This window comes from Zosterops lateralis, assembly GCF_965231275.1.
Source record: "Zosterops lateralis genome assembly, chromosome: 13".
NCBI lineage: Eukaryota > Metazoa > Chordata > Aves > Passeriformes > Zosteropidae > Zosterops > Zosterops lateralis.
Genome location: NC_139773.1, coordinates 3,623,482 through 3,764,204, shown reverse-complemented (window position 1 = coordinate 3,764,204; position 140,723 = coordinate 3,623,482). Strand labels below are relative to the sequence as shown.

The 140,723-nt window shown below is 49.0% G+C and overlaps 5 protein-coding genes across 9 annotated transcripts in view; 2 read left to right on the top strand and 3 right to left on the bottom strand.

Moving 5' to 3' along the window:
• RAB8B (RAB8B, member RAS oncogene family) overlaps window positions 1–25,272 on the top strand; it is a 26,704-nt gene extending 1,432 nt beyond the window's left edge. The window contains exons 2-9 of one of the 2 annotated variants that reach the window (XM_083870571.1): window positions 14,896–14,956; window positions 15,994–16,054; window positions 17,436–17,513; window positions 17,935–18,024; window positions 18,521–18,586; window positions 20,655–20,705; window positions 21,167–21,191; window positions 21,322–25,272. In XM_083870571.1, coding sequence (XP_083726697.1) covers window positions 14,896–14,956; window positions 15,994–16,054; window positions 17,436–17,513; window positions 17,935–18,024; window positions 18,521–18,586; window positions 20,655–20,705; window positions 21,167–21,191; window positions 21,322–21,467 — 578 coding nt within the window. In that variant the 3' untranslated portion in view covers window positions 21,468–25,272. Of the gene's footprint in view, window positions 1–14,895; window positions 14,957–15,993; window positions 16,055–17,435; window positions 17,514–17,934; window positions 18,025–18,520; window positions 18,587–20,654; window positions 20,706–21,166 lie in introns of both variants that reach the window. The other variant, XM_083870570.1, reaches the window with a different exon arrangement.
• A 23,331-nt stretch (window positions 25,273–48,603) lies between these two features.
• On the bottom strand, window positions 48,604–58,589 carry LOC310914764 (mitotic-spindle organizing protein 2B-like; the record flags this gene model as incomplete). 2 transcript variants are annotated; one of them, XM_083871150.1, is made up of 3 exons in its annotated part: window positions 48,604–48,868; window positions 58,197–58,351; window positions 58,435–58,589. In XM_083871150.1, the coding sequence occupies 3 exons, from the start codon at window positions 58,587–58,589 to the stop codon at window positions 48,708–48,710; spliced, it is 471 nt and encodes a 156-aa protein (XP_083727276.1). The 2 variants fall into 2 exon arrangements, with proteins under 2 accessions (XP_083727276.1, XP_083727275.1); XM_083871149.1 differs by lacking the exon at window positions 48,604–48,868 and having other exon boundaries at window positions 57,964–58,351.
• Window positions 58,590–61,516: 2,927 nt separating this feature from the next.
• Window positions 61,517–80,864, bottom strand: SHF (Src homology 2 domain containing F). 2 transcript variants are annotated; one of them, XM_083871170.1, is made up of 7 exons: window positions 80,264–80,863; window positions 73,227–73,356; window positions 72,058–72,267; window positions 70,422–70,550; window positions 67,436–67,607; window positions 67,032–67,151; window positions 61,517–64,190 (listed from the first exon to the last, which is right to left on the bottom strand). In XM_083871170.1, the coding sequence occupies exons 1-7, from the start codon at window positions 80,738–80,740 to the stop codon at window positions 64,004–64,006; spliced, it is 1,425 nt and encodes a 474-aa protein (XP_083727296.1). In that variant the 5' UTR covers window positions 80,741–80,863; the 3' UTR covers window positions 61,517–64,003. The 2 variants fall into 2 exon arrangements, with proteins under 2 accessions (XP_083727296.1, XP_083727297.1); XM_083871171.1 differs by lacking the exon at window positions 70,422–70,550 and having other exon boundaries at window positions 80,264–80,864.
• Window positions 80,865–93,294: 12,430 nt separating this feature from the next.
• Window positions 93,295–103,761, top strand: LOC310914895 (sodium/nucleoside cotransporter 2-like). Of its 2 annotated transcripts, none has more exons than XM_083871394.1 (19): window positions 93,295–93,392; window positions 94,426–94,548; window positions 95,135–95,264; window positions 95,570–95,664; window positions 96,007–96,098; window positions 96,480–96,669; window positions 97,027–97,168; window positions 97,897–98,010; window positions 98,386–98,463; window positions 98,796–98,876; window positions 99,216–99,296; window positions 99,438–99,563; window positions 100,752–100,882; window positions 101,090–101,258; window positions 101,443–101,640; window positions 102,128–102,209; window positions 102,708–102,806; window positions 103,247–103,358; window positions 103,452–103,761. In XM_083871394.1, the coding sequence occupies exons 3-19, from the start codon at window positions 95,196–95,198 to the stop codon at window positions 103,573–103,575; spliced, it is 1,983 nt and encodes a 660-aa protein (XP_083727520.1). In that variant the 5' UTR covers window positions 93,295–93,392; window positions 94,426–94,548; window positions 95,135–95,195; the 3' UTR covers window positions 103,576–103,761. The 2 variants fall into 2 exon arrangements, with proteins under 2 accessions (XP_083727520.1, XP_083727519.1); XM_083871393.1 differs by lacking the exon at window positions 93,295–93,392 and adding an exon at window positions 93,585–93,625.
• Window positions 103,762–104,047: 286 nt separating this feature from the next.
• ALPK3 (alpha kinase 3) lies at window positions 104,048–136,757 on the bottom strand (the record flags this gene model as incomplete). The annotated part of the gene is made up of 14 exons (XM_083870896.1): window positions 104,048–105,628; window positions 105,797–105,845; window positions 106,043–106,260; window positions 106,496–106,584; window positions 106,894–107,168; window positions 107,273–107,308; window positions 107,547–107,674; window positions 108,722–108,869; window positions 109,742–111,578; window positions 114,634–115,654; window positions 116,702–116,819; window positions 123,362–123,483; window positions 126,616–126,654; window positions 136,615–136,757. The coding sequence occupies 14 exons, from the start codon at window positions 136,755–136,757 to the stop codon at window positions 105,307–105,309; spliced, it is 4,545 nt and encodes a 1,514-aa protein (XP_083727022.1). The 3' UTR covers window positions 104,048–105,306.
• Between the last annotated feature and the right edge of the window lie 3,966 nt (window positions 136,758–140,723).

Sequence of the window (140,723 nt, the reverse complement as noted above, 5' to 3'; positions counted from 1 at the left end):
TCATTTCTAATGCTTTAGGAACAGTTTTTCTGCATTTTTCTGGCACATTTGTTTTCTCTCTGCAACCATTTTCAAAATGCTGTATCAGTAACACCAGCTGATTTAAGGCCTGAGTAGCATTTTACCTTACCAGGTATTACCCTGTACCTGTGGTAGAATAAAAGGCTTACTAAACATGAATAAATGCTGTATCATAAAAAAAAAGGGAAAAAAAAGCCTACTTTGGTGCTGTGCTACTTCTTTATACTTCTAAAGAGACAGCTAATATAAATGGGTGTGTCTGTCTTCCAACCATTTTCTTGATGTTTCTTGAACTGCTTAGCCCCTTGATAGATTTTTTTTCTCCCCTCACTGATTCACTTTGAAGTCTTGAGGACTGTGAATATGTTACTTTTTCTTACCTTATTCAGTAAATATAGGATTTGCTCTCATTTCCTTCCTTTATATTTGTTTCTGCAAGGGCCTTATTTTCAAAACAAGTCAGCTTGGAGAAACTTACTAATAACTGAGGCGTATTTCTGATTCCATAGGGAATAGTTGTGATTTCACAGTTACGTATTCCTTCTTATAGTTCCAGTCCCTTTTTATTTTTTAGCAAAGAACCTCCAAACAGGAAAGTTGACAGTGCAGGAAATAGTGAAACTGTTCCTAAAAGTGCTGACCTATGCTTGAATAAAAATACTCGGAGTTTTTTCAGTCTTCCTCACATATTGCATGTGTTACTTGTAGGTCTGTCATGTGGCTGTAATCTGTTCTTGAAAATGTGCTCTCATGCCCTTTCTGTCTCTGTCTTTTAGTGGCTTCTCAATACTAGTTGATTTTACAGTCATAACTGGTCCATCTGATGAGCTTGGGGTAATTCCATTTTTAACAATTCTGCATTTTTTTTCCGTGACTGTTAAGTCGTGGTTAACTGGTGTGGAGGGAGGTGCAGGGATGCAGCACTTTTCCCAAACAGGCTGCCTTGCCCCCAGTTCAGGTTTTAAGGTCCCCACATTAGCATTCCTCACTGAGTACACAGAGTTTTCCTGGAGTATGAGCTGTTTGGTTTGTATGTTCTCCATGAAGTGGATTCTGCAGTAGGATGGTAATTACGGTCTGTGTTCAATTAACAGTGATTTTAATTGGTATGTGTGATATTATATGCCCTCAGTTCTCCTCTGGTGTGTCTCTGCTAACAAGATCAGACTTGGTTTTACTGCAGAAGTCTAAGAAGGTGGATGTTTGAGATGTGTTGACATCAAATTCTATTGTTTAATCTTACGTAGTTACATGTTGTTTGTGAGTGAGGTGAATCATTGAGATTTTTTTTTTTTAAACTATGGTGGGGTTAAATTTTTGACAGTTTCAACTTTTTTCTTAGATTTTAGGTCCAGAAGTTGAAACAATCTCCGTTGCCATGATGAAAGGGCCCACATCATATCCAAGTACCAGATAACTTCCTTATAATTTCCCACTCCTATTGTTCTTTAGTAGTTTAACCAGGGTTAAACTACAGCCCTCAGTTACCAAAGCAATGAAAACACTTCCCGAAAGGAAAAAAATAAAGTAGGAGGGAGATATGGAAATACTAATTTATTATAGAATAATTGTTTTACTTCTCCTCAATGCTCATATTATAGAAATAAGTCAGTAATGAATTGTAGTGTCATTGTGCATGGTTTACTGGTGTTGTACTTTGCAGATTCCCTTCTGTTTTGCTGTCATGCAAAACGTGCCTGTAAGGCTACAACGTCCACGTAGATTGCTTGGAGGTTGGGAAACGCTCCTTTGACTTTTCTCCTCGAGACTTTGGTCGTGCTCATAATCATAATCAAGGTTGTCCTGGTTCGGACAGCAGGGACTTCCAGCCTGGTGTCCTGTGGCCAACAGTTGCATAAGAACTGTGATAAAAGTGCAATGCATATGTATTTATAATTCATCAGCCTTCTTTTATTCTTTTTTTGAGTGACTATTGGTGTAAGAGCCTTCATGTCTTTGTCTTCACCACCTGGCATAACTAATGCCTTCAGCAGACTTTGCTACCCATTATGAGAAGTGAACCAGTGATCTCTGGGTTTTCAAAGCCACATATTTTCACTCTGTGGAAGCACAGACTGGCCTTAAGCAACTTCAGAAGCGACAGGTCCTTGCCCTTCAGCAGCTTTTAATTTTTTATACAGGGCTCTGTAGCTCTGTCAGAATTTCTGAAAGTGCTGGCAAGGCATAATACTGCTGTGGTCCCTAGTGAGGATCAGTTTTTCACTGTGAACATGGGCTAAAACTTTTTTTACAATGAGGGTGTGTTACGTAAGATTGCGTTGTTTAGTTTGCTTCCTGAGTGGAAACTTCTGCTTTTGCAAACTTCTACATGGAAATTAAAATGCAGTTGAGTCAGCTCTTTTTCATACTTAACCACTCCTAAAGCAAAACCTATCTTGGAATATCTCATGTGCATTTTGCTAGTAGTTTCAGTGTGATACACAAGAATTAGAGGCATTAATTTAGCAGTTTCTAAGTATCTTAACTTGCTGTTCAAGTAGGGCTGTCTGGTAAAACTGAATTTGGCTTATCATTTGAAATAATAAGGTTTATTTTTTGCATTCCTTTCAGCTTTTTTGTATCAACTGGTTTCTATGAGAGTAAAGTCAAATCTTTGTAGCTGATAGCATTTCTGATTTAGTACAAAGGCTTGCTGACAGAAACAAAATTTGTCGTATTTATTTTTTTAATCCAGGATGATATCAGCATTTGGCAGGAAGCTGCTCATGAGATAGTAGTGTATCTGGGAGTTGAAACCATTTGTTGATTTTACAGAACTAACTTTTCCTTAGTCTACATCTTCCAAAATAGGACACTACTCTGGCAGGCAGGCATGGGTGTGCTGACCTTTGAACACTTAGATGAAAATCCTTTGTCAAGCAAAATTATCAGCTTCCCTTTTGCAGTGAAATTTCCATGTTTGTGATGTGTAATGGAAATTCTTTTAGTGCATTTCTATTCTTCTTCACAGTTACTTATTTGTATGATGGACGAAGGACTGGTTGTTGCTTTGTTTGGGTTTTTGTTACCCACCCTCCCATTAAGCTTCAGCATTTCTTTATCCTTATTCAATCAATTTCTTTTGGGCTTCTCCAGATGGTCGGAGTTGTAGAAGAAAACACATCAATGATAGATGAGCAGGGAAGGGAAGGCAGGGAAGCATCAGGAAAGCATTGTCAGGAGTACTTTATTAATGGCTATTACTGCAGTCAGATTATCATGTGGACTTTGAAGTGCCTGAGGTGGGTTCACTCACACTCAGGTGGAACTGTTACAGGTATCTACAGAGTGGAAATGTGTGTTCAAGGCTTGTGGGATCAGGGACTAGGGTGTTTCTTTAGGACAGGGTTTACAAGGAAAAGAGAAGGCAGTTTTGTGGAGGTAAATATGAAAGTGGAAGAACGATTCTATTTTCAAGGGCAGTGGTGGGTGGTCAGCAAGATGATATCTTGATGTTGAACAGGAAGTTGTAGCTGAAGGTATTGCAGGTTAAAAGCATTAAAGTTTCTGTGTCTTGTAACTTTAAATTTGATACTAATGCCTAGCTGATAGCAAAGGACATCTTAACTTTGATTTTCATCTGCTGGTGAGGTTGCATTATCTTACTGTATTCTGCAACAAGCCTACAATGGAATTGAAATTGTTTGGTTTTTATTAAAAATGCTGCTGCAGCTTTTGTGTTGCGTGTTTTACTCTGAAACAGTGTGACAGATGTCTGAGTGTTGATGCCTATTCCTAATTGGCAGATGGAGGTCTGTCTTGGTTATGTGTTACTGGTTATTTGAGTGACAGGAGGGCAGTTTCGAGCTGCTTTTGTGACTTGGTTTGAATGCAAAGTTAAGAACACAGACTAACTTTGAATAAGGGTAGGAACAAATACCTTGGTTGGTGGATACAGGCTTTGAGAGAGAGATTGAAGACACAGCTTTTGTTTGGGAATTTTTAATATACTTTTTAGGATGGATTTCCTAGTCTTTTGTTAGTAGGGCATCCTTTTAATAGAAATACATGTTGGACTGTCTTACTTCAGAATGTAACTGAAATTCATAATAATAAGAAGAAGAATACATGCAGTGTTTGTAATGATGCTTTATTTCATGTTTTGTGGTAGAAGTTAGGGGGTTTTAATTCAAAGGATATTATATTGCTTTTTATCTTTAATTAGATGTTACGGTAGCTTAAATGTCAAGACATCAGTCTGTCTAGATACATAAAATAGCTCTGATGCTTTTCAAATGTGGATAAACTAGGAGTAATAGTAAGATCAATAAAGTTGAACTGTGTCAGGCTTTTGTACAGAGTTAGAATCATAGACTCAGGATATCCTGAGTTGGAACAGACACACAAAGATCTTCAAGTCCAACCCCAGGCTGAACAGACCAAGTGCCCTCAGCTGTTCCCCATGAGGTTTCCCATCCAGACACTTCACCATCCTCATGGTCCTCCTTAGGACCCTCTCTCAAGCTTTGTGCCTTACTTTTACTGTGGGGCCCAAAACTTGATCTAAAAGCTTTTAATTACCAGAGTCTCAACTCAAAACTTAGGTCAGTCACTTCCTGTCCCAAGAGAGGTTGCAGTGGGTTTTAATTTAGTGCCTTTTAGAGGGTTTTTGACCAGTAATTGCATCTAATATTAGTTTAATCTTGTGGTTTATGGTAAACTTTCCTGTTAAATATAAGCTATGACACTTTTAATTAGATTGTATGTAGTTAAAGGCAAGTAAAGTACTGCATGTGTCAGAAGACTTCTCTCCTAGGGAGAACAAACAGCTGACCAAGTTTAAGATGTGTTAATTTTGCTGCCATTTTGCAGACTCTTCTGCTTTGGGCACCAGAGGAAAAAAACCCTGATGTTGATTGTCAGTGGGATCCTCTTATATGTATGGCAACATCAAAGAACATGTCAAGCAGGCTGGTCACTAGTAGGAGTCTGGTACCACATCTGGAGATTGGGAAAAACAGGCTGAGCGTAAGGAATTGGGCAAAGCTGAAGTGTCTGTCAGCCAGGGAGCACTGCATTCCCTCCCACAAAATCCTCCTTTCTTCCACCTGCCAGAGGGCAATAGCCTTCCTTTACTGCATCTAAATATCTTGTCTGTACGGTGTGAGTTCTGCTGGGATTAAAGATGGAGTATCTGAGTCAACCCAAGTATGGAAAGGAGGAGGAAGATACAGTCAGAGTAACTGCCTGGGAGAACTTCTCTGGCTTAGCAGAAGTGATGTAGAGAGGAGTACTTGGAACATGCAAAGCAGGAAAAGCAGATGAAGAAATTAAAGAATTAATTAAAATGAGTTCATTAAAAGAACCTTGCATGATGTAGGGGAAGAAAACAGCTATGTGCCAGAAAGACAAGTATGGCCCTTCTTAATAAATTATGTGGCTGTGCCTGTCAGTATAGGTAGTAAAAACCTTTCAAAAAAAGGTCTATTTTGTCATTCATGTAAGAAGTTAAAACAGCTCTTCTTCTCTCATGTCCTTAACTTCCCAAACAAGCAAGCAGAAGAAAAACCAAAACCCTCCCATGCTTACTAATCCCCATGTTAAAACATGGGTTTAAAATAGCCTCTGATGAAAATGATATAGAGTGCTGTCTATAAAACTAACTTCTGTAACTTTAAACCTTCTGCTTTGACTTTTTGGCCTGATTTTGCTGCCTCACTAGGTACTTTCTACACTTGCTTCTAACACAACTATATTTCAGACTCTTAACAGAAATTCCTAGGTTAGATTATTTATTTTAACAAAGATAATTCTTGGTGGATGAGACATTTTGCTCTTCTTGGATCCTTTCAAACAGAGTAACAGTTAAAGCCAAGAGCTGTTTTACTGATATTGTTGATATGTGGTTTTGCTTTTTTTTTTCAATTTTTATGTTCCTGATAATACACATGTTCTCTGTACTTTTTCTTCCAGTGTAACCAGGTCTATGCCCTCTGAAGTGAGCGAAGTGTTTGTGCATTCCTATAAAACTTCCCAACATTTCATCACTTCTGTCTTTACAGTGGTCATGTGTCATTTATACCTGCTCTAACATTATCCATTTTAACTAGTTTTTATCTCTGATGCTCTTGTAGCATCCCTGAACCTCTCATGGGAGTGTTTGGCAGGCTGAGTTGTTGGGCTGTAGCAGTGATCACCTGTCCATACCAGCTGTTCCCATGGTGTTTTCCATACCTGTGTTAAATCTGAAGCTGGTGGGGTTTGTATGTGGTGCCAGTCACAGGCAGGGCTGGAACAGAAGGTACAAAGTGCATTTTTTGAACTGTGTGAGGGCATGTTGTCTGTAAGCAGTCCTGGACTTGGCAGTTCTTGCTTTGCTTTGTGAATCCTGGGACACTCTGTGGGCTCACTTTTCATGTAGCACTTCTTCATTTTTAAACAAATGTTCTGGACCCCCAAAAATCTATTTCCTCACTCTGAATAACTGCTTCATGTAAAGTCCTGAAACTTTTAAGAGGCTTTTTTAAAGATGTGGCATCTCCATTTCTCACTGGCCAGACGTATCGATTTACCAGGACCAAAAGTCAGGGAACAAAACCAATCCTAATCTTTTTGACCTGTTCTTATTGTCACAGCTGAAGCTTGGTATAGGAATAATAAACAATGAAATTTAAATCGTGGTGGCAGGGCAGTATTCATTGCATGGGACTTTTTTAATAAGCCATTTTTCCAACCTTTTGGATTCTTAAGATGCTAGCTTTGGACAAAATAATTCCTTTTGTCTTTTTCCTGACAGCAATATTCAATTAGAGTTATTTTGGTTAAAGGCATAATTTCCTATGTTTTCTACACCTACAAACATAGATAATTTACAGACAAGAGATTTGGGCTAATTTTTTCCTGTTACTGGAGGTTCCACTTTGGGGTTGGGGTTTTTTTTTCACTTTTTTTTTTTGTCTTACCTATTAATTTATGCTTTTGATAAGGACCAATCACATGTCATCTTGTATTAAGCACTAGACTTCTGAAAGAAGAATTAAATTTTTGTATTCATAAGCCACCTTCGAGATGGGGAAATCCGGTGCTCATACCCATTAAAGAACGTGGCAGAGGCGTTTTTTTTTTCATGTTGTAGAAAGCTGTACACTGCACATCCTGGAGACCTGAGGGAAAGAAGAGCTTCAAAGTAGATGAGGGATGTGCAGGTCTCCCACAAGTGCGTTACAAATTGGGTGAGTGTGGGATTGGGTCCCTGGGAGGTCCCTGCAGGTCTTTCTCTTCCAGACCTGGCCCTGGCTGGAGTGTGGCATAGAGAGCAATTCCTGTCCTGCCGTGGAACTGCAGCTGGTGGGGTGACAGCCTGCTCAGGATCCACACTGGAGCTGCTGGCAGGAAAATTGAGGGTTACCTCTGGGTCTGTGTCAGCTAGGGCTTCAATTTAATGCCTTGTTCAATAGAATGTGGGCTCTGCTGCTCACAGGAGGAGAGATCTGGCTGGGAGAGCCTGTGCTCTCTCTCAGGTTGTGCCCTCAGTTGTTGTTACACATGGTGGTGGTGAGCTGAATTGTGAAACTTGTGAAACACAGATGAGTGAGTTCAAAGGAAAAAAGGATTTGGTTGTGACACCTGGTCCTGGCGGTGCCTCCCCCAGTTTCCTGTGACACTAAAACCTCAGTTCAAGTTTGTTGGCCAGTTTTAATATTTGCTGCTCTCCAGTTGTATGTTGGCTTGGAAGGAATATGTTCTCTAAGCAACTAAATTAATGCATTCCTCTTAGAGACAGTCAGTCTATAAATAATCCTTAAAATAAACAAACTTTGCTGCCTGTATCAATAGTACAATTCTAATCTATTTAAAAATTATTTTAGATGAAATTGAGTTACCATCAAGTGTAGCTTATCTTACATTCAGAAGAGAGTAAACTAATTTCTGTGCATACTACTTTCATAGTATCTGGATTGTAAGCTCCAAAATACATTCTGCAGGGACTCAGACCTTTTAAAATTGGACTCCTGTGACACTTGATAACTTCACTCATCAAGTAGTGTTAAGTTTTGAGTGTTATGTTGTTTTATAGTCTTGAATTTAATATTGAGTATTTTTGGTGTTTAAAATAATGCATTTCAAAGGTTGCTCAAAGCAACGTGTAAATTGAATTCAAAACTGAAAGAAGAATTCCAGTGTTCAGGATGTTGCTGTGTCCACACTGAAGCACTGCAGTGCACAGCTGTGGTGGCAAAAGCCATGGTGTGAACAAGTGGCTGAAGAGGATTCAGATCTGAGTGCGGTCATCAGATCACACTGTAGGTATTGAGCTGTCAAAAACATGGATGTTTCCAAGGTTGGTCTAATTCTGTTGATTATAAATTGTATTCTGAATCCCCTGTTCTCTCCTAAGCAGCAAGTAGCTTATCTTAGGAAAGGAAGCTTAGGGTGGCAGTTGTGCCATGGCTGAGGGGACACGTGCTGGAGGAAGTGGCAGTTTGCTTGGCACCCTGAGCATCGAGCTGATCTTGGTCATAAGTCTCAAGGAAACTGCCTTATGTTACACATATACGTGGCAGCTCCATTCTTTATTGCCTTACCTGCTTTAGTCATTTGTATGTATTTGTTTTGCCAGTGTCTGGACTTTGAGAGCCTTTCTGTATCAGTAACTTCCAAGGTGCAAGACACTGCTCTGTGCCTGGTTGTGTGGAACTGGTGTTGGGTTCTTTGTGTGGGTGAAGAGTTCGATGAAGAAAGGCCAGTTAACCTGAAGGAGCCTATTCAGCCCACTCGAGGTTACTGGTGTGTTGTGGATTCTTGTGGGCTGCCCAGAAAGAATGGAATACAGTTTGTCCCTTTAAATTGTGAAAGAGCAACTAAAAGTGGTTGCACTTGTGTTTAATTCTAAAATAATTCATTTTACAACTGTTGAAAAAATGTTGACCTTTACCCTGGTGTGGTGTTCCATGTTAGTCTGCTGTACTTTTGAATGGGTGCAATAAAAGACTACTGCCTCTTTAATTTACATACTGATACAAGACATTGCTGAGATCATCTGAAAATTCTTTGCAGATGTTACAAGGGACTAAAGCTAAACGTTCAAGTTCAAGATGATTAGACTTTGTTCTTTTGTATGAGGCTGCATGACACACTGTTATGTTGCAAGGGTTCTTCACCCTGCCTTTTACAGTGATCTTGCCTCCTACTTTGTAATTTTTTATTTTTACTATTATTATTCTAGGAGGATTAATTTAAAAGCAAATTTCTGAAGCTTCACTTATCTACCTTTGTAGATTAAGACAGTATACTGATGTAGCACAAGAAAATTTTCTCTTGAAAACCACATGAAATAATAATTGTGTATTTAATCCAAACCTCAAGAACAACCAAAAAAAGAGTAATCTCTGGGTAGGGTTGTGGGGAAAGTCTGTGGGAACAAATTGATGCCCCTTAGCTGTTGGATACATAGGAAAAGAACAAGTTTCTGGAGTACTGATCTGTAGGTCTGTCCATGGAAGATGATGAACCTGTTGAGTGTGTGGTGGCAGAGGTGTGTGATAGGACCCTCCAGCCCCTCAGGGTGTGAGATAAATGTGCTGGCAGCAGATGATGCTGACGCAGCTGCTGTGTCTCAGGGGTGACAGCCTTGTGCTGGTGCTCTCAGACTCTTGGCACCCTTGGAAGGAGGAGCAGGCCAGCAGCAGCAGCTGTAGCAGCTGTGCCAGAGGAGCTGTTTCCCAGCTCTTCCGTGCAGCTTCAGCTGCTTGCTGTTCACAAGATGCACAGCCTGTAGGGAGAAGTGTTTTCTGAGTAATTCTCTCCGAGGGTTCAACAAACAGGGTGAAGCATATTGATTTTCAGTTATGTGCTTCTTCTCACTTCCTTTTTTTAAATTTTTTAAAATATATTTTTAAGGTAAGTTACAAATCTGCTTGCTTGGTCCAAAGTTGCTTTTAATTCACTTAACCCAATGACTGCAGAAAACATTTTTCTTTCTTTTTGTGTATCTTAAGACTCTTCCATGTCTTGCAGTAAAGAATTTGTAAGATGTTCTCTTTTTCTAGCTCAGCCCATTGAAAAAAAATCAAAACCCCACAACCTCACATATAAACCAAGTAGGCCTGAAAGGACGAATGCTGTTAAGTTGGATCAAGCCTGGCTTGAAATTTAATGCATACATTCCCATTTTTCCCATGCTAATTTGCTCAAAAGGGTAAAGAGACTTTGTACCTTGACTCCTTCCCCCATCCTTTTTATTGGGGTCTATGTCCAGTAGTGGTGAGTGCCACAAAGTTCTGCTTATCACAGAATCCCATTTTAAAAGAAAATGTTTTATTTCCATTTCATTTTTCCATTCTTACTTCCAAGCAGTAAGGTGAGTTTTAGACAGATAGGAGGACAGCTTCTTTAAGAGGGTGGGGCTTTTATTATATGCAGGTCATGCAAAACAGTTCCCTTTTTGTTTTAATAAACTGTGGTGCATCTTTTATGTTCTTTGATAGATGAGACTAAAATAAGATTCTTCTAGCAAGCTAATCTGGTATTCATTTTTTCACAGCTTCTTTGCCAATTTTTATGTCATTGACTTCTTAAAATTTCTTTGGCTTATATATTAAATAAAACCAAAAGGTAAACAAATTAAAATGCTAGTACATTGAATACTTTAAAAAGAAATGAAGTATTGATTTGTCAGAGATGGAGCAATACTCTTTGGGCTAGATATACAGGCTAGTGTATGCTATCAGAGATTGATGTTTATTTACATCCTGAATGGTGCTGATTTCCTGTCTGATTTCTTGCTACAGCTGCACACATAAGGTCCTGCTGCTGCAAACTAGTTTTGAGCCACAAGAAAAGTTAACTTAAAATACTGGTGAATTGGATGATAAAGGTAAAGATTAAGAATTCTAATATTTGCCCACCAGTGCCAGGACCTTTTCTTTTGGCTTGTGTTTTTTTTTGGGTTTTTTTTTTGTGTTTTTTTTTTTTTTTTTTTTTCCCTAATTTGTATAAGTTTCTTTTCTGTCTGCCTTTTACTGCTTGTAGAAAACATTCAAGAGCATGATCCTCCCAGAAGCATTTTGCTTTTGAGCAGACTGAGGTACCAAGAAACCTTTACCTTCAGGAGTTATTTTCTGGTACAGTTGGAACATCTTACTGGCTCCAACCAGAATACTTTGCTTTGGTTTCTTTGGTTCCTTTGTGCTGTAGCATTTTCTGCAACAGCAATTTTGTTGAAAAGAAGAAACAAGACAATCTGTCCAAGCAGTGGCACTATGTAGGGAAAAGTTGTAGTGGAGTCCTAGCTGGAACAGATAACTGTAGCATGAAAAACCTGAGATATTGGCTCTGATGGCGACAGGGTCAAAATCAGGGTGAGGGAAGAACAAAAGAGTAACAGTGATGCCCTGAGAGTAAGCTACTGTTCTAAACACTAAAGTAACAAAATGAACTTTTTCAGCCTCCCTGCTCAGTGTGTCCTTACATTCCTGTAAGAATTGCGTCAGGCTGGTTTGTTGAGGTTCATGGTAGAAAATCACTTGGTACTAGAGCTGGAAAAGGAACTGCTCCATATGTGCTCTTGGGCAGTCCTGCATGTTTACTATTGTAGTACTGGGAGCTCTTTCTAATATTTCACAATGTCTCTTTAAAATTATGGCACTGCAGCTTAATTATGGGTAAAATCTGCCCAGGGGTGTTGGAATAAGAAGAAACATAGCTGGGAAGTGGAATAGGGGAAGAGGTAGTGGCAGAAGGGCTTTGGGGCATGAGAGGGGTATGACTTCTTGGTTTAAACCAAAAGAGGCCAGGTGAGGCCAGTCTCCCTGGCCTGTGGCATTTGGCTGTGTGTCACTGACCAGGCATGCCCTGAATTTTATTAGCTTTGCAGAGCAATGCAAGGTAGACACAGCAACCTACAGCTCCCATGGTTTTCTGTGAGAGCCTTCGTGTGGCACTGACCATGCTGCCCAGTGTATTCTTAGCTAGGGTTTTGTTGGAAGCTATGGAAGGAAATACTCTCAGTAAAGTGAGGAGAGAGGATGCATCCCTGGCCTATAGTTAGCAAGGATCTGGAAAGGATTTTGAAGAACAATTAGCTCTTAGCTACTTTTACTCCATGCTGCAAGGGAAATGCAAGCAATTACAGCCCTAACTAATGTGCAGCTCAAATTGCACATTCTGGGTTCTATCCTTGCAGAATGCAGGTTGTGGTTCCTGCAACAAATGCTTATGTATAGCTCTGATCTAATTTACTGACATGCTGGGTGGGCACCAGTGTGTCAGACTTTCATGTGACAACTCCACTTCAGCAGTTAAAGATAATTATCCTGTTAGCATTTGTACTCTTAAGAATTAATCTGAGTGTGCATTTTCTAAAAGCTTCTAAAACTTAACTTCAGATGGACATTCACATGTTTCTGAGGTTTTTCTCCTTACTGGAAAAACAGCTTTTCATGTTGCATTTTAAAACTTCAAGCTGCGTGATCTTTTGCAATCAAACTTGAATTCACAAATGACTCCTCTTGATTTGTCCTAAGTAACTTTTCGAACTTTTGTATCCCAGTGCATGACTGTGCAAAAGAAGAACGGATTAACAAGAGAAATCTTCCGCCAAGACTTATTAGTGTTGAAATGCTGTAGTTGTTGGAGTGCTTTATGTGGCGTAATTTCGATGTAGCTGTAACCAGTGTGGTTTGTGCTTAGCCAGGCAGGAGCGCTGGGGCGGAAGTGGCAGCACATGTCACCAGCCTCGCTCCGAATGTGTGCAGCTCACCACTTCCTCATGCTGAAGTGGAAGAACAAAAGAAACATCAGTTTTCTAGCTCATTTCTAGCTCTAGCTCATTACCCTCCAAAAAGTTACAGTTGCAGAGGTTCTTACAGCCTTTCCCTTTATAGTCTTCCTTTAGCTTTGAAATGAGTCTTAGAGAGTTTTGTTGAAGTTCATACTAGAAATCTTAAGTTCTGAGAAGATACTTTTTGTGCAGGTCCTGACTTTTAGAAGCCATCAAAGGAGTGGTTGTATAAATCATTTCAGCTGCAAGGGAAATGAGTAACCACAAGAAACCAGTCTGTGCAGGACCTGGATCGGTGCACATGGGAAGCTTGTGCTGCAGTCAGGAGTCCTCCTCAGAAAGCCCTACAGGAGTCTGTCACTGACGTGTCTTGGCTTCAGCAGTTCACAGTACAGGCAGAATTCTCTTTCTGAATCTAGTTTTCCTTATAGTTGTTTCCTAAAGCTTCAGGCCCAGACACAAATGGACTTTTAAAACTGATTCAGTTTGCTGTTGCCATGATAAAATGCTCTTTCCAGAGAAATCCGTATTTGTGCTTTATAACCTTTGAGGCCAAAACAAAATCTATTCAGAGCAAAGGTTATTTGTTTTCAGACCTGAATACAATTATCTGTGATTTCAGCAGCTGTGATTGCACCTCGTTAGGAGAAAAATCTTTACAAAAGGGAGGCAATATCCTTTCCAATGCAAAATGGAAACACTTGTCAAAATTACAAAGAAAGTGCAGATAATTCTCATATCATTTTTAGAAGAGTGTGAATTAATGAAAGTATCTTTTCCCTTGTAAATCTACCAGTGAGTCTTGTGAAATTGCAGTTGTACTAGTGATCATAGCATTTTAAATTAATGTAATTAATTTTGTATGCTGTTTAAGTGCTGATGTGATGTTTTTGCTTATAATTTGTATTCTAACTAATGAGCTGAACTATGTATCCATGGCACATTAAGTGGCCGAAAGTTGTTCTTTTCAGTATATTTAAATGATAATATTGCATGCGAGAAGAATGGCATTCAAGTAACTAATGAACATTGATATTTCATATTCACTTTCTGCTGTGGTATAGTAAAAACTCCCATAGCTTCCTGTTTAATGGATGGATGAATTCTTAAAACTAGAAACAGCATTTTTCCAGATAAGATACTCTTGATAATTGCTAAGTTATATCTTAAGAAAGTTACTTGTTATTTAGTTGTAGTTTGTAAAAGATGAGGGTGAGTTAGGAGAAATTAAATAAACTATTCAAGATGCAGTGAAGAAAAAGTGGGCCATTCGTTTCCATGCCAATTAATTTAGGGGGTACTGTCACAGGACTGAAAAATCTGGCAGTCATGTAGTAATGAGGCTTGGGCAGTCTCAATTTGGCCTGTGTTGTAATACAGATTTAGAGATCCAGAAGTTAAAGTAGTTAGGATTATGGCTAGTCTTTTTGGAAATCCATTTCACCCCTGTAAACCTTAAAAAAATATTAAGCCTTTCCAAATTATTTTTTTCAATCTTTTTAAAACATACAGTTTAAAATCTGAAATTTATTTTCAGAGTCAATCTGAGAACTGATGGGCTACCATGTGGAAGTATAAAGGGGAAAAGGAGAGAAGTGTTTTCTTGGAGCTTCCTAGAAAATCTTAATTGCTCCCAAATGAGTATTCTTGAAAAAGGAGTCTTATATCCCCTGTGTTGTATTACCATTTACTGTGATGTCTGATTAGATTGCATCAAACACCAGTTTTCAAAAGTAGATGCTGGCTTTGAAAAGGAACTAAGGGGTCACAGGGTGTATTTTTAGGAGCCAGAGCTACCAGGGAATTGACTTACATTGCAGGGACTAGTCAGATGTTCAGGAGAAAAACACAATCATACTAGTGACCTTATTGATGTAAAATGGAAGGATTTGGAGATCAAGTCTTCCTCTAATGATCTTGGCTAACTAATAGTGAGTCTGAGTTTGGCCTGCTTTCATTGTGCAGAATAATTTATCTTTGTTGGGTGCAGCTGAAAACCTTTGTGCATTCTCAGCACTTGCAAGTGTGTGGTAGAAATGGCAGCTTCAGAATAGTTCTTTTGACTAAGTTTGCCCTTACCAAATTGCCAAAAAGAAACTGAACACTTCCTTTTCATTAACTGCAAAACTGAGGAGTATCTCTTTCTCTGGCAGGAATCGACTTTAAAATCAGAACAATAGAATTAGATGGAAAGAAAATCAAGCTACAGATATGGTAAGTATTCCAAAGTAATTCAGTTTTTCAGTGATTTGAATTCACTTTGAAAAATAATGCTTCATAGCTTTTGAGCTTCAGGGTACCAGAAGTTTCATACCTTTTATTCATTGACTGTCCATAAGGTTTATGCTTTCTTCTGGCTTGCTCTTGGTTCTGCTTCAGTAGCACTGGAAGTATCCTATTCACATGCAAGCATTACAGCAATTTCCTATTTTATCAAAAGGTGTCATCTTAAATGCGCTTTTAGCGTTTCCATGTGGAGGAGAAACATTAACTCAGCAGCTGTAAGCTAAAGTATGCAAACCAATAAAATGTAATCTCCTCTGGTACTTTGATACCTGGTTGTACTCACCAAGGCACAGGTGAGTGATAATGCTCCCATTCCTTGCATGGTGGCTTAGTAGAAACTGAATCTCCTGAGCCAGAATCCTTGTGAGTAAGAAGATGCAGTGCCAGAAGTGGCTGATAAATTTTTTCTGCCTGTAATAAAGGTTAAAAAAAGCTAGGTTTTGTCAGCCTTTTGAGGTTCAGCTCTCCTGAGGCGTGACTGCTGTCCAAACACTTGGGTCTGCTTCACTCACAGACAGGTTCTGCTTTCAAGTCACCCAGGACAAAACGCCAGCACCCTGAGGTGTAGTGACTGACCTTAGCAGCAAACTGTATGTGACAGTGCACTATCCTGAAATATTTTATTGCTGTGTGTTTTAACTTCTGTTTAAGACAGGACTTTTCAGATCAGAGCTTTTTTGTTTGGTTGTTTTTTGTTGGAGGGCAGGCTGTGCAGTGCTGAGTTTTATTGCTTGCATGAAAACTGGGGTGGTTTTGTGCCATGTTTCTGGTGCTGCTCTAACTGCTGATGTGAGGAGACAAGTTTTGGGAGGGAGGAAGCTGCTGAGGGCTGAAGAAACTGGTGCAAACAGCCAAAGATGTGTTTTTCCCAATGAACAAGTATCAATGCATTGTTACTCTCTTCAATAAGACATCTCTAAGTACAGATGAGTGTAAAAAAAATCTTTATTTTCCCTGACTTGTAGGGATACAGCAGGCCAGGAGAGATTCCGCACAATCACAACAGCTTACTACAGAGGAGCCATGGTGAGTGCCCACACCTCAAAAAACCTAAACACAACCAGTGGAACTGGTTTGCTCTTCCTAAGTTTGTGTCGTGGAAGTCTTCCACTGGAGGACTGGATAATTGTGCCTTGAGATGTGGGGAATGAAGTTTGTGGTTTGGTTGGGGGTTTACTGTTTGTTTGTTTTTTTTTTTAAATGTGCTGGTACTCGGTCTAGGCCTGTTTTTTGTGATGAAACTTCCAGCCCTATTGTCTTTTTAAATGTAATTAAAATCTCTGCAGATTTTAATAAAACAAGTTACCAAGCTTTAATCAGATGGGTTGGTGTTTTTTAAAATGCAGTCAAACCCTTTAAACACTTGAAGTGTTTCAAAAGTGGATAATGAATTATTTTAATATTAAAAGTGTGTTTCACTGAATTGCTTTTCCTTCAGTCAGGAGAGAATGCAAAATCTGGCTAGAAATACAGTCACCTGCAACACCTACTGTTACATTTTCCTCCACTGAGGGTGACTTGAAGTCACATAATTGACTTAGAGCCTGCACCCTTGTGGTACAACACTTGTAATGGTTCTTAATGCTATGATTTGAGATACTACTTATGTTGGGACACCTTTAATTTTGACTTGATGGTTACTCCCTGTGCTGCTGTTTTAGGTTCTTGCTGCTTTGTATGAACAGATCTCTGACATTCATAGGCTGTGGGTCCAAATAACTCCACCGTTACAGACCACAGGGAGAAATAATGGTGGTTGTGGCTCTGTATTTGAGCTCTCCAGAGCCTAAAAAGGCTTTGGCAGTGACCTGATCTTCTCCCAAGTCCATGGCCAAGGACTTCTGTTTGTCCTATGAGGAATGATAGGAGATTGCATCTCCTATCATTCCTATGAGGAATGATAGGAGATGCAATCTGTCCTTAATGCAGTGGCTCTGTGGTTTCCCATGCTTTGCTAACTGTTGAGATCCTGTACCAGTGTATGTACAGAACTGTTGGAAAGAGCTAAAGCTTCTGGGAGAGCCCCAGGGGTGAAAGTATCTGCTGGGCCCAGCAGATTGGAGCTGACAGGTTTGATATCCTGCACTGCTTAAAGCTGCTGCATCTAAATACAACTTTAACCACAGAGTCCTGGTTGCTGGTGTAGTAGAATTTCCAAACTTGTCCTGACTATAGGCTATATAATTAAAAGCTTTGTAAAGATGGTGTGTTTGACCTCTAACAGTAGCAAAAAATGTTGAACAGTAATATTTTGGGTAAATTCCAAGCCATGGTGTAATGCCTTGAGAAAAGACTTACCTATAATCCTATGTTGATTTTTTTTGGAACTATAATTAAAACTACAGTATACATCAAAAGCCAGCCAATAGTACTTGCTCATCTAACTGAACTTCCTAACTCTCTTTAGGGAATTATGCTGGTGTATGACATCACAAATGAAAAGTCTTTTGACAACATAAAAAATTGGATAAGAAACATAGAGGAGGTAAGTACTTCTTTCCATCTTATGATTTCCCTGGGCCAAATAAAAATCAGTAATTACTCACGTCCATTGCAGTAGCCAACAATATATGGCCATGCACATGGCTGTTCCAATATATGGCCACTTACAGGTAAAGTGTGTGCTGTTGCATTTCTAGAATAGCCAAATGCCTGTGCATGTGTACAGCCTGCTACAGGGCTCATGGCACACATTTGATCACTTACAAGTGTAATCTAGGGGTATTTATTCCAGCCTATTTTAATATTTTAACTGCTTATTTCAAGGGTCAGCCTCTCTCAGTGATGCTTTCACATTAGATAATTTCTCTAAAATAAAATAGTCTGTTGTGGAGGAGTTTGACACACAAGTTTCTTTTCAACAATGATGCACTTTGTTCCTGAGAGATTATTTTTTCTTCTTCCAGCATGCCTCTTCAGATGTAGAAAGAATGATCTTGGGTAACAAATGTGATATGAATGAAAAAAGACAAGTTTCAAAAGAAAAAGGGGAGAAGGTAAGATTTGGTAACTCACCCTATTTAGAAGCCTAATTCTTGTAGGTTTCTAGCTTCTGGATGTTTGGTATGTTTTAGGCACATGAGAGAGAATGGATCTCAAATCTCTTGTTTCAGAAACTTACATATAAAGGATGCCAGGTTTGGGGTTTTTTGTTTTTAAATAGCACTTAGCACTTAACAATCCATATCAATAAGGATTCTACCTTAATGTTCTTTTAGAGCCTAAATAAGTCTTTTGGTGAGAAATTAATGTATTTTTTTTTGTTTTGTTTTAACTTTATATGAGGGTATGATGCGTTCTAATACTTTGTCTAATTGTCTTTAATGTTCTTGAAAGAGAAAACAGAAGTGAAGCTTGCTTGATTTGAATTTTAAAGCTGCTTGTAGCATACACTGTCTGTTCTGTTCTGAAGCTATTGTGAACCTATGTGTGAAACATTCCTTTTATAAAGGAACTTCAAAACCACTGAAAAACTTTTAACCTCTCTTCCAGTTAGCAATTGATTATGGAATCAAATTTTTGGAGACAAGTGCAAAATCCAGCATAAATGTGGAAGAGGTAAGAGATGGGTGCTACACATAGGTGTTTCTTGAGTTACTTCTGTGGAGATATTCTCCATGATCTGCTGGGCTTTCTCACCTGACCTGGGACCTGGAGTCCGAGCTGTGCTCCTGGATCTACTGCTATGATCCAACTGTTTCTGGTTTTCTGGTAGTGTCTGGAATTGTTTTTAAAATGGGTGTCAACAGAGTGGTTTACTGTGACTGTAGCAAACAGTTGCTTTAGATGTCTGTGCTTTGTTAGTTAAATTTCAAGTCCTTTTGGACAAGGGATAGGTGTAATTTTAGAACAGAGCCTTGTGCAGGAAATGGGATTATTTACTTTCAGGATAACATGCTACTGTGTCACAGAGCCTTCAGGTTACAGCTAAATACATGCTGTGCAGATGAGGCTGAAAATTTGTGAAATAACCTGGAACCTGTGAAATAACCAGGTCATAAGCTCATGTTAGAGGAGGAAGAAGATTCACAATGCTCTTTATAGATTTATAATCTATTTTCCTGCAAATAAATGTTGTGCTAAACCCACAAGATCTCTTTGAGAGCATAAGGAAATGGAGTCAGAAGGAAAAGTGGCTCAAGTCCAGTCTATCTTACTATAAATCACTTGTATCATCTCAGGGAGGGTGGGAGGAGGATCTGAGCTGTATGAGAAATGTGCACAAAAATTATTTAAAAAGCCAGTTAAATTAAGATTTATTCATTCAACAAAGTAGACTTGTGTTGCCCTTATACCTAATAATTTAAGTCTTTCTGTGGGATACCCTTTAAGCATCCTGCAAACACCTACTTAATTCAGCTCATGTATCTTACAAATTAACTAGAAACTAAAGGCATTGTTACTTTAAAATAACAAGAAGGATGTTGTTCCAGCCATGGGTTTTTTTTCTGATTGGGGGGGGTGATTGTTATACAGGATAGAGTTCAAATGGAAGGATCTGCATCATGCTGCACCTGGAGTAGCTTGACCTGATTTTCTGTGTCCTTGTGGTTCTTAGAGCAGACACTGGAACCATGAGGAGTCAATACCAAAGTGGATACCCGAGTTCCTCTGGGGGGTTGACTTGCTCTGTCATGACATGGCAGTTTCATTTTAACCCCTGCATGTCATGAATTGCACAACAGTAGTTTGTGCTTACTCCAAAATGTTTGGCTCTCTGAATATTTTTTTAAATTGTCATGTGAATAGTGAAGAAAGCATTAAAAAATGCAGCTGGTGTAGGCATTTGGCAGTCACTAATGATTTAGTTTACTTTCCACCAAATACTTCACTTGCAGGGAATTACACAATTGTGATATTCTTGGGATCAGAAGTGAATTAATTTGTTGTGATTTATTTACATTAAATGAGTGCCTGTCTTCGGCTATATTCCAAACACAATGAGAGGGGAAGTGTTTATACTTCTTACATTCTGGAACTGTCCTTAGATTATTAGGGTCTCCAGATAGCCTAAAGCCTTGCTTTTTCCTGCTCCTGGAGAATTGCAGAGTTTTCCTGCTATAGAAGTTTCTTTGCTCCTTCATACATTGAAATCTGGGATACTGAGTTTTGCCAGAGTACTTATTCATAATTTTTTGTTTTGTTTTTAATAGATATACTGGAAGCTTAAATAACCTTATAGAGTAAAGCTTTTGGAGGACAGAAAGCAAGCTAACCCTAATGTGAATCCCCAGGCTTGCCCTTCTCAAACCTCTCTGGGTTCCTAATTGTGATGCACAGTTCAGCTTGGGAGGGGGAATAAAAACAGGACTAGTACATTCAGCCTTGTCTGCACCTGATTTTTCTTTCTCCCTTCAGAAGTATGCAGTGGGAAGGTCTGTCCACTTGCTTCAACGATTGGCAAGATGGAGACTAAAAATAAATTGTTTTTTCTGCTAAAGCATGTTTACTGAAGTTTTAAATATACAGATACTGTACATAGACAGTCTTGCAACTCAAAGTGCTTCTAGTGGCCTGCAGAACACTGTATTGTTAATGTATCTGGCTATTCCAAGTTTATCATGCCCTTTAATGTGTCTTGTGACTAACTCTTGTTTGTTTTTTCTTTATTTCCACTCCTCACCAGGCGTTTTTCACACTTGCACGAGACATTATGACAAAGCTCAACAGAAAAATGGTTTGTATTTCCAATTAACATACAAACTAGATATAGCGAGAGGACAGTTATCTTAATACTGAGTAGTAGCCCTACCAAAAAACTCCTGGGGATTACATTAGTTACTAGATCAAATTTGAGCAAAGAGGGATTTATCACACATTATTACACATCACTGCATAACTATTCATTATTTTGCATGAACATTAACTTTGGGCGGCCTGAAACTGATGTGTTGTTCCAAAATGCAATAGTGTGATCCATGTTTTATGACGTAGGCTCTTCTCCAGCTAATTATTGAGATCTGGGTTATGTAAATGTTTGGGTTTTTTTTTACCAAGTGATTAACTGAGGAGCTCAAGTTGCATCAGATCTCTGCTCTGGTTATTGCCTGGCAAGCAGAGGAAGTGGGGAGGGAGATGAGGAAAGGTAGAGATGCTATTTTCTGCATTTTGTGATGGTGACGCTCTTCTCTCTTTCAGAATGACAACAGTTCGTCGGGGGCAGGTGGGCCGGTAAAAATAACAGAAAATCGATCTAAGAAGAGCAGCTTCTTTCGATGCACGCTACTTTGATGAACTTCTAATGATAAGACTGCAGCACACTTAGAACCTTTTCTGCTTCTTTGAAAGCACAGGGTCACAAAGCCTCAGAAATAATACCACCAAGCTGCTGCTGAGAGCTCCATTGAACGTAGACTGCGATACACAAACACCAAGTGGATTTTGCTCACTAAGCCTATTGACCTGTCAGGCTCTTCTTTCTCAGATATGGAAGCTATGAAGTGGAGACACAAATGCAAGATTTAACTTGTTTTCCTTTTTTACTTTCTGTTTTATTGCCTGTTGCAAAAGCTGCTATGTTTCTTTTAACTTTGCACATCCATATTGGCCTCTTACTGCCTGTTACAGCACAATCTTACATTTGTATTTGCACAGTTTGACTTGTAAGTAAGACTCTTAACAGATTTGTGCACAGTTTTCTTTGTCTTTTTAAACAAATTTATTTTCAAGCAGAAGAGCCAGGGGAAAAATGATGTCTCATTTCCATTATTTTCTATGCTGTATACTTGTGGCCATGCAGTATGGATGTTGTTGCTCTAAGTGATGAGAATTACTGAAACAATTGGCATTTAACGATTTGTACAGATTTTGTCTCTCAGATGCACAAATCTGTTTATGCAGAAGCTATGGCTTCTATTCTGAATGTAGTATGTTGCTTTTCTTTCTTTACCAGATTTAGCAAAGTTGTGTTCTGAATTGCCAGTCACTGTCTGATTCACAGATGCACCTTTCAGTTATTTGAATAAACACAGTGTGTTTCCTCACTTAACTTCCCTTTGTTAGCTCAGACTGTCTGCTCCTTTTTTTGTTTCTGATGAGGAAGTACACTCTGGATTTGAAATCACCACAAATTGGCCTCATCACTATCACTTAAGTGGCTTGTGGAAGCTGAATGCATGAGTTTTGAGTAACCTCTTTGTGGATTCACTTGTTCAGAAATGACTGCTTCTAAAGGTGACTTCCATTTCTACTCTTAATTCTAAGGATAGTTCATTAAAGTCTGTAAGCATTGGCACTAAGGAAGCCTCACATTAGGGCTATAATGTACTCCTAGTTATGCAGTTAATGCTGAATGTGTGTCTTTGGTCTGCTCGAGCAGTTGTTTTTTCATCCAAAACTGGTACAGTGACCTAGACTGTTAGAAGCAGAGGTGAAACATAGTTGCCTTTTTTACTCAACTGAGCATTGTATAATGTAGTCTTTGTTCTACTACTTTTTTATTGTCTTCTTCTGAAAATTTTTTCCTCAATGAGCAATTAAAACAGGTGCTTTAGTTCTGTTGGTGTGCCAAACGTGGACCATTGTAAGCTTTAACTACAAGTTTGTGTCCAGCATGTTTGCTGTTGGGGGATGGGTGTGTTCTGTCATTGTCAAAGGAAACATCTGACGTGCTTGCTTTTGCTTCACTTCGTTGTCTGGAGTTGTAAACAGTGAGTTAGTTGTTACCACGGATAACCATTTTGTTGTGTCAGGTACTGAATTTGTCATCTCTGGGTCTGTTCGAAATAGTTTGAAAGTGAACAGGCCAATAGCATTGGATGTAAAGCTTTTGATTTAAAAAGGTTTAACCTTAGTAGTAGCTGGTTGCGTAAAGTTTTAGGTGGTAATCAGCCTGTCCCCACATGTAGTTTAATAGAAGTAGTTCTTGTAACTAGATGGTGGATCTCATAAACTGCTGTTGCTGCACTAGAACAGAGAAACCTTCATATGGCAACAAGGTTTAGTGAAAAAACAAAGCAACCCTAACTGCTCTGTTGTCTACCCTTGACATTTTTCTTGGACAGGCTGAAGCAGTTATGTTTTCTGTATGGTTCAAAAAGTGCTTCTATACAGAAAGTGTTGTGACACCAATTATGAATGTTGTTTATTTTCAGTAATTTACCTCTGACTTATTTGGTGTCGTAATACTTTGATTTTTATCTCAGGGGTTGTCTGCAAACCAAAACTGACATGTTCTGTGTTTGGCACTGTTTACAGAATGCTTTGTATTGTTTTTCCTGTCTTCACTGTGTGGTTAAATGTTCATTCAATATTAGTCTCCATGAACTTCCCTTTGAAAGAGCCTGTAAGTAGTAGAGTCTATGAAGTGCTTCTTGAAGCAGCAGCGAATTGGGGTATCTGCTCTGTATGGGGGAGGGTGGGAGGGAGAAAAAACTTGCTATTTTCTTACATTTAGCTGTGCTAAACTGTACATAAATGTGAGGTAAGACCATAGGAAATTCACTTTATGCATGAGAAAGTACTGCAGTAAATATTTCACTTTGCTTATTGTTCGTGTACAGTTCATCTTTTTCTATTTGTAGAAGAATTTAATGCAATTTTGTTGTCATCTGCTGAAACTGAAGAATTCTAATTTCATGTGATCTTATGAATAAGGTAAAAAGCAGATTTCTTTCTTTATGTTTTTGCCCCCACCCCACTTCTCCAGCAGTATTAAATGGCTGAGTGGCTGCACTTTATCAGTGTGCTAACTTTTGGTCAGTAGAGACCTTTCTGTGTACAGTCTGCCCTGTCAGACGTGGAAAAATGTGCTGTATCTTAGCATGCAAATCAGCTGTATGTTTTACTGGGATATTTTAGCTATGGTTTCCTCTAGACAAGCGGGTGATGATAATGGTGTGTTCTGCCTATGCATCAGATGCTGGGTATTACAGGCTTTTCTAATATCACTATGATTGTTCTGTGCAGTCTCTGTTGTTACTTTGCTCAAGACTATATAATCTTAAGTTTTGAAGGACTCTTAACTATACCTCAGTCAACTAGTTAGTACTCTAGTGCCCATTAGAATGAAAGTCATATACTTATTATTCATTTAGCAGCAAATGTATTTCTGTTTTCTTCCAGAAATTGCCATTAACCTTTCAAGAAAGCAGACATTTTTTGGTGGATTTCAATAAAACAAAAATGCTGCTTATGCTTTGGAGTTTTAGGAGAACTTCCCCTCAGCCCCATGCCTGTGCACTATATCTTGACCAATATTTTTCTAAATGGTTTTTTTAAAAAGCCACATGAAAAACAAACTGGTCTCAGTGCTTTGCAATTTTAGCTTTCAGTCTGTGCTCAGCAAAACATGCACAAGAATTTTTTTTTGTTGAGTGTATATAGAATATGTTATTGACTTATCTGGGAGTTCTAATATTGCTAAAGCTTAAACCACTCTTGAAACTTAATGCAGCTCACTTTTCTCTTTGGGGGACAGTCTCAAAAATGCTGATTGATTTTTCAGATCTGTAGTTCTTTTTACAGAAAATATTTCCCATTGTGACTTTCCCATACTAGTCTGCTGAAGTTAAGTGAATTACGTGGATCATTTTCACAAGAGAATAAAGAAGTCTTGAATGTACATATCACATTAAAATATTGTGAAAGCATAATGATTTGAAAGTCCATCAATAATATGTAAAATGCATAAATGTGTTATTTGTGAAAATGCATCTGTTGTTTGGTTACCTGTTAATGTAATGGATTTTTTGCAATGTTAAACTTGCTAAGGATTGGTCTGTAGGTGATAATAGGTCTTTTTTCTCCTCTGTTCATTGAACTGCTTATAACATTCTCACTCTTATAAATAAAACTTGTATTTCTTTCTTCAAAAAAAAAAGCAGGATTTATATTGATTTTTCTTGTTTCTGGTGAATTTAACTATTTCAGTGCATTCCTATGGCCTTACGAACATTTTTGCAAATAAAACTTCAATTACCATTATTTTAATGCTATATAGCTACTAAATCAGAATTAAAAGTATAGTCCTTGAAAAAAATGCTTAATTTTGAAATAGAAGTGTTCTGCTGTGTGTGTTTAAGCACATTTTACCTCTGGTATAAAGGTGTAATGTGAAAAGCTCCTGCAGATAAAAGTGAATTTGTCATGTGGTTAACTTGTAAACCTAATCATTAAATGTGTATTGATGTATATAGACAAAAAAACCCAAACCCAGCTCCTAAGAAAACTTCATAGTCCAATAGTTTTATTATTTCATGTGAACTTTTTTACAATGTGTGTCTCAAATAAAAGTTACATAATGAAAAGCATTTTGGAGTATTTGGTATGAAATATTTCACGTAGTTTTTATGCAGTTGGCATTTCCACTCTGCTTTTGATAAGTTTGTTGTGGAAAGGTGTCCAGCTGAGTTGTATCTGTAAAGCTTAGTTTAACTAGTGATAAAGCACAAGGGTTTTTGTCTGTCTTTGCTTGTTCCTAAACTTCACTGGTCCTTAGAGTTGTCCAGAAAAATCCTTTATTTCCGTAGTGATTCCTTAAATCAAAGTATATTATTTTAATGACCTTCAGTTTCCTAAGAAACCATTTTTCCAGACATTGTCATGAAATGCCCTTTTAAAGTAACTTCTAATCAATGCCTGTAAAGGTAACATGAGACACGAATTCCAGTTTGATTAAGGATCATCTACTGACTTAAGCCGTTAATATTCTTTTTGTTGTTGCTTTAAATCGTCATTATGTGAAAGGTATGGCTCTGAAATTACCTGGAGCACAAATATCATTGCATCAATATAGCAAATGTTGTTTGTCCAGTGTCCCTCAACACTGAGGAACAAATCCCAAATTGAGGGAATTGGCAAATATTTGTTAGCTGTTACATTAGCAATAGTTTCTGCCTTCCAGATGATTGTGATTTGGCAGTAGCTTGCAGCTGGTACAAAAATTAGCAAACCTAAGGAAAGAAGGGTTTTATCTACTCAAGACAAAAGCAAGTTAATAGTTGAGGCATCCTAAGAAATAAACAGGAAACTCAGGGATGACAGATTCTAAAGTGTGTTTTCTGTGTGTTCCTCTCATCAGCTGTTTTAGCTGAAAGGATGTATTGTCTCTGCTCTTAGCAACACAAAGCTAGAGTTCCATCCAGAAATCCTTCCTATTTCTTGATTCTGCTTTGCCTTGTGGTGGTTGTTTTCAGACTTCTGGCAGACAAATTTGCTGCTTTAGGAGCAGCTGTTTAAGCATTATCTTACATATCCCCTACATATGAACTGGGTTTGGATGCTCAGCAATCCTTAAGTCCTCACAGTGGTTAGTGACATTTTAAGTACATTTGCATTCTGCATTTCTTAAAAGGAAATAGCAGACATACCTACACTACAAAAAAAAAAAGTGATTTCTTGCAGCTTCTGTCTGGATCAATTTTTGGTTGCAGACTAGAGGTTATGGTGCAAATACTGCACACTTGCAGATCAGAGGCAAGTTGTTGGTGCACATGCAGAATGTATCCAGTTTTTATAATCTAGTAAATTGCCTTTTTCATAAATTATTCTTTTTCCAACTTGTTTGACCAGTGGCTCTTAAGAATTATTGAACTATACCAAAGTCATCAAGATAGTAAGATTTCACAATAATTTTTCTTTAGAAAGATTCTAATCTTCAAGAGATGAGATACATAAATGAAGCTTTTATGTTGACTAATGTTCTCACCATCTGGAAGTTTAAAGAAATGGCGTGGCATGGAATGCAAGACATACTGAAAAGTTGTGCTCTTGGATGTGTTGTAGTTGCCTCAATTTTTTTTACTGTCTTTAGCAGAGCACATCAGCAAGAAGCTGCTGGTGTGAACAAATGCTGCACGAGTTCTGAGCACATAGTTGGTACTTACTGTTAGCTCAATTTGTGAAATAAAGTTAAAGCTATGAGCAGGATATGAGCATTTTCCCCATCTGAGGAATTAACAGGTTTAATGAATTGTGGAAAATGTGTGTAACTTAAACTGTACTACTGGATATACTGTACTGCCTCCAGAGTGACCACAGAACTCTGTGAACATCTACTAAGTCTTGGGAATTTCACCCTAGTTAATCTTAAATAGCTTCCTTGAGTAGGTGGCTGAGATGACTTACTGCAGGGGTGACCTTTTCTGCCTGTGCCACCCCTCCAAGGCTGTCCAGGACACACAGCTCTGACTGGTGTCCCCAGGCCTTGTGTTGGTACTGGGCTCTCAGATCCCTGGACTTGCGTCAAAACAGGTTTTGATTTCTCAGGAGAATGCTGCCATTGTGCTCATTGACCTTCCTGGCTTAGTTTAACACCTTTGTAGAACAGCATAATGGGATGATGCTCCTGTGACACTTCCTTTGGGACAGGAGCTGGGCCCAGGGCTGACGCTCTTCTCTGCTGCATCCTCTTTCCAAGTGCTGCCTCACCCACAGACATATTTTTGTATGCAGTGGAAAAGTGCAGACTTCACTAACTCAGTTAACTACAAGTGAAGTGCAAATTATGGTGTTTTTTTTGTTGTTTTTGTTTTTTTTTTAAGAAAAGGTCAATGTTTATTTTCATGCTGTTCGCAACGCAAATCTGTACTGCTACTTTTTTTTTTTTTTTTTTTTTTTTTTTTTTTTTTTTTTTTTTTTTTTTTTTCCCTCCAGGCAACATAAGAATTAACTAGCTCTGGTCTGTATTTTAGGTGAAGGACAGAGTTTCTTCAAAAAGGCTGAACAACTTCCGTCCCTATCCTAATGCTGCCAAATGCTGCTTCTGAGCTTCCTCACCCTAACTGCAGTGACTGTAACCCTCACACTTGTGCTCTGAACCAATAAAACACAGGCAAAAGGCAACCACATGTGTCTTATGTACTGTTCATATGTAATTTTCCAGAATAGCACTGGTTAGATGCACATGAAATTAGGAAATGGCTGAGCAGCTCCTTGTGCCAAGTGCAGGGATGGACTGGCCTTGAAAACCAGGTCTTGATTGATTAATTAATTGAGTTCCATGTGCTGTTCAGGCAGACAGGGCTGCGTTTCTCGTCGACTGCTTCGTTTGGTTGAAGGGAGGGCAGGGACAACCCTGCTGCCGCACGAGGCAGGGCTGGGGCCCTCCCCTTCCTTGTCCCGGGCAGGAGCGGCCAGACCCCCTGCCCGCCCGGCCGAGGGATGGGCTGAGAGAACCCCTGCCCGCCTGGCCGAGGGATCGGCGGGGACACCCCCCTGCCCGCCCGGCTGAGGGATCGGCGGGGACCCCCCTGCCCGCCCGGCTGAGGGGACACCCCCCTGCCCGCCCGGCTGAGGGATCGGCGGCGAGGCCCTTCCTGAGCGGATCAGATGTGAGACCCCTCTGCCCGCCCCGCCCCACGGAGATCGGCCCGGTGAGGAGTTCGGCGGTGAGGCCCCACATGGCTGTCCCGGTAAGGAGATCAGCAGTGAGGGCCCCATGCCTGTCCCGGTAAGGATTTCGGCGGTGAGGCCCTGTCCCGCCGCGCTGAGGGGACCAGCCCGCGGGCCGCCCTTGCTCTCCTCGCACCGCGGGCCGGGCGTGGTGCCGGCGGCGGCCCCGCGTTCGTGGGCAGAGGCCCGGGGGCAGCACCGGCTCGGAGCTTTCCGCTCTCAGTCGCGGAGGGGAGGCCGGGCATGGGGACGGCTCCGAGATGCGCTTGTCCGAGATGGCGAAGGCACGTCCCGCCCGCCCAGGCCTGTCCTCAGGCACTGCAGCGGGTACCCCATGCCCACACCCCGGGGGCCGGCGGGCAGTGCGGGCACGGCTCCCCGGGAATCCAGCCTGGCCCAGGCTCCCCAGGCGATCCTCAGTGGCCACAAAGGTCCCCAGTACTGTGTCCCACGGCCTCGGTCACCATGTGTGCGGTGACCCCGCCGTGCGGGCTGTGCCCCTCGCAGCCATTCCGTGTGCCCGGAATACAAAACCCAGGGATCTTCACACGGTGGTCGCCCCCAGCCCCGGCCCATTCCAACTCTGATGTCTGGGCGGGCCCTTCATTTTCGTACATATTACTTCATGTGCGCTTTAGTGCATACTCATTTCAAGTCCCTGTTGTTGCCTGGCAGGTATTCCCAAGAACCGTAGTTATGGCAGAAAACAGGCTATTACCAGAAGTGTTTTTAGAAGCTGCTTCTACTTTTCCTTATTTTCCTACACAGTGAAGTTAGGCTAGTAGTCCTTTCTTTTTCACCATTAGTGTAGTTTGCTTAAATGGGTAAGTTATTTAACTGGTTTTCAACCACCCTGTCCCCATCAGAGATGATAGTGCTAGTTTAAATTTCTCTTAAAATTAAAAAATAGTTTCTTGTCATGGGAAATGCACACTTTAGCATGTACTTGCTTTGTGGTATTTACTCAACAACTCTCCAGCCAATTTATTTGCCTTGTGGAGATCCTCAGCAGAAATTTCAAATGCTAGTGGAAAATGCAGTATGTGTCTCAGGAAAATCCCCCAACGCCAGAGGTTTATGTCCAAAAAGGAGACAAATGAGTCCTTCAACTTTGTTTGAATAAGTGGAGAGAGTCCACTGGGTTTTCTCTCTCGAGGTTTCAGAGGGCACAGCCTCTCTTTTATCCTAAAAACTCCCGGCCTTACTCCCGGTAACAAACCTGCTGCCCAAAGTCAGTAGAAACATTAAGACCCATTTAAGAGACGATAACACCCATCAAATGGTTTGTAAAGACATTAGCACACATCTTTCCTTCATGTGTAACTGTTCTTCAGGTTTTTTGCCCTGTGTTTGGTTCAGGGGTTTTCGTCCAGCTGCTGCCCCTGCTGCTTTCTTCCCCTGTGTGTTTTGTTCCCGTGCAAACTGCGGGTAGCCATTAACCATTAGTATGTAAAACTGTGCTCATCTTTGGAGTGGTGTTTTCTTTGCTGCTCCAAGAACTGTTCTGATTTGCCTATGACAGACTTTTGAAGTCAGTCATATGATATTTCTTATTCACTGGAGATTGCTTAAATGTGGAATCATATTGGGCAAACAGCTTACGCTATTTAATATCAGTAGTTCTCTTGTGCCCACATAATTTCTCAAAAGTTAGTTTTTATAATAAAAAATAAAATTACTGTAGCCTTAAAACAAAAATAAAACTTAGGAATGGTAATTTTAAAATTTGTTTCATTGGTGCAAATTGGAGATCTAACACAACTAATTGGGTTAACTCTATTAGTTAACCCTTGAACTTTCTTTCATATGGAGGGCCACCTTTTGAAAATAAAGAATTTAAAACAAAGTTTATAATTCATTTATCTCTGATGCTATAATTTCAACATGCTCCACTTTTTGGGGTAAGACACCCTTAGAGTTTGGAGTGGTGTGGTTTGCTAGAGACCTAACTTTTCTAGCAAAGCAAGAAACCGTTCTTGGTTATTTATTAAATACACATGAAAAGCTAAGAATAAAAGAGGAAACTGGTGAAAATTGTCTGTGTCACTTCTTTTGCTCTTTCACTTTTTGTGTAGCAATGCTGGAAGGAAAAGCCTTCCTGGATAGTCCTCCAGAGGGCACGTCACCCTGGGTTGAGTAAAAGGTTGTTGACGTTTGGTTTAATATATTCCTTCAAGAAAATCATAGAGGAATAAAAATATAAAACCTAGCAAATATTTTGCTTTTATCCATTTTTTTTCCTAGTGGATGAACTCCTGGGATATTTTATAGGACTCCTGCAATCTGTCCAGAAGCAGTTAAAGTTTAGATCTGTGTGAACAGCTCAGAAATGCTCTGTGCTGGAAAAGTGAACATAAACACACAGGATGGTGGTGCCTGTGCAAATATGAGATGTGATTATTAATTGAGGAGAAGGGGCTGATACTTGAATTTATCAGTGAACAAATGAGATGCATCCAAAGTGACTCAGTTTTTACTTGTAAGTTTTGACAGCTGTGTGTGTTACTAACTGAGAGAAGCATCTTTAGTAAGCCATTGTTGCCATTGCTTAAAAACCATTTGGTTCCTGGAAAGATATTTGGGTCAGTAGTATGTAACTATTAAATTTATATTGTATGTGCCTCCAAGAATGTTTTAATATACTAAAGAAATAGGTACCTACTTTGGTAGAAAAATAATCCTTGAGTATAACACCTGACTTTCAATTCCTTGTTCCATAGTAAGTGTTCTGGCATTCGTGGGGTTTTTTACATTTACTTTTGCTGTTGTTTCCAAACTTGTCTGTATGGTGTTGAGAGGAAGTAAAAAAAGTGACAGCTTTTCTGGCTTTCTCATGTGTGAGTCACTAGATGGTGCCATTTCACTTCTCTTGAATCAGAAACTACCTGACATATTCTTTTTTGTAACAGTTGTTGATTATATTTTTAAAAGAAAAAAAAATGGTCTTCTGAGTTCTTTTTTTCCCTAAAGCTTCTATATTTAATATGCTTTTTCAAAGTTTGCTTTTGTTGGGTGTTAACTTTTATGTGTATATATTAAAAGTAGTCCTTTGGAGGTTTGTTTTCGTACATTAGAGATGATACATGAGGAATTTTTTGTGACTCAGTATTTCCTTGGAAATTTTGAAACACAGCTAGTTTTCCAAGTTGTACCCTTAGACTCTTCATAGTGGCAAAGTAGGATCACTGTGGGCTGGAGGGAAGCTCTTTGTTGAGAGAAGTGAGGACCACGAGGGCCTTGCTTCCTGTTATCTGTTATCAATCTTTGCCGCAGCTTGTTTTTTTCTGCCCATGAGCCTGAGGAACAGCCTGGATTCACAACCAAGAGGAGAAAACCAAGGACTCAATAAACTGTTTCTCAAGGGACTTCTCTAAGGGAATCTCCACAGCCCTGTGTCCCTTGAAAACTAAACAGGGCCCTCATGCATTTTACAACCAGAGCTTTGGCTGCAGTTTGGGAATTTGAGGTCCTCTAGAAAATGTTGGAGTCCAGGGCATCCCTCTGGGTGCCCTGGAAAGTCACAGACCTCGGTAGAGAGGCCTGGGACCCGAAAAAGAGGGTCTGGGGTCTGTGCAGGGGGGTTTGCCTGGCACAGAGCCCAGGAAGACACAGTCTTTGATTTTGGTCCATGAGAAAAACATCCATCAGAGAGAAGAATTGCAAGTCACAAAGGTGTTACAGAGAGTAGTGTGGTTATCACCGTGTAGAAGATTTTGTAGTTTGGGTTTTTAGAATGTAGATGCAAAGGGACAAGTTGGAGTTTTTAGGGCGGTGCCCTGGGTTCTTCTTCTTCTCCCTTGGCATCCATCTTCTGCAGTGGGCACAGAGTAGTTTCAGTGGATTGGATCAGAGTAGACATGACCCTGTTAGTGCAGGTGATAGACATTGGCACAGAATTGTAAATAATGGGTACGTAGTTATCTGTATAAGAGGTAGCGACCTCCCATCACAGGGGGAGTCACCTCGTGTCCAGGCTGCTGTGAACACCTTGGCTGGACACACAGAATTGTAAGATAAGAACTAATAAACAATGCGAGAATCCAGAAAACCAAGACCTTGAGACTCCTCATCCTTCTCGTGCTGCACTGAGCTCAGCACAGATACAGAGACACAGAGTCAGACAGCAGACCCTAAATCCTTCAGAGGTCAAGAAGGAAGATCACTCCCTCGAGCCCACACAAACCACCAGCCTTGGAATCTCGGGTGAGAAAAAAAACAGATTAAACCTGAGAAGAAAACAAGGAAATCAACACATAGGAAGGAAGGTGATCAAAGGCATGCCCTGAAAGAGGACCACACACAAATTGACCTGTTTTGCTCAGTGTGTCCACCCCTGAGGCCAGGATCTGGATGGCAGTTTTGGGGAAGAGGTTGATGACAGGAAACTCAAAGCTCATGGCTCTTTTTCCTGGGGCAGGCATCATTTTGCCCATTCAATACATTTCACAGTTCAAAGGGGTATTGGATCAGTCTCCCAGAGCATGTGAGAATCATAGTGATGTGGAAGAGCTGGGAAAATCCATGAGCTTCAGGGAAACTTGAATCATCCTGATGTGTAAACGAGTGCACACAGTGCCCTGTATTCAGGCATTCCAGGGATACCACATAAAGCCACCATATGGATACCACCATAGCCTCTTGCCTCTAAAATTTCTGCCTTTGTCAGGTGTACTTTCCAGACTTTAGGAGCAGTCCTAAACCACTTTGTACACTTGTGCAATCCTGTGCTGTTGCTGCAGCTTTCCACAAGGCATTGCCTTTTGGTGGCTGCTCAAGGGCCCGTGGAACACAGGGCAGCCCAGGATAATGGAGATTGGGATAGACCACTGGAAGCCCTCTGCTCCTGCTCTGAGAAGGAGAAAGTTTGCCTCCAGAAGCTGTGGGCCTTGTCCCATTGTCCTCTGAACACTGTCAGACAGGTCCCTGTATCTCAGGCTTCTCTTCCAGGCCTTGGGGGGACTACCCGGAGATGGAAGGAGCTCCTGGGTCCCTGAGGGAGAAAACCACCAGGAGATGACACTGAGGCTGCCTGCACTGGTCATATGCCATGGCAGCCTGGAGAGCACAGGACTGGGTATGTGCAGGGAATGCCACCTGCTCTGCGTTGCACTCTCAGGCCAGTGACAAGGAGCCCCTTTGGGGTAGAAGGGCTGGAAAGCAGAGAGAATGTCTGTCCCAACAGCTTTCACTGTGTCCTCTGGGGAGCTTTCATCCCTAATCCTGACAGTTCATCACTGTTCATCTCCAGATCTCACCCCATAACCCTGGGATCTGATCACCCCATGGATAGTGCCCTTTCCTTGGCATTGCAGAGGCCACATCTGGGTTGGTGTCTTCATTTGGTGTCCCCAGGGACAGGGAGGTGGTGGGAGGAGAGAGGCACTGTCAGAGTGCCAGGCAGAACAAAAGGGCTGCAGCACCTGATACATGGGGGAGACCGAGGGCACTGCACTTGTGCAGCCTGGTGGCCATGGGCAAGGTGTGGAGGGGGGCATGGAGCTGCTGTCTCCACCACCTCCTGAAGGTTCTGGAGAGAATGAAGCCAGACTCTCCTAAGAGGAGCGCTGCCAAAGGCAAGAGGCAGCAATCCCGAATAGCGATAAAGGAAATCCCAGGGCTCCCTGGGGGAAGGTGAGGGACAGGCCTGGGAGAGCTGCACAAGGGACAGTGACTTTTTTCTTAAGCTGTGTCAGTGCTTAGAAGTCAGCAGGAAAAGGCCCAAAGTCTGTTGAGGAACCAGGGCAGTTTGATCTGCCCAGAGCAGTTGATAGGAGTACAAGACCTCCAGAGCTCCATCCAGACCTTCTGAGGTACTGTGAGTACCTTCTGATCTGTGGTACTCTGTGTCAATACAGCCCGTGAACAGCCATCAAAAGGCCATGCTCTGGGAGACAGCAAATGCAGGAGATTGCAGAGAAGCACCAGGTGATCCACAGATGGGGATAAAAGGTGGGGAAATGACCTTCATGGCAGCAGAAGGATATGAGAATTGAGGATATGGGTGCTGTTATCCCTTGAACACCTGAGTGTGAGGCACCTAGTCCATCTAAGTCCACACTGACTCAAGTTTGCCTGGAGCTCAGGGATTTTCCCAACTCTCCCACATCATGATGACACCCACGTGCTCTGGGAGATTGATCCAGTGTCCCTTTGAAATGTAAAATGCATGGGATGGAAAACCCCATCCCTGACCCAGAAAAAAGAGGCTCCCTGCCTGCCCTCAGCCTTTCCCCCAAAGCTGCCATCCAGCTGAGCAAAACAGGTCAGTGTGGCTTAGGAGTCTCTTTCTGGGAAGGACGCGGCATCTCTTTGATCACAAAACCAGACTGTGGTACAGCCTGTGGACTGTAAGCAGTTCCCATGGCTGTCACTCAGGCCTGCAGGGGACATCCTTCCAGCTGAACATGGACTTTCCTCACCATTGAGCTTTGCCACCTACTGCAGACTTGTGTCTCTTTCCCACTGTGGGATTGTGCAATGTTGACTTTTTGTCTCAACTGACCCACTTCTTGTGGGTCTTCTTGTATATTTCTGATGACCCATGGAAGAAATGTCTCCCAGGATTAGCCTGAGTGCCTGCACTGCAAGTTTCTGAGAGTTGACCTGAGGTATCTCTCATGGCTAAATTTAACTGTAACTGGAGCCAAATAAACCATCAAGAAGAGTGAGTGACAAAAGCAATAGACACTACACAAATTAATCTAAACTCACCTTATACACCAGCCTGGCACCTCAAAGTCAGGTGGCCTTAGGAGCTGGGACACAGATTAATCATTTGCATGTTGGGTGGTGTGAAACTGGAGAAGAATGCCTGAGATGAAAGAAGCAGGGACTTCATCAACACAGGGGCCTCACAAGCGGCCACTCCCAGAAGTTTGAATGTTTCACAAACAAGGAATATTTGTGGCCCCACAGGGCTCTGGGACACGGCATAAAAGGCTGAGCTGCTCCAGGCTCAGCATCCTGGTCTCTGGCCTCCCTCTCCTCAAGGAACGAGGTAAGCCTGAGTCTGCTCCATCTCTCCCTGTGGGCTGAACTGCTGTCAGGGAGGCTGCCCAGGTTCATCCTTGGGCTGCCTCAGCTTGGTCCTGACACAGAACTGTTGAAGGGACATCAGCCTTTCCATGCTGGTGGCTGGGGACAGCTGGGAGGAGGGGGCTTTGTTCCAGCAGAAGGGGATCAGTCCCCCAGCAGGGATGTTCCATCAGGGGGATGTGCCCAGCAGAATTTGCACCTGCCATGGTGTAACAAAATCTTGAAATGCATCCCCAGACATCTCTAACACAGCCATGTCTGTTGTGGAGATGGGCTGTGACCAGTCTTTGCACAGGGGCCTTAAAGCCACTGTGCTGGGTTCTATTCCTGAAGTGGGGCAACCTTCCTGTGCTGTGCTACTCAGAGGGCACCAGGCAGGTTGTGGGGGCTGTGGGCACAGAGTGTGTTTTGAAGACCAAACGTGTCCCTGGAGAGCTCTGAGGGACAGAGAGACAGACTGATGCTGAGGCCGGTTGGTGCTCCGTGCTCTGTGTTGCAGCTTTGCCTCCTGCCCCGAGAGATGTCTTGCTGCAGACCCTGTCCCCCCCGGCCCTGCGGCCCCTGTGGCCCAACGCCCCTTGCCAGCAGCTGCACTGAGCCCTGCCTGGCCCGCTGCGCCGACTCCACGGTGTACATCGAGGTCTCGCCGGTGGTGGTGACCCTGCCGGGCCCCATCCTCACCTCTTTCCCTCAGAGCACAGCCGTGGGATCCTCTCTGTCAGCTGCTGTGGGCAGCTCCCTCAGCACCTCGGGGGTTCCCATCTCTTCTGGGGGCTCCTTTGGCCTGGGGGGGTCAGGCCTGTGTCTGCCTTTCCCCCGCTGTGGTCAGATCTGCTGAAGCCGGCGCATCATCCGCTCTGTCCCTGGCTGAGGGACTGAGCTCTTTCCCTCTCTGACCCCTGCACATGCGTTCCTTGCTCTCTGTTCTGTGCCGCTGCTTTTGCTCCTTCTCATTAAAGCCTTTGTGCAGCATCACTGGAGAGTCGTGGTCATTCGTTCTCCTCCTCCCTCAGCTACCGCCTGCTCTGCCAGGGTGAGCACTGGCTGCTGTCCTGAGCTTACCAGCAGCTGCACAAAGAACTCCCAGAAATTACACCAGAGAACCAAAGCCAGCCACTGAGCTTGGGTCTGTAACCTGGAGATCACAGCCCTGCAGGGCCAGGTGCCAGTTTGTTCCTTGTGAGAGTTGCGATATTTTTAGTAGCTCTTCAGTCCTGTCAAAGCTTCTTCACAAAAGCATAGGAAAATCAATCTTGACACTTCCATCTTCTATTGGTCTTATGGGAACCATCTGAAAGAGCTGAGTACTTGACTATGGAGTGAAAGGTAGAAAAGTAACCTTTCTGTATCTGGACACAGGAAATGTGACTTTATCAGATTTCAGTAGCAGAGTTAACTCTGTTAATTACTAAATGCAGAAGTACAGAAATGAAAATTGCATTGGAATAATTTAGCATGATTTGCATGGAGGCAGGGAATGCAGAGTGGTGCAGTGGGAGCATGCTGGGCCCATAACCCAGAGGCTGATGGATCAAAACCATCCTCTGCTAGGTCACTCTTTCACAAATGCTGCCTTGCCCAACAACTTTTACCCTCTAGCTCTCTGGGCACGCTGACCCTTCTCTACCCTCCGCCCCTGCCAGCTGGCACAGCCCACAGGTGGCTGTGGAGCAGCAGCCACAGCTTCCCCCATGAAACCCTGTGTATCATGGGCACACAGGACTTCCTCAACTCCCTGCAGGCAGCTCAATCCCCAGCTTCCCAGTGTGTGCTTGACTCAAAGACCATTGTGTGTCCCAATCTGTTTGCTGCTGTGACCATTTATAGGGTGATCCAGGATCAGGGTCCAGCAGGTATTCCCAAGGGACACTGTACTGGGTAGTGGTGGCTGGGTGTTGAGTGGGCACAGAATGCTGCAGGGTGGTCTCTGTGGGAAGAGGTAAGGGGCTGCCATGTGCTGCACACAGATGGTTCCATCTCCATGACAGACTGCTGAGCTATCAGCAGTTTGTGGCTTCCGTGAAAACATAATGCAGAGAGGGTAGACAATGCCAGACAGAGAGGGGAGGAAAAAAAGAAGGGCCAGGAAGAGCAGAGAGAAAACTCATAATGCCACGCTGCTTCAGTTACAAGAATGTTGAGTGAAGCAGACAAGCTGATCCTGGATAAGAGCAAGGAAAGGTTGTGTTTAATGTTTGTTGGGGGTTTTTTTGTTAGTAACTATGTGAACCTTTTTCAATTGGCCAAACATGAATTTCCCCAAGTTGAGTCTGCTCTGTTGTTGGCAGGAACAACAGTTCTTGCAAAGCCATGTCCCAGTGTTTAGTTTGTCCTGAAAGAATTCTCATCTTGTTTTCTATGCTTCTCATTCACTGAAAGTGGAGCAGGAGTGAGCAGCTGGGTGGGTGGTTGGATGTGCTTACCCCACCACAGGTGTGCAGTCACAAATGTCCCTACACTGGGGCAATGTGGGTGGGGAGTGATGCTGTTACCAGTGTCCCCTAGAGCACCACCAGCGCTCACATAAACAAGGGAGACTGTCTGATCCTTTGCTTCTTCTCTGGCTGCTCAGGACTGGAGATTGGTACTGGACACACAGGTCCATCTCTTACACACACCCCATAGGTCTGTGCAGTCTGTACCTGCAGCACGGTCCTGATCTGTCCAGGGTCCTGTCCAGCACCTGGACAATCCCTGGTGCTGATCTTCTCTAGTCGGTGTCTAGCCCTGCTTGAGTTTCCCAGCCAATATCTTACACACAAAAACACCCATGCTCTGTGGCAGTTTGTAGCAGTGCACATAGAAGTGGAATGAGCCAGCCTGTGCCTGGAGCTGGGTGGAATGTGAACTGCAGGAGCAGGCAATACATCACCATGCAGCTGGTTGGTGGTTTAGTGGTGAGCATTGCTGTGCCTGGAGCTGGAATGTGAAGTGTGGCAGCAGGCAGGATGACACCGTGCAGCTGCGTTGGTGGTATAGTGGTGAGCATAGCTGCCTTCCAAGCAGTTGACCCGGGTTCGATTCCCGGCCAACGCAAGCCAAATTTTTCACCTGCTCCCAAATAATAGCATGGTCCTCTAGTCCCTTCCATGACACACCTTGTTTTAATGGACAGGTTTCTTCTCATGCCTGGTTTCCCCAGTACCGTTCCAAGGGTTCAGATGAGGGTGATGAAAAATGTTCGTACAGCACCACCTCTTGTGGCCCTGGAGAACATTCTTTCACCAGTGTATTTTTCCAGCTGTGGTGTCTCTGGGCTGAGCTCCTCACTGTTGGTACAGGAGCTGGATGAGAGGGATTTGCAGTGTTGCTGCTGCAGCTGGTTGCACCTGGCAAGAGAAGCATGCTGCTGTGGCACAGTAATGACAAATGCCAGGTAGGGACCAAGGCATGAACTGTGGACTTCATGTGGCCAGTTATGCAACTTGGGGGTATAGTGGGAGGAGGCCTGTTCTTTATAAAATGTCTCAGTGTCACATTGGAGTGAAATTGCTCTCCATCCTCCATCTTTTCCATCTCTGCAGTGCCAGCTGGTCAAATGCTTTGTCATTCCCCTTCAGAGGGGATGCTGAAAGTACAATGTCTGTGTTCATAACACAGAGTCATTTCATATGTAGAATTCTTTATTGAAAACAGACTGTGGTACATGTGAGAGCTTCATTTGAAGTGACCTGGTTAACAATCATGACTGCTTTTCTCAGACACCCTATGTCACCAACCCACTTGTAGGGCTGCTGACCTATTCTGTCCAGGCTCCAGCACCACAGTGATATGCAGAAGTTTACTGGAATTCAGTGTGATAGTATTTTTGGTAACTAAGGGGTAAAACAGCCTAATTGTTCTTACAGCCTCTGGTTAAGAGAAACTGGCAGAAGTTGCTAAACTATTATCCATAAAATTTGAAAAATTGTGCCAATATGTGAAATTCACAGTGGCTGGAAAAGGGGAAATATAACCACCATTTCTAAAAAAAGAGAAAAGGAACTCCTGAAGACTTATAGGTTGATCAATGTCATCTTGGTGCCTGGCAAGATTGTGGAAAAGATCTACTGGGAAACTTTGTTAATGTACACAAAAAACAAGATGAATGACCACAGACAACATGGCTTCCCTAAGGACAAAATTAGTGTCCTTCTATTCAGGGCTACTGAGACAGAGCCTGGAGAAGGGCTGTGAGGGTGTCAGCATGCTGAGGGAAAAAAAGGCTGCAGTCCTACTGAGATTGGCATTCAGATCACTGGATGTGGAATCTAGAGTGCTCACCATTACACCATGGGACCTCCTACACAGATCTCCTCTGCCCCCTTATCCTTATCTTTTCCATGTCCTGCATCATCAATTTCTCCAGCTCATTCACCAGTGGGATGTGTGTGCCTTCTGTCATGTGGGACTTACAGTAACCCTCCTTGTGGTCTTTGACATCCCTGACCAGATGCAATTCCATTTCAGCTTTACCTTTCATAACTGCATCTCTGCATGCTCAGACAGAGCATGAAGATTTGAAAAATAATAATTTTAATTAACTCATGCACTTTTGTCCTGTAACCTGCCAGCCAGATGCTTTAGGGAATATACCTGTGTGGCCAATCAGAACACTTCCACTCACACCCAGGCATGCACAGACATGTGCCACACACTGCAGGAATTGTCTGAAGAGACAAGCTGAGGCCAGGAGCCCTGGAGGCTCAGGGGAGAATGATGGAGCAATGGTTCACAGCTATTGCAAAAAAACCCATAATCATCTCAATATGAAAGGAAACTGCAGGTGTTCATTGTTTTATTTTGACAAAAGAGCAAAAACTAGAACAACCAGTTGTACTTACAGAAATGCAGAACTAGAGCAAGGCAGAAATAATTTTAGCGTTATGCTCACACAGTTTGTGTATTCATGAGTGTGGAAGATTGCCAGGCCCAGCAACATGACAGGATGTATTGAGTTGAGCATGTGCATGTCCAACCACACAGCTGCAGCCCCTGACCTGTCAGGGACACCTCCGCCTGCCTGAATCCTGTACAGGGACCATTCCCCAAAAGAACTGTAGCCTGGACACAGCCCACACTGGAGCAGATTTATCCTGAAGGACTGCTGCCCCAGAGAGGATGTGCACTGGAGCAGGGGAAGAACGGGAGGAGAAAGAAACAGCAAAGGCAAACTGTTAGGAACTGACCACAACTCCCCACTGGGCATTAAAGGGAGGAAATAAAAGTTTCAGGAATGAATCATAGAATCCTTTAGATTCCAAAGAACCTTTAGAATCTTCAAGTCCAACCATTAGTCCAGCGCTGCCAAGGTCACCAGTCAGTCATGCCCCCAGGTGTCACATCCACACATCTTTTAAAACCCTCCAGGGGTGGTGACTGCCCTGTGTAGCCTGTACCAGTGCATGACAACCCTTTCAGTGAGGAATTTTTTGCTAATATCCAACTTAAACCTCCCTTGGCACAACCTGAGGCCAGTTGCTCTTCTCCTGTTGCTTGATACTTGGGAGCAGGGTCTGACCCCACCTGGCTACAATATCACATCAGGGAGATGTGGAGAGCAAGAAGGTCCCCCCTGAGCCTCCTTTTCTCCAGGCTGAGCCTCCCTTAATTGTTCCTGGTGCTCCAGACCCTTCCACAGCTGCATTCACTCCCCTGGACATGTTTCAGCCCCTCAAGGTCTCTCTTGTCATGAAGGGCCAAAAACTGACCCCAGGATTGGAGGTGTGGCCTCAGCAGTGCCCGGTACACAGGGGCACTCACTGTCCTGGTCCTGCTGGACACACCATGACTGGTACAGACCAGGTGCCATTGGCATTCTTCCCCACCTGGACACAGCTGGGTTCTTGTTCATCTGTTGTCAGCCAGCATCCCCAGGTTCCTTCCTCTCCAGGCACTTTCCAGCCACTCTGCTCCAGCCTGGAGTGTTCTTCCAGGGACTTGGTGTGACATAAGCACAGGACCCAGCAATTCACCTTGTTGAACCTCAAACCATTGGCCTTGGCCCATGCATCCAGCCTGTCCAGATCTCTCTGCAGAGTCTTCCTGTCCTCCAGCAGATCCATATTCCTCCCAATTTTATCTGCAAATTTACTGAAGGTGCACTCAATCCCCTTGTCCAGATCATCAATAAAAATACCGTGAAATGGAACCCATGAAAAAAAGGAAGGTAGGGGGAAGGTGATGTAGTTTTGATTTTGTTTTTTACCATCCAATCTATTTTGTTTGGCAAGGAAGTTTTTGTTGGTTTTTTTTTAAGAGCAAAGGATTGCTAAAATAGCACAGGTCTTTTTGAAGGAATTTCACTTCATTCTTAAATGTCATTTAACTTTTTTACAAGGGGGTCTCTTATGTTCTGTGGAGCTACAAGGAATCCATCACCTGGACAATGAAAAAACAGCCACCTGCTTTCTAAGGAACCACTTGTCAGTGCGTCTCTTCAGTCTTTCCTTGAATTTCTGGTTCCTCAAGCTGTGGGTGATGGGGTTGAGCATTGGGGTGATAACTGTGTATGACAGAGAAACCATTTCCTTCATGTTGCATGAGACTGGCCTTGGGTTGCAGGTGGATGCCAGCTGTGCTGTGGGAAAGAGTCACCACCACCAGGTGAGCTGCACACATGGAAAAGGGTTGTCTCTGGCCCACAGCTGATGCTATCTGAAGAACAGCATGGATAATGAGAAGATAAGAAATGTCTGTCAGAGAGAAAGGAATCATCACTATTATGACAATAGCAATAAAAATCAGTAGTTCAGACAAGGCTGTATCTGCACACACCAACCTTAACATGGGGAAAACATCACAAAAGAGATGATGGACGATGTTTCTCACATGGAAGGGCAGAGAGAACAGCTGTGTGGTGAAGCCCAGAGCTACAGGAACCTGAGAGTCCAGACACTATAGAATAAGAGCTGGAGATTGTGCTCTGCCTGGCAGGCATGGTGTCAGCTCTTCAGAGCTGCCCTGATGGTGTGTGCTTTGCAATTGTGGCTCAAACACTGTTCATAAAACACAAATATTTTTTCTGTTGCTGAACAGAGCTGTCACAGAGTCATGTTTTTCTCTCCAGTTCCAAGCCCCTCAAAAACCAGTAGGCTGAGTGGGGGGACACAGTCAGGACAGCTGACTCAAACTGCCCAGGGGGATATTCCATACCATAGGATATTTTGCTTGGCAATAAAAGCTTCTGGAATAGAGGAGCAAGAGGGCACATTCATGGTTAAGGTGTTTGTCTTCACAAGCCACAGTTAGATATGTGGAGCCACTGCTTCCTAGGAAGAGGCTGCACAACACTTCTTGATGGGAAGCAATGAATTAATTTCATTTTTGCTAGTGTGTACAGCTTTTGCTCTTCTTATTAAACTGCCATTACCTTGATCCATGAATCTTTTCATTCCCCTTTGCTTTTCTCCCCAGGGAAGAGGGGTGTAGGAAGAGGTAGGATGTTTATACTGTTGCAGAGAGTTTAAGATTAAATGGATTTAATTTGCATTTTGCAATTAACTCACTTCCTCATACAAGCAGTTTTCTACTTTGACTTCTGTATTAAGTAAATACCTTATTATTGTATAAACATGTCACCAGACATATATAAAAGATCCTAAAGATACCGTTTGTGGTGTTATGCTGGTGGAACCTGAAGTTACCATTTCCCACACCCCCTGACACTGGCTTTCTTTACATAGTGTGAATTGTCCCCCAGACATTGGCAGTAGTTGTGAGCAATTAAACAAAGCTACCAAAGACCATATAGAAATAGCCTATATAGTGAATAAGTTAAGCACCTTTGTATAAACATGTAGAAGGGCAGTGCCTGCTCCTTCAGGGGTACCTGGTCAAGGACCTTTTTTCATGTGGCACAGGAAAATGGGGAGAAAGCAATGAAGAAGAATGTACAGGAACACAAATCTGGCTGTCAAATGACGAGGGGGACAGTAAGGAGAACCAAACCTGAGCTATCAATAATGTAATGAGGGGGAAATAGGGAAGAACAAACTGCTTTTGCCTGTTAGCAGTTCTTTGATTCGTGCCTGCTGTGAGGTAGTTGTAGGTGTTACTGTGGGCAATAGTGAGGATTATTTCCTACTTTTTGTTTATTTTGTGTGGGTGGCTGTTTTGCTTCAAAGAGGATACCAGGAGCCCCTGGAGTGACTCCTGACTCCCATGCCTCAAAAGAGAAAGGAAGTGCACTAAAGGTGAAAATGGGGCAAGGAAGTCTAGAAAGGATATAGACCTTGCAAGGAAGGAGTTAGGAAAGTGATGCTCAGCTGGAGTTGGCTGGCAAGGAATCAGAGGGCAAGAAGAAGAGTTCCTAGAAGAACACTGACAGAAAAAGAAAGTCTAAGAAAATGCAAGTCTGAGGGTCACTGGGCCTCACAACCCTGGGCACTGAAAAGGCTGGGGAATGCTGGGGTATGCAGTGACTTTTTTACTTTGCATTCTGGAGATAAGATCTGCCCCCAGGGCTCCCTGCCCTTAAGCCTACTGGGAAAACATGTGGGAGCAAAAGCACCCTAAGAAGACCCAGATAAACCACTTAGATCAGCTGTGGATATGGAAGTTCATGAGACTAAATTGGAGCTGCTTAAGCAGGGAGGTTGGACTAGATGGTCCATGGAGGTCCCTTCCAGCCTGACCCGTTCTGTGATCCTGTGACTTCACTCTTTTTGGTCCTTGAAAGGTCATGGTGACCACAGGAAGAGGAAAAAGGCAAGCGTTTCCCCGCTCTTCTAAAATGGCAAGGAGGAGCAGCTGAGGAACTACAGTCTCATGTCAGTATCTGGAAACACTGTCAACACAAAGGAAGAAATCCTTCTGGAAGCCATTTTGAAGGACTAGAAGGCAGTTGGGAACAGCTGGTATGAATACAAGAAGGGCAAGTAAGGCCTGTTCAGTCTGGATGACTTCTGTGGTGAGGTAACTGGATAGACATGGGAAAAGAATAGATGTCACACACCTTAATTTGAGCAAGACCTTCAGTACAGTCTGCTAGATTCCTTAGATCTAAATTTGGAAGACATACTGTGGGCAAGTAGGTAATAATGCCTGTGGTCAAGATTGTCAGACTTAAAGTGCTGTGTGGTAAGAAGTCCTGCTAGCAGCTACTTCCTAGTGGTATTCAGGGCTCAGAACTGTGGCTGCTGCAGTTTATTTTCCTATCAACACAACAGATCAGGCAAGGAGGTGACTGGGTAGAAGGGAACTTTGCCCAGCTTATTGCAATGATCCTTTTCTCCTTGGAATCATCCTGGCCCTTCTCTTCAAAATGTTTCCCCACCTCAGCTGGGTTCTGAATGTGTTCACGTGCAAAGTCCCACTGTAGGGTCAGAAAATTTCTCATGTCAGAGATTTTTTCATATCTCTGTGTGAAAGCCCCTTAGTTTCAAAGTTATAGTAATTCAGAAGGAAGAGAGTCATATTTTCCATTCCAAGGGAGGTTCCCACCTTCCTTGGCAGACACCTGTCTTTCAAACCAAGACAATGAAGGTGGCTTCTGTGGTGGTCCGGTTCTTGGACCTAAAATTGTCTCAGAGGTGGGAGGTCCCTTTTTTGAGCATGGCTGTGGTACACACCTCAGCACCCCAGGGGCAAGATACTGGTGGTACAAGTCAGGAACATCTCAATAGGGTTGACAACTTTTGGGGGAGGGTCACCCCAGGACCAAAACATCAACCCAGGGGTCCACCCCACTTCCTTGTGCCTGTTAGAAAGAGGCTGTGGGATTGAAGAGAGATGAAGTCACAGCCAGCAACCCCTCAGGGCGAAACATGCTTCATGCTGGGTAAGCACATGATGACTCTTTTTGTGCCTGAGTCCTGCTGTCACAGGGCTGCTGTGAATGCAGTGGTGCTAAGGCAGACACAAGGTGTGTGATGTGCTGAGTTGAGTAGCCCCAGTCCCAGGCTTTATGTTCTCATCCTAGGTTTTTTCCCCAAATATTTTTATCTCCCACGGATAGCAGTTTGGGAAACCATGCTTCCAAATTTGTGAGAAATTTGTGCAAAAATCCACCCTCCTGCCTTCTTATATGTTCCTCATAAGAGTCTTGCCTGTTTTCCTAAAATCTGATGGGTGGGTGGTTGTATACGACAGGTGAATGGCAGCTCCTACCAGGCAAGCCAAAAAACAGAAGCTACCAGATGGGCTTTGTGTCTGTTCTGCTTTCAGCAGCACAGTGGGGACTCAGCCTGTGGTTCCCGGGAGGAGGTCAAAGCTGTAGCAGGAAGTGGGGCACCGCAGTGCGTTCATCCGTTGTACCCCGTTTTGGGGCTATAACGGGGTGTTTCCGTCTCCCCGCTCGGGCTGTCGGTGCTGCGGGCATTGTGATACCGCCGCGTGCCGGGGGCGGGGCGGAGCTCCACATGTGCTTGTGGATACAGTGTAGCAGCAACAGCAGAGTGGCGCAGCGGAAGCGTGCTGGGCCCATAACCCAGAGGTCGATGGATCGAAACCATCCTCTGCTAGAAATGTTTTTGTTCTGTTTTCTCGGGCGGCGGGGCCTTTGCCGGGCCAGCAGGTGGCGGCGCGGGATCAACGGCGGTGTGGCCGGTTAGCTCAGTCGGTTAGAGCGTGGTGCTAATAACGCCAAGGTCGCGGGTTCGACCCCCGTACGGGCCAACCTAGCTTTTCATGTATTTCAATTTTTTTTTTCCCTATCCAGTCTTCTCTTTCTTTGGCAGTGATGGTGCAGGGAAATAGTCTGTAGCAAAACAGGGATCCTGCCTGTGCTGCTCAGCCCTGGCGGATTGCCCACTGAGAGAGCTTCTAGGCTCTCCCCTTGTTTTCCCTACTCCTGATTTTGCAGGTGTTCATTCTAGTTTAAGGATAAACTTCACTGCGTGCTTGTGGCAGATGCACGGGCTCCAGCAGCCCTCCAGACCTGGGACTGACCTCAGCCGTGCCATGGCTGGATTCAGGTGTGTGGCATTAACCATTGCACCTGCTGGTGTTGTGGGAGGGCTGAAGGTCAGACCTCGGCCTGCAAGGTTTATTGTGACCATCTGACAACACATAAGGATCAGCTGGGGTACAGATGGAGCTTTGGTGGACAGGCAGGGCAGTGGAGTCAGCTGTCCTGAGAGAACTGTTGGAATCTCCCACTTGAGTCAGGATGCTGCCCAAGGTCACTCTGCCAAGGTCAAACTTTGCACATTCTGTGTTACCCTTCTAAAATCTTGAGAATTTTGAAGTCACTCAGGTAGTACGAATTCCACTTGACATCACACATCTCTGTGCAAATATTGACAGAGCTTTAATTAGTTTGATTTGCTTATCTGCTTTAACTACTTTATAAAACAAATCTGGTAAAATTATCTGGATTTTATAGCCTCCTTGGCAATGCTACAGTCAACATTGCCCATTTAAACAGTGAATAATTGTCAGAAACCAGGTTTGCACAGAAAGTGCATCAGTCAGTGTCCTGCCCCTGCACCACATTAAGTGCCCTAAGGGAGACAAATGTCCATGTCCCCCACTTTCAGCCACAGTGAGGCTCAGTGTGTAACCCCAGGAGGCACAGACTGTGTCTGTAATCCCAGATAGGTAGATGGGCATTAGATGCCACATGGGCCATCATATCCTTATCTTTCTATTTTTCCATATTTATGGCTCCCTAAAACCACCTTGATCCCTCCTTTTCCCCACTTTTTGTTCCTCTCCTGAACATCCCATAAGCCTCAATCCAAAAATGCTCTTCCCTTGTATCCCATACCACAACCTTTGCCCCTAGCAATGGACCATACAGAAATAGCCTATATGGTGAATAAATTAAGCACCTTTGTAAAAATATGTGGAAGGGCAGTGCCTGCTCCTTCAGGAGTACCTGGTCAAGGACCTTTTTCCATGTGGCAAAGGAAGATAGGAAAGGGAGAAAGTGACCTGCAGAGTGGCCCCATTCACCCTCTGGATGGGAGCCACCTTCTGAGTCCTGGGAGTGGCTGGGATGGAATCTCTAGCACAGTGGAGGTTCCCAGGGCCATTCCACCTTCCCCTGCTTGTCTTCATTCCAGAACATGAGCTTTTAATCCACTAACTTAGTGCTGTCTCATGAGGTAGGAGGGTTCCCTGCACCCCTGGCTGACCCTAACACTCCTCAAAAACACCCCACATCCTGCCCTCTCCCTTCCAGTGCCCCTTCCAGTGTCCTTGGCAACCTCAGGGGACCTACAACCCCCAGGAATTGAGCTGAAGTGCCCCAGAGGACAGCCCCTGCCCCAGGGTGCTGCACCCCAGCCCAGCCCCAAGTCACTGCAGCCCCCAGCAGCTCTATGGAGCCTGGAGGGAACAAGGCTGAGGTTATTGAGAGGGGCTGAATGTGGGGTGGGGGGGTGACAGGGGACAGGGACATGGCTCCAAGAAGGGATGTCAGGGTTGTAGCTGGAGCTCAGCCATGGGATGCAGCTCTGGGTTCTCAGATGGGACTACTCTTGAGCATTGATATTCTAGAATATCAGCCTTCTTTCTTGGGTGCCACTTCCCTCCAGGGCTTGATCCCATGGGACTGTATGAAGCAGATGCCCACAGAGGCCAAAGTCTGCTCTCCTGCCACAGCACTGGGACCACAACTTGTGCCTGGCTACCTCCCCTCAGGCCTCTGAACTCCACTACTTGTTTTACTGAGGGAAGCAGCTGCACTTTGTCATCTTGTCAGAGTAGGAGAAACCCAGACCTTGCAAATCTCATTTTAGCCTGTTAAAACAGGCCTGTGAGAGGTAGATCTTGAGTTTAGGAATCATCATCTAACTCCCAGAGAATGGCGGCACTTTCTCCTAAATAGGGACATGGAATTCATGTCTCAACAGCCCGTGAGCTCCCAGAGCCATTAGGAGACACCTTACTGCCCAGAGACCCTGCATGGTAACATGGTAACCATGCATGGTAACACTTGAGCTCCAAGAAACCTATTTTAAGTACTTCTAAGTGTCTTGCCCAAGGGTGATGGAGTTGTTCCCTCCCTTACCTGGCACAACCTCCTCATCTGACCTGGCTCCTGAGGCAAAGGGGGCTGTAACACTTTGTAAATGAATAATCACATCAGCACCACTGATGTGGTGGACTGAACATGGGATTCTGTCTTGGGAAAGATCAATCTGGTTTCAGATATAGGTGCTAGAATGCTGTAGACAGGCACATGGGGAAATAGGGCAAGCCAAATGCAGGAACATTTCCTAGCAGTCTGCGTGGCCAAAGGAAGCTTTGGAAATAAGAACCAACAGCTCCGTTCCCTGTATTACAAATCATGTTTTTAGGTTAATACATACAACACAAGCAGCTTTAATAAGAACAATTTATATACATTGTCAAGCATGAAAATCCATCAGTTCCAAGGCCTGATTTAGGTACTGGTGCCTCCCCCGCTGCTCTTCCCAGAGGCTGCTGCCTTCTGCACGCGGCTCGCGCTTGGCTGCCGGGGCATCCTCTGGGCAGATCCTTCCCGGCTGCTTCTCTCGGCCAGCATCTGTGACCCACTGACACCAGAGCTGCTTTTATTTCTCCCTGAAGAAACAAACACATCCATTAATTTTCACATCCCAACCCAAGCATCACCGCACAGCAGCTAGCCACAAGTGTTCCTTCAGGAACCATGCAAGAGGCAAATTCCATTAGATCTCATGAACATCTTCAGCATCCAGTGCAGAAAGCAAATTGGTGAATTCAGCCCAACAGGTATTGGTGCCAGGAAACCCAATGAAGTTACAGTAGAAGCATTTTTAATTGTCATGAGGTTTAATCTACAAAGTGACCAGCCACTTTGCTCCAGTCATTCCACACAGGAACAGCAGCATAGCAAACAGCACTGCTGGAACACCAAGAGCTTCCAACACCTCGAGCTGGGATAAGTGAAAGGATGTGCCAGTGTCCACTGGTGTCTGAGACTATTGCCACATCATCAGTTCACACACACTTCTCTCCGTATCACTTCTGTCACTCAGTGAGCAGATTTGGATCTCCTATCATTTTCTGGGGTTTTCAAGAAATCAGTCTACACAGGACTTCCAGATGTTCTTACTGAGTTCAGGAGGTGAGAGTTCCCCTCCTGGAGGCACAGCTGGTGGGCTCTAAGAGGCAGAGTGGGAGCAGGAAGCAACAGTGGGTACAAAGTAGAAGCTGAGGGAAGCAAGGGGCAACAGGATCCTGTCAGAGGAGAGAGTGACTACAAATGTCAGGAGGGGATGAGAGACACTGACTTTTCCTACCACTCCCTTCAGTGAAAAGTAAGACTCACTTTAGGAAAGAGAATAAAAGGAACTCAATGTACAGCTTTTACTAAAGATGGCAACCTCCATGAAGCATCATAAGAATTAGTAATAGCAACAAGAAAACAAATCAGGAATACAGTGGGCTATAGCTACATGCATGCAATTAAAATGAAGAGTGACATTTTGGCAACCATTCACAGTGCAACTTGCACAGTATCAAAAGCTGCTATACACTCTACAGTCTCCACAGACATGGTTTGGAAATCATTATCTTGGATCATGTGCTATGGACAGTGCACAGTTATTTACCAGACCATCCTATCTTCTTGGAGCAGTTCCCTGTCTGGGAACAGGACTCACATCAATACTACCAGTTAACACCTTGATGCACCAGAAAGATAATCTGACAATCATATTCCAACTAGGAGCAGGTGGCCATTATTAATCTGTAAAATTTGGGTGGCACAAAAACCCATTCACTTATCCCAGCCAAGTCAGGTGCTCTTGAAAAACTCTCTCCTTGTCAAGCAGGGCAGTGATGTGCCAGCAGTCACCACCGCACATCAGCCAGCCAGCCTTGCCAGCTGTGTTGTAGCTGAGACACTTTTAGCAGCTTCACTAAAGCAAGTGTTGTTCACAAAAACAAACACACTGTGCAAAGGTAATATGTGATCTCACAGTATTGGAGAGAAAAAGTGGCAGGAATAAAAGCATTATTCACCATGATGCTTTTAGCGATCCTGGATATGTCCTGAGGTGAATGTCCTCCCCCTTCTCACATGCATCTGTCTGCTGAGAGGGCAAGTCCTCAACCCTCATACAACTCCAGCTATGTGCACACACACCTGAGGTACCCCTAAGCACTACTGGAGTCAGGCCCTCGATGTTCTGACCCAGCCAAAATAACTTGGGGAGAAAGAGTCATTTGACTGAAGAGAAGCTGCACTCAAAGCATGTGCCCTCCATCCCCCTAGCCTTGAAATCACAGTAAAATAAACCAGTTAGACTGCATAAATACCCAGAATATTTTTGGAAGCAGCTTGTGCAGGCTCATGTACCAAACAAGGACAGTTTCTGAAGTGTGCAGGGACAGGCATGTTTTGTGCTTCCCTCAGTTACACTATCAGAGATAACAGATTCAATTACCACAAAGCACAAAAGCAGCTCAACGACCATAAACTCTCTGTAATTCAAGTACTGCAGACGAACAAAAAGGTTTCACTGATATTTTCCTTGGTGATTGTCATGGTTGACACTGGCCAAATGCCAGGCACCCATGAAAGCCATTCACTCATCCTCCCATGTTACACCTGGGCAGAGGAGAGAAAATTTAACAAAGGGTTCATGAGTTAAAGACCAGGAGAAAACACTCCAAGGGCAAAACAGGCTCATCTTCAAGATACAAAGTGAGTTTCTCACTAACAAAATCAGAGAAATAAATAAAGGCCTTAAGAAAACTTTTTTCCCCCCCAACCCCTCCCTCCTTCCTACTGACAGCACAGGGAGATAGGGGGTGGGGGTTTTCGTCAGTTCACACCTAAGTTTTCTTCTGCTTGGCTCAGGGAGAGAAGTCATTTCCCTGAGGGACTGATAAGAGGTCCTTACCTTGAATGTGTCTGGCTGCCACAGAATAACTGCAGCCCAAATAGCTACAGAAGCAAAAGACAAGCCAAGAGAGAGACTGATCAAAACCCAAAGATGACCCCAGAAGCAGGAGGTGTTTATCTCCTCAAGAGCCAGGAAGAGTTTGGGAAGAATGGGATGTGCACACAAGCAGTCTAAAGTACCAGAAGGAGAAAGAAACAGTGTCTTGTGTCAAGCAGGAGGCAAGAGAAGATTAACCAGCTTTAGGAAAGAAAAGAACCCCAACCCCAAATATGCTTTCAGAAGTAGAAATTTAAAGCTCTGCTCTTTCAGTTTCCTCTCCACTCTAGTTACCACTTTCCTCAAGGGATCCTTTCCAGCCTCTGAGCAGTAACAAGGACTACAGATTTTTCTCTCATTGGTAAATAAATACATAAATGTCTGTTGGTACATTCACTTTTAGCAGTCAGGAATACCAGGGCTGCAACACTGTCAAGATATCTCCCGCAGTGTATATTGACATCAACCCCACAAACTGTCCTCCTTCTGCAACACAGTTCTCAGATCTTCAAGACTGCTGTCACATCCTCAACATAACCTGGGCTCTTTCCAGAGCTAAAACATCACTCAAGAGCCCAAATCATTCACCCCTCCTGCCCTTCTGATAAATGACTCCCTTCAAGACTGCTCAGCAGAGCTACAGGAGCTTCTCTCCCATCACTGATCAACATGAAACACACCAGCCTTTTCCCTACAAATTCTTACATGTCCCTGGGTGCTCCTCATTTTGTTAGTTTTCACCACCACGCTTGGGATAGCTCATTTTCTCTCTTTCTCTTGCACATAAGATTAAAGAAAGAGAAGACGGGAAAGAAGTCCTTCACTTGTCTCTGAGAGCTCTATCAAGTCTGATTTGTTGAGTGTTTCTTTGGGAGGGTGGAGGGAAAGAATGAATTGTCACTCAGAATTATCATTCAAACTCTTCTCTCATTACTGTGCAACAAAACCTTCCAAAAAGTCTGGTATATACAGTATTCCTCTAAATACCTTTCCTTTCTGTCAGGTTTTGCTTTGCAGAGAATGAAAAAGAGGGGGAAAAAAGCTTGATAATCAGTCTGAAAAGACATATTGAAAAAATTATCCCAGTGTAGCATTTAGCTCGATGTCCAGCAGAGAAGAAAGCTCAGAGGGTCAGGTAACCCTGCAAACCTCCTGCAGGAAAGGGACTTTTTGCAATTTATTCCTGGGATAAGGAAGAACAGATAAAAGCTGTTTGTCTGCTGTTTCTGCTGAAATAAAAAAGTCTACTTTACTACCCATCACCTGTATTTTGAGAAGATCAACATTTATTACTACCTCCTGGGAGAGGAAATGCACAGGAACTTTTAACCAAGGCAACTTCAACCATCCAAGAAAGCACAGCTGAGAAAATTTTTGTCAGTTCTAAAATAACTGAAATAATGATAATTTCTGTACCAGAAGATAATAGAAGTCTATAAATTGAAGTGAGTTGGTTGCCTACAATACGGGGGAAAAAATAATTTTGGAATGTGAGCATGGGAGGAAGGGAGAGGAACAGTGACAACTTCACATCAAGAATGCTCTGTGCACAGAACTCGTCCCATGTATTTACCATGTCCATCATTTTACAAGAAATGAATCAAGGGCTCTATTATTTATGGCAAGAAAAGCTGGAGGGAGTGAGAATTGCACTCTAAGATCCAGAAAGCAACCTAACTGCTCCTCAGTGACTGCAAGAAATACACTCATTGGAGTGGGATTGATGGAGTGCAGGAAAAAACCTGAGTATGAGCAACTAAGTAAGAAAACCATGATCAGGACTCTATTAGTCCTTCAATTAGCCCTATATAAGTCACCCATAGGTTATTCTACAGATCTTTTTTTTCAGAGAAAACATGCAAACCACGAGGTGTCTGGGAATATTTTCAGATTGTCATCACTCAGATCCCATGGAGATATTTAATTTACAATTAAACCATAATAGCCAGTATAACCTGCAGGAAAATTCACTGAATACTGTATAAATCCCAGATTAAATAAATGTAAGATAAATCCTTTGCATCTCCAAGGGGATTCCCTCTGCCATATCAGAGCTTTACACAGAATTCTCCTTGTCAGCATTATCCTTATCTCCTTAATACAGAGGTCTACACTACAAATCCCACATCAGGTTGAACCCTGAGATAACTCAAGGCTGAGTGGAAGAGGAATGCAAAGCAGCTGGCATGGCCAGGCAGCAGCACCCAGGAGTGCTGACAGTCACCACTCCAAAAGCTGGTCACAGCTAAAGACAGAATGCACAAAGGGCAAGAAACAAGTGAGAAAAAGGGATAAACGGGGAAGGATAAAAAAAAATGCAAAGATGGCAAGAAGAACACACAAGAAGGACAAAGTTGGCAAGGAGCTGTGTAATACACAGAGGAGTATTTATGAAACAACTGAACAGCAACAGTTACAATTCTGAGGCCTTGAGTGTATCTAAGTATTTACACAGGAAGAAAGTAGTTAAAAATGCAGGGGCAGAAAAGGACTTGTGATTGTCCACAGCGTATTTTTCCACACAGACCATAAAAAGGTGTGAACCTTTGACAGCACCCATGGCTGGTGATGGGCTCAGTGTTTTTTCCAACAGGCACTGGGGCTTGTGAGAGTTTCCCTGGGCAGGAGAGCATTCTGACCCCTGCTATGCACAACTCCTTTCTTCCTGTGCCAATTAGTTCCTTGTAGCCTTAAAATCCACACACCAAGTGATAGACCCACAAAGGAGACAGATTTTGAAAAGCAAGTTCATGTTAACAACACATTCAGATGAGAAATTAGCTGGGGCAAAGCTTCGGGAAGTAATTTTACGGGAAGACACTCTTTCTGGGGAAGTGGGGAATGTGAAAAAAGAGGTTAGAGTGCAAAGAGAGAGAGAAGCATCAAAAACTAAGATCAGCCTAAAAAAAGAGCAGGGTGTTGACATATGCATGTGTATAGAGAGGTAGAAAACTGCAGGGGAACCAGCAGGGACTTGAGGGTTGGCTGATGGAAACAGAAAACACAGAAACAGTATGTGAGAAAATGGGATACCTAATTACACATATGTCTAGTCTAGGCCAAACTCAACAGGGCTGTCCTTAACAGAACCCTCCCCCTCGTATGCACACAGAAAGGATACCTGGGAAATTCTTTCTATTTCAAACCAGACTTTCCCTCTCAAATGAAATGCTGAGGGACCATTTTGAATGTAGCTTGAATTAAGATGCATCCAGCTAAATATGCCAGATGGATGCTCCAATACCCACACAGAGCAATTTGCAGGCAGCTGTCATGGATTCAGTTACCAGCCAACACAGAATGCCATGGCTGTGTTCTGTGGGGAAATACAGAGCTATTCATTTCAGACTTCCTGATGCTTCATCAAGCACAAAAGCTTAAATAACTACAGGACATCACCCACCACCAATAGTGCTGATCAGAACTGCTGCATCAGCCTTATTTTAGCTGTTTTTAAAAGCCTCCAGGTACCATGATGTGCTGAGAAGCCTAAGCCAGGATCTCATTACTGATACAACTGAAGCAGAGCAGGTTTGGGTGATCTTTGGTGAGACCAGGATTCCTTCAGCCACTTGTCTGCCTTCTGACAGGGGAGAGAGTGCAGGGGCTGAGCTGAAAGGCAAGAAGCAGCTTGAGAAGCTTGCACAGGACAATTGCTGTTCTTGTTACAAGCACAGAGCTTGTGCTGTAACCACACAAACAAGTCCCAGTGGTGCAGAAGAGGCAGCTCCCCTAGCCAAATGCCTGGTCCTGCATTGAAGCTGCACTGTCCTCCTCTTAAATGGAAGCAGCATCTTCCAACAAGAGATTGCAGAGCCAACAGCAGGTAGCACTAAGGTTCCCCTTCTTTACAGCAGCTCCTAAAGGGAAAGGAGGCAAGGCAAGGCAAAGCAAACCCTCCTGCAGAACAGAGCCAGCCCAGAGGCCACCCCCAGACACCCTATTAACACTTACCCAACTCCTGAAGGATGGACTTGGACTGTGCCCAGAATCAGAACGCTCATGAAAGAGAAGTAATTATTTTTCAAGCAGAAGGATAGTAAGTTTAGACCAGGTATTGGGAAGAAATTCTTCCCTGTGAGGGTGGTGAGGCCCTGGCACAGGGTGCCCAGGGAAGCTGTGGCTGCCCCATCCCTCAAAGGGCCCAAAGCCAGGCTGGACAGGGCTTGGAGCAGCAACCTGTTCTAGTGGAAGGTGTCCCTGCCCATGGCAGGAGTGGAATGAGATGAGCTTTAAGGTCCTTTCCAACACAAACCATTCTCCTCTTAAAAGGAGGACTGGACAAAATACATCCTTCATATTAACAGGACTTACCAGCACTTCTTATACTCACAGAAATGAAAACACAGGACTAAAGTTGTGATAAGCCCCTGCTGAGCTTAAATTCTGCCTAAAGCATTTTCTGAGCATTACGTCTTCAGAGATGATTTTATTCACAAAGGAATTAGCTGATGTTAGTGGGTGCTGTGTGACAGCAAAGTCACCTGGGCTGGCAGAAACTAAAAAGAGAAGCTTTCATTCAAAGTGAGTTAGGGTTCTAATTTAACACAAGCTTACAGAAAACAAAAAACCTGACACAGCTGGGAAGACCAAGCCTTCTGACATGGTACAGAAGTGCTGCCCATCAGAATTTGGTCAGAGATGAATGTGAAAAGAAAGAGGAGGGCCTAGTGCCTCTTCATCACCATTACCAAGCAACAGCTTGCAAAGAGGGCAAAATCCAAGCTTAGTATTTAAGGTTTGAGCACATCTGCAGCAAAACTGTGGCTTGATGGGCACAATCTTCCTGTTTCAGCAATTCCAGTGCATCAGCTTGCAGCGAGGACATATTTTAACCTTGGGAAATAAGGCAGCAATCTGCCAAACTGGCTGCTGAAAGCCAAACTAATTCTGGAAATATTTACCACAAGCAACACCATCCTTCCCTGAACTTCACTACACTTTGCCTTTGGTCCAAGGGCTTGTCCCAGAGCACTCCAGGATATCAACATGTCAATTTTAAAGAGATACTACAAAGAGAAAAGCCTAGCTGGACACACTAGGACTGAAATCTGACTCAGACTAGGAGATGCTCTGCTAAAGATGGAGAATGAGAACCAAATTAAGCTCTCAAGACAACTACTAACTCCTGCAATCTCAGCCTCTCTAAGGTACCTGCAGCAGCATGGTAGAAGGCAACAGTTAAGGGCACATCAACTCTACCTTAGGGCTTCTGGCTTTTCCTCTGGAGAAATTTAATGCTGAATAAAAACAAGTGGCCATTGGCCTGTCTCAAACCTGAGCAAGCCCACTGCTAGCTAAAATTAGCTCATTGCAATAGCCCAGTGCTAGAAAAAGAACATCACTTGTTCAGAAAGTACCATTCAAAGAGCATACATGAGAGAAGAAAAATTGTTCAACATTACAGACAGGAACAAAAACCTCAGCAACATTCTTTCATAGCAGCCTGTACTTCACACTTGAAAAAAATCCAAGTGCTGCACCTATCCCATTTTGTTGAGGAAAACATAGAGGTGTCTTCCCTTGCCTCTGTGCATAATCATAGTAACTTCTCAGTCACGTGTGAGGCTGTTCTCTTCACCACAACCACCTTCTCTACACAGAATTCTTAACCAAGAACATCTCCTGAGAAAGGGAAACCTGTTCATGGTGAGTCCAAGGAGTGACCACTTTACCCACACACTCCATTTGGGCTTCAGCAAACTGAGTTCCCCTCAGCTGCTCAAAGAGGGGATTCTCCTTGGGCTCTGCCATTATGAAGGTGCCAGATTGTGGCATAACTCCTTTATCCTGAAACTGACTGCTTTTCAAATTAATCCCCCTCTCAGCTTCATTTCTGACAGGACTTGCAAGCACACCCAAGAAAACAAACATGCCCAACCATCACCAGTGCACTTTTGAGCACAAGAGAAATGAACTTTTCCACTGTGAATCCAGGCTTAGTGACAGCACTTATTTTAGTTACTTCTCTTTAAACCTTTTGGAAGTAATCCACAGAGTTGGCGAGCCAAAAGTCACTTTAGGGAGTAAACAGAAATTTTATTAGAATTGGTTAGGAATAAAATAATTTTTATATATATATATATGTATATGTATATATATGGCACAAGTTCAGGGCTATGGTTGTTACTGTCCATGGAGATTAGAGTAGTAAGGAGAGAGAAATGCAATCAAAAGCAGTAACTGTTTTAGCTGACAGTCCCCCACAGCCTTCTACCTCATCTTCCAACACAAACACCATCTCTAGAGGATGGAAACCGCTGCATGAGCGTTAAGAAGCCACCACGCACATGGGAATAGAGTAAAGGAAGCAACACAGCTCTCCTCCTTTTCGGGGATTCCTCACGGCCCGGAAACTTTTAACTTTTGCTGAGTTATATACAAACAAAGCAGTACTGAATAATATAGTAGATTAAAGGGGTTTTTGCTGTTAAAGGCTTGGCGAGCAGAGCCAGGAGGGCACAAAACGCACAAGTATCGCAGCAACCTCCCGGCGACCCCTCGCTGCCTAAAACCGATGGCAAACAGGGGCCGGGCACCGAGCGGGGCTCGCTCACACCGAGCGGGGCTCGCTCACACCGGGCGGGGCTCGCTCACACCGGGCGGGGCTCGCTCACACCGGGCGGGGCTCGCTCACACCGGGCGGGGCTCGCTCACACCGGGCGGGGCTCGCTCACACCGAGCGGGGCTCGCTCACACCGGGCGGGGCTCGCTCACACCGGGCGGGGCTCGCTCACACCGGGCGGGTCACACCGAGCGCGCCCCCCGTGCGGAGCCGCCCCCCGCGCTGTGCCGAGCGGCCCGCGGGCCCCTTCCCCCGGCGGGCCGGGCCCGGGGCAGCGCCAGGCGCGCTCCAGGCCGCAGCGGCCGCAGTGCAGGCCCGGGGGGCGGCGGGCTCCGGTGCTCGGCGGGGGAACACGCCGGGGAAGGGCCCGGCGCCGCCCCCGGCCCGCCCCGCCCCGGCCCCGCCCGGCGCGTACCTCGGGTGTCGGCGGGGATCGGGACCGGCAGCGCGGCCGGCGCGGCGGGGCCGCCCTCGGGGCCCGGCGGGAGGCGCTGCCCGGCGCACATCGACTTCAGCACCTGGAACACGGCGAGCGGCGCCACGTTCATGCGGAGCAGGTCCAGCAGCACCCTGCGGGGACACACCGGCACCGGCGGCGCCCGTCAGAGGGGGCTCCGGCGGCTCCCGCGGGGGCCGCCCTTCCCGCCGCTCACCGGAACACCTCCGGGTCCAGCCCGCTGCCCGCCGCCTGCGCCAGCTCGAACAGTTCCGCCTCCTCCGCGCTCAGCAGCTGCTTCCGCCGCAGCCGCGTCTCCGCCATCGGCGCCGCTGCCGCCATTCCCGCCATTCCCGCCGTGCCCTCCGACATGGCTGCGGGGCCCCGCCCCCTGCAGGCCCCGCCCACATCGGGCACCGCCCACACGCTGGCCCCGCCCCCCGCCCGGCCCTGCTGCTCCCGGCGCGGCCGGCAGGGGGCAGCCCCGGCCCCGGCCTGGCGCTGCCGCAGCGCCCGCGTAGCGACAGCGCCCGGGGTGCGGGGCCCGGGGTGCGGGGCCCGGTGTCCCGTATCCGCCCCGCTGCCCTCCGCGCTCGCCGTGCGCCCCCCCCGCTGCCTCAGATCAGGGCAGGAGCCAGCAAAGGGCAGTGCGGCACCTCGGGGTGCGGAGATGCCGTGGGGCCCCGCGGAGCTACAGAAAACCCGCGTTCTCCTCCCCAGCTTCCCCTGGGCCGGGCAGCAGCTGCCCCCAACGCGCTGCAGTCCCCAAGCCCAGAGAGCACCTGGCCTTGCACGGGGAAGGAAACTGGAAATTTGGGTCTTGAGTCGCACCGTGCCGAAGAGCTGTCAAACTGAGATTGAAATTCCTCTATCTAAATGGAAATGAGCTGTTGCCACCAGGGAGGGATGGTCCGTGGCTGCTGTCCCCAGCCCAGCACACACAGGCCCTGGAGCTGTGCTGTTAATGGAGAGCTGTGAACCCCCAGCACTGCCCATGAGAGACCCCATCCCATCCCTACACCACTGGAGACAGATGCTCCAACTCCACATCCCAAGCAACCCATGAGTCTGTCAAAAGGTGACCTCACCGCCCTGCATCACACCTGGGATGTTTTGGGGAGGGACACAGCCACACCACTAGCAAGGCACTGTGATGGTCTCACCTGGAAGATCACAGAATCCCAGGTTTGGGTTAGAAGGTCAAGTAAGTCCAACCTCCTGTTGTGAGCAGGGGCATCTTCAATTAGATCGGGTTGCTCCAAGCCCCATCCTTGGGGAATGAATGTTTCCACACATGGGACTTCCACTCTAAGCAACCTGTATCAGAGTTTTACCATCCATACTGCAAATACTTCTTGTATCTAATCTAAATCAGTGTTCCTTTAGCTTAAAACAATCTCCCCTTCTATGTGCCTGACCACACTGGTTTGGAGACAGGCCTCCAAAACTGCAAGGAAAAGGAGAGAACTGCTCACAGGTGTAGACTCAAAATTAAGTGCAGAGATGTCTTGGGACAATTTCCAAACAGGACACCAGGAGCAAGTAAGTGGTTTGGAAGGATGTTGGGAACCATACTGAAGGGACTGAGTGAGGGTGGTCTTCAAGTCAGAAGTTGAAACTTGTCCTTTGGGTCAAACATTTGGTCTTTAGGAAAAGAGAAGAAGCATTCAGCTGGGCCATGTCTGTGCCCAGTGTGCTATGTGCTACCCTGCACATTCCACTGGCAGCCTGAAAGCATCAGGAGCAAATTTCTCTTTGCTCTAAACTCTGGCAGTTGAGCTGTTGAGTTATCTGATCCTCCTGTAGATTGCTGTGGTTGGAGGCAAAACACAGGGCACAGCATTCTCAGAGATACTCAAGTAACATAAGCATCCCTGCTAGGGCTGGAGTTTCAAACTAATCACTGGGTTTGGCTTCAAGGAACTCCAGACCAAAGGGCAGGAAGGGAGCATGGATGACAATGTGAGGGTTTAACCCAGTCCACAAGGATCAGCTGCTGGTTCTCTCCGACCTCTGAGCTACTCAGGAGCCTTGGTGACTTGTGCTGGGATGGCTGACATGGGGCTTGGCACTAACCACAGGGATTCATTTCTAGCAGGTGGGAGACATTAGGGACAGAATTCAGTGAACATACCCCAGCTTCCCAGGTGGGCAAATTCCAATTCTACCCTCTTACCAGTCTTTCATCCTTCTCAGTTGCCTCATTCCTGCAAAACTACATATTGTCATAGAATCATAGAATGCTCTGGGTTGGAAAGGACCTTAAAGCTCATCTTGTTCCAATATCCTGCTATGAGCAGAGACACTTTCCCCTATCCCAGGCTGCTCCAAGCCCCATGCATCCTGGCCTGGAACACTTCCAGGGATGGGGCAGCCAGAGCTGCTCTGGGCAACCTGTGCCAGGGCCTCACCACCCTCACAGCCAAGAATTTCTTCTTATCTCATCTAAACCTGCCCTCTTTTTAAAACCATTCCCCTTTGTCCTGTCATTCCAGGCCCTTGTCCAAAGTCCCTCTCCAGCTCTCTTGGAGACTCTGAGGGCACCAGAAGGGGCTTTAAGGTCTCCCTGGAATCTTGTCCTCTCCAGGCTTAACAGCCTGAATTCCTTCAGCCTGTCTTCATGGGAGACAGCCCAGTGAGCATCACTGTGGTCAGTGAAGTTCTGTGCAGGAGTAACACAGCCCCAGGTGACCCACAACCAGGCAGAGTGGCAGGAGGCCAGGGCTGCACCAGCTCAGCCCCAGCACCATGCATGAGCTGTTCCCAGCAGTGCTAATCCAATTACAAAACAAACTTCCTTCCTCCATTATCAGGACCTGCAGTATGCTAAACCAGCCCAGCGATTACAGAGGGCTTAGTGAGGGACTGGCGATCAGGCAATGAATGACAGAGCTGTTTCAAGTACGGGGAGGAGGGGGACACAGCACAGGCAGTTGGGAGGACACGGGGGATTGCTGGGACAAGGGGATTAGGAATTACTACAAACAAAGGTCTTTGGTCTAACTTTCTGTTCCCAACAGGGTTAACCTTAAAGCCACATAAGGTTGTTCATGCTCTTGCCCCTCCTGGGGATAAGCATCCTCATGAATGGCGATCCCCGTCACCTCTCTAGCCCTGCTCCATGTCTGCCCTCACCCACCCCATTCCCAAACAATGCTCACTTCAGTCCCAGGATGCCAAAGGCAGCACTATAATACCCTTTCTAGAGAAATTCAGTTCAAATTTCCCACCGCTGAGGATGCTGGAACTGGAGTCATGTATTTTTGGTGGTCAGGACAAAGGAGTTATTTCCCTTTATTTGGCATTGGTGAGACCACACCTGGATACTGTTTCCAAGTACATGAAGAGAGGAAGAGTCAGAGAATCCTGCTGAGGATGGTCGGGGGCAGAACAAGGGAGTTTCACTTCTTTAGCCTGGAGAAGAAAGGGCTCAGGAGGGATGTACTTCCCACAGCAATAATCAGAAGTGGCAAAGAGCCACTTTGCTGAAGCACTTGGACACACAGCCCAGCTGCAGGGCAGTCCTGCTGGTCCGTGACTGGTTCTGGAGAGCTGGTGCAATGCACTCATTCCTCTCATCCCTGTGCTCAGCAGGCATGCACCTGAGATGGAGCCAGGCTGCTTGAGCAGGATGTCACCATAAGGCTGCACAGCCAGCACTGGCTCCCAGGCAGTTTGCTCCCTGCCAAAGCTCCTCAAGAAAACGGCCTCACACTATGTGGGGAGCTGCACAGACACAAGAAGCCTCTTTCCCATCCACAGCCTCAGAGAAGGCAGAGGATCCCCCACGATGAGCTGTTCACTGGAGCCATCAGGGCACAGCAGGGCTGCTAAATGGCACTTGAAACCTTCTAAGTGCAGAGAGGACACCCAGCAGCATCGCTGCAGATTTCTGCGTGTCCAGCCCTTCCTGCGGGCTCCGGGAGAAAAACCCTCCCACTGGAGTCACCTCCATCCCTACTGGACAAAAAGCCTCCCTGGGATGGAGAGAGGCAGCCAGCGCTGCCAGCAGCCAAGTGGGCTGTAAGGAGACACCGACCAGCTCAATCCGCTGCCTTTTAAGGAGCGGCAGAGGCTGAGGCATCCTGGAACAATTCACCACACTTCTGAAGGCTCCCAATCACAGGCTGCATTCACAGACCACACTGGCCATGCCCCACGGCCCCCATAGCAGCTCAAAACTGCAGGGCAGCCAGGACAGCCATTCCTCAGCTAAGATCAAGTCTGAAAAACCCCAAAGCCACGGATGGCAGGGCAGGGTTCCTGCGGCGGCTGCAGCACTCACCCACATGAAGTCCCCACAGTCCCATCAATCACCTCCCCCCCCACCCCAGCAACCAGCAGGGACAGCTTCTTCCTGGCAGCAGGCAGAGGGGAGGATGATGCTTTTTCACAAAGCCTTCATCAAGCCACTGCTACCTCATCCCACCAATGCCCGAGGGCTTTGCTCCACTAACAGGAAAGGTTTTGCTGGTCCAGCACTGAATTTGCTGCTGTCATCCCCACCCAGAGAGCAGAGGGAAAAGGGAATGGGCTGCCGAGGAGTAACAGCAGGATGGAGCTTAGGCTGAAGCATGGATAGAAGAAATGTATGTGCATGGGATAGGAGCAACACCAGAAATAAAGTTAAAAGGCAAGGTATGTATGAAACAATACAGAGCACCAGAGAGCGGTTCAGCCAAAAAAAAAAAAAAAAAAAAAAAAGAGGAGCAAGCTGGCCCAAAGACAAGGTGTCAGGAAGACAAACGACAGGACTGGAGCCAGTAAATTCTCAAATTCTCAGAGGTTATCAGGAGCTCTGTGAACTTCAGGGACTTTGCCTAAGATTCACGAGAGGTGAAGGAAAACAAGACGAAAGAAGATCCCAAAGAGCACCCTCTTCTACAGGGAGTAACAGGCACGTCCAAGATCAGCTCATCACTGCCCACAAAGGGTCTCAAAGATATGACAAGGACATGACTACCAGCATTCTTTGTCCCCTGTGTCTCAGAGGAGTGCACTGGCTGGAGGGCATGCCAATCTCACTGTACGCAACGGCGCAGGGAAAATCAATTCCCTTAAAGCTTTTGTATGACAAAATTTCCCTTTTCACTGTTTTGCTCCACTGATCCCCCACTCGTGGTGGGGTGTGGGCACAGAGTCCCATGAAGCAGGAGACAACCATGCACCGCTTTATTAGGCAGTGGTGCTGCACACATGGCCAAGGCCGGTCACTGTTTATGTTTGGCAAAGGATGGCAGTGAGTACTGAGCACCAGTGCAGGTGAGGGCAGCCTGCCTCACACCCTGCATGCCTCGCTGGCCCCAGGCAGGTCCTGCTCACCCCTGCCAGCCTCCTTGCCTGCAGGCACAGCTGTTTTGTCTCCCATTGGCAGTGCTAGGCACCCTCATGGAGGTACCTCAGGCCTGCTATCGGATGATTTATCCCCGTACTTGCACACACTGCCCCCCTCCCTGGACTCTCCAAGGTCCCAGCTCCAGTCCTGGCATCCCAAGCTCTGCCAAGGAGGCAGGTGTGGAGGTGTGGACAGCCAGCGAGCCCCACTCAGCTCCTCGCACAGGGGGTGCTTCCAGTGCCATGCCAGCAGGCAAACCAGTGCACGGGAGCCCCTGGGAGAGCAGGACGAGGGGCCTGGCTGCTGCAATCCCCAACAGCACTGGCTGTGCCCGGCGAGCTGCTCATGGGCTGACGGTCTGGAGCCCATCCTCGGCACAGCGGCGCTCAGCCCTGTGGATGGGCCAGTTTTGGGTGCAGCCAGCCTTGAGCCTGGCTCGTGGGGGTGATTCCTATAGGGTGCGGATTGCCACCGGGTACAGCAAGGACATGTGCTCGGCCCCCTTGATGGGCAGCTTGCGGCTGGCGTAGTGATGGATGATCTCTGGCACGCTGTCAAAGGGCGGGCTGTGCTGGCCCAGCACGTACTTGTTCTCCTGCGTCCGGGACAGCTTCATGTGCATGAAGCCCTGGCTGCTCCTGCAAGGACAGATCAAGGCAGGGTTAGAGGGTACAGTTGGCCCCAGCCTCCCCTCATCTCCTGACCCCCTGACACAGGCCTGCCCCTGCAGCTGAGGGGGACACTGCTGGCTCCTGTCTGCAGCCACGGCCCTGCCTGCACCATCCTGCTCCTGGCAGACTCCAACAAAGCCCACAGAGCAAAGGAGGGACATGGCCAGCGATGCTGCACTGTGTCCCCTTGGGGAGCATGGCCATGCAGTGGGGTGTGTAGGGCCCACCCAGGGTGTGTGTGGGTACAGAAGGCATCACCTGGGCAAGAGCAGGAGAGGCACTTGCTGTAGGGTCACAGAGGGGTAGTGGCTTTCGCTCCTTGCATGTGACAAAGCCTCTTTTGCAACTACTCTGGCTCTTCCAGGAGCCCCTCGGCTCCCAGGACTTCAGCTCCCAGATCTCCAGCCTCACTGTGGCAAACCAGGTTTTTCTCCTTTGGCACCTAGCCAAAGGATTTTCTCCTTCCCCCTCTCCCCATGGCACTGCTGCAGGCTCCATAAAACCCGCCCAGCGTAGCAAGACCATTTCCCGGCACAGCACGGGCACCAAGCCACGCCGAGCTGCGCAGGCAGATCCTGCCGCAAACGCTGATTCCAAGTGACGGACTAATGGCCCTGTTGCTATTAATTTGCGTCTCCGAGGAGAGCCGCAGCCTGTCTGCAGCGTCTGGACTGCACATTATGGCAAAATATTGATGACTTAAAAGCAGACAGGACCTCATCAGTGATGCTGAGCCGCTTCTAGTGCTGCACAGCCCGGCCCCATCCCCCCGGCTGGAGACGAGCCATAATGGACAGCCCAGCTGCATTAGCAGAATAGGTTTGCAATCCATTTAGAGACAGAAGCAAGGAGCCAGCTGTCCTGGGAGACAGCTACAGTCCCCCAACACGGGCTGAGGGAAAGCAATAGCTTGACCATGTCTTGTGTCCCAGTGGCAGGGAACCGGAGTGCTGCCCACGGAACCGTGGAGAGATGACACTGGTTGTGTTTTGCCCAAATTGCTCCACAGGTCTTTGTCACAAGCTGAGGGATGTGATGAGATCACACCCCTGGAGAGATGACGGAGCGAACAGGCTGCAAACACCATCAGCCAGGACAAGGGGCATCTGCTGCTCCTGCTGAGCACCTTTGCAGGCACAAGGAAGGACACAAAGCTTTGCAGTGTGGCCTCAGCCACTCTCGTGGAGGCACAAGCCAGGAGGGACTCACTCTCCAAGCATCTCAGGCAATGACATGACTATGTCCATGACAGGCAGCATGGGGCTGCCTAGCCTGGACCAGCTAGGACTGTCATGGCAGGGTTAAATCCTTCCAGCTACCAGACCTGCTCCTGGCTGCTCTCTCTTGTGCATATTTTCCTGTAAAGCAACACCAAAGAACTTTAGGTCAGCATTGGAACGCTTTTCAGACCATCTCCTTGGCTGTGCCTCCTTCTTCAAGGAAAAAAAATTAAATTAATAGAGAGAGCTGCAGACAGCCAGCTTACAGCTATCAGCTATATAAAAAGCATCTCAGGGGATCTTCCTTGAACAGGCTCTACAGAGAAAGGCAGTGGAGTAAAAATCCTGAGCCTGGGGCTGTGGGTTCTCCACAAACTCTGTCCTTGATGAGCTGGGGGACACAATGGCACACAATGGCCTAGCCACACATACCATCTGAGAGGAGGATTTGGCCATAAGACTAAGGATGATGGCAAGAAGTAAGAGAAAAACCACTAAAGGAGGGAGCTGTTCCAGAAGGGTTTGTTGGATGATCTGAAAGCTCTAAATGCAGAAGGAAGACAGTGTATTTTCAGTGGAGCTCCTGCCCCGTTTTGGTGCTGAAAGCAACACAAAGAGTGAAAAAAATGTTGAGAGACACAGAGCAATCTAATTCACAACTGTGCCACTGGGAAATAAACAGAGAGGCTGAAACCCGAAACCCCTAGGGAGCAATGCAGGTAGAGAGACCACTGGGGAAACTCAAAGTGTGCTGAGAAAAGCCTAGGGTTGTGGGTCCTGTTGTTGGGCAGAGATAGCTGAAGTGCTCAATGAATACTTGTTTCCCATCTGGCAGGAACAGAGCTAATATAGCTGTGCAGCAGAAGAGCAAGAAGGTATTTGCTCATCCATCATCATCTTCAGACAGTAACAGCTTCGATTTTGTGGATTCGTGCTGCCCCAGGAGCCAGGAAAGAGCTGGATGAGGAGCTGTGGGCAGTTCCCCCCCCATCAGGACACATGCAGAGATGCTTCATGCGATTTTGGCATTCAGGGAATCTGGAAAACCTAGGGAGCATGTAAAGATTCCCCCAAAAAACCAAGCAAAACCCAAGCAGAAACCGAGCTATGCTGTATAGGGATGAGGTTTCCCTACTGGCAAACCAGAGCAGGGTAAAACCCTCTCTACAGCTGTGCAATGGGTCTGTGGGCTGGGGAGGTAAGGATGGGTACCCACATTTCCATCAACAATGGGCTCATAAAAATCTTTTTTTCCCATGAAATTAAGCTACAAAAAAAAGGGGGAACAAGGAAACAGAGCTGGAAGCTGTAACCAGACACTGTTGACTGAGAAGTGAGGCACATCATCTGAAGGATTATTAGCACTGCCAAGGAAGAGCAGTGGGCATCCAGATCTTCCTGAGAGATATTTTTGCCAGACACAAAACCAAAAACCTGTGCCACACCACAGAAAAGTGTGGACTTCATACTGCAGCCATTTCCACCCACTCATGGCCACCTCATTAGCCAATTAGCACGGGCACAATTCATTTGGGGCACCACCTGGCCCCCTCTGCTGTGGGTGCAGAACCCCCCAGCCCTGACTCACTTCAAGGAGAGGGAGAAGTCGTTCTTGCTGGTCTCGCTGTTGCGCACCAGGTAACTGGCCTCCTTGCACAGCCTCAGCAGCGTCTCCGCGTCCGTCCGGCTGATGGCCCCATGGTACCAGCTGAGGGGAGAGGATGGGCTGGGCTGGGCACAGAGCAGGCACCACGGCAGGGAACCTGCCCTGGGACCTCCCCACAGGAGGGACTGCAGCCACAGTCAGGGAGAGGGAAAGGGGGTGGCACCGTGGGGAATTGGAGACAAGGGGCAGGGACAAACAGGATGAAATGTGGAGCCAAGGAAGAAAGGAAGAAGCAAGTCTGCCCCAGGGCTCCTCATGGTGTGGCCACAGGGCTCCCTAGTGCAGGTGCAAGGCTTGGGCAGCCACTCTGGGCAGGCAGGACTCACCACTGGCTCTCCAGGGGCAGGGCAGGGTCAATCCTCTCCCCGACAAAGGGGCCAGGCTCAGTGGTCAGTGTCTTTGTGCTCTTGAGGCTGGTGGAGCCGTGCCTGAGGGCAGCCCTGGCCTTCTCCTCCCTGCAGGGCGAGGTGCGGCCGTACCCCAGCCCCTCCGATGGACCTGCAAGACAGACACACATCACAAGCTGGGATCCTCACTTGGGCTGGCAGGAAGAGCAGAGCCACTTACATCACACTGGGTCACCTCACAGTGTCCCATCCCCCCGGTCTAAGCAAGGGCAGGGCAGCTCCTGGGCTGCTGCTCACTGCAGAGCCCAGGCCGGGTCCCCACCTGGCCAGGCCTGGAGCCATTAGCTGAGCCCATGGAAGACATTTCCAGGGAGGTTTCAAAAGCTCAGGAGGTTTTGCTAATGCAAAAATAGACTCAGTGGCTGTGGTGCAGAGTTAAGTGAGATGCAGCAAGAAGAGGTTCCCCAATCTCAGAGGAAAAAATTAAATTAAAAAAAAAGAGAGGAGGGGATAGATGGAGCTAATGGAAGCAGTCAGTTTGAAACCAATGGACACATTTCTGCTGGCACAAATAAACAGGGGGCGGGGGGGGAAACAATTCCCCGAGGTTGGAAGGGGATATTTTTCACTGCAGGTACCTCTCTGATGCTGCCACCTACCTGTGACCAGCCCAGCCACAGCCATAAGCAGGAGGGATTGGCCGAGCCATGCCCCAGGGACCTGGCCTCCCACTGCCTGTTATTTCCACGCAGGATGATTTCAACATTAACAATATTGTTTCTCCTTCTCCCCAAGAGTTCATTATTGCTCCCTGTAGCACCAATCCCCTTGCACAAATTACTTATCGATCAGGCAGAGCTGCCAGGGCTTGAAACTGTGGCAGCACTATCACCCTGGAGGTGGCTGAGCCCAGAAATGCCCTAGGACTACTGGAATATTCCAAACAGGACAACTCTCCTGGCAAATAGGACAAATGCTTCCTGGCTGCTGAAGGGGGAGGCAAAAAATAGCCAGAGGGATGTTTTCCTTTCCAGCAGGGCATCCTCTAAGGCAGCTGTTTGAGTGACACCTTGTCCAGGCCCTGTGCAGGTGAGCAGGACTCCAGCCCCCCCCAGCACTGCAAGGAGGGGAAGGCAGCCAAAAGCAAACCCAGCCAAAATCCTCTGCGGCTTAGCATGGCGTAAACCACCCTGAGCACAGCTCAAGGAGGAGGTGCCTGGCATTATGGCTTGACAAGCCCTGCTTCTGCAGTGCTCTGCCTTTTCACCACCTATGCTCGCCCCTGCACATCACACACAGGCTTCAATTTCAACTCATCACCTTAAAAAATTGGGGCAATCGTTAAAAAGCCAGACAATCAAACAGCCCAAGTGTTTGCTGGCGGCACAAAGGCATTGCGTTACAGGCTCGAAAGAAATGCATTGCACCTGTCAGGAGGAGACAGAGGCATGTGCATGATTAAACAGGATATTAAAGACAAGCCCTTAGGAGGAAGAAGACATCCTTCAAGACACTCAGGTCACCCCCAGAGAAGGGAAATAGAAAATGAGACAAAACTCTGGCAAGATAAACTTAACACAACAAAGAAAGGCAAGTCAGACGGAAAAAAAAAGAGACTCTGTGTTGCTAAAACCAAGAAAAATGACAAACTGATGTGTTCATCAGGAGCAGGATGCATGTCAGAGCGAATGTGAGGATAAAAAATGATGGGGGAAAAGAAGAGGCTGCATAACAAAGAGATTAATTTTTCTTGACACCTGCATTCATTGCAGGAAGAGGATCAGAAAGTTCCCACCTGCCAAGACCTTTCTTCTTCAGGACTGATCTCAGCGTGCAGCATCCCTATGGGTTTGGGAAATACCCAACAAAGCCCTGGCAGGGCAGCTCTGGAGTGCCCCCACCATCAGCACCAAAATAAGGCATCACCTGCAGCCTGTGCTGAAGCCCACCCAGGAGGCAGCAAAGGCCATAGTGCCTTTATCTTATGAAGCTCTGCAGGGATCTGGGTAACTGCAGATAAGGCAATCAGACATCTGCAGCTGGCACGTCGCAGTGCCCACCCAGACAGCATCAGTGACACACAGGAAGGCACAGAACACCACTACACAGGAAAAGGCACAGCTCACATCCCAGTTCCCCACTGGTAACAATCCAGTCATGGCTTTCCACAAACTTCCCCCCCATCTAATGCTCTTGGCAAAATCCTAATTCACCACAGCATAAGAGCAAGGTCCTTAAAATATTAATAAAGGGTTAAAAGAGAAGCAGTAATATTTGGCTTTCGTGAGACTGCCAGCAGCATCCGAAGGGGATTTACCCAGGGGCTCTGTGCTCAGCACACACAAAAAAAGGCTTCACAACAAGGCAAAACTGAGATGACAAAGTGTACCTGGGAGATTTGGCTGCTCATGATAGCAAAAGCAAGAATGGAGAATCCACAGGGACCTCCTGACACTAAGCAGCAAGGTAATAAAACAACAGAGGAAACTAAATGATGAAGAAGGGAAAAAACAGCCCCAGCTTCAGCACTGGGATCTGAATTAGCTGCTAACACACCTGTAAGGGACCTGGGCATTAAAAGTCGAAAGAAAACATCAGCTAAATACTCAGTGCAGTTGTTGAGAAGACCTTAAAAGCAGCCATCAAATGCTGGGAATTTGGAGGCAAAGAGGAGAGAACAAAAGGGACAGTAACGACTCTGCCATGCCATGGAATAATCCTCCAGAGCAGCTCTGCTGCTGCCAGCAAAGAGGCACCGAAGAGCTTGTGCCTCTTTGCAGCAAGACAAACTCCTGGTGCCGAGCACACGACAACTGAAGGGGGCAGGAGGAGCTGGGGGAGGGCAGAGGAGGAGGGTGGTGTCTGGCACTGCCCAGGGTAAGCCCCGAGGCATCACAGCGGTCCAGAGTCACAGCAAGCACCAGCTGCAGCCCCCCCGGACACGCCGCTGTCACGCAAGACCCACCATTGGCGTCTTCGTAGCTGTGCTGCGGAGGGATGGGGGCACCAGCCTCCCCATCCAGGGGGCTTTCACTGCTGTCCAGCTGTCCCACCGGCGGGGGCCAAGGCAGGTCTTTAATGACCTTGATTTCGACTGGATGGGGGGGGGGGGGGGGGGGGGAGGGTGTGGGAAAGAGAGAGAAAGAGAGAGAAAGAAAGGGTTTAGAAAAAACCATCAGCAACACCAGAGGCCCACAGAGAAGGAGAGCAGTTGTGGGGGGAAAGACCTGAGGACTAAATTCCCAAGAGCCCTACACCAGCTTGGCCATCTCATCCCCTCCACAGTACCAAGCAGGGACAGGGCTGAGGTGGGGCACATTCCCAATGGAGAGACCCTGCTCCTCCATCAGTTTTTCCAGCCAACCCTCTCTGGGGTTTGGGGGAGCCTGCAGTCACCCTGTTCCGCATATTTGTCTGTCTGGGGGTTTTGGACAAGCATCCCATTTCCATCTGTCTTGCCCTAGGTACCTCCCAGCAGCCCACAGGGTCCACATTCCCCTGCCAGGCACAAGTGGGTTGCAGCTTTGTGCCAGTAGCAGCTGCCCATCAGCAGGGATCCCATGGACCCTCAGATGGGGGAATGGGCCAGCAGAGAGATTTTGGCATCACTGGAGAGAAAAAACAGCACACGAGAAACAGCAGGATCTGCTCTGGCTTCAGAAAAAAAACAGGCAGCAGGTTCCAGCATGGCCCAGGGAACAGCAACCTGACTCTCTTAGGACTCAGAGTAGGCCTGAAGCTCCCTGGGCAGCACCCACACACAAGCCAGACCTGTGAGCACCATCTCCACTCAGGGATATCAAGCAAAGTGGCTCATCCAGAGCACGGACACCTCAGCACAAACCCAGCCCAGCAGAGCACGGTGTCCCACGATGGAGCCTGACACACCAAATCCTCAGCACAGGGTGCTGTGGGACCTGGTAGCCCCAAGCACAAGCAGGCACTGTGGCACTGAGACCAGCACACACACCTACAGCTTGCAGTGTCCAAACCCAAAAGGTGAACCACTCCCCAACCCCAAATTTCCACATCTCTCTCTGCCATCATCTCCACACAGTGCCACCAGCCTGAGTACCCTCAGCAGCAGCTGCAGCAGACACACAATGCTGCAATTAAAATGCATCCTAGGTAAGAGTGCAGCAATTAGCCAGCACCGGCAAGGAGCCAGCGCTAATGCACAGCATGGATTTCCTCATTACCAAACACAAACACAATTGATCCCACAGCACGGATAAATAGGTCAGGAGGGCTGGATGAAGCCTGGACGAAGGCTCCTTGGGTATCCTCCTGCCCTGAGGAAGGACAGATCTGCTTGAGCCCAGGGTCGAATGCAAGGTTGAGGATGTTAATTTGCACCAGAGGCTCTACAGAGCATGGAAGAGGCAATGGGAAATAGGTGTTGGACAGGTTACCAAGGCAGCTCTATCCATCACCCCGTCCAGCCTGGCTCCCAGCTCAAACAGCTTCTGCAAGAGCACAAGCACTCCCGGAGCTATGAAAATGCAGAGGCCAACATTACTGACCCCCAGAAGATGAAGGAACCCCAAAGATCCAGCTTCACAGAAAGCGTTGTTTGCTTTATGGCTGCTCCCATCACTGACCTGCAAAGGCTTTGGAGATCCGCTCCTTCTTCCACTCCCAGGGCTGGTCATATTCCTCCGGGGGCCGCTCGTCATCCTCGGGCAGCCGGGACTCCCTGGGCCTGGGGCCAGCCGGGCACTCACTGTCCATGTCCGGCACAGGCTCGTAAGGAGTGTCGTAGAGGGGCAGCGGCCGGGCAGGAGCCTCCCGTAAGCCCTTCTGGCGGATCTCTGTCCGGAGAACAGGGAGAGGACCGTGAGCCTTCTGCCCAACACAGCCACCGTCCCCAAAACTGTGCTCTAGATGACAGGGCTCATTGTCACCCGTGGGTGAAATGGGGCAGGGAGCATCAGCAGAGGAGGAGACAGCGAGCAGCTGCCAGGAGAGCTGCTTGGCAGCACCAAGATCCCCATGGTACCACATCCCCATTCCTGGGCAGCCTGGCAAAATGAGGTTCATGGGGACAGAGTACCCTGAGCCTGATTCCCTGCAAGCAGTGAAGCTGGGTTTGTCTCCTGGACACCCTGAGTGGCTGGCTTCATAAAATGCCCATCCCTCAAGCAAAACAAAGTCTCTCCCACAGGCACAAGCAGCTTCTTCATTGCTGCTGGTTTTTCCAAGAAATATAATGGTCTACTTTAAAAAGCCACATGAGCTTTCCAGAAACTACTTGCTCCAGGAAAACCACAGAGCTGCAAAGCAGAGCCAGAGCCAGCATGGTGACCCTGAGCACTTCCTTCAGGAGCACATGCTCCCAGCTCACCAGCTTTCCAGCCCTGACAGGCTCACTGAGAGCCCTGCTGCTGCAGCAGACACAGCATGTTCTGGCCCAGTCCTAACTGAATTAAATAGCTCCCACATCCATCTTAGTTTTAAGCCAGATGCATGGAACGTCAGGTCTCTCCTGGCTCAGCCTGGCAACTGGGGTCCTGGGGGACAGCATCACAGGGAGAGATGTGCCCATAGTGCTCAGACAGTCCTTGCATGCTCTTGCAAACCCAGTGCACAAGGATAAAGCTGGGAAAATTTGCCTGTAAAATGACTGTCCCCCACCACAACCATCACCCAGGTTTGCCTTATGTGGAGGAGCTGATGCTGACACAGGCTGCAAGGAACAGAGTACAGTGGCTACCAAACTCGGGGACCAGAGGTGTGCAGAGTGGCCTCTGTGTGATGCCTTCCACCTTACCAGCCATCATCTTCTGGGCTTCATAAGGCTCCATATATCCGTCATTCTCCATCACCTTCTCCAGCCCTGCCTGGCTACCTGCCACCTGTGCCGCATCAAAGGGATCTGCGTAGTCCTCCAGGACAGCCAGCTGGAAGAGGGGAAGAACGGGAAAAGGGTTAAGGCACTCTCTGCCTTTACTGGGAGGTGGAAGGCAGAGCTCACCATGAGCTCCTCCAGCAGCAGCCTGAGTGGCCACCGAGAACCCAAACCCACACCATGGCAGCCGTGCAGAGCCTGCAGGCAGCTGACAGCTTTCCAGGCACCAGCACTCAGCCGTGGAAATGCTCCAGCCTTTGTCCCGAAAGCTGAGATGGAGCCAAGCAGAGCAGAAGGCAGCCCTGCCCCTCCCTCACCATCAGGCCCCAACTGCCAGCACCCACACACATGCCCTGGCCAGGTCCCCACCACAGTGCAGGGCTGCCAGCAGTGCCATACCCCTCCATGGCACACAGATGCTCTCCTGCACACAGCTATATTTCCTTTCCCAAGGTGGAGAAGGGGAGAAAGGGCACAGATCCCAAAATAGGGGTGTCAGCTGGCACTGGCACAACTAGGAATTCAATGGTTATTTTTCAGGGCTCCTGTGCACTGATTTGAAGAGCTTTTCTAACAAAAGGGCTAAGAATAGCCTATGGCTTCCTCTCCACTACTTCCCAGGCCTCCACAGCATCCCCAGACACATCCTAAGTAAGACAAGATAAAACTTTCCTCCAGGAAGCACAACCAGGAGCTTCTCAAGTGCCATGTCACAGGGTCAGCACTAAATTCCTGAGATTTGCACTTATTAGTGAAAAGGAAAGGATACTGCAGTAGGATATGGAGCATGTCCCAGAGCTCAATCCCCTTCAGCTCTGGAGCCACATGCCTGCTCTAGCACCTCAGCAGCTTCCCAGTCAGAGCACTCCACCACATGACACTGCAGTCCCCAGGAAGCCTGGAGCTGTACATCCCACCTCCAGCCCCAAAGCCTGCTCCCAAAGTGGGGCCAAGCAATATTTCCAGCAGCAACCAAGTGTACCCAAGCACCTCAGCAGGGCCTGGTCACCTACCAGGATGCAAACCCCCAGCTTGTGGGGATTTGCTACCACAAAATGGTCTATGCAGATGTCCCACAGCAAGGACCAAATGTCCCAAGCATGGTGGGACAGCTGCCTAATCCCACCCGGTGCCAGGCTCCATCCTCACCACCATGCTGCCCCTGGCCAGCCACAGAGACCACGGCTACTCACACATTCCTCTGCAGCTCCAATAATCAGCTTAAAACAAAAGATTTCTCCCTCCTTCCTGCGCAAAATGCCCAACAATAGCCTGTGACAGAAAACTCAGCAGGAAAAGGGAACAGGAACTGGAACCGTAAACACCTCCATGCAGTCCCAAGACTTGGCATCCCTGTGAGCTACATGAGGCACATGGCTCTCCATGCCTGGCTCACCACCTCCTCCCTGAATGTCCCAGCTCCACGGGCAGCCAATGCATGGGGAACTGGATCAGCTCTCCAAGCCAGGTCCCTCTGTACCATGGCACGAGCAAGTAGCTGATCATCCCCAGATCACATCCCAACTGCCCCACAGGAGTAGAACAGGGTTCAGACATGGGAGCTGCAGATGCTCTCACCCCTCAGCAAGGTGGCAGAGGACAGATGGTGGCAGAGTACTGGCTCCACCCCAAGGCAGGGGGGAGCAAGCCAGGGCTGCAGGAGCAGCCAGCCCTTAGCTTTGCAGAGGGAGACAGGCAATCTGCTCTCAGCTCTGTCATCCAAGGGGTGACTTGGCATCACTCAGGGCCCATCAGGCACTGGGGACACAAAGGAGCAGTGCTGAGCCCAGAGGTCTGCAGCCCTTTGCTTACCATCAGCAGGGCAAAATTCCCCAAGGGGAACAAAAGTCACAGGTGGCTTTTACAGCTGCTTGGTCAACCAGGACCTGCTTCCCACCTGCTGCCTGCGAGATCTCAGAGAAGCTGCTCCAAACAGCCAGGAGATCCCATGGCCTCTCCCATGCCTTGAAAGCTGCAGAGGCTCTTGCTGCATCTCAACACCTGCAGAGCACAGCCCTGTGACAGCAGCTTCACAAATGTGCTCAAGACAATGGAGGCATGGGCATGCCAGCAGCATCCCTACACACACAAATGCACCAGCTCAACAGCCAAGGTGAGTGAATAAGCAGTGCCATGTCCAATGGTAACTCTTAGCAGAGCTCTCATGGCTCCAAGCATGCTGTGGTGCTGTGAAATGCAGTTTGCTGACACTACTGGGGTTACCTGTCTGTTCCTCAGGCCCCAAGCCCAGCCTGACCACATTCAGACCTGCCTTGAACCACATTTCCTAGACAGGCACAGACCTATCTTGCTGCTGGTGCCAGTCCTGGACCCTCCCTCTGTGCCATACACACAGGGCAGCTTCAGACAACACTGAGAGGCTTCCCTGCATGCACTGGTCACTGTCATAGAATCATTAAGGTTGGAAAAGACCTCCAAGAACATCAAGCCCAGCCTTATTTCTGAATGTATTTCCTCCTGGTTAGGTCTGGCTTCCCGGGGAGGAACACATGAGCTCCACAGACTGGCCCCCACACAGATGCTTCCAGGTCTAGAAAGCAGAGGATGGTGGAGAATTCCAACAGGTCTCTGTCAACATCCCTAAAATTCAGTATTTTGCCAGCAGAAGTTTGCATAGGCACTCAGCAGAGATTAGATGGACTCTGTTGACAGATGATGTGGTTTGCTGGGTTCAGCCTGGACCCAAAGCAAATGGCTCTGATTAGGGGCAAGCTCCTTGGGTTTGGGGGGAGTTTGCCACACTGGTTTGCTTCTCCACTGCCTCAGGGATGCCATTTCATAGGAGCAAGGTCTCCCAACTGTAGGGTGATGAGAACATAATTCCATTTGTTTTTTTAAATGGTTAGCTATTACAGCAGAGAGCCACAGAAAAGGTGGGAAGGCAATTACTGCCTCCAGGAGCATCACAACCTCGGGATGCATAAGCAAGCCCACAAGAATGGTACCTCAAGCCCCAAGACTGAGGGGCTGGAGGCTCCAGGCAGTGCCAGGAATGGGGCAAACAGCAGGGATCATGAATTACTGGGCACATCCTAATGCCCTTGCACATGGGGCCGTATTACGGTTTCCCAGGAAACTGCATCTCTGACATTTCCTAATCCGAGCACCGGACTTTATGAGCCATGCAGGGCTCTCTGCAGCAGCCACAGGACAAACAGCTGCTCCCAAGAGTGGGAGGGGGCCACAGCTGCTGGCAGGGCAGCTCCCAGGGGTGCCCTAAGCCCCCCCACTCTGATCAAAGCCCAGGCATTTCCCTGCTTTGCTGAGGGAAGATGTTGCTGAGGGAGATGCTCACTGCCTGCCGATCCCCCCACACGGCTGTGGAGGCATCGCCTGCTTATACACAGCACAAGCTTTGCTAGATTTGAAATAATTTGGGTGAAAAGCAAAAGCCTGACATGCAGAGCCATCATCCCAGGGCAGCTCTTGGTGCAGACCAGTCCTTCAGGGAGCAGCCAAGCACCACTGGCACCTGGACACACAATCTGCTTGAGCAGGAGTGTTTTTCACGTATTTATCTGCTACAGCAATGCACCTCCAGATCCCTGCTGAGACTGAGACTGGTCTTACTCTATTATATATGCCAACAATAAGGGAAAAAAAAAGAAAACCAAAACAAAATTAATACAAAGAACCAAATCGCCACTGGGTTCTCACAGTCAAACAGCTTTTATGCTGCCCACCAGTGAAGGTGATAGATCACAGCTCTTCAAGAGCATTCACAGTTCAGACACCAAAATCCTACAGCAGAGCTGCAGTTCTTTGTCCCATCTTGCCCAGAAACATTCTACCTGCCACCACCTTCTGCCACAACAAGATGTTCCACTCTACAAGGAGGTTTGCAGAGGATTCCTGTGGAGATCCTCCACCTTAAAAACGAGTTTCTTGCCCTGGAGATAAAGCACATTTGGGGTCTCCTTAGAACATTGGTTAAATCGAGCAAACTCTGTCAGTTCCTCCAGTTTTACACATCTGGCAGCTTGGCTTTTGGCAGACACTGAAGCCAAACCTGAAAGCAAACACAGCGCTGACCTTCCAAGAAGGGTCTGGTGCACAGGCCCCAGGGGACAGCTGGGCCAGGCAGAGAGCCTGGGGCTGCACCCCTGGCACAGGAGGAGGGCACACGGGGCAGACAGCGCGGCATCGGCACCACGTAAGATGACTCAGTTCAAGGAGGCTCTCACAGGAAAGACACACACCCAAGAGCTTCCTGACCGGCTGTTCCCACACCCTGCGGCACTGACCCTGCACTCCCAGCAACAACAGCAGCGACTGCTCCTGGTGGGCACAGGACAAAGGTGTCCTCAGGCAGACCCCCAAGCCCATCCTCAAACAAGCCCTGGGTGCAGGCAGCAGAAGGTCCCTCATTGCATCCCTCCCCACTGCATCCCAGTGGTGCTGCTTCTTGTGCCAAATCCAAAGGCAGCAAGAAAGACATCTCCAGAGTATCCACCTGGCTTTGGTGACCCACACAGGGCCAGTCTGTAGTTCACTGTGTGGAGAAAGGCCTGGCAGACCAAGCAGACTGGGGAGGACCTGTGCTGTCCACACCATTTCCAGCAGAGTTTGGAAGGCAGCACGAGGCACCGCAGAGCTCGCTCTAATGCATCCCCAAACCACGCTGTAGATCCTACAGAAGGTGCAAAGATGTGACAGCTCGTGCCACAGTAGCAAAGCATCGCACAGCACAGGCAGGAAGATGTTCCTGCTCGTTCCATTCTCTAGAACAGGCACGTCAGCTGCAGCAGGCACAGGGTGCCCAGGGAATGTAGTCAGCCCCCAGCCACAACAAACCACACGGTCTTAGCCAAACCACACAATCAGGAACCAGTGACTGCTCTTTCCACTTCTCTTCATCCTAATTGTCCCCACTTGCAAGGGCTGCACATTTTATTAGGGTGATTTTCCCCACCAATCATTAACAAAACCCCTCTCTGCTCCAGCAGCTTTGTCTGTACAAAGAATTGTACTTCTCCTTTAATCTCCAGCATCACCACAACCCAAGGGGTCTGCAGTCTCAGTCCCTGCAGCAGGTAGGGAAGAGTGCCCACAGCCTCTTCCTAAGTCTGTGAGCACTGAGCCCCCTGCACAACCATCATCTCAGCAGAGGCTGCAGCCCAGCTCCAGTATCCCTTCCCTGTTCCAGGACAGCCATCACAGCAAGCAAGGGTCACAAGCAGAAGTAACCCTCCAGCAGGCACTTCCATCCTCCTGTACCACCTCCAGGAAGAGCCACCCTGATGTTGGAGCAGTTGGGGAACCCTCTCACTGCTCAGCCCAGTAGATGAGAGCTGCAAAGGGCTTTTCAGCCCTACAGTTGCTCCCCATGGTGGATGCTCCCTGGCTCCTCCAGGAAAACTGTATTAATTGACAGCTGCAAGCCCTATTTTACTCCGGTTTTGCCCAGGCTCTGGAGCTCTGTGTCCATCACATATCAGAGCCCTAAAGAATTAGAAGTCTCCTCCCTACAGTGGCATGCAGGAGACTTATCAGTAATCTAATCACTGCCTATCTTGGAAAGATGAAGGGTCTTCTTCAGCCTATAGCATGGTTAGCCCAGTTTCCCTAAATGTATCCCAGCCTCTGACTTTTCTCCAAACATTCAGATTCTCCCCAGCCTTTGGATCCCCAAACAGCCTGGCTGTACCTGTCAGCAGTCCCTGCTCCCCACAGCTCTGGCTCAGCCCTTTGCACATCACAGCCCGAGTCCACATGCTCCTGCTCTGATCCTGCAACACATGTGCCAGAGCAAAAACCATCCAGACTGCCTCAGCAAACCACAGCACCACGGGGGCACCTCTGGTCCCTACTACCAGTGCCACCCTCCTCATGCCCCTCTGCTGCCTGCAGCAGCCAGATTACCCAGCTCAAAAGGGGAGCTCTGCTGGGCCGCTCCAGAAATGTCCCAAAAGCAATCAGTCAGTACAGGCAACTTCCCAAGATCCACCAGCAACAAGTTTTTCTATCTGCTTTAAACATTCTCTAGCAGATTTTTCCCGGTGCTCATTTCATTTTCCCGGTGCTCATTTCATTGTGGCGCCCGGCAGTGCCAGGACCACGGATGGCATCACTGCCTGTATCCACGATTCCCTCCGTCAGCCAGATCTGCAATCCCGTCGAGTTGGCCTGACAAGCCCCGTCTTGCAGGCAGCAGCGCTAGCGGGCACTAATTACCCCCTCCTGCCTTTATTTACGCAGTCCCCGCATCAGCCTCTCCTGTAAGAGGGAGGCCCGCCACCAACGGCCGCAGCCCCCGATGATGGGCTGATTCTCCACCAGGTCTCTGTGCCACTCACAGCCCGTCCCTCCATGGGGAGCTTCTGCCCAGCTCCTACCTCCTACCGGGGATGTTTCTCGCCTCCTCGCCAGCACCGGCAGCCCCAGGCTCTGCTCTCAGCCCTGGAGAACCGGCGTGGGGGGGCGGCAGACAAAGAGGCGCTGAGCTCCCTGACAAAGCAGCGCGGCATCTCCGGGGGTCCGGCCAGCGCCGCTGGCACGGCAGCCCGGGCAAGGGGGGAGCGGGGGATCCGCGGGCACGGAGGGGCGGCAGGCCCAGGGTCACCGGCCCCCGCCTCGGAGGGCCCCGCAGACGGTCCTGCGCTCCTGTGCGATCGCGCTTCCCGCCGCGGACCGTACCTGCCTCCCGCGGGGCCGGCCCGTCCCCGCTGTGTGTGCCCGGCGTGCCGGTGCTGCCGGGGCGCGGGGGGAGCCCCTGGAGCCTGGCCGTGCCCCCCCCGGGTGCTGGAGGATCCTGACCCTGCCAACAGTCTGGCGGGACCGCCGAGGGCATCTCCGTGACAGGGGCGCTCAGGCACGGCTGCCCCCGGGGTCCCGGTCCCGCTGCTCACGGCACGGGCCGAGGTCCGGCGCGGTCACTCGGGGCACCGCAAGCGGCGGAGACGGCGGGGAGAGCAGCGGGCCCGTGTCCGGTCACTCACCTCCTGCGGCGGCTCGTCGGGCGGCTCGGGGCCGGCGGGGGGCGAGCTGGGGGGGGCCGGCACCGGCGGCGGCGGCGGCGGGGGGCTGGCGGGCACCTTTTCCACCGCCTCCACCTTGATGAGCCGGTGCTTGGGCGAGACGTAGCGGGGCCCGTCGGGGGCGGCGGCGGCGGGCGGCGGGCCGCTGTAGGGGTCCTCGAAGTCGCGCTCCTTCTGCAGGCGGTAGGCCGCCACGATGTCGGGCTGGGCGGCGGCCAGCGGCTCGGCCGCGCCCCCGGGCGGCAGGGGCGGCTGAGGCGGCGGCCCGGCGCGGTAGTCGGGCTTGGGCGGCGCGGGCGGCGCGGGCCGGGCGCTGCGGAAGCCCAGGTGCTCGCGGAGCCAGCGGGCCATGGTGCCCACGCACTGCGGGGCCCCGCCGGCCCCCGCCCCGCCGCTGCAGCCGCCGCGCTCCGAGCCGGCCGCTCCGCTCAGCAGCATCGGCGCCGGCGGACTGAGCGCGGCGGCGCGGCTCGGCTCGGCTCGGCGCGGCTCGGGGGGGCGCGGGGGAGGCGGCCAGTGCCACCTGCCGGAGCGCCGGCTGCGGGGCCTCCCCCGCCCCGCCCGCGCCGCGGCCCCGCGCCCGCTCCCCCGGCTCGGCTCGGCACGGCCCGGAGCGGCCCTCAGCGCGGCACGGCCTCCCCGGCCCGCCTCCCCCGGGGCCCGCCCCGCTCCCGCCGCCTTCCGCCGCGCCCGGCCCTCCTCGGCGCTCCGGGCCGCCCCCCGCGCTCCGGCGGCTGCGGGCCGAGGGCTGTGGGCCTGGGGCCGGGGGCCGGGGGTTGAGGGCCGGGGGCTGGGGGCCGAGGGCTGAGGGCCGGGGGCTGAGGGCCGGGGGCTGAGGGCCGGGGGTTGAGGGCCGGGGGCTGAGGGCCGAGGGCTGAGGGCCGGGGGCTGAGGGCCGGGGGCTGGGGGCCGAGGGCTGAGGGCCGGGGGCCGAGGGCTGAGGGCCGTGGGCCGGGGGCTGAGGGCCGGGGGTTGAGGGCCGGGGGCTGGGGGCCGTGGGCTGAGGGCCGGGGGTTGAGGGCCGGGGGCTGAGGGCTGAGGGCCGGGGGCTGAGGGCCGGGGGCTGAGGGCCGAGGGCTGAGGGCCGGGGGTTGAGGGCCGGGGGCTGAGGGCTGAGGGCCGGGGGTTGAGGGCTGAGGGCCGAGGGCTGAGGGCCGTGGGCCGGGGACTGAGGGCTGAGGGCCGCTCCGGCCCCCGCGCTGCCCCCAGACACCCCGGAGCGAACTTGAGCACCGGGGAAAGGACACCGGGGAGGCGGGGCGGTAGAGGGTCCCTGATGGGATCACAGACTGTCCTGAGCTGGAAGGAGCCCACGAGGCTCGTCCAGCCCAACTCGTTGGTGCAGACCCGCTGCCCGGGAGGTGTTTGGTGAGACCAGCCCCGTGCGGGACCCCCGGAGCAATTCGTTCAGGGAGACACAAACACAAGGCTGGCGCTGTGGACCCCCACAAGAAACACTGCGGGAAGAGTTGAGCAGCGTCGAGGCAGAAAAGTGCTTGGGAGGAACGCTGAGATCAAGCTGGATGTGCAGAGGCGTTGGAGTGAGCATGCAGGGCTGATCCCCAGAGCACGGGCTGGAGGACAGACATCCCCTGGGATGCCGCGGGAATGTGGCACTGGGAGCAGTCAGTGTGTTGGAGCCTGAGGCCATGGCAGTACATTCTGCCTGCTCCCCTGGACACAGCCATCACCAGCCAGCAACCTTCTCAGCTCACCCACCACCGAGACTGTGTCCCCCAGCCCTGTCTCCAGACCTAGGCCCCCAAATCCTTCACATCCCTTCCTAAAATACACAATGTCGCCAAACCTGCTACCAGGCTCTCGGGCTGAATCCCTTGAAGGCCATGAAGAAAGAAAAGGGCCAGAGACAGGATGCTCCAAGAGTGGGACCCACACAGAGGACCCACTGTGGATCTGTGCAGAGGCATCCAGTGAGCAGGGACAGATGCCACATTGTGTTCCTCCATGTCCTTACACCACAAGCCGTGGTCCAGCACAGTGTGGGGACGGATGCTGGGATGTTGCTGTCAGGGTGCCTGGCTGTGGAGAGAAGTTTCTCGTGGTGACCTTCCTACCATCCCTGTCCAGGAGGGAGGGTGAGGATGGGGCTGTCGAGGAACTGAGCTTGCTGTGCCAGCCTGGCACACTAAATGCTCAACATGTTCCCAGGGAACCCACTGAGTCCCAGACTTGCTGGTTCCTTGAGAACACTCCTTCAGAAAAACCACCCAGATTGGCCAGGTCCAACTGGACACCAAGGGAGCTTCCTCCATAGGGAAAAGACAGCCATGAAACCCAGAAAACAGCACAGGAAATTTCAAAGCATAGGGATTGCAAGATGCAAAAGGCATCAGGAGAAAAAAGCATCTGTGAGGAACAAAGTGATCACCAGACAGTGTTTGTGGTCTAGCAGCAGACCTCGCTCCCGGCAGATGGTGATGAAGAGACTTATTAAAATGCAGAAAAGACAGAGATTCTCAATAAATTTGCCTGTCCAGCATTTGGAAGGAAGCAGGGCTAATGGCACTTGAAATTGAAAGCACTTCCACCCTCTATCAGTAACCAAGGAGGATGTTCAGCAACAGCTGTAGGAGATGGCTCTTGTTAAATCCTCAGGCCTGGAAAACACACGCTCAGTGTCTCCAGAGAGGGGACCGAGGTAGGATCTAGCTTGTGGTGGTGTTTGCTTTTTTTAAATACTGCCATATTAAAGGAATTGCAGAGGTTCTTCGTTCTCGTCCAATCCTGGCACATCCCTCATGTCGCTCCCTCCTTGGAGAGGCAGTGCTGGGGCCTGCTGGGATTTGACAAAGGTCTGTAGTCTGTGCCCATGTAGGACCCCAGCACCTCCTCACCGTTTGTTGGGCCTGTTTCTCCTCCAGATTGGCCCAGTGTAGCCCTGTTTTCTGATCTGTGCCTCTGAGGTATCACCTTCTCACCTCAGGCTTCAGCAGAGCCTGGAGGGGCATCAAAGTCCCTGGACTCACCTGAGCTCTCAGATTTGAGCTTCCCCTTGGCCAAACCACCCAGGCAGCAGCACAGGCAGCAGGTGAAGAGAACACAGCTGAGGTGAGACTGCCCTTGGGAGACTCCTTTGTGCATGGGGAGCTTTAAGAGGCCTCCAGAAGGAGACCAAATGACCTTACCACCTGCATGGCTTGGCCCATACTCTTTTCTTCAGCCATGACGAGAGGCTGGTGACATCCCTTTGTTCACAGTGGTTCACTTCAGGTTTGGAGGAGCAGTGGCAGATTTCTACATTCCCACTGCCAAAGCCAGAATCTGTCTGCAGCTCGTGCTGCAGCTGGTGCTGCTCCAATCCCAACTGTTTACACACTCCATACCTTACCCAGTTGGGACCCAGGTTTGATGCCTGCCCTGCAGAGACTGACCCGGCTGCCACAAGGGTGGCTGTGGGGCCGCTCTGCCTGCGAGTCCCTGTGACAGATGGCTGTCATGGAGTGCTGCACTGTAGGGACTGGCAGGGGACACGGGGTGGGACTGGCAGACGGGAGAGGATCAAGGAGCACATGCTGCACCATTTGCGTGCCAGACTCCACATTTCAGCTTCTCTCATGCAGCCACAGTGGGAAGCATCCCCAGGTAGGATGTGCAGCCCTGGGGGCTCCTTGCTGGCACTGCCTGGAGCCTGTGGAGCCCTCAGGAAGGAGGGAAGGATGGCTGTGAAGCCATTTGCACACAGTCCTCAGATAGGAAGAGAACACCCCATGGCTGTGCAGAGGTGATTTGTGGTTCACTGAGGGACCATGGGAATAGGGGAGGCAGAATGACTTTCTGCAATTGTGTGCAAGGATGCAGGGCTGGTCCTCTGCACTGGAATCTCTGCTCCCACCCTGCTCCACCTCTGAAGGGTCCAGGAGCTCTTTGCTGTGATCTCTGGGCTGGTGCTCACAGCATCGCCCTTCCTCTTACCAAAGGAGCTGCTTGCCCGGGTAAATCCAGACAGGTCAGAGCACGCACCAGGAAGAAAAAGCCAGGCAATGTCTTCCGGGCTCCTGCCAGCCCAGCGGAGAGCTGTGTGCATCCTCAGCCCTCATCCATCCTCCAGGGCTTGAGGAGCTGCGTCAGCTGCCCTAAGTGCTGCCGGTGCTCACCCCCAGCTGGGGACAAGAGCCCTGTTTGGGAGCTGGGCCAAGAACAGCGCACAGGACCTTCCCTGGGCTGAGGAGGGGATCATGCCACGTCTTCATGGAAAACCTTCCCCTCCAGTTTAACCTTGGGTGGTGCGGACACAGCCCCGCGTCCCCCCGGCAGCCGCTTCCGGTGAGTCAGAGGAGAAGGTCTCTGCCCCTGCACACTCCCGGGTGACTCACCCCCAGGTAATGTGGGGGCTGAATCTGACACTCGCCAACGTGTCACCTGAGTCAGGTGCTGGGTCGGCTCTTTCCTCTGATGGGGACTCTGCTTGCAGGGAAGCCTGCAGCTCCTTGAATCTCCAGGTGCTTCCTCCACAGCTCCAAATAAAAGCCATGTGCAGGAACTTTGGAGTGCCTGTGTGCCTGCTCCTTTCCTCCCCGGGAGCAACCTACATACCCCTCATTGTGCAGCACAGCACGGACCGAGAGGATTCACATCTGCTGGGTGGCAGCGAACCACCTCGGGGTCTGGGTACAGCAGGGGACATGAGGACTGGAAGGTGGCAACTGTGACACCAGAAAAGCTTCCTGGGAGGCAGCCAGAGAGTCCCGGACTGATAAATGACACATCTGTTCTCTGCAAATGAACAAAAATTGGCATACGGAGGAGGAAACTGGCATCGTTAGGGAACAGATGGATAAATATGACATACTGGGGAAGAGTCGACACAGCTCTGTTGCAGTGAATTTCTCTTTTCTATAGCTAGTGGCTTTCTTGGAAAAAGCCAGCAGGTCCCTGAGGGTGATCCAGCAGAGGTTCCTGCATTTCCACATGCAGATCTTTTGACAAGATGAGGTCAGCAGCAAAATCTGCAATAATATTGAATTATTCTGGAAATTGTGGATGCATGCTAAGAATTGCAGGAGGAATTTGAAAGGCTGAGCAAGTTGGTAAAAAAACGAGACAAAAGCCAGTGTTAGGGAAGTGACACACATGGGGAAACCAGGCCCAGGCTCTTGTCTAAAGTGATGCGTTCTGAGACTGGGAGCTCCGACAGTCTGTGAAACTGTCCCCCCAGCACTCAGCAGAAAAAGAAACCTCAAAGACTCTCTGTCAAGCTGATAGGAAGGTAAGGAAAAAGGAGAGATTAAATCAGAGGTGTCACTATCCCCTAGCCACTCCCAGTCTACATGCATTTCTGATCCCCCTATTCCAAGGATACAGCAGAGCTGGAAAATGTGCAGAGAAGGGCAACAGGAGGATCCAAGGTCTCTGCACATGGGGTCCATGAAGGACCAGGGCTCTTTGGCACAGGAAAGAGACAGCTGGGATCACAGAGCAGAGATCTGCACAGCTGGGGGAGGTGGGAGAGGCTGAAATAACAGCAATAACACAAGGAGGAGATTCAGCACACAGTAGCCATCCCTGCCAGGGGCTACTGCAGATGCTCTGTGGTTTAGGAAAAAGACCAGACAAATCCACAGAAAAAAAAATTCCATAAATAGATATTAAATACAAGGACTAACACGAAGGAGACTTTTGAGTTGTTAGAGGCAGGGATCACGTTTAGGGGAAGTGTCGCTACACATTTGCACCAGGAGACCATCAAAGCCCGAGCAGGATATGCACAAAGCATGTGTCTTATGTGTCTTTACCAAATGGAGCAAATTTCTGCAGGCACTTTTTGCAGCTCCCCAACCTTTGTGTAAAAAGAAAAAATCATTATGCAGTTGATAGTATAATTGAGGCAATGATAATTGACCAAAAGAAGAGATGACAACTTGCTGAAAGACATCTGCCAGCTTGGAGCCAGATCCATCAGTCATCACCTCAGCCTGGTCCCTGCCTCTGCTCTCAGTGCTGACAGCCCTCTGCACATCACGACCCCGAGTGTCACAACTGCTCTGTGCTGTGTTCTGTTATTTCATTAACACTTTGACGAGGTGTGGAGAGCCCTGGGACACTTCATTTCCACAGGTTCAGCAGCATCCTGGAGAGAGGCCACTGAGAGAGCTGGGTGACAAGAAAGGAGAGAAAAATAACTGCAGGACTGACACCCCGAGGGTGAGAAATGCTTCTTTCACTGACAGATCCAAGGTTTGAGGGAAATTTCCAAACAGCCATTATGTAAACTCTTTGATGTTATTTCAAATGCAAAATCATTTTGTGTGGGCTGGAGTCCCAGAGAGCTGAATTCTCCCCACTGAGCTCCTGTGGGGACAGGGGAACCAAGACACAGGAGCTTTCCTGCAGCAAAACCAGGATCATGACAGGAAAACTTCATGACAGATGCTGCCTTGGTGGCAACAGCTCTATTCCATCATGCAAATTGCGTGGCCTCATCCAGCCACTCACTTCCACACTCTGACAGCCAGGTGGATGCTCTTGGGGCTTCAACCACAGCACAAATTCACTCCCTTCATTGCTGGCCCTTCATGGGGTTTTAATTGCTCCTACTAAAGGGTTTGATCCTGCAAGGGCAAAACTGCATCCAGCTGGGATAAAATGCCTGAATCTCTCTTCTGAATGAACGAAGGAAGCAGGACCAGCTGCAAGAGCACGGATCTGAGCTCAATAGAAGTGCTAAAGTGGAATTGATTGGAGCTGCCTGCACTCATCGATCTGAGGCTGAGCAAACTAAGGAGCTGGAGCATTTGCAGCTCAATCAGAGCAATGTACTGGTGGGGGCCTGTGCTGGGGGGCTGGCAGGGGACCTGAGTGCCCCGGGAAGGGGTTAATGGTGGGTTTGATTAATCCAGCTGCAACAGCCATGCTCACACAGCTGGGTCCCTCTGCAGACAGACTCACTAGCTTTATGTTGCCTGGGGGGTGTGAACCACTTCTGGTATCCCCTTATATCTCTTAATTGGGCTGTCATCAGCTGTCAGGAAGATGGGCTCAGAGCACAAGAGCAAAACAGTGGCCATTCCTCCCACAGAGAGGGGATCAATTGCGATTGCCACCGGCCCAGTTTCTCTGAAAGGGCTGAGAGGCAGAAAATGAAGGTGAGTTCAGAGACCAGTGCAAGAAGTGGAGAGGTGAGGGCTGGCAGGCTGCCTGGCAGCTCGTGGTAGCCTGTTTTCTGCCCATTCAGCAGCACAAAGCTGGGTTAAGAGGTGGCTGTGTGCAGGCCATAAGTCCCTGCAACGGGAGGAGGCTCCTGCTGTGCACAGACAAAGGCAGAGTGAGAGCTGGGGCTGGCAGCTGGAATCCGGCAGGGCACTCACAGACATGTGGCAGCATTTATTTAGGGCTGCAGGATGGTTGGTTCTCCCCTGGGACACTTTCCTCAGTTCCATCTTCAACTGTATGCTGGACACACAAGGAAAGAGCTCAAGAGGCTGCTCTGGGCTGTGCTCCCTGGGGTTTGGACAGGACAGCTTTCATAAATCTCTGCTCCACACATTTTTGGGTTCCATTTTCTTTGATTTCTGAGCATTGGAGCCAGGCAAGGGCATCCCAAAATACAAACGAGCAGAAAATCAGTCTGTTATATCCTGTTTGTCTTCTCTTCTGGTTTTCTTCCTGGCAGACTGTAAAATGTCCTTTGAAGTTCAGGCTTTGGAAGAACCAGGACCCACCTCATGTGCTGTTGTGGGCTCATAAAACCTCTGGAGATCATCACAGCTGAACACTCATGTGAAGGAATGCTCAAGTTCTTCTCATTCAGTCCTTGGTCCATGTCTCAAGAGCTACAATCACAGACTGGTTTGGGCTGGAAGGACCTTAAAGCTCATCTCAGTCCACCCCCTCCCATGGGCAGGGACACCTTCCACTAGACCAGGTTGCTCCAAGACTTGTCCATCCTGGCCTGGAACACTTCCAGGGATCCAAGGGCAGCCACAGCTGCTCTGGACAACCTGTGCCAGGGCCTCACCACCCTCTCAGGCAAGAATTTCTTCCCAATATCCCACCTAACTCAGGCCTCTGGCAGTGGGAAGCCATTCCCCTGTGTCCTGGCACTCCAGGCCCTTGTCCCAAATTCCTCTCCAGTTCTCCTGGAGCCCCTTCAGGCATTGGAAGGGGCTCTAAGGTCTCACTGGAGCCTTCTCTTCTTCAGGTTAAGTCCCCCACTTTTCCCAGCAGAGAGGAGAAGCAGAGCCCTCAACCCGTCTTTGTGGCCCTAGAAGAGGATGGTAGAGACTGTGTGAGGTCAGGTTGATTGCAATTGTCTCCCAGTGTTTTGTCCTTCACTCCTAAAACCCACAGAAACCTTCACCTTCAAATTGTCCCAGCCCCAGAACCTTTCCCTGCTCTTCCTCCAGGATCCAGCTCTGCCCCAGCAGTGCCTGTGGGTATATGGGATGCCGGGCTAGATGGTAGAGTTGTTCTGATTTCCTTAGGAAGGAAGGTGGGATTTCCACAGCAGAGCAATTTCCAAGTTGGATTAATGGCCTCTAAATAGCCGGAGAGGACAGCGTTGGCTTGCACCACTGCTTTTCCACCACCAGTAAAACATAGAGCATCTCCTCACAGCACTGGCATCTGTCCTGCCTTCCCAGCACCAGTGCTGCTCCTGTGGCTGCTTTAGCAATCTGCAAGAAAAAGAGGAGGTGGTGGGGATTCCTCTGCCTCCTACCTGCCTTCCTGAGACTGGGAAAGGAGGCCAGGGGCTGCCCCAGTGAGGGAACAGCTGGAGAGGCTGCTCGAGAGGCAGAGCAGCCGAGACAGCCATGCAGTGACGAATTGTGCTTGTCCCTGTGCCGGCTGCAAGATTTATATTTGTGCCACAGAGAGCCAATGTCTGGGCACAGCAGCACTCTCTGTCTGGCTGCACTGGTGTTTTGACATTCCAGGCACCTTTAAAGTCCCACTGAATGCAACCCACAGACATCAGAGGACTCAGAGAAAAGACATCGAGGGAAAGAGCAAAGGAGCCTGCCTGGAGCAGTCATCCTGCCCGGTGCTGAGCATCCTAAAGGGATCTGGTTACCCAGGAGACAGATGGAGCTCTCAATGCTCCCACAAGCTCATCTCTTTTGCTTCATGCTGTGTGAACACATCCTGGCAGGTCCAAACCATCTGGACTAAAAAGCAGGTGGCAAAGGGCAGGTGGGGCCCTGAGAGCCTGGCAAGGTTTCCTTAGGAGTGCTCGCATTCCAGTTCTGTTGGGGAGGGCAGCCTGTGGCAGAAAGTGGTGCTGGGACAGGCCACCACAGCCAGCGATGGGTGGCAGCAGTTTCTTGCCTCCTTATTCTCATCCACACCCGGTACCTTATCTCTGTGTCCTTTCCCACCTCCCTGCTCACTTCCATGTTTGGCTGACTCTCCTGTATGGCTGCAGTGTTATCTCAGCCATGCCTGTTCCAGCAGTTGAGGTCATTGTAATTCTGCCAACTTCCACATTCTGGAGACATCTGCCAAGCAGCCAAAGCATGAGCCCCACTGCCTCCTCCATGCCGCCAAGGAGGCCACACTGCGTGCCCAGTGTGAGCAGCACCCAGCATCCACCCACCCACCCACCCACCCAGACATGGGCTCTGCATCCTGCCAGGCCAGGAGTTGGGATAAAGCCTCAGGGGTCCCCCTCTGCCTGCCCATGGGAATCCCCAAGGAGGAATCTCCTGGTCATCTTGTGTGTCACTGTAGGTTCTTTGTCCCCACCAGCCATGGACAGCATGTCCTGCCAGAGCATGTCCCACCATCTCCCAGGGTTCCACCACTGTCCTGACCCGACACAACAGCTGTCCAGGCCAACATGGGGCTGGGCTTATCCCTTCACCAGTGACATGGCCCAGCTCATGGCATTGTGCTAGTGTGGAGGAAGGCACAAGAAACCAGGCACAGGGCAGCACAAGGACTTTTTCCCTTCACAAACTCATGACCTGGCATACAGAGGTTGCAGTGACCCCACCTCTACAGCTCAGCTACACCTGTCCTGCAGGTGTCTGGTGGTTGGATTTGTGTCGTTGGTGCAGTCAAGGGGATGATGATGGTGTCAGACTCCTTGGGCATGGGAGTCGAACCATATATGTCCTTCCAGTGTCACTGCACCTACTTTGTTCCAGCCTAAGGACACAGATGGTGACAGGGTTGGACACAGATGAACAAAAGCAGTATCCCTGCAGCCCCATAAGAGTCATGGACTGGGATCTTGGCACGTGGTCAAGAGAGGGAGAAAGGTGGGACTGGAGCAGGACAGTAGCACATGGACACCCAGGTCATTCAGATACCCCTTCACCATCTCCTGGTCAGCCAGTTTGACATGGGAGAGCAGCTCCCACTGCAAAGGATCCCACCATTGCTGAGGGACCAGCAGTGCACACCAGCAAACTGCTGAGGACAGGATGAGGTGGGCATAGACAAAGGGAGGGGAAAATGGCAAAAAAACATTCTGTCTTCCTCCACCACTCAGCTCTTTTGGGCTGGTTAGGAGCAAGATGAGCTCAGAGTGGCAGGAGCAATTCCTTCACAGAGCAATCAAGGTGCACAGGGCATTTCTCCAGTTTGCCCCAAGCCTCAGGACGACTGTTTTAGATTTAGGATTTTCCAGCTCCAGCAGATACACCTGGATGGAAGGGGCGCAGGGACATGGCTAGGAGGGTTTTGGGAGTCCCTGCCACTCCCTGTCCCCCCTCCCATGGGAGGTGCAAGTGTGTGACAAGTGATGAGCTCATCCCATGGGAAGGAGCCGATGTTTCTATGCCCAGCTTTTCAGAAGGAATGAGTCATGCTGCCATCACTATAAGATATTTTATGTCAAGAAATCTTTTTGATCGCAGGTGTTTGGAATTCTTTGCATATCTGTGAAAATGAGAGAACCTTCGATACTGGGAGCAGGGAAGCAGCAGCAGTGGTGAGAGCAGAGTCATTAGGTATCAACAGGTGCTTGACAGGAGAAACAAAGAGTCCAGTTGCTGTTTCAGGGGCATAAAATTCTCAGTCCATCTTTTCTCCCATCCCTCTGTGCCCAGTCGTTCGTTAATCCTGTGGCTGGGAGAATCTTTACTCTCTGAGCAACATGGAGAGCGAGAGGTGAGGTAACAGCTCCGAGAACAGGGTTGCCCTGGGATAGGGGCAGGATCGGGGTCAGATCTGGGAGCTGGGCCGAGGGCAGGGGATGAAGGCGAGGGGGTGAACGCCGCAGGTGGGTCAGACACGGAGCGACACTCGGGGCTGGGGCCAGCGAGTGAGTGGGGCCGTGAGAGCTCCGGGGCCCATCGCCACCGGGCCGGCCGTGCCCGGGCAGCGCGGGGAACGCGGCAATTCCCGCGGGGGCGGAGCGGGAGCACCGAGAGCCGCCCGGCCCCGCCGCACGTCACCGCCCGCAACAACAACAGCCCCAGCGCCGCCCCGCCCGCCCAGAGCCCCGGTAGCGCGCCGTGATCGTATAGTGGTTAGTACTCTGCGTTGTGGCCGCAGCAACCTCGGTTCGAATCCGAGTCACGGCATCGCCCGGCGGTACCACGGCACACGGGCTCTGCTTTTTGCCGCTCTCCCCTCACATCCCCCGCTGTTTCTGTCACGTCGCGCCGATATTTCATTTTTCTGTCTCTGTGTTTTGCCGGTTGCCGGCGGGGCCGGGCCGGGCCGGGCTCGCTCCGGGGGCGCCGGGCGGGGGAGAGGAGGGACAGAAAACAATAACATGAGAGAAAAAAAATACATCAAAGTAGAAATGATAAATAAATTCACAAAATTAAATTTAAAAATAAACCAAAATTTGACGAAAGGAAAGGAAAGGAAAGGAAAGGAAAGGAAAGGAAAGGAAAGGAAAGGAAAGGAAAGGAAAGGATGAGGTACAAAGTAATAGTAATAAAATAAAATAAAAATAGAATTAAATGAAATAAAAATAGAATTAAAAAATTAAGTTAAAAAATATTATAAAAATAAAATATATTTAAAAGTTATACCACTAGATTAAGTAAAATAAAAATAAATATAATAAAATAACTAAAAATTTTAAAGTAATATAAAATGAACCACTAAAATAAATCTAAAAATGAAATATAATAGAAAAAACGAAACGAAAAATAACATTGGATGACATAAAGGTAAAAAATAAATAAAATTTTAAATTAGAATAGAATAAATTAAAGAAAATATTATTGAGTATAATAAAACAAAGTAAAAATAAAAGCCAAAATGAAAATTAAGATACGTTAAACAGATAAAATTAAATAGAATTAAACGAAAGTAAACTAAGTAAAAAAAGTTAAAATAAATTTTAAAAAATAAAATTAAGTTCAAAATAACAAGATAAAAACGACGAAACTGAATTGTGAAATAAAGCACCGCAGAAGAAAAGAGCGAGGGCAAAAATTGGAGCCCGTGTGCCGTGGTACCGCCGGGCGATGCCGTGACTCGGATTCGAACCGAGGTTGCTGCGGCCACAACGCAGAGTACTAACCACTATACGATCACGGCGCGCTACCGGGGCTCTGGGCGGGCGGGGCGGCGCTGGGGCTGTTGTTGTTGCGGGCGGTGACGTGCGGTGGGGCCGGGCCGCTCTCGGGGCCCCGGGAGTGTCTCAGGCGGGGCTGGGGGCCCGTCCCGGCGCGGTGAGGGAGGTCACACAGGCACCGCACCCGCAGCTTTCCCCCTTTGTCCCTCACACTGATCTCCGCCATGGCGCACTCGCCCTCCCCAGCCCCGGGCAGCTTTAGCGGCGGGATTGGCCAAAGCGGGCGGGGAGAGGCGCGGGGCCGGCTCGGACAGCGCTGTGTGCACGGGCAGCGGGGGCCCGGAGTGCCCCGGGGTCATTAATCACCGCTGTCTGCACTGATTCCTGCCAGCCCCGGATTGCCACCCTGGGGGCCACATCACCGCTCCCAGGGCAAACAAAGAACGTGAGGTACCAGCTGAGTGCACAAACCAGGGCGTGCAATTCCCATCATCCCGGGGAAAAGGTGTTTCCAACACACGGTGCAAGGGGACACTTTTGTTGGCTTCCACCCCTTCTCAGGGCCAGAGGACACGACTTCACGCCCCTGGAGCCTCGCAGGCCACGCGTGCCTCGCTCTGGTTTTCTTTGGGCAGCATTTCCTGGGGTGGGGTAAGAGTTTGATTTCTACTTTCATTATCTCTCCTCCAGGGCTTGTTTTTCCCGGGGGGAAAGTCTCCCGGCTGCCCTTTCCTTGGCTGGCACGGTGCCCTGCCCGGCCACGCCGCCCCCAGGCCGGGTGTGAGCCCCGGGAGGAGCCGCCGTGCCCAGCCCAGCTCTTTGGACCGAGCTGTTAATGGGTAACCGGGCACGGGACCGGGAGCCGCGGAGCCGCCGGGGCTGCGGTGAGTGCGGGGGGCCGGGGCTGCGGGGCGGGACAGCCGCGGGGACACGGAGGGCACGAGGCCACCGGGGGTGTGAGGACGCGGGGGATGCGGCCAGCGGGGCTGTGACAGCGCAGGGACACGGGGCACGGGGCACAGGGCCGCGCCAAGGCAGAGGCTGCTGGGGATGCAGGAGCCCCGGTACACCCGGAGCACCGGGGACAGCCCTCCCTCGCTCCCTCCCTGTTACCCGCCCGTCCGGAGGGGATGGCGGCCAATGAGACTGCACCAAAAGGAGAGGTTTTGGGGCTGCTGGGGCTAGGGACAAGGAGGTCCTGGGAGGCACCGAGCCTGAGATGGGGGCACAGCCAGGAACCTGGAACTCTGTGAGATCCTGGAGGGGTCACTGAGACCACATGGGGTCTGGGGAGTGGCCTTGAGGTGGTGGTGGACTTGGGGAGAGGGGTCCTCCTGATCTCTGCCAGGGTCCTGGAGAGACATCCCTGAGCATCAGGAGCCCCTGTGATGTTGGAGGCCCTGGAGGGGGGTGTGGGGGCCTGAGTTCCCATCATGGCCCTGGGTCCTGCCCTGCCTCTGAGGAGCCATGGAGCCAGGGACAGATGGGGCCAGCACACCCCAGTGGTGGCTCTGCAGGACTGTGGAGCCCTGGGCACACATCCTTCAGCTGCTGTGAGGCCCCACGATGAGGGGGATGTTCTCCTAAACTCCCCACCTTCACCTGCTCGGGAAAGGTCCACCTTTCTCTTCAGTGGACACTGCAAGAAACTGGTGATGATCCTGGAATCTCCTTCTCTGCACAGACCTCTACAATTCTCCTCAAAGCAAAGACAACATCTTACTGCCTCTGTCCTCACACAGAAGTGCTTCTGCAGTTGATCAGTGCCTTGCCTGCGACTCTCTGCTCTTCCTTCATCCTTCTCCAGGTAGAGGAACTGGGAGGGTGTCCAAATGGGATGATGCTCCAAGGGCTCCTGCCCTGGCATAACCCTGGTTCTTCTGGGTTTGCTGGACCAGTTCTCCCAGTATGATTCTCCTTTAGGACCAGTCTCTATGCAAACTATCAGTCATTCCTACCCCTCGTTCCTTCACTGTGTTAATTATCAGCATGAAAGAACCTTCTTCCTCATCGTAAATGGTTGTACCAAGACCTTTGGATGAGGAAGGATACTTTTTTTAAAATTCCTTTTGCAAAGGGGCCCACAGAGGCTGGTGGACACTGTTACCGACTTAGAGGAGGAGTACCAGCACTCCCTGCTGTATATAGTCCTATCCTATAATTCCTTGGAAGCACGGAAGAGTAAAGACTTCTCCAGAGTTACAGGAGAATAAGGAATTCACCACACCAGCACCATGGCCTGGGGACCTCATAGGATGCTCCCTTGATGTGCTGGGGCAGGGCCTGCTCTGAATACTGACTGCAAGGGGCATTATCCTCTCAGAGACCCAAAACTGAAAAGCAGAGTGGGACATTTGAGCTTCCCAGAGGTGATTCCATCTTTCTCTCCCCAGCCAGCATTGGGCCCTCCCAGTGCAGTTTCCCATATGCACTGAAGCAAAGGAACTTCTGGAGATGGAAGGAAACCAGATAACCCTGGACAGCCTTGAGAAGGGCAGAGATAACCCAGCTTTCAGCTCTGAGGTAAGTTCCCCTTCCCTTCCCTTCCCTTCCCTTCCCTTCCCTTCCCTTCCCTTCCCTTCCCTTCCCTTCCCTTCCCTTCCCTTCCCTTCCCTTCCCTTCCCTTCCCTTCCCTTCCCTTCCCTTCCCTTCCCTTCCCTTCCCTTCCCTTCCCTTCCCTTCCCTTCCCTTCCCTTCCCTTCCCTTCCCTTCCCTTCCCTTCCCTTCCCTTCCCTTCCCTTCCCTTCCCTTCCCTTCCCTTCCCTTCCCTTCCCTTCCCTTCCCTTCCCTCTGGAGTACAAGGTGCTCCAGTTAATGATGTTTTCCAGGGAGAGGAGAGACACTATGAGGAATTTGGTGATCCACACAGTGAGAGCCAAGAGGACAGAAGAAAAGGGAAAGGGAGATTCTCCTCCCTATCCAGGTGGGATAATCTGCACAGAAGCGTGAGCTCTACCAGAGGCAAACCTGATTTGGGAGAAGAGTAGGCTGGTGTTGAGCACACGGTGGGGCAGTGTCTGATGGCTCCATGTGGCCTTGTAGGGTGCCACTGGCAGGTCTCTGTCCCCACAGCAGGTAATGATGAGCATCCTGGGGTTTCTCACTGTGGCACTGTACCACCTCCTGCTGCTGGAAGTGTCCAGTGGGGGCCATGGCCATGGCCTGGCTCTGGTGGGCTGGCTGCAGCTGGGGTGGTTTGGCTTGGGCTGAACTTTCACATCCATCTTCATTGTCTCTCATCTGTCTTGTGTATGTCTGTCCCCAGGAAGGCCCTGCAGCCGGCATCCAAGGCACGGCATTTCTGCAAGGCTCATGCCAAGGTGTTGAGGATAGTCTTCTTGGGGCTCCTTGGAGTAGGTGAGGACTTCCTGTCACTGAGACTCCACATTCCCACCCCTTTGGCTGGCTCTGCCTCCAGACTCCACTTACTGAACACTGTCAAGTGTGTGGAGGTTGTATCCACTCCCAGCAGCCTCACTGCCCCTCCTCACCCCACCACTGCTGCCCAGTTCTATCTTCACCTCACTTCCCCCTGCCCTTTCTCTACCTGCCCAAAGGGCTTACTGTGCCCCCTCTGCTCCCTGCTGGGGTGGTGCTCCTCAGGTCTCCTCACACAAAGATGGGATCCTCAAGGGTGGCCAGGGAAGGACATTGGGAGGAAATGAGCCTCGTGGTTGGCCCCAGTGAGTTATGAACCTGTGATCCTACAGCCTTGGTGTTTCTGACTCCCTTTTCCAGCCTACCTGTGCTACTTCATTGCGGCTTGTTACCTCAACTTCCAGCGAGCCCTCCCCTTGGTGATCATAACTGCTGTGGTTATCTTCTTCATCTGCTGGGAAATCTTCAAGAAGCACTGTGGGGCAAAGGTTCTGCTCCTCCTCCGCCCCGTTGGGAAGTGCTTCCAAAAGTGCTGGCCATGGCTGAAATGGTGAGTCAGGAGAAGGCAGGGCCAAATCCCTCCCAGCACCCGGGCTCCGTCCCATGGCTCTGCCAGCACGGGCACAGCTGATGGCATCAGGCTCTGCTCTAGTGCTGTGCTGGCACCTCACAAATGATGGGATTGGCCCAGCTTGGGAACCACTTAAAAGCCATTGCAGAAATGTCTTGCTGCTCTGCCTCAGTAGTGTGAAGGCTGTTCACACCCCCTGCTTGTGCCTGAGCCCCAGGTTTCTTCAGATACATGGACCTTACAGTGGCAATTCCATCACAGTTGGCTCCTGCCCTTCATGACCTTCTCTCCCTATGGGGGCATCATCTTGCTGACAGTCTGGGGTTTCCTCTGCAGGCTCCTGTGTGTGGCCCTCCTGGTAGGCTTGATTGTGTGGCTGGTTTTGGACACTGGCAGAAACCCAGAGCAGCTCATCTCATTGGGTGGCTTCTGCTTTTTGGTGCTGTTCCTGTTTGCCTTCTCCAAGCACCATGGTGCGGTACGTGTCTCTCAGGTGTGACTTGACCATCAGTCCCCTTGCAGGAGGTGACCACCCAGCACTGGAGAACAAGCGTTTTGTTGCCCCTGGCATCCCCTTCTCAGGAAGAAGCAGAAGCCCAGCAGAGCTGGGCACAGCCTGGGGAGCTGAACTGGTTGGGTGGATAGACCCCAAAGCCACCTCACTGCTCTTCCCATTGCTCTCCTTCCCACTTCCCAACCCAGCGCTCCCCTGCATTGCCTCTTGTCCTGTTTTCTGCCATGCCCCTCATAGTGGGTCAGACCCAGAAACCCAGCACCAGACCCACACCTGGGCTTCAGGTGCCTTGGGAGCCTTGGTCAGAAGTGATTGAAGTCCTGGTGGCTTCCAGCCCAAACTGCTGCAATGCTTTGGGCAGTCCCTCCATCCTGCTCTTCCAAAGGGTTATTGAACAGTTTCAGTCTAGCAGGTCTGTCCTACCACTCATCATAAGGTTTTTGTGCTTGTATCCTGGGTCAGCCTGGCAGGTTATGTTCCAGCCAGTTCTAGAGTCTCACCAACTCATTCCTGGCTCTGTCACCAACCCATGTTTGTCGGTTTCTGTGACACTTTATTGATCTCCTCATGATCTTCACCCCGGGGAATGTGTGGTGTTTGTCATGTGCTGCTGTTGCAGCAGCTGGAAACCAGAAGGGGAAGCCTGTAGGCCTTGAAAACATTTCAACTCCTGTTCTGCTTTTTATCCCCAGGTGTCCTGGAGAGCCGTTTTCTGGGGTCTTGGTTTGGAGTTCTTATTTGGACTCTTTGTCCTCCGAACGACTCCTGGCACCCAAGCTTTCCAGTGGCTGGGAGACCAGGTCCAGGTACTGCATCTACTCATCCCATCCTGTCCTTGTACCCTGAGATTACCAGGAAAAGCAGAATGTGGCATGGGGAGGGAACATGGTAGGGATTGCATGCTCACAAACACTTTTGTTTGGGACTGGAGGGAAGCCAGCTCTTCCCTGGTTTTCTGCAGCACCCCAGAGCCCTCGGTGTGCTCTTCTTTCCAGGCTGGAGCAGAGCCCCGTGGCTTTGGGACAGCCCACCACTATCTTAGGTCTCAGAGGATGATTCTGTAGTGTGCAGTAAAGTGAGCTGTGGGACTGCAGGCACAGCCCCACACCAGGCAGAATGAGGTATCAGGGAAGGACCTGATGGAGATCTCTGTTCTACCTGTGTAATTTCTTCCCTTGCAGTACTTCCTGGGCTACACCACAGCTGGCTCCAGCTTTGTCTTTGGGAACACACTCATTGAAGAAGTCTTTGCCTTCCAGGTCAGCCAAGGAATGGGGCATGGGGAGGTTTTCTTCTGGTCTGCCTCTTTGCTCGGTTGTGGAGAGCACAGAGCTAAATGCAGCCAGATCTGCTGCAGTAGAGCTCAGCCATCTCAGAGATGGATCTCCCTAAGCTGTGTATACCCCTGTGGACTTCCTCAGTGTCATGGAGGATTTGCACTGGTCCCTGTCCCTCCTGCCAGCCTGGCTGTGTGTTGTAGCAGCCCAGTAGTGTGGGCTGGCTGTGCAGTACCACACCATGCCCAGCCTCGTGCCCATGGGTGCTGGGATGTGTGGCTCAGCTCTGCTTTAACCCTGTGCCTTGCCTGCAGACCCTGCCCATCATTGTTTTCTTCAGCTGTGTGATGTCCATCCTCTACTACCTCGGTGTCATGCAGTGGCTTATTCTCAAGGTAGGGCCTCACTCCTGGATCTGGGATGGCAGGGGAAAGGAGAGAACCTGTTGTGTTCTCTGTCTACTATGGTCAGCTGGGAGATGTCCCAGGAAAATTGTCATGGTATTAATTTGGGGGTATTTGTCCTGCTTAAAAGAATAGACATAATCCCTGTCTTTCTAGTGTGTCTTTCTCAGAATGCCAAAAAACCTGAACCTTAGAGCTGGTGTTTCCACCTGGTCTGGGGGTGCTTCCCAGGATCACCTCCATGCAGGGGCCAAACAGTGCCTGGCTTCATGCGTATGGTGGCAGAGTGCCAGGAGCCTCTGTCAACACGGTGGCCTTGTCTTTCCCCAGATCTCCTGGCTGCTTCAAGTCTCAATGGGCACCACTCCCACTGAGACTCTCAGTGTGGCAGGGAACATTTTTGTGGGACAGGTAAGGTCGTGGGCAGCAGATCCAGCTCCTCAGTGCTTGCAGCTGAGCCTGCCCTGGAGAAAGGGTCCTCTCCCTCCCTGTGAGAGCTGTGGGGCCCTGTATGGCCCCATCCCAAGGACAGCAGGGTTTTCTCTTCCACAGACCGAAGCCCCGCTGCTCATCCGCCCATACCTGGCAGACATGACCCTGTCAGAGATCCATGCTGTGATGACTGGTGGCTTTTCCACCATCGCAGGCAGCGTCATGGGTGCCTACATATCCTTTGGGGTGAGTGCACAAGCAGTTGGAGCCACACGCTCCCTGCTGCAGGGGACTGACATGCAGGAACTGCCCTGGACTTGAGGATGAGAGAAGACCCCCAGCCTCATGGTCCCCTTCCATAAGCAGGATGAGAGCAGGGTGTCCAGACTCACCTTATCCCAAAGACACCTCATCCAGCCCCACCTCTGCTGGCCTGGTCAGAACCCTAGAGCCCTGCCAGGTAGAGGGCAGTGCTGTCGGACTCTTACCGTGTGTCACTGCAGAGCAAGCAGGGCAAATCCCACAGAATCATAGGATAATATAGCCTGGAAAGACTCCCTGGGGGGGGTCTCTGGTCCACCCTCCTGCCAACTGAGGTTATGGCAACTGAGGGGATGCCCAGGGCCTTGTCCAGGTTGGTGGTGAACATCCCATGGATGGAGATCTTCCCCAAAGTCTTTGATTTCCCCCAGAGGTGCCTCAGACACACAAAACATTTTTTCCTTATATCCAACTGAAATTGGGTTTGTGATTCTCACCTTTTCACTGGCTGTCACTGAGCAGTGTCTCCCCTCCAACCCCCCTTTAAACAGAAACAGCCATCCCCACCCCCCTCCCTATTTTGTCCCAAGGGAACAATCCCTGCTCCTCCAGCATTGCCTGGGCACTGCTGGCACCAAGCCCCCAGGGAAGCCCTCTCCAGTTCATCAGTGTTCTGAATAAACCTTCCCCTTAACCTGCTGCTTTAGCTCCTGCTATTTAAACATTAATTAGTCTCCTTAAATGGGAATCAAAGGTGGAAGGTCAGAGAAATGAGACGTTGCCAGGGGAGGGGTGAGGCTGGGAGCTTGGCCCTTCATCAGCAGGTATAAGTTAACAGTGTTATCCAGCCTATTGCTCTGATACTGGTAAAAAGGAACAAGGAAAGGGACAAGAACCATTATGATTAAGTCAAACAGCAGGAAATATTAACATCACCAAGGCTACAATCACTGCAGCTCCAGCAATTGCCTCCATCCAGGCAAGCTGCCCCATGGGCACAGCTGCTCAGATGGGAAAACCAGCCAATTTTCCTACCTTGAGCAAGTGGAGAGCCCTGAACTGCTCTGAGTGTCACTGGCTGATGCCAGCCCCATACTGGGATGCCCTGGGGTGGCAGGTTATGGGGCACAGCCTTGCACAGAGGTGCCTATGCCTGTGGTCTGCACGTTGCAGATTGATGCAGCATCACTGATCGCAGCCTCTGTGATGGCTGCGCCCTGCGCCCTCGCCATGGCCAAACTCGTCTACCCTGAGGTGGAGGAGTCCAAGTTCAAGGGCAAAGCAAGCATCCGCCTCGCCAAAGGGTGAGTGTGAGGGGAGGGACAGTGAAGTGGGGCTGCACAAAGCCTTCCACTGCAGGGGAGCCGGGGGGGCACTTGGGGCACAAGTGGACACTGCGCGTGGCCCAAGGCCGGGAGAGCCTGTGGTGTGCACACATCCATGGAGTGAGCGCTGACCTGGCATGGGGGATGCCCAGCCAGATGAGTACATTGGGGTCTTTTTCCACGCAGAGAAGAGAGGAACATCCTGGAAGCTGCTAGCAACGGGGCTGCCACCTCCGTGGGGCTGGTGGCCAACATTGCAGCCAACCTCATCGCCTTCTTGGCTGTGCTGGAGTTCATCAATGCTGCCCTCCGCTGGTTCGGGGAGATGGTAGACATCGAGGGTCTTACCTTCCAGGTATGCCCAAGAGCTGGTTTGAGCTGCCAGATCCTGCATCCCTCACCTATCCCCACCTTTGCCTGCTGCCTCAGTGGGCTGCTGAGACCCTTGCTGGGTTTTTGGCACATCCTGGCAGCGGATGTCCAATCTGGGCACTGTGCAGGTCAGCTCTGAGTCGTTCCCTTCTGGATGCTTTTCCCAGGTGATCTGCTCCTATGTCCTCATGCCTGTGGCCTTTCTCATGGGGGCAGACTGGGCAGACTCACCGGTGGTGGCTGAGCTCCTGGGGATCAAGATCTTCCTGAACGAGTTTGTGGCGTACCAGCAGCTGGCCACGTACAAGAAGAACCGTCTGATGGGCCTGGAGGAGTGGGATGGGAACCGGAAGCAGTGGATATCTGTGAGGGGCACCACTACCCTGCCAGGCACAGGGCAGGGATAGAGCCAGCCGGAATGGGGCATGAGACCTGGCCAGGCAGACAGGTGGGGGGCAGGCAGAGGATCATGGAACCATTTAGTTTGGAAAAGTCCTCTAAGATCATTGAACCAGGATGGTGGTGCTGGGAGTGGGAGGGCACCTATGTCCAGCTAGACTTGGATGTTTACTAATGGCTGGGTGTGGGAGGAGTTAGTGAAGACCTTTCTCATTTACCTTGCTCCTTGATGGGACAGATCATGGTGCTACAGGGTCCCTTGTGCCCCCAGCCCAGCCTCTTCCAGGGAGACCCTTCATCCTTGCTTCCAAAAATAGCTGACAGAGAAGGGGTTGGGGTGGGGGACTTCTCTCTATCATGTCTGTCTGGGAGCTCCAATGTGGTGCTCAGCTCTGGGTGCTCTGGGGCTGCTCCTGGGCAGAGGTGACCATTCCCTGCTGCTGTGCCCTCCAGGAGCGAGCCGAGAGCATCACCACCTTTGCCCTCTGTGGATTTGCCAACCTCAGCTCCATTGGCATCACTCTGGGAGGCCTGGGTAAGTGTGACCTACGTCCTGAGTACCTGGGCACTCAGGGGGTGGGGTCCTGGGTCAGGAAGCAAGAGCTCAGCTGAAGCAGGAGGAATTTGCTACCCTCAAGCCTCCATGTTTGGTCTCTGCCAGATAAGAAATAGGATTTGCATGAGGTGACCAGGATGATTTTGCACTGCACCCATGGGCAAGAGCATATGCATGTCCCCTCAAGCCTGGGTGTCACCCTGCCACAGGGGAAAGAGCAGATAGACTCCAGTGCTGGGAGCGTTCAGGGCTCTGTGGCTCTGTGCAGGGTGGGCACAGTGCTCTGCCAGGATGGGCAGACAGCACACTGGGTGCTGGCTGGGATCACCACATCCTCCAGACAGCAGGAGCTGGGGTGGGCAGGGCACTATGTGGCAGAGCCAGCTCAGGACTGAGGACATGTCCCTATCTGTCCCTCATGCAGTGTAGAGCCAGAGCAAGGATCTGACTCACCCCAGTGTCTGTTTTCCCCCACAGCTTCCATGGTGCCCCAGCGCAAGGGTGACCTTGCCTCTGTGGTGCTGCGGGCCCTGCTCACTGGCATCTGCGTCTCCATGCTCAATGCCTGCCTGGCAGGTAGGTCTCTGCCCACTGCCAGCAGGGCCAGAGAGATCCAGGGAGGCACAGGCCCTATAAATGCAGCATTCAGGGATGGAGGTGGCTGGCCTGTCCCCTCATGGCTCTGGCAGAGCCTTCAAGACCTGCTCTCCCCTCATGGCTCTCCCAAGGGCAGCCCAAGCCCAACAAGCTCTCCTGGGGCCCCTCATCCTCCTCCGGACTGGAACATTTCAATGACAATTTTTGGAGTATTGCAATGGGCTCCCCTAAAGTCTTGGGGGTTGAGGTGGGATGGCTCATGGGACCTGCACAGTCCCAGATATAAGATTTGCAAGCAAGTATGGTCAAGGTGTGGGGCTTGTGAGCAGGCATGGGATACAGGACTCACAGCTTGCTTGGGGTATGGAATTTGGATCCATGGTACCTCTTAAGTCCCAATAGGAGACATTGTCCCCCAGGTCTCCTCTACGTGCCAACACAGGTGGGTGACTGTGCAGTGTTCTTCAGCAACACCAACTTCAACTCAACCAGCTACACTATGTACACCTGCTGTAAGCAGCTCTTTGCCAGGTGGGTGTGAAGGGCCCTGAAGCCACCTGGCCCCGCCCAAGGACCCAGCTGCTGGGGCAGCAGCTTGTCCTGACCCTGTGTCTCTCCTTCCAGCTCAGTGCTCCAGAATGGGACTCTCTCCTTCACGGGATCCTGGGCTGAGCAGGCAGAGAGTGTGCTCTGGCTCAAAGAGTGCTGCGTGCACTACAACCACACATCCTGTGCAGGCACAGTCTAGAACTGGGGGAACACCAGGGCCTACAAGACCTATCCCCAAAGGTAGAAAAAACCCCAACAGAAACCTGAGCATTTGGTCTTCTCTACTCATGCTGATGGAAGCTGCATACACCTTGCAACCTGCAGCCTTAGGTGCTGACCCTGTGGACTCAAAGGAGCAGCTCCCAAATAAATTATGGCAACCCTTGTGTGATTGCCCTCAGACCCCTTCTGGCCCCTGACTATGGCTGTCCCACACAGCACAAGGTCCTTTGCTGGGGTTGCACCCCAAGCTCACTGCAGACCTTGCAAGCTGAGCCCCTGTCTGCTGCCAGCCTTAGGCTCTGGCCCCAACCCTTCTTCTCTCCCCCATAGGGCATGGATGGGGTAAAACCAGTGCTTGAAGATGTTTCTTTCCCCAAACACAAAGCCAGTGCACCCCACTGGGTGCACCTCTCCCAGAGCAACCACAGTGCCAGGGAACAGGCCAGTCCTTCTCGCTTTATTGCACTTGAGAGCACCCAGTTGCCAACGCAGCCACGTTATGTACATTGGTTATGTTACAGTTACCCAACGACAAAGGACCAGGAGCCCAGAGCATGCCATGCTCTCAGCCTGGCCCCTTCCCTCCATCAGGCTGCACTGAGCCACTGCTTGGGACCCCACCCTGCAGGGTGGCGTCACTGGCACCCAGCACCCTCCTGCAACACCCTGAGGAAGGGGATGCTCTGCAGGGTGATGAAGCAGACAGCTTCTGTCCATCACTGCCTTGAGCCAGGGGTAGCAGGATTTGGAGGGGGTACTGCCAGCTGTTGCTGGAGTCCAGCATGTGCCAAGCAGGGGTGATGCTGAGCACCAGATTGTGCTGTGGGACTAGGGCATACAGGGTCTAGGTATGGCACGGGGGCAAGGAGGGCAAGTCCTGTGCACTAGACACCTCCATGTGCCAAGGCAGAGTTTGGTATGGAGGCAAAGTTGCTCCTTTGCCCTGCTCCCAGGTATCCCATGTGAGGTAGAGCATCCTTACCATAGCACTGGCCACCATCCAGAGCAGCACAGCCACCCTCAGCAGCCACCCAGCAATGGGGTGGGAGACTTCCCTGGGAAGCAGGGGAGAGAAGGGATGCAAAATCCCATCCCTGTGCAGCTGCTGGTACCAGTGCAAATACCCCGCCCTGGAACCAGCCAACATCCCAGAGCCCCACACCACAGCAGAAGAGCCTTGCAGCGACTGCTGGAACCCTCTGCAGGAAAAAGGGTGTGCCAGGGCACAGGGGACTGCCTGGGCACTGGTGGGGTTCTCATCCTTGACAGCACTGGCAAAGCTTGGCCCAGTCACTTTATGGGGACACAAAGAGGGACATGAGGTGCTGGGAGCCAGGAGAGGGTCCAGGACTCCCAGTTTTCTGGGGAGCCAGGCAAGGACATGATGCCTGCAAAGCCCAAGGGAGAAGCTCTGCCCCTGCTTTAAGGAAGGGCTACAGAAAGTTGAGAGAGGAAAGCGAGTCCGAGCGTGGAGAGGCACACGGCCCCAGAGGCTCCAGCTGAGAGGTACTGGGGAGGTGACCTGTGGCTCACAGCCCCTGCAGCCCTGGCCCAGCTGCTCACAATTAGCACACACCACACAATGCAAGCGCTGCAGGCCGGGCAGGCACCCCACAGAGAAGGCCACTGCCAGGGTCTCCCCTTCCCACACTGGTCACGGGCTGGGCCCAGGTTGGGGGCCAGAGAATCTCAGCTGCAGCTGCTCTGACTACTGTGGGCAGCCAGTTCTGTTGCTCTCTCCTGACCTGGGTTTGCAGGCTGTTGGGGCCTCCCCTGTTTCTGCAGCTCTCCGGGAGCTCTTGGGGCTCACAGAAGCCTTGCGGGTGCCCTGAGGACTTGTCAGCAACTTCTTCTGGAGCTGAGGGCTGGACTGGGCAGACTTCCTGCCCAGGGATGGACTCTTGGAGCCCTTGGGCTTGGCTGGCTCCAGAATCTTCAAGCCCAGGATGCTGCAGTAACGATTGCACTTGTGAGCAGCCGGGAATTGCTCCAGCAGGGAGGGGAAGCAGCTCTCCTTCAGCCCCTGGTACCTGCCAACAGAGTTATCCTCAGCTCCTGCTTTGCACCAGGAGATGTCCCACCAGAGGAGGAAGGGGAGGATGGAGCCTGACCATGTTTATAACCATTGCCCTTGTCAGGTAAGCTGCAGAGCTGGGGACAGCCAGGGCCACCCTGCTCCAGAGCCGGAAGTCACTCACCCTTTCAGGTTGGTAGCGATCCGCACATTGGTCAACTTCCAGCCCACTCCTGTAATTTAAGAGGACAATCAATATCTGTCAAGAGAAGGACAGCTACCAGCACCAAGGGCAGGTCATTGCCCTGGGTAGAGGGTTCCACACCATGGGGGGAAGAGAGAGGCATGAGGGTAAGCCTGGGGCTTTTCTTCCTTTCCCAGGCTGGAGGGTGCTGACAGGCCACAGGCACAACACAAGAGATCCCTTTACCTTCCATGTCAGTCACAAGGATGTTTCCATTTGTCCACTGGTAAACCCAATGCTGGAAGGTGCAGCATTTGAGCACAACCTCTGAAGTGCCTCGTGCCACCAAGCTGCCATCTCTCTCAGTGACACAGTACTGCTCGCAGGGCCTGCCGAGGTCCTCCTCCATTGTGGCATAAGGGATGTTGTTGGCCGGACGATAAATCAGGTACAGAGGAATTATCCTGCGTGGGAGTTCACAGACAATGTCAGCATGGTGGCCTCTCCCTCCTCTGCAACTGGAGATTTACACCATGGTCTGCAACCCTGACTTTTGCTTTCCTCCCAATATCCCTTCTATTTGTGGGAGTGGAGTGCACTGCCTTTGGGATGCCCCATCACCCACAGGGAATCTTCCCACCGTCCCCTGCAATGCTCTGCCAGGGCATCAAGCCAGTGAAGCTGCAGCACATCACTTACTCAGGCACCGCTCCAAAATCAGGGACGGCTCGTGCCTCAGCAGCAAAGATCTTGCAATACTCACGACTGGAGTTTTGGACTTTACATTCCTGGAAGTACAAACAGAAGAGTCAGGAACCTGTCCCATCTTACACCAATGCCTCCCTGGGACCACTGCCAATTGTCTCCCTGCCTTGATGGGTGATGGGAAAGTCCTGAGCAGCTCCCCGCTGAAGAGCCAAAGCCAAGAATGGCAAGGACATGTCCAGCCCCTTGGCTAGACCATTCCAGAGCATTCCAAAAGTGGAAGGAAATAGCAAAAGTGGGCACAGAGCTGCGGACTGTCTGGGGGCCAATTCACACACAGGTGGGGAAGTTGGGAGGGAGAAAGGTGGATTGTGGTCCACAAGGATGCCCACCTGGATGGTGATATCATAGTTCTTCTCAATAAGGCTGTTCTCATTCTTGGTCCCAAAGATGATGAAATTGTGCACTTTGATGATGCAGGTGTGGCCGGACTCAAAGACAGGCTCCAGGCCATAAATGGCTCTGGCACGGCAGGCTTTGCGCAGGAAACCAGCTCCCACTTCCACGTCCTCGCTCACCACGCGCCCAAAGAGCTTATCCCCCCAATAGCCTGCATCAGCCAGGCCCTTGGCAAACACCATGGGTGTCATCTCGATCTCCTCTCCAACTGGTGGGGGGAAGAGCTGGTGAGGGGCACGTCCTGCTTCTGCCCCAGAGCTGCCTGCCCCACTCAGCAAGGGGCAGAGTCACAGCTCATCACGTGGCCCTTACCTTCAATCTCTTCCCGCAGGATAAATCCTGACAACACTAGGGGAGACAGAAACCAAAGAGGTGTCAAGGTCCTGCCAGGATCCCACCTTGTCCCATGCACTTGTACAACTAGGGAAGGCAAGTAGGATGGTGGGACACATTTGGGGCACAGAGGCAGAAGCACCTCACAGAGGTGGTGTTACAGAATGTGCCCCTGCAGCCTGGCACCAAGCCTTCTCCACAGTGAGCCACACCACCCCATGCAGACCCAGGAAGCTGTGAGAGGGCTCCTCACCTTCTGGGGTGAGCAGGAAATCCGTGGAGTCAGTGCCATACTCGTTGCTGATCACACACCGATAGACTCCACAATCCTTCTGCGATGCCTGCACAACAGCCAAAGCTGCCTGGCCCTCATCACCAGCACTGCAAAAAAAATGGAGCATGGCCACATCCCCGTGTGGTGGTGGGGGGCCACATGGGAGCCCTGTGACAGGCACTGTGGGGGGCAGTGTACTGCCCATTGGGGGTATGGAAGAAGGCTACAAACTAAACCATCCCAAGGGCAGCCCTGCTGCTCCCCCAGTATGTCACAGCACCAGGAGTTCCACCTTGTGGTTTGTACTAACAGAGATGCTTATCCTCCAGGCAAGCTCTACAAAATCCAGCTGAGATTGGGCTACAGACTGATAAAGGTACTTGCCTCTGATTGAGACTGGGTCAGGGCTTCACAGAGGGAAGAGGTGGGACCCTCATCCTGAGACCACTGGCTGAGCACGCTCTGCTCTGGTCTGCTGGAAGGCAATGGCCACTCCTGCCTGTCTGCCCCAGCTCAAATATCTGCCTCAGGAGATAATTTCTGCCCCAGACTCATCTAACTTACTGTGTGCTCTTTATAAAGGGAGCTCAGGGGACATCAACATCATCAGGCAAATCCCAACTGATGTGGATGATGTCCATACAGAAATCCTCTGGGCTTGAGAACAAGTTGCTCTCCATAGTAGACCCAAAGGATACAACCAGCTGTCTGAATATGCTCTCCCTGTGCAAGGGCAGTGCCAAGGGTAGAGAGGGCACAGTCAGAGCTGCTTTTTCCCAGTGGCTGTTGCATGGAAGACCGTCCCAGCAGTGCTGGGAGGCTGCCATCCTCACAAGGATCCTTTGGGGTTCACACCCAGCTCTTGATTTCTGTTATGGGCATCACACCTTCTCTGCCCTCCCCAGGGTTTGGGTACCCAAAGCAGACACTCCAGATGGAGCATCAATAAGATAAATTTGGCAGCAACTCCCCATCTGGGCAATCCCTCCCTCTGTGGACACTGATAGGATGAAGTTCACAATGCACTGTGCCATGTACTGAGCTTCCCATGCTGCCTTAGCAACAGGGGCACCTTCACCCCAGTCAAGGCAAGGAGCAGGATGTGACAACAAGGTGACAACAAGGACTGTGCTGCCACAGAGCTGACAGGTTACCTCCTTTGGGCTTCAGCCACGGGGATCTCGTCCTTGTACCACGTCAGCTTAGAATCGCTCAGTATATTGAAGAACTGGCACCAAAGTTTCAGGTTTCCTGATGCATCGGAAAATTGTTCTGCCCTGATCTTACGGACCACCTGTGGAGCTAAGGACAGGGTGCAAAGAGATGGGTGGTGAGACAGAGTGCTGGCCACAGCTCCAGGACAGCCCAGCCCATGCCCACGCTGCTGCTCAGGGCTTTGGGTATCATGTGTGTCAGCACGTGTATCCCTGCCTTCCCAGGGAAGCTCTCAGAGCTCCACTGGGATAAATAGATGGGATACAAGTGGTACAAATTTGTTCAACAGTGCAGCACTGCAATACCCAGTGGGGCTTGGTCAGAGGAAAGGCAGAAAAACACTATGGAATATTGGAGGAAAGATTCATCTGCTGAAGCAGGGATTTATCATGGCTACCCATGGTAACTTTGCAAGAGAGCTGATTCCTATGAGAGTATCACCTGGTTCCTTCAACCCCAGGATTACGCCTTTTTTAATTTGATGCCACAAGGAATCAAATTAGCATTGACCACAGATGTGGATGAGGAGTGTGCACCCTGTGATTCCCACTGAATCATGGAATCACAGTTTGGGTTTGAAGAGACTTTAAAGACCACCTTGTTCCAACCCTCTTGCCACGAGGAGGGACACTTTCCACTCGACCAGGTAGCTCAAGATCCCCAACCAGCATCAGGCTTGATGAGGACCAGAACACAGAGACCAAAACTAAAAGGATTCTGTGATCCCTGGGGCTGGGGAAGCCCAGGCTGTGGAGACAGCCAATGTCAGAGCTGCTGCCTCTTGCACTCCTCATCCCTCCCTGCACTGGGATAGAAGTCTAGGGGGAGACCTTTGGCTTTCACACAGCCAAAGGCTGATGCTGAAAACCCTGCAAATGGACAAAACTCATGTGGCCTCAGCTGACTATCACTGGCTCCCTTTGTGGCAACAAGGGAATGCGCTTCATGAGGTCCCTCACCTTTAAATGGGTTATTTGTTTTCTGAGACTCTGCTGGCTGTGCTTCTGCCTTAGTATCTCCAGGGACCTCTTTATCACCACAGGTGTCACCTGCAGGCTCCTCATACAGCTTAGGAACCTCTAACGTGGCCATCTTCCTCATGAGAGTTGGAGAGCACTGCTCTGAGGGAGAGGATGGAGCCGGGGTGGGAGAAGGCAACAGGGATGCATTTTTCCTGGATTGCCGTGGTGAAACAGTTGGACTTCTCGCATGCCCCAGGCTCTCTGGGGTTGCCTCTTCCTCCCCCCCCACCTGTTTGGGTTTTGGCAGGTATATTTTACGCCGGGCCCCCAAAGCAAGCTCTTCTGGTGTGGCACAAGGTAGCACTGCCAGAGGGTCAGCAGGGCTCTCTTCAGAGCTCTCTGGAGACAAATCAGAAAGAGGAGGAGCCACTCCTGCTGGGGGCATGCTGCCCACCACGATGGAGGGCACCGAGAGCGGGGGCGGCCCCTCGGCCTCAGGAGCGCCCCAGGTGCGTCTCTTTGGTGGCACAGGCCTGCAAGCCAGCATCTCCTTGCTGGTAACAAACTCCTCATTAATCATTCCTGTGATCCGTCTGGATGTCCTGGGGGTCAGAGGCAAGTTCTCTGCTGTCTGGAAGAGCTGGTTGTTTTCTACTTTTTCCAAAACTTTCCTTGAGGTGCGAGGGCTAAGGCCAGCAATGCCTATCTCTGGGATCATGCCTTCCCCTGCATTTGGCTGGTCCTTGTCCCCAGAGTCAGTGTCCCCTTTTGTGGCATCCTTACTGCTATCTGACATTTTTAGAAGCAGCAGCAGGTAGTTCTTTAAGGAGGAAACCAGGTTTTTGTGCTGCATTTTCTCCTCCAAAGACATCTCCTGAGTACTCTCTGAGCTGGGCAGGACCAGCGGTACCTGTGGCTGAACCTCAGACACGCCTTCCCAAGTCCCTGAAGATGCTGCTGGTTCCTGGCATGGAGCTGTGGCTGTCAGGAGTCCTCCCTCCTTCCCTTGAGGTCCCCTGGGCACTGGCTTGGCATTCTCCTCCTCTAACGTGACAGCTGAAAATACCTCTCGTGGGGCAGATCCATCTGTCGTCGTGATTTCTGTTTCTCCACTCGCAGGAGGGAGCAGCTGGGTTCCAGATGGGGTCTTTCCTGCAGTGGCCTCCATCCCTGGGCTTCCATTAGCTGCCAGCAGTGCCTCCTGAGCCACTGACAGCCTCACTGCAGGAGCTGGAAGCAGCTCTTCCTTGGCAAGAGGAACTGAAGCAGGAGGTGCCATTTTGGTGTTCTGATGGTCCAAAGGTGTCCCTCCTGCCTCCCTTTGCACAGCCCCAAGGCATGGCTCTGCTGCATCACTCCCTCCTGTCCTCACACCAGGATGGCTCCCAGACAACTCTGCTCCTGCCTCTTTGCTCTTCCCATCCTTGACTGTCTGACAAGGGATTTGTTCAAGAGGAGTGTTTTCTCCAGGTCCTGGAGGAGTCAAATTTTTTAGCAATGATTCTTCCCCACCTTTGCTTTTGTTGTCTTGATTTAACAGTCTTTGCTGAGTTTCTCTGTCCTCAAGAGCATGGGAATGTCTTTCTGCCTGTTTCCTAGGGGTTGGGGGCTCCTTGCCAGACTGTACATGGTCTGGAGAAGGTGCTGGTGGCTTTGGTGGCTCCTGAGGTCTAAACCGAGGATTCGTCCTTTTCACAGCCCCCCTGGTTTCCTGGCAAACAGGCACCTCTTTCCTGACCTCCTCTGGCTTACTAGCTTGCTGACTGGTCTCTTTGGTTGGACTGGACACTGGATGCTTTAGGTCACCAGGAGATTGCCCAACTCTTGCTGCAACCTAATTAAAAAAAAAAAAAAAAAAAAAGGAAATTTGCATCATGTTACTGCCTGGGTCTGTGCAGTCGTACTTGTGATCCAGCTGTACCATATGGCACCGCCCAAATTCTTCTTGAATCATGGGAATTACCCTGATAGCAGTGTTATTCTGTCATCCAGGTTTCACCATCATCCCATAGGAGTGGGTCCCACCTGTCAGGCTGTACAAAATGTTTCTTCTTTTAATCAGCTCCAGCCCTTCTGCCTTTCAACACCCTTGCTGTGCACAGAGGCCTTTCTAAATCATTCAGTGGCTTTTAATCCAATCTCCTCTGACTCAGTGCCTTCCCAAAGAGCAAAACTTGCCCATTTTCACCAGCCATTGCTGACACCTTGCATAATTCCCTGGATGTTTTTAAAGACTGTGTGCTCCCCTATCTCCACCGTGAGATGGGGCAGTCAGCATGTCACACACTATCATGAGGAGGGTGCCCAAATGATTTATAGAGAAACTGTACACCCTGACGTTATCAGCACTATTCAGCCATTCTGTTTCTCTGACGTTTGGGAAGCTCAAATGTTTCCGACCGCAGCTGCACCCAGCGAACGTGTCAGCAAGCTGCCTGCTGTGACAGCCAAGCTTTATCCTGAGGAGAGCTGCCCAAACCCTCCAGCCAAGGAGCACAGTCTATTTTTGTAGGGGAGGCAGCAATACCATGGTACATGCTCTGCCTGGCTGAGCATCACCAGGACAATGGCACGGGGACACAGCATGCACACAACGGGTCCCCCTTCCACCCTGGAGGATCTGCTGCTAAGGATCTTCTCCTGAGGTCACTGACTGGAGTGTTAAGCCCCCTAAAATGAACACCATGGGAAAGGAGGGCTGTGGCACTTAGACCTCTATTTTGTGCTGCTTTTGCTTCATTTGGTAGCTTGGGGAAAAGAGGAAAGCAGCATTCTCTCAGCAAGCCCCTTCCCAAGTAAATAAAGGAATCATAGAATGGTTTGTGTTAGGTGGGACTTTAAAGCTCATCTCATTACAATCCCTGCTGTGGGCAGGGACACCTTCCACTATCACAGGTTGTTCCAAGACCCGTCCAGCCTGGCCTGGAACACTTCCTGGGATGGGGCAGCCACAGATTCTCTGGCAACCTGTGCCAGGGCCTCACTACCCTCACAGGGAAGAATTTCTTCCCAATCTCCCATCTGACCCTGCCCTCTGACAGTGGAAGGCCATTGCTCCTTGTCCTGTTATTCCATGTCCTTGTCCAAAGTCCCTCAGTAATTGCTAGGGCAATATGAGTATTGAAGGGCTGGGGCAGGGGAAGCACCATTAAAGGCTGTTCCTATCCATAAAATTAAAGAAATATAATCAAATCATCAGTTTAAAATTTAGGGAAGAGTGTTTACCATGCAAATCTAATTTCTTCTCCGCTCTTATAGAGGAGGATGTCCAGAGCCTGGCTACAGTCTGGCATTTTGCTACAGATAAATCCAGCTCAGAAGAGAAGTCTCGAGCATAAGGCCCAGCTATGTCCCAAAGCCACTCATGCTATGACCTTTCTTGTTTAAGAATAAAAAAGAAAAAGAAAAATAACCCCTGTCCTGGGGGATAAAAATATCCTGAAACATGCCTGGAATCAGCCTTAAACGGCTTTAAACCAGCTTATTTGCTCTCACAAAAGCTTGAGGACTTTCCCTAGCAGCACCAACAAGCTGAAGCATTCAAATTCAAATCAGAAGCATTCCCTTTTGTCTCCTCAAAGGCATACCAGCTGACAAGTCATAGGTTTCCCTCTGTGAGTGGAGCTTTTAAAGAGAAAAAAGTCTTGACGCATGTCAAAGGCTCAGGGATGACAGCCCAAGCCTGGCTGCTGCACACCAGCATTTTTTCCATGTTTTTTGAGAGGGAGAGGTGTTAAAATGAGCAGAGAGGGGAGAAACAAATGGCTTTGCCAGGGGCTGGCCGAAACAGCAATAATTTCTGCAGCAGTATGTGATACTGGTGGGTCCATTTGAAGATGAGTTCACGGCACTGTACAGCAACAAGGCCAGAAACCAGGTGTGCACTGCATAACACAGCAAGTTCTTACCAGCAAAGCTTCACCTACCAATGGCTAAAGAAATTTAAGAGAGGAAGAAAGGATATTTTTTTCCACTGGAACACCCATCATCAGTCCCTTATGCACTGTAGATTTTTCCACATTCTGAAATATGTGCATTACCTATCAAGTGAGAGGTGCTGCACCTGGAGCCTTGTCTGTACTGACAATGTGCACCTATCACAGCCCAAACTCCAAATCCTGATAGCACCTGCCAACTGGAACTCAGAGAACCTTCTATGACAGAAGGGGGTCATTAAAAAAAAAATGGGGGAAAAATAGTCTGGTAGCTTCCAGTCTAATATTTTCATGGCAAATACTTCAGGTTAGGTGACAAAAATAGCAGTTGACTAAAATATGCTCTGAGGGTCAGAAGCAGGTGCTGTGCCCTGGCACTTCACCACCACCACAATGAGTCTCCCGACAGAGATTTTCCACCAAGGATGGGCCAAAAACATAGTCCAGACCTACTGTATACACGTTGCACTGTAAACAAAACTCAAGGCCCTGAGGGTGCAGCTCACATGGTAGCTCATCTGCATGTGGGGCTCCTTAACTAAAGCTCCCTTGTTAAACTGAACAGACGCCATCACAAGGCACCCAGTCCCAGCTATAAATACCCATTCAGTGCTCCCTGCCGACCTGAAGTGCAAACATTTTGCATGAGGTCAGCCTGCCGATTAAACCGGAGAGCCCCAGGCCACCGAGACCAGCTGCTCGAATGGCCCCGACTTACATCTCTCACCACCTCAGCTGACATTTGCTTGGAGATGGGGTGGAAGCTCTGCTGTCTGGGCTCACAAAATCCAAAAAGCCCTTCTGGGTGCTCTCACCAGTGGAGACCTGCAGAGCCTCGGCAGCAGATCCCATGGTGCACATGCAGCCTCCCAGGCCCAGTGACACAATACAAATGCGCAGCACAGATATTTTCTTGTTGCTACCCCTGCGTTGGCTGTTGTCTCTCCTAGTTACCTCTTTGTTTCCCTCCAACTTCTGTTCTTGCTGCTGGTCTCTCTGGCCCTTGGACAGCAGAGGTCCTGATTCCAACACCTTGGAGGCCAATGGAGCATCCTCTGTCTGTTTGCTGACTGCCACAGGCTGCAGAGCAGCCTCCGTCCTGGCCTCGTCCTTGGCTCCCACCTCCTCCTTCCCTGCCGCTGGCTTCACTTGCTTATCAAAATACATGTCCTTTAAAGAGAAGTACATGTCATCATTAGGTTTAATGTCCTCTTTCACAGCTTTCCCAGGCTCTTTGAGTTTTGGACTGGTTTCCACTTCTTGATCACTTGCTGCCCTCAAACGCGCATTCCTGCGTAAAGGGACAGGAGGAGCAAACCTGGGATTTGAAGACGGATTGGCTCTGTCTCTCCCACTTTCTTCTCGCTTAGAAGCTTCCTGTGTCACTGCTGAAGGAGCCTCCACTTTCTTTTTCTTTTTAGCTGCAGAGTCTTTCGCCCCTGGCTTAGCTGCCAAGTCCTCCACTGTGTCATAGATGTACTTGAGAAAGCTGTTCCCGTTTTCCTCCCCATTTTCCAAAGTGGCATCTCCATTGGTGGTCACCTCTGCTTTCAGAGGTGCCACCCGTTTGTTTGGGAAGCCTGGCACAGCACTGAGAGGCTGCTCCTTTGTCTCAGCACTATCCTTGTGTAACCTGGACTGTGAATCTGCGACGTGCACTTTTGCTGCGTCTTCCTTCTCCCATGAAGAGTCTCCTGACCGGAGATTCTGATCTCTGGCCAGCCTCCGCTTCCTCTGGAGCCGCTCAGGGCTCATTCCTTGCAACTTCTCCACTTCCACATTCTCTTTTCCTCGTTTCTTGCCCTGTTCTATTTCTTGCAGCTTTTCTTCAGCTTTTCTCTTGATTTTGTCAAACCACCTCTGATGGATTTTGAACTCCGTCATGGTTCCCACTTCCAGCACACCTGAGCAGGACACGATGCCTTTGTTATTTCTAGCTGAGGCCTGGTAAATGCCTGCATCTTCTTCTCGGCACCTGGAAATCAAAAGCTGTGTGTGAGACCTACCCATCCTCCTCAGGATGCCTGCTGGACACACAGACATGCATGCTCTCCTACTTCTTGCTCCACAGAGTCCAGAAGATGTGGCCCATGAGGTGCCCACAGGACATCTGGAGGCCTTGGACTGGCCTCCCTCCCTGGCTCTGCCTGCTCTCTGCACTAACAGACAAGCAAGTTTGATGATAAATTTGTTCTAGCTCCATCCTGGGCTTTAAGTCTGGTATGAGGGCTGTGATGGAGGAGGAACAGGCAGCAGCAGGCTTCACAACTGTTCTTGGACAGAGTCCTCTGCAGGATCTTTTCCTCTCAGCTCTACACAGCCCACAGGACATTCCTGTTCTTCCTCTGCCCTACTGTGTTACCAAAGTCTTCCCACCCCATTCCACAGGCACCAGCACAAGCACCTGCCTGCATTCCCATTGTCACCCCTTGAGGACCCACAGAGATCCCTGCTCCTGGAAGAGGTGAGCCAGCCTCTGATGGACATCTGGAGCACAGCTGGCAGAGCAGAAAAGCTCAGGCTAGAAGCACAAGGATGGCAGGACTATCAGCAACACTGATAGTCTACATCTTCAGTCAGTGTCACACCTGTCTGACATCCCAAATCCAGGACTCAAGGTGCAATGGGTTTGTGCCTGCTGGGGACAAGGTGTGCCTGGCTCTCCAGAATCAGGCTCTCCTGATTCCCTGGAACATCACCTTGGAGGCAGATAGTGCTTTCCCCTTGCTTACCTTTGTCAGCCCTAACGCTCAGTACTGGAAGGCTCCAGAGAGAGGGACTTCTTCCCTTCCTCTTGCTTCCAGCATGGCAGATATCCCTGGATACAGTAATGGATCTCACACCAGTGTGACCGCAGAGCCACAGCTGGAGGGGAAGGGCCAGGGGTGAACTCACAGTGGGGAGCAAAAGGGGCCAGCCAAGTGGTGGGGGAGACATCACTGTTGACAGCCTATCCAGTCCCTAAGAGCACACTCAGAGCTCCCATCACCAAACCCAGCCACTCTCCAGCTCCTTCACTCACTTGTAGAGCTGCAGGGTGTGGCGGTTTCCATGACGGAATATCTCATACTTGGGTAAGCCACAATAGCGATCCATCTCCTCATCATCCTTGTACCACGTCACCTCTGGCTGTGGATACCCTGGGGAGGACATGGAAGGTACATGAGAGAGTGAAACATTCCTCACAGGAGCACAGACAGCATGGTATCAGCAGCAAAACAATCTGGCACACCAGGACAGACGCTATTCTGGGCCCACCACATTCCTAAATGGCACAACAGAAACAGTGGAAACTTAATGGGCTTATCTCAGACTTTTATCACTCCTAGGAATAGGGCTATTTTTGAGAAAAAAATCCCAGCACTTCATTCCTGAACAGAGGGGAATGGATCACACGCTCGTCTCCTGTAACACTGGCTGGAGAAGGTGAGCATGCCATCACTTTTATGTGAAGAGGGATGTTTTGATGAGGCCAAGGCTATGGTTGGAGAACAGACGTTCGCCCCTCCATGGAGCTCTCAGCATTTTGCACAGTGTCACAGCCTGTAAGCTGATCCGAAACTTTCCACTGAACAGAAACAACCTTGATTGCATCACAGTCAGCTCAGTGTCCTACAAATGTCACTTGACAACAGATGTCACCTGCCTTTTCAGTAGAATGACATCATGATGTGTGTGACTGGCTGGCTGGCAGGCTGGGCATGCAGCCATGTTCTCCACCACTAGCAGAGGTGTTGGATCAGCATGTGAGTCCCACATGGACCAGTGCTAGCCACAGCCTTCACCGCTCACTGACAGCAGCTCTAGTTCAGATTAAGTGCAATTTTCATGCAAAGATTGCTCAAGCCAGCAGCCAGCAGGGGCTCCTGCACTTCACTCAGGGCTCACCACCCAGCCAAGCACACCCCCTGGGCATGGGATCAAAGTTTGAATGATCACATCATGCCTCGGCTATAGGCGATTGATCAGGAGCTTATCTGCTGCAAATGTCCCTGCAGGGACCAAAGAAAGGAGTCCAGCATGTTCCTCAACTCCACCAGACCCCAAGGATCACCCACAGCACCCCAAAATGTGGCAAGAGTCAGCTCCCATGAACATCCCAGGCATGGGGCTGATGAGGGCTTTCCAGAAATATCCAAAGTGTCCCAACCCAATGGCTCTGGAGTAATGAGAAAGCACAAGGTGCTCTCTGGATGCTTCCCAGGTTTCAAGGCTAACCAGGACCTCAAATGTCCTCCATGCACCAGCCAAAGATGTTGTCAGCCCACAGCAATGCCTGAGCCCAGCTTACTCCTGCCCTCACAAAGGTCCTACAGCAGGACCAAGAGTCCAGCAGCAGACACTCATAAGCAGGAATTAACCCAGGTTTTGGCCAATCCAATATGCCTTTGTCCAGAAAAGCAGTATATGCCAAATCTCCTGTACTGCTTTGGCTCCCCTGTCCCCACCCCTTGCTTGTGGTGACTCCTCAGTGTCCACTGGTTCCTCAAGAGATTTAGCCCACTGGGACCAGACAGGGCTGGGAAGATAAGTCTCAGCAACTTTTCTTTCCTCTTCTCCTCTAAGAGATGCATCCACCCCCATAGCCCAGACACCTCACAGACTGGATTTTACTCTGTTCTTCCTCTCTCTCTAAGGTCTCTCACTCTACACTGCACCCCAGCACCCCTTCTCTCCATCCTCACTGTCTGCACATCTCCCAGATGCTTTGCTGCCTCCATCCCCTCCCACTGCTGCCATCAGCAGCTTTGGCTTTCTGTTGGGCAGTGCCTCATTTCTCCTTTCACAGGAAACCAAGCCATGACTTTCACCAAACACCCTTCCTGCAAGGTTCTCTGTCCTCTCTCTCTGCCCCCCTCTCATCACAGCCCGTTCCTTGCTGTTTTTCTACCCCACCAAACCAGTTTCTAGAGACATGCAAAGCCCTCAAGTACCTATGGCTGAAGAAAATGAGCCCTGAACTGGGAACTGGAGAAAGCCATGAGAGCATTCCAGTGGTGGGATCATCAGGGATTGATGCTGCTGCTTATATTTTTCATAAAGTATTAACTACTGGCAGCAGAAGTCTGGGCTGAATGAGTCTGTAGTGAATTCTTTCTGCTCCAGAGATGATGAACAAAACAATTTCCACACACAAGCTCACGCTGCCCAGAGCAATCCAACCCTTCCCAAGGACCGTTCTGCAAGCAAGAGCTTCAGAAGGCCCCCACAATCCACCTTGCAGGGAGCTGGCAGGTTGATTTTCCTGACACCCTCAGAAACAGCAGTCACAGCCCTTCATTCTGGGAACTGCCAGCAGATAGTTTCCGAGAAGCCCTGTGATGTCCCGTCCCCACCCAACCCCGTGGCCTCCACAGCTGATTTCCATTCCCAGCTGACATCTGCCGGAAAGAGCTGCAATTTCCAGAGCTATGCAGTGTCTCGAGGAAAGGCTTTTCCTCCTGCTAAGCTTAAACTCCCTTTGACCTGAAGCACTTTGTGTCCTTGAGGCTGCCTGATCCCTCTGAGGAGATACAGCCACGCTACCCCAGTGCCAGGACCAGCTCACACTGCAAGCCCAGCCTGCAGCCACAGAGGGCTGAGGGAAGTGCTGGCTGGAAGTCTGCAGGCAGGCGGATGCTGAAAGGCTTCCCACCTCCCACGCAGGTACAGTGGCCCCAGCTGCCTGTCCAAATATCATCCATCCCTTCCCAGAGGCTGTAATCGGAGCCAAGCAGTGGATGGAAAGATGCCTGTGCAGGGATGAGTCTCCCTGGCATGGGGAGGGAAGCTGCTGCTGATATTGCTGACTTTGGGCTGCTGAGTGAATAAACTCCCTCGGTCTGGGGTGGGGGGAAGAGGAGTCAGACATCATTCCCAGCCTGGCACGTGCCCTGCAGGCACAGCATCCGCAGCTTGTCCAGTGGGATGAGGTGGAACTGAGGGTTCCATCTGTGGGGATTGCCATGCTGCAGGCACCAGATGCCCACCCTTAGCACGAGACACCCTGAGCAGGCACTCATCCCTCTGAAACCTGCCACTGCCACAGCCCCCGCCCCCCCCGTGCAGCTGGTGCAGAGAGGGATTTTCTGGCAGCTGGGCCCCTGCAGCCCCCAGGCAGAGCCCCACAGCTGCAGACAGAGCGGTGCCAGGCACTCCTGGGAAGAGGGCAGGCATCCACTCCACTTCTTCAGGATGTGTGTCTTCCAGCAGCACTGCTCCAGAGTGATGGCCAGCCACCACAGGATCCTGGAGACTTTTCAGAGCAAGGATTTATTTTTTTTTTTCATGGAGATTGCCAGGTTTAGATCAAACATTCTTTTTTTGAAAACTGTCAAAATCTGAGAAGTCTTCAAAGCTTGGTGACTGTAACCAAAACAGCTCTTAAAATATTTATCCAAAACAGTTCTGAATATATCTATCCAAAATCACCCAGAAAAACCCTGTTTCAAGTCACTTTCTTCTTTGTTTTATTTTTTGGGGAGAGGGAAGGAGGCGGAGTCAGTCTTCTGAAACTTGGAAAGGTTCTAAGAGTTTAGAACAATCAAAGATCACAATTTCTTCTCTACACAAGCTACATGGAGTAGGGGCTTCAACAGTCTTCAACAGGGAATACAATTCATGGTAAGATGTCATCTTTCCTGGCTTCAAGGATTTAAACCCCTCCAGCACCCAAGGACAAGGAAGCTTCTAGCCATGCTGACAGGAGGGACAGATACTAAGGGCAGTATGAGTATGCCACTGAATGAGCAGTGCTCATTCACCATCCTTCCCTTGTCCTCCACTCCAAGCCAAACCTCCTCATCTCCCAGCAGCCTACTCTCTGCTCTTGTAGTCACTGTGCCGCCCCCAACCCCCCCTCACAGCCCCTGCATGACTCCAGGCATTCTTCATCCAAGCACTTCAGTCTCATCCTTCAAACACTTCCCTCAGAGAGTCACCACAAATGCAGCAAGTGGAACTCCTTTAACCTGATTAAAAACCACATCCACTAAGCATGTGACTGTCTATTCACCCTATCCAAACTCTCTTCCCCAAGCTATGGGCAGAGCCCTTTCCCCTCTGTACTCTGCAACAAAACCATGGAGGCAGTGATGGGATCAAGCTCCAGAGATGATTATTTGTGAAGCCAGATCAGAGGGGTTGAACCTGGCTAAGGAAAGCTGAAACAGCACCCAAGAGGCAGCTGTATAGCAGTGGGCTGGTGCTGACATACAGTGGTCTTGGCTGGATCCAGCCACCACCTGTCCTGGCTGGATTCATCCTCTAACAAGCAGCCAGAGACCTAGGTCATCATCTGACATCTCTCCTTCCCAGGCAATGCTACACAGAATCAACCAAAAAGCTGTAAAATCCTTGTGGCAGCACCTCCATGAAGGGCCACTCTGAAGAGAGAAGCCCAATATCCATGACCCTTGAGACCCTGAACTCCAGACAGACCAACCAAGGAAAGCACTTGGTGCAGAGATGTGGGATGAAGCTGCGCAGTAAATGGAAATGTTCTTGTTTCCTTTTCCACATCTCTTAGAGAACAAAGCATGAAACTCATTTTGTTGGGAAAAAAAAAACAAACCCACCTCATAACTGATGCAGGATTTGACCCAAAAAAATCAAATCAGACATAGCAGGGATACCAGTAGCAGGCTGAACTAGACATCAGGAGGAAAGGAAGGTTTGTGCCTCCACACACAGGAATCTGCCTCTGCCTGACCTGCTTTTTCCCTGCCTGCACCACTCACCACATTCTGGAGATTGGCTCTTCAAACACTTGCATCTTTCTGTGTTCCTAGACAGGCCCAGCAAGTCCTAGTCCAAGTATTCCCAGATATGGGACTAGCCTGTAACTCTCATTACTGGTCAAGAAGCAATAATAATAATAATAAAAAAGTAAGATGCTATTGTAGGTCACATATCCATATTTGTGGCTTGACCGTCAAAACAGGAGCAGGTGACTGTCTGCCCTTTGCCTCCATCAAAGTGTCCCTGGACTTCAGCCACAGTGCTGGGACTGAACTGGTTCCACTCTGGTCACTGGCCAGGGATATCACTGCCATTTCCTTGCTCCCAGCAACGCCTCCCAGTTGAACACAAACATCATGGCAGGGCAAGAGACCTGACCTACCAACCAGACTCTGCAGGCAGACTATGCTTTCCACCTCCTGCCCCTCTGTCCCAAAGAGATCCCAAGCTCCTAAAGCAGTCCATAGGACACATACAGGAGATGTTCATCTGGCAAAGGTGGTCCAAGGATGATTTTAAAAACATTTCCATGGAAATTTCTAAGTGTACAGAGACATCCCCCAACCTAGTTTACCAAGCACAAAAATATCATGACACATATTGGAAGAGACTCACTGACAATTTCCTTCACTTGAGTAGGAAATGAGGCCAGTATCAGGTCCAGTTTTCTGCCTGGTGCAACACACCAGGAAGAGATGTAATTTGTTAGAAGGAACCACCAACCTCAAAGGTGCAGCTGGTGAAGATTTAAGCCAGTGAGAGAAGCCAGGTCTTTTACTCTGGATTTCCCAACGTACCTGAACATTTTCTCACCTCTGACACCTGCAGAATGGTGTGTTCCATGCTACTGCACAATATGTCGAGCTTTTGCTTTCAGAAAACTGAAACTGGGAAGAACCCTTCTAATGACTCCCCAAATGAAGTGGTTTGGAGGCATCTCCTAGCAGCCCCCATTGGCTCTAGAAGCAGTAAGAAGGGGTCTGCTGAAGTTAAGCCTCAATAAAATCAATTCATCAGTTGTACCCCTTCAAGTTCAGAAGGTCAGCCTTCAGAACAAGGGAATCCATAAGAGAGAAGCCAAGAATTAACAGCTGGCAGTTTCTGGAAGGACTGAGACTGTGCTTCCTTACTTCCAGCCTGTTTCTAACAGCAAACCAGATTTCCTTAGGAAAATTTGGTCCTTGTGCCTAAGAGGCTCACTGGATTTACTCTTCTTCCAAAACTTACAAGGTTGTTTCACGTCTCTCACCAAGTAACCTCTTGGAGTAATTAATACTAGTGAAGCCAGGAAGAATCATGAAATTGTTAATAAGTACATTGAGAGGTTTTAGAGTTTCCATATTTAAAGAACAAACTCTCATCAGCAAAGGGGTTACTTGCCTCTATACCAGTGTGCTGCCATGCCACAATGCCTTACCACCAGCCCTCTTTTTTGGCCTCTCCCTCCTCCTCCTGTTCTTGACTTAACCCCTTCCTGCCCAATAGGATATTTTAACTCACTGGGCAGTGACCAGTTTTTATTTCAGATGTTGACAGACACAGAAGTTTATCACTGATACAAATGTAGCTGTGCTCTAACCATCTACAGCCAGCAGTGCTGGTTCCAGCACAACAGCCTTTGTCTTCAAAACTGCAGGTTCCTCAGTTATGGAGTATAGGATTAGAGAAGCAGAGATTAGGACAATAAAATGTAGCTGATCCAAGCAGTAACCAGCATATCCAATTTTATGGTCTTTCATTTGCCTTGTTTGAGATGTTAGCTTATGCCTTTGCCTCTTTACACTCTCACATGTTTCCCACCTCCCTTAAATTGAAGCTAAAATCACCATGCAACTGCTGAACTTTTGCTTGGCATTCTAACAACAGTGGGCTTGTTATCCTTGTTATCACTTGCTGCAGAGTTTAACTGGCACAAGTCCAGCAGGTGAGGCAGGACCAGGTTATTCACTGAAGACACTGTTACCTGTCACTATGCACGTGAATTTAGCATCAGAGTCCTCGGACACAGCACGGGATTTGATAGTGGTTTCAAATAGTGGCTGTGTTTCCTCCGTCAGCTGAGAAATGATTGCGCAGAAGGTGCTCCTGGAAGATTCAAGAAGCATTTCTTAGCGATAAAAGCACCAGAAAAATCAAAGGGTCCACCTTTTGTCTCACTTCAGCAGCCTGTGTTCTTGTCATCCATGCCCTCTTCCCTCCCATCATCCTTGCACTTGCTCACAAGCCCAGTCCAGTGTCAGGGCATTTGACTGGTCTCTCCCTCCTAAGATGACTGTCAATTTAAAGTGACATTTGGGAGCCATTCCCTTTGTCTTAGCCCTTATGGCTATCAGGGCAATGAATGTTGATCCACTTGATGAGTGAAGACCCATTTTAGCTCTTGATTATACCAAAACATCTCTTTGGCCAGCCAGCAAGCTTAGAGCTCTGCCTAACAAAGTCAATTCCCAGTTCTGAACCGTAATTGTTTCAAGAGTTGTTCTGTTCACTGGCATTTTCTTTTATTTGTGAAGAATTTCAGGCCAAGTGTGAATTGAACACGTCTCCTGAACACAGCAGCCCTCTTAGAATGAAGAAAAGCTGCCAGCTGTTGAACAGCTCACTGAGGAAGACTCTGGCTAGGTTTCTGAACCCAGGAATTAGCTGGGAAGGAGTTCCCTGTTTAACCCTTTACTGCTGCAGGTAGGCACACACTCCCTACTCCAGGGGTTCAGGCTCTGACCCCAAAGTTTGTGCTGGGACACCCAAATAGGCAGAACCAACCTAACAGTGCAATCTATAATGCCCAAAAGTAGATAATGGATTCTACAGGTATTTCAGCACTGTTCAATGAGTGCAATAGAGCCCCATACTCATCCAGCACTGCCAAACCTGCTGCAGCATCCCTGAGAGAGGTCCCAGAAAATCTGGGCTTTCTTAAATAAAGGGAAATTATTAAATTCCAAATTGAGGTTTCATTCAGATAATGCTGAGGCTCTTGGAAGAGAAGAGCTTCTGATTTCATTTTCCCCTCTGCAATTAAAACTTTACATATTTACAATAGGAGAGCGGATCCCAAGGTCTCAAGTGCAAAGACATTGGGAGAAGCCGCTAACATTGCAAGAGAGCTGGTAGCTGGCAGCTCTATTTATATAATTTTCAGCAGTGAAAGACATTCCTTAAACAAGTGATCAACTTCCAGAAACATGCAAGGGGTGGAACAAATGCCCAAACCACTTCTGACACAGCTCCACCATGAGCAGAAGGGCTCAGAGTGTGTGGTGAGGGTTCCATGAGGAGGATCTCAGCCTCACAAGAAGCTTCAGCTTGCAGGCAGGATGCTAATGCTGCTGCCACTAATGCTCCACCTGCTAAGGAAGCAAACTGGTTCAGGGCAAACCAAAAATCCCCACATTTAGCATGACCCAGCAAGGGAAAGTGCACTGACAGGGACTAAGCACATGTGGCTGAAGCTGTCAGGAGAGCAACAGCGACATCAACTTCCTGTTTCATACACCCTGAAAACTTACCTGGAGGCTGCAATGTCATATTTTCCCTCTGCCTTCTGTTAGAATGGGTTCATAAGAGATGCAGGGAGATGAATCCCTGAATAACAACCCACTGGGACTCAGGAGGAACCTCACCCAGCTCCCAGGCACCTTGTGTTGTATGAGGGTCAGGACAGGGCAAGCTCAGGATGTTGCAAACCAGATTCATCCACTGAAGGAGGGTAATAAGCATGGTCTGTTTCCAAAACACATGTGGGATAAATAACAGATTCCACAGCTCAGACCCTTTTCTGTGGAAATCAATAGTTACTAGGACACTGGCTCTGGCAAGCAACTCTTCACTCAACTGTGGGGCCAATGGAAGTCAAAAACTGTTTCAAACCAGAGCAACCTTTCCAAATTCCAGTCCCAGAAAAAAAAAAAAAATGCCCATTTCCCCAGAGCAAGACAGACAATCCAGTACAAGGCAGTTACTGGTAGGGTTTTGATGCTCCCTTCAATACAGATCCCCTGCCCCACTCCAGTAAATGCCTTTTAAATCCACATAAAGGAATTTCCCAAGCATCAACCAACATTTCATACCCCAGCAGGTGGGCAACCAGATCAGCATCTTATAATCAAGTGATGCACACACACATAGTGGCTCTTGGACCCAGTTTAATCCCAGCACCATGCCACCAGCACCAGCTGGCAGCACCAGGAATAAGTCTGGTCCACTCAGTGCAAATCCCACAACAAGGTGAAATACATACAGCAAAGGCTACTGAATGGCTTTGGAAAGCAGCTGTGCTCAGAAGCTGGGGGCTCCACAGGCTTGGCAAAGGAATCAGAGACTTGCCCAATGACACTTGGCAGGAAGCCTGGAAGGTCTGTTGAGTCTTTCAAAGAAACCATTGTGTTGGCCACAGCAGGATTTGAAGGCTCTGGCACTGTGGGGCTCTCAGCTGACTCACTCCAGCTGCAAGGAGGCTTGTCCAATCCAAATTGCTTTCTAAACCAGTAATTCAGAGTATTCGAAGAACTGGATACAAAAGCACTAGCCACTTTTTCTTTGGGCCTTCCTGGAGCTGCATCTTTGGGGCAGAAAAAGCCCTGGAGCCTAGAAGAGACCCCTGGCAATTCAGTAGCCTTTTCAATTAAAGAGGGATTTCCATACAAAAGCCTGCTGGAAAAGGAGATTTGAGAAGTGTATTCCTCTAGTAATGATTTTATTTTTCTGACTTTTTGGAGAGGCCTTTCCCTCCACGGTCCTTCTTCTACCTGCCACTCCAGAAATGCCAACTGATTTCCAAATGTGTTCTTTTGCCAAAGGCAAAGTACAGCTGTACAAGTGCATTTTGGGGCAGAGTCCAAGTGAACGAGGATCCTCACAACAATGGCAGGGGGAAGAAAATTTTTTCTCTGGATGTCTCAGGGAAGGCACATCCAATTTTTAATGTCTCTGTATGGAAGTCTCACTTTAATATAAAGAAGTAGCTGAACACCCATCCTTCATCTAAGAAAGAGGAATATTTCTTGCACCTTAATACAGGAATTATGATGAACATTCACTTTTCTTTCTGCAGTTAAAGCAAGTATTAGGGATCAAATCATGCAGAATGAGGCTGTTAGATCACTTCAGGGCTCTCGACTGATTAATTAATGAGTACCAAAGCATTACAGGTTAATCGTGTGCAGACAGATTCAGAAGAGTGTTTGGTCAGAGCAGTTTAATGCAGTGTAGTTTTACCTTCCTAAACTGGAGGGAGAGAATCTGCTGCTTGATAAGCTAAGCAAAAAACAGCATAAAAACCATTAGAGAGAGAAGCACGGAAAGGAGCTGAAATAAACAAACCGTTACAGAGACATATTAATGATGAGTCATTTTGCAGAGGTCAGAGTTCCTATTAAAAGAAGGTACAGCTGCCTTAGGCTGCCTGCCAGGACGAGCAAGCCACATTGTCAATTGAAATCAAAGGCTGTAAAAATGAAATGGTCGTTAACCGCAGAGAATCAGTGTCAGGACATTTACACAAGTAGGTTTCCAAGAAGCAGCACCTTGAGCCTTCCATGCACCATCCGCAGCATTGTGCTTAAAGCAGGCAACTCCACCCCAGGAGATGTCCAGTTAACGCAGGCGGGAGGACGGACGAGACCAGCCCAACTCTCTGCTGGCAAGCAGGAGGCCTGAGCTGGGTGCCCTCTGTGCTTCCAAGGACAGCTCCTGGGAGAAGCTGAAAACTCTCTGATCACATTGCTTTCCGGCCTGCCAATCGAATCACTAAGGTCTGGCAAAACATTAAAATAAAACAACAGAAGTAGACTTTACAAGAACCTACACATTTTGTTTTCTTTGTGGGAATGTGTAGTAGCATTAACCAATTTAAAGAACAAAATCAAACACACAAGTCCTGCATGAGACATCTTGATGAACTACTTACCAGTGGTCACCAGCCCTCCCAAAGGAGTGTCTTCAGGGTCTCATGTCCCTAGCCAAAGAGCCACATTGCCAGACTGTGGCAGCAGCCCCTTGCAGGTTGTAGGAAACAACCTCTGTGCATTGACCTGCAGCAGTCAGGAACAGATCCTCAAGCCTTGACCTCACCCACATGGCAATCAAAAAGTCTAAAACTAACCAGCTGCTAGTCAGCAGCATGTAAGCTCAGTGATTTAATGGCACTGAGGTACATGTTATGCCTATGCAACAACCTCACCACATAGCCTTGGAAATGACTGCAGCATGAGCATCCCCTCTGGGATGTACCAGGCCAGACTGACACATCCCTACATGCAGAGAGATCAAACCTCAGCCCCTGTTCTGAAGACCAGTGAACCACCAAACCTCAGTGCTCTAGGATGGTGCTACAGAAGACAACAGAAAGAGCCACATGGAGGGCCACCTGAAGGTGCACCTCTTCAGGCCCCCTACCCAAATGTGTGAGTCCCAGTCATGTGGAAGTCAGCACAACTCAAAGTCTTGCCCTAAAAATGATCACAGAGAGACTCTGAATCAAACTGCTCCTGCCAACTGTACATTCCACCTCTGGAGGCAGAGCCTCCATGTGAACACGAAGAAAAAAAGTAGTTCAGCTTGAAGTCCTGACACTTTACACAAATAATTGCATATTCCCTTGAGAAAAAAAAAAAAAACAAACCTGAAGGGCTCACTGACTCTTCTCCTTCAGGGAGAGCAAAGACAGCACAAGTTTTGGACTGTTGCTCAGGAGCAGCTTTAACCTGACAAACATGGGTGGCACTTGGCCTTTTGGCTTCACCCTCTCCACCCCCAGCCACACAATCCTGGTCCATTCCCAGTGCCAACTGCTGGTCATGCAGCCAAAGGATGTGCAGGTTGGGTGGGATCCAGCTGGGAAAATCAAATGCTCACAGTAACTGAGGATCAGTCCTCACCTGATCCATCTTTCATGTGTTGTGCTGGACTATGGGAGTAGTCAGACACAGGAGGTGTGTCCTTCCACCTCTTGCAACATCCCAGTGAGCTCCATATCCTTTCTGGCACTGCCAGGCACAACTTCGCACTACCTGCCTTACTGACCAGCACCTCACTTTGTCCTCAACACTCACAGACATCCTCAGAGCTTCTAGAGCTCAAATTGCACCTCGTGCTGCTCTCACCCTGTCCTGAACTCCTGGGGATCCTCCCACCCTCCTCCCAAGCCCAACCATCCCAAGTGATCCCAGGGGCAGCTGTATCACTGTGCTCTGGGCTGCCCCCAGGCACCTCTGTCTGTCTGGAAACACAACTCATGGGTTTAACTTGTCTCAAAACATTTTGCTTACCACCGCAAAGGAAAAACATCTTTTTACCCTCCAGAGGATACTAAAGACCTTCGTAAAGGAAAATGCTAGCTAGAATGCTAGTGCAGGCAGTAGTGTGCTTTTAATCACAATTTCTTGCATAAGATAAATAGGGATGTGTCTTGGCTTGGACGTAAAGAAAATTGCAAGAGTCAGAACAAAGGCTGCTTGTGCCATGAACCCATTGTGCTCATGGATGTGATCAAACAGTAAGCACTGACAGTGCTTTTTTTTTTTTAAGCCCCAGGATTAAGACAACATGGGCTTTATTCACTGCACATCCTGAGACAGTGCTGAACACTGAACTGAGGGTCTCTTGAGGGTCTCTTGATATTATCAGAAGAAAAAGGCCATCATGCATTAATTGAAGTTTAACCTCAATATGCTAAATTTGCTTTTCAGACTAGAGATTTAAGCCCCAGAGAGCACGATCAAATTGTGGATCCTGCAGCCAGCACAGCCCTGCCCGCAGGCAGCTGGCGCTTCACTTCAATTACGTTCCAGCATATCCATGTAGAGCTGTGACAGCACAGCTACATCAGAACCCCATCTGCCCTGCTGGAAACATGGAGCCCTGAGCAGGGCACCAGATGCTGCAGAGTGCCTGGTCTGATCCTCTCTGGGACAGGGCTGTCTGTGGCCTGGGCTCCCCAGGGACTTATGAGCACACACAGCACAGGGCTCTCTGCTAATGAAATGCAGCCTCAGCAGTGGATGTGTCTTCCCTGAGCAAGCTCGGGGCCATTATGGTTACTGGATAAAGGTAAATGCTTCTGTTATCCTGAGGAACACATCTAAAGTAGGGAATCAAGGCCTCAAGTATAATCCTTCCTTCTATTGGAGAAGTGGACTGCAGAAAGGTCTGCTCCAGGCATATCCAGCACTGGTGGGATGAAGCCTCCTCAGGCACCTCCCATTAATGAACAGAAGCTCAGCTTTTTATAAGCTAGTTCTGAAAATACCAGAACTGTTCTTAAGTGTTGGACCATAGCATTATACCTTTTCACCATGTCCATTCTATCAGTCTCAGTTCTTCATTAAATTTCATTTTATCATATGCTTTCAAATTCCTTTGGCCATTTATCATCATCTTAAAGGTTTTAGCCCTTCAACTACTCATAATTTTCTTTGGAAGTGAAGACAGCCTTCCTCGTTTTTCATGCACTTGCCAAATTTCAGTCTTGCAAGGGCAGGAGGCAGAACTGTCAACACCACTCACTTTTTTTAACCACTCAAGTTGATGGTATGGGCTGGCATCCACTAGCACTAAAAAGTTAACTGCTTGAAAAACATAGATTTTTCAGTCTGGCACCTTTTTTAACCCTCTCATGTAATCACCCATGAAATTGCTCTCTTTTGGTATTTCTTATCACTGAGATAAAGAAATCTTTCACCTTCCAGTTCATTCTTCACATGGAAGTGAACAAGAGCTCAGGAGACCCTGAAATAGGCTTAACAGTGGCTCCATCCTCATATGGACAAGCACTTGGACTTGAGCTGCTTGAGCTGCAGCAGTGATCAGTATTTTTCAGTGCTCTTTCACAGCATGAAAATTGACCCACACGAGTTGTCCAGTGAAGGAAAAATATAGCAAAACATGTCTGTGACAGCAAAGCTGACACGTTCAAGTTCTGTTTTGAGGGAATCAGCGTTGCACCAAAGCTCCTTCGGAAGCCCATGGAGAGCTGAATTGGGAAGCCTGTCCATCCCAGGAGCTGGACAGAGGGACTGGCGTTTCCTACAGACACTTTCCTCACTGGCCCTCTGACCCATGGCATTACTGGGCAAGTTTTGCACATGAAGACTCCCAAGTATAAGGTTTCCTATGAACTTGCCTGCCTTCAAGGTTAATACTACTTGAGACAAATACAAGCCACTGGGAATCCCGCCTCAGCTGTCAGCAGTGAACTCTTTTCAACATTTAAAAGCAAATACTGAGGCTTTCATGTAGGCATGGCTGTGCTCACAGCTGCTTTCCTGCCATGTGTCCTGCTCCTTATCAAGCACTCCCTGCACACACAGAAGGAGTGTGCTGGTGTTCATATACCATGGCAGGAGCTATCAGCAGGCCTGTGATAAAGCAGCTCTGAGTGCTGTGTTGCTGTACAAGACACATTGTTATTTCACTGACTGGAAAACAGATGTATTGAGTCTTTGCTTGTCAAGGTCACAGACCGAATCGATGTCAGAGATGCAGAAATGTGGCAATTTTTTCAGCAGGTAATTTACTTTTTGCTGAGATGAACATGGACCTGTATGTAACAATTCAGGCTAGATTTCATTAACAGAGAAGGTGGAAAACAATAAATTAAGTTACACATTCTTGCATCAGCCTCCATAATGCTCTGAAGATGGCTCAGATTAGTGTATTTCAACTGAATTATTGCTGCTTCTATGGCCCAAATTAAACTTAGAAACACACCAAGGAATGAGAAATAGCAAAAAAACCCAAAGTAAATATTGGACAATGAGATGCCCAGGAAAGGTGACAATCTCCTGGCAGCTCACTCCGTAGAGAAAAGAAGGAAATGAAAATAAAATTGTGTGTAACAGCCCTCCCATCTTCCTCTTCTTGGACCAGGTGATGATGTGAAGTGTGAGACTGAGTCAGTGTGAGATAAAAACCTCATCTACTCAAGATCTTCTTCCCCTCGTTGAAAGAGAGCAAGGGTAAAGCAGGTTTTAATTCCATCTCCTGGGAACCACCTCTGCTGTGGCATGAGAGGTGCCTTGTTTGGAGATGACCACACTCTCCCCTCCACACAATGGTATCTCTGGCATGGGAAACATCCCCTTTTATGAGGTTTCCTGAGAAGAGCACATATGATATAGTCCATATCTTAATAGTGGTCTTGAAGGGCATCAGCTCCCCAGCCTACACACTCAGCTCCACTTGGCTGTCTAGGGGATATGGACATATGGACAGCAGGCTAGAGAAAGGGAGCCAAAAAATCTCCCTTTGGAATTGTTGAGGACTGTTATTCAGAGTGCACAACGGCAGAGGAGCCCCACTCAAACCAGACACCCCAGTGCAGGTAGTCACAGCAATGGGAAACAGACACCTCTGTCCTACAGGTCACAGGGTGTGGAGATGAGTCATTGATGTCTTCAGCTTTGCCTTTCCAGTGGGTACTGGCTGTCCCTCCTTCCAGAGTTTGGGACACTTCCATGCCACAAATCAAACTGACTGAGTGCTCTCAGTGCCTCAGCTGGCATCTGACCAGGGGGTTACACCACTCCTCACCAAAAGCAAAGTCCCGTTGGACATTACAGGTGCCCACCCAGCTGCTAAAGAGGGAACTCGGCTGAACTAAACCTGCTTTTCAGGAACCAAGTGCTCCTCAGCTTCCAGCACACTTTATTATAGCAACAGATCTTTCTCCTTCATTTGATATTATGTACAAAGCAAGAGGGACAAGATTGGGAATGGTTTCCAGCCAGAAGAGCCAGGTGGCAAGGCCCTCTCCTGAGCTCAACTGCCACCCTGAGCAGAGTTATCCAAGAAAAGATCAGAGGCAATGTCACTACACTCTATAAATATCTGTATATGATACAGCTATGACAGTAGAAAGATACTCAAGCAAGGAAGCAATGCTCTAATGAGACTGGGGAGCAGACACCTACATGAGCTAAGAGGTGCAGATTGCTTCCAGCAGAGAGGTTTGCCCAGCAGTCAGATGAAGGTTTAATATAAAATTGCATCTCTCTGCACAATACACTCTCCAGACTCACTAGTTCTTACAAGGACACCTAAAAAGATGTCTCGAGAGCTGTGGCCCATGAATGCAGCTAAGGCAGACCCTGGACAGGACTGACAGCTCCTCCTCTCATGTCATGAAATAATTATAGTCAAGTGCTTTGAGTCATAACAGGTTTGTTTAAAAAAAAATAAAGTCTTGTCAGCAGACAGAGCAGAGGGCAAACCACTGTGGCCATAAGCTGCTCCTCACATTGTCCAATATCAGGTATGTTAAAAGACCAACAAAAGAAAGAAACTGAGCTGTTTGCTCACAGGAAAAATCCTTACAAAAGACAAGTTCCCAAGGGCACAAAGAGTGAATACCCTGAACGCTCTGTTTAATAAAAGGATGATGTTTTATGGCCATTTTCAACACCTCTATTCTTCTGCCCCCCTTGGCACCATCTCTGGAAAATTCTACAAGTTAAAACCCAGAAAAATCATGTTCTGGTTACCAAATTCCTATCCTTCAATTTATATGACATTCCTTTCCTCCAACAGGATTAGGGAGACCAAGTAAGACCATCCAAACTGCCCTCAACATTGAATCTCAGACTGGTTTGGTTTGGATGGGACCTTAAAGCTCATCTTGTCCCATGGCCAGGAACACCTTCCACTATCACAGGTTGCTCCAAACCCTGTCCAACCTGGCCTGGAACACTTCCAGGGATGGGGCAGCCACAGATTCTCTGGGCAACCTGTGCCAGGGCCTCACCACCCTCACAGGGAAGAATTTCATCCTAATAGCTCACCTAACCCTGCCCTCTGGCAGTTTGAATCCATTCTCCCTTGTCCTGTCACTCCAGGCACTTGTAAAAGTCTCTCTCCATCCTTCTTTTGGCTGCCTTCAGGTACCGGAAGGCCACAATCAGGTTATATTACATTATGGTTGTAGGTTGGAGACAGATTCAGGACTGGTCTCACTGATGATCATGAGACAAACAGCAAAGATTTATTTGGCTGCCTCCTTTTATAGAAAGTTCAAATTTCCCAAGCTTGGACAACTGTAGTCAGGGTCTCAGCACCACCCAGCTCTCTAGCCAGTGATATGTCTGCATTCAGGATTAAATAGAATTAGCTAGAGTCCCTGTCTGAGTTCAAATCCATTCTATCATTGCTCACTCAGGGACTTATTTACTTCTTTTCTAGAGCAAGCTAGGCTCAGCTGAGTTAAATATTCTGTTATAGCTAAATGTGTCTGTCCAGCTACAGAACAGCTGTGCTGTGACAAGGTTACCCAAAAACTTCTCCAGGATGAACAGTTCTAGCCTTTCCTCATAGCAGATGTGCTCCATCCCTCTGACAACCTCAGTCCCTCCTCTAGACTCGATCCAACAGCTCCATTCCTGTGCTGGGAACTGCAGAGCAGAATGTGTTCATAAGTCACCCCAGAAGCAGGGATTTCCAGCCTCAGCTTCTTTGCTTAAAGATCTCTGCATGTATTTGTGTATCTCTACCATGTTACTACACTTTCTACTGCTTTAAGAAGCAGCAAAGAGAACAGGCAAGTATTTTGGTTAAACATACTCTATATATACATATAAAGACAGAAACAGAGAAACTTGAAAAAGAATACATTTTCTGTGAATTAGAATATCCATTTTAGTTTTCTAACCACTACAGTAGCCTCCCAAAAAAATCCTGTATCTGCATCACTTGTCACATTGCCTTTGTTAGCTTCAAACCCAGCAAATCCAAACCTATTCTGTATTAAAGAGAGCTGCTCAGTGTTATCTGCTGTTCTGCATGTTGCCCATTGTGCTTTTCAAGTTCTCCCCGGCAAGCTCTCCAGATGTTCCTGAATTTAATTAAAGTCATAATTGCTTTTGGAAACTCTCCTTGCTATACCATTCCACTCACTTGCCTTCCAGAATTGTTATGATACATTATTTAATTACAACAAAAAAAACCCTACTTCATTCAAGTTGCATCTGCCCTGCATCTTAGACAACAGTTTCCAAAAATCCTGGTTCAAGTCCTCAGCACTTGTAGGGCTCTGCAGGGAACCAGAGTTTTTAATGTCTCCTCCCCTGACTCATTAGGGAACATAGAAGTTGCCATGAACTCAGGGAAAGGTCAATTTTGCCATTTAGCTACCATTTAGTTGCTGCTTCTTACAACAGAAGGGGCAGACAGTGGAGTTAAGAGACAAAATGGAATTGCCTTGCCACAGGCTTTGACAATCACGTACGTAAGTGGTTAGAAAAACAATGGGAAAATTTGTAGAAATTGAATGTGCTGCTGAATTAAGTGGGGCAGCACAAAGTCCCTTTGCCAGCGCTGGGCACCCACAGACAGAAAACTGGGGTGCAGTCATGGCAGAATTAGGTTGACAAGGTCAAGAGGTTCAGGGCTCAGAGCTATGCGACCATGGGCCAGATTTACCATGCCTGAGCCACAGCCTCAAGTGCTGGTGCAGCCAGAAGACCCCAGGTGCACTGCCTGCATGGCTGCTACATTGCTCCATGCCTTCCCCAACAGAGAAAACTTTGGAAATCCAGCTGGGAACACCGAAGTATTACTTGCAGGATGGATGAACCCTCCTTCACAGTTAAAGTGATTAAAGCTGCAATTTGAGCATAGTCAAGCAAAATAAAAGTTAAGCTGTAGGCAACTCAAGCACCTCAATATCTTCGTTATTAAAGCCTCTCTCTGCTTGTAATCTGCAGAATGGAGTCACTGGGTTCCACTAAGAGATTTCCAGTTCACAGTATGATCTGAGGCCACAGACTGAGGACCCTGTATGGGCATTTGGTGGTGCTGAAGATGTTACAGCATGCAGCCAGTCTGCCATTAGCTCATACCCCAGCACGACATGATACCACCACAATGGAACTGAATTCAGGCAACTTCGCTTTAGTGTTGCCCCAGTTTTAACACCTGACTTCCAAGCAGCACTTTTTTATTTCTTTTGGTCCTGCGTTTATTTTTATGAATGTCTGACTCCTTGAGGCATCAATGCTTGACACGCTGGAAATGGATTATTTATAAACCATCAGCAAGAAAGAGGCACACTCATTTGGAGAGCTTATAGACTGAAGAGCATTCCCACTGAATTCAAAGCAATTTCAAGGCTTTTTTGAATGCCTCATACAATCACCGACACCTTGGGCACTGCTGGCACATCACCGAGTAATTCTGTGTTTGCTAACCTCAGACAGGCTCAGCTGACAGCATGTTTATCATATTTCTCCCCGCGAACAAGCCTAATTCCTACCCCAGACCCTGTGCTGGAGGCCATTCCTGACCCAGGAATGCTGATCTCATGGCTGCTCAGCCCCTATCTACAGAGTAGAAATGCCTTTTTGGCAGTAAGATAAGGCACCCACACACAGAGCCCAGTGGGCCCCTCGCTCTGTCTGGTGAGCCACTTCACTACAATGAAGGCAGGAAGGTCAGTGCTGTTCCCTGCGTTTAACTGGAGACACTCTTGTTTGTCAGGATTGAGACTTCATTGGGGTCTGCAGCTTTCTCATGGGGGGAAGAGGAGAGGCAGCACTGATTGATCCATCTCTGGTCTCTGCTGACCAACGACAGGACCTGAGGGACCAGCATGAAGCTGTACAAGGGGGGTTAAAACAGACTAGATTATTGGATATTAAGAAAGGGTTCTTCACCCAGAAGGTGGTGGGTCACCAGAACAGGCCCCACAGGGCTGCAGTTACGGCTCCAAAGCTGCCAGAGCTCCAGGAGGGTTTGGACAACCAGCTCAGGTGCAGCTTGGGGTTGTTGGGGTGTCCTGTGCAGAGCCAGGGGCTGGTCTCGATGATCCTTATGGACAGGATATTCCATGATTCTATTCTACGATTCCACCACTTCGCACACCCGCCCAGCCATAGGCAATGTGCGGTGCCGACAGGCCCTGCCCGGCAATAGCTGCGGCACCCCCAGCTCCCCTTGGGGAGGCGAGGGGCTGGTCTGCAGCACACCAGCTCCTCAGGAGAGCCCGAGCCATCCATGGCTTGGTTTTCTCCCCCGGAGCAGCTCCCCGGGGACGGCCAGGCCCATTGGCGGCACCACTTCCAGCCGGCCGGGCCCGCTCTCCCCCGAGGCCGGGGCACCCTCACGGCCGGGTCAGGGCCAGCCCGCCCTCCCCTCCCCTCCCCGCCGCGCCCGGCCCGGCCCGGCCTGGCGTGTCCCCCCAGCCCCGCACCCCCGGCAGCGCCTTCCCCTCCCCGGGCCGGCGCTCACCTGTTCTGGGGCCGGATGCCCAGCAGGTAACTCCGGCGGTCCGGCCGCGAGGCCCAGGCCGCGTTCTCGGCCTCCTCCGCGCCGTCGATGTGGCTCGTTCCCCGCCCGTAGAGGCCCGCCAGGGCCCTGCGGGTCGAGCTCATGGCCGGAGCGCGGCTGCCCTGCCCCGCCGCTGCCCGCCCTGTCACTCAGCGCCGCCGTTTATAGTCGCCCCGCACATGCCGCTGTCAATCGTGACGCGGGGCCGCTGCCCGGCCTCCCGGGCCCCCTGCCCGGCCGCCTCCTCCTCCCCTGGCCGCCGCTGCCGCTCCAGTCCGGCTTGTGAGGAAGAAGGGAACTTTTCCTTATGATAACCTCCCCGCCACGGGGGGTTTCTCACACCTCAGAGATCTCTCTGGTGATCACTGACAGAACCCGACGGCGCAGCACTGAAGTTGTGTCAGGTTTGGGTATCAGGAAAAGTTTTTTCCCCAGGGGATGGTCGGCACTGAACACACTCTGCAGGAAATGGTCACGGCCCCAAGGCTGCCACAGCTCCAGGAGATTTTGGACAATGCTCTCAAGCACAAGGTTGGATTGTTGGACTGTCCTGTGCAGGGACAGATGTTGGACTCGAGGGTCCATGTGAATCCCTTCCAGCTCAGGTTATTCCATGATTCTGTGATCTCTTAGGATCAGCTACAACATTCCCCACCCCCCTGCAGGCACAAGGCTCCCACCCTGGCTGGCTGCACCACTCCTTGTGGGCATGGCAGTCACATCCTCACATCAGGAGCCTGGCAGCCTGGTTTTTATTCCAGAATGCCCAAGAGGAAGTCTGTGATGGTATTTATTCAGTCTCCGTAAATAAGACAGCACAAAAGAGAGATGTAAAAGGTGGATGCATGTCACAGACAATTTCTAGCAGTGATTTAATACCAAATGAAAATATAATGAGTAATAAAATGGAATTATTTTCTTGTTCTATCTTTCTCTTGCCTGTCAAGTTGTTGCATCATGCGCTGCAGACGTGTCACTGGTGGTACCACATCCCTCCAGCACTGGAATGATGGATGGAGCAGATTCACTGTGGATTAGATGCCTGCCTATGGCTGCAGTGATTATGGCAGGAGCAGGGAAATGATGGCAAATTGCTCCATTCCAGGAAATACAACATGTTTAAAGCTGATTCTCCCTGGGCAGGAGAGGCAGCAGATGTGGCAGCAGAGCAGGTGATGGATCAGTTGGTGCAGGACACTCCTGATTCCATTTCCTCAGCAAATACTGTGATTTGGAATGTGGCTTTGGATAGGGACTGGCACTGGGGTATGCACAGAGGCACAGTGTGTGCATCACCCACACAGGTGACACAACAGTGGCAGCTGATCACATCATCAGGCATGTAAATTGCAGGATTTGTGATACTAGAGATGATACTTCATCTGGGCAAGTGCAAAGGAGATGGACCTCCTAAGACATTTGGAAGTGGTCCTAGGAAATATGGAGAAGGGTGGTCCCAGGGGGCTGATTGAAGGCCCCACCTTCACCAGGCAGTGAAACAGCAGGTGAAATTGCATAAAACAAATATAGCATGATCCATGGGGGAAACCACAATACTCATTTTCAATAGGCAGCAGTGGGCTCTGTGTGAGCTAATGTTACTTAGAAATAATCCATCTCAAACAGAAAACAGCAGACCCCCAAAAAACCCAAATGCAGAACTCAGAGAAGGGCAGCAAAGACAAGCCAAGGTCCAGACTGGCTGCTGCATGAAGAGTAACTGTGGGGGCTGGAAGAAACTATAGAGGTGCCCATGACTGAGGTATACACATGTGAGACAGACAAGGAGAATAAATCAAATTAGCAGGAGGTAAAATAATTGAAAGGGAGATGCTTTCTCTCTCACCTTGGCTTTAGGCTACTCCCACACATGGCTGTGGCTGTTCAATGTCAACAGGGATTAATAAAATCCACAGGACAAATCTGTGGAAAGAAAATCTCCTGAGGTTTATGCAGTATGAAGATATTACCTTCAAGAAATGTTTGAGCTGCATAAGAATATTCAGTGTGTGCGTGCCCTGATCTCACACTCTTTCCTCTGCTCTGGCTGCTGCCCAAATGTGGGAGGCAGGATGCTGGGCTGGGAGGACCCAAGTTGGCATTCTCCTGCTCCCATCCTTTTCTCTGGAAGGAGAAAGAGGACTTTCAGGTCCCACAACTTCAGGAAACCTGAAATCCCAGCATATGAATTACACATTATTTTACCATGAGCCCAGTCTCTTGGCATATTGATCTGATAGAACAGAGACCAGACTAGCTAAGAAGGGTGTCCAGAACAGGTTTCTGCTTTGGGCCTGGAACTATGTCTGGTTTCAGATTGCCAAATACAGGAAGGACACTAATATCCTGGATCAGGTCCAGTGAAGGCCACCAAAAAGATTGAAGGAGCTCAGACACCTGATATGGGAGAAGAGGATGAGAGAAACTGGGTTTTAGGCTTCAGGGAAAGGCTAAATAGAGACCCCCTTGTTTTCTTCACTACCTCATAGGAGGGCACAAACTCAGAGGTGCAGAGTGATTGAATGAGAGAACAAAATGCAGATAGCAAGGAGGAAAGTTCTGACTAGATATTAGGAAAATTACTCACACTATGAAGGGAATCGAGCAGTACCACGGGGACCCAGGAGGTGGGCAATCTCCATTCTGTGAGACAGCTGACTGTGGATGGGACAGGGTGCTGAGCAGCTGATTGACATTCTGCTCAGAGTGGGGGGCTGGCCCAGAGACCCCCAGAGCTCCCTTCCCACCCTGGTCATGCCCTGGTTCAGTGCTGCACCCCGTCAGTGGAGAGAAGCCTGGATGGTGAGCACAGGTTTAGCTCAGATGTGATGAGAAAGAGCATGCTGTGGTGTTTGATCCTCCCCCCAGACACACAGGGGTTATATTCTTTTTCTGTCCTTTCAAGCTCTGAATGGTTCTTGTGCCCGTTGCCTGCTGAGACAGCTTCCTCTCACAGCATCTGCTCTCCCATCAGTCTGCTCAGAGAGTGACAGTGCCCTCTGCTCCTGGCTCCGGGGGAAACGTGTTCAGCTGCTGGAGCCTGAGCCAGCCAGAAACGAGGCTTCAGACCTCGTTAGCAAAGCTTTCTTCCTCTGCCTCCAAATCCAGCACTGACTCACACAGTCACAGGTGTTTTCTCACTCCTCACGCACAATTTATCCTTCCCTTTCCCATCTTGCACACTTAAGTTCCTCTCTTTCTAAAATGACAGGCTTCTTCCTGCACTCCACCAACAAGCTCTCACCTCTGGTTCTTCCCCAAATATTAGCAGATAGTGCCAGGGCAGGGGTCTGACAGAGGACGAGCACAATGGGCCTTCTGAGAAGGTATTTGGAGGAGGATTCTTTCTCTCAAGCCTGGAGAAACAGTCTACAGGGATGCAGCAACCTCCAGCTGTTTGAAGAGACTCTGCATTAAGCAGAAGTGTCATCTTTAGCTAATGGAAAGTGCTGGGGTTAATTTAATGATCATTTTTATTAGCTATGTGTATTGCATAGATAATAACTCTGCAGCATACTCATGCTATGGAGCTGCTGGCACATACTCAGCCAGAACCTTTATCTACAATCATTTGTAGGTTTTCAACCTGCAAGGGTGTATTTCCAAATGCCTAGCTGGACCCTGGAGAAAATAGGAAAAAGGAAGGTCTGTGTGATCTGACAGCTGGAGAGATGAGCACAAAGGAAGGTCCTATGCTTTGCATCACCTTTCCTGTATCCATGAAAGGAGAGGATCATCCTTGTTGGAGCAGGGATTGCTCTGGATCAGATTGAAGGGACAGGGTGGAGCAGGTTTTCCTGCCTTTGCAGTGTAACTACCCCATTCTGCACTAGGAAAGGACATTGAGGGATAAAGTCTTTCCTCAATCCACCAGTTGTGTTGGGTTTGCTTTTTCCAGCCATCTTCTTCCCCATCTGTTAGAAAAGCAGCAGTTAGGGGTGCATCCTTCAGCCTTACTCAGTCTCTCTGACCCTATGGCACAGCTCAGCCCTGCCCTGGCTTCCAGAGGGCATGGATCCACAAGCACTCAGCCACAACTGCTTCTCTCTGCCATCCTGATGCCCCTGTTT

What these genes read in the sequence shown, in the direction of transcription:
- SHF (XM_083871170.1), bottom strand. Translation starts at nt 80,740, where the DNA reads ATGCTGCTGAGCGGAGCGGCCGGCTCGGAGCGCGGCGGCTGCAGCGGC. An exon ending in AGCCCAGAAGATGATGGCTG is followed by an intron (nt 72,268 to 73,226) that starts GTAAGGTGGAAG and finishes TTCTCCGGACAG; the next exon opens with AGATCCGCCAGAAGGGCTTA. An exon ending in CTGCCCCTGGAGAGCCAGTG is followed by an intron (nt 67,152 to 67,435) that starts GTGAGTCCTGCC and finishes CTCTCCCCTCAG; the next exon opens with CTGGTACCATGGGGCCATCA.
- LOC310914895 (XM_083871394.1), top strand. Translation starts at nt 95,196, where the DNA reads ATGGAAGGAAACCAGATAACCCTGGACAGCCTTGAGAAGGGCAGAGAT. An exon ending in TGCAGTGGCTTATTCTCAAG is followed by an intron (nt 98,877 to 99,215) that starts GTAGGGCCTCAC and finishes GTCTTTCCCCAG; the next exon opens with ATCTCCTGGCTGCTTCAAGT. An exon ending in AGCATCCGCCTCGCCAAAGG is followed by an intron (nt 100,883 to 101,089) that starts GTGAGTGTGAGG and finishes TTTTCCACGCAG; the next exon opens with AGAAGAGAGGAACATCCTGG.